This window comes from Balaenoptera acutorostrata, chromosome 3 (assembly GCF_949987535.1).
Source record: "Balaenoptera acutorostrata chromosome 3, mBalAcu1.1, whole genome shotgun sequence".
Classification (NCBI taxonomy): Eukaryota; Metazoa; Chordata; class Mammalia; order Artiodactyla; family Balaenopteridae; genus Balaenoptera; species Balaenoptera acutorostrata.
This window is the reverse complement of record NC_080066.1, coordinates 172,761,711-172,883,870: the sequence shown is the minus strand read 5'-3', so window position 1 is coordinate 172,883,870 and position 122,160 is coordinate 172,761,711. Positions and strand designations below refer to the sequence as shown.

The following is a 122,160-nucleotide window of genomic DNA, read 5'->3' as shown; positions in this document are numbered from 1 at the left end:
GATTAAAGAAATTAAAGACACAAATAAAAGATATCCCATGTTAATGAGTCAAAAAAATTAATATTGGTAAAATGGCCATAATACCCCAAACCATCTGTAAATTCAATGCAATCTCTATCAAAATTCCAATGGCATTTTTCACAGAAATAGAAAAATAACCCTACAATTTGTATGAAACCACAAAGACCCCAAATAGCCAAAACAATCCTTAGAAAGAAGAACAAAGCTGGAGGCATCACGCTTTCTGACTTCAAACTATATTACAAGGCTATAGTAATCAAAACAGTATGGTACTGGCATAAAACCAAACACATGGACCAATGGAACAGAATCAAAAGCCCAGAAATAAACCCAAGCATATGCAGTCAACTAATATTTGATTAGGGAGCCAAGAATACTCAATAGAGAGAAGACAGCCTCTTCAATAAATGGTTCTGGGAAAATTGGACATTCACTCATGCATTCAAGCAAAAGAATAAAAGCAATACATTCATTTGTTCAAGCAAAAGAATAAAACTAGACCCTTATCTTACACCACTCACAAAAATTAACTCAAAATGGATTAAATACATAAATACTGAAACCATAAAACTCCTAGAAGAAAACATAGGGGGAAATCTCCTTGACATTGGTCTTGGCAATGATTTTTTTAGATATGACACCAAAAGGACAAGCAATAAAGGCACAAATAAACAAGAGGGGCTACATCAAACTTAAAAGCTCTGCATAGCAAAAGAAATAACAAGATGAAAAGGCAACCTACAGAATGGGAGAAATTATTTGCAAACCATCTATCTGATAAGAGGTTAATATCTAAAATGTGTATGGAATTCATGCAACTCAACAGCAAAAAAATCAAACAATCTGATTTAAAAATGGGCAGAGGACCTGAATAAACATTTTTCCAAAGAAGACAAACAAACGGCCAACAGATACGTGAAAAAATTCTCAATGTCATACTCTCTGTGCCTCCAGAGGAATGGGGTTATCTATAGCCATGTACCACATGGGAAGCAATGAGGAAATTCCCACCCCTTACTTAAACAAAAAAGTGTACTGGAAGATTCAGTCTTCTGGTATGGAAAAAAGGTAGCCTAGTGGTTTGATAGATTGTCTTGTCATCTCATTTAAAAATTTAGCTACTGCTTCCTGGATATACAGTGGTGTGCTAATAATGTGGGATGGAAAGTACCAGATGAGGTGGGAATTCTCATGCCTGGCTGTGCATCAGCATCCTTTAAGGACTTTTGTTAACACGACAGACTCTCAGGTTCCATTCCTCACCTACTGAAAAATATTCTCTGATGCTGGAACCTCAGAAATATATTTTGCACAGTGTTCATTGGTGCTTTTGACGTGCAGTCAGGTTGAGAGCCCCTGTTGAGGAGGAGCTTGTTATCTTGGGTTCCAGAAATGACTGTATATAATTAGTAAGGATGATCTAACAAGAACAGTACCTTACCTGGCATAATCTTTATACTTTTTGAAGAGCTTCCATGTGTGCCATGTGCCACTTGATCCTGATGACAGTCCTGTGAAGAAGGCATCACCATTCCCACATTTCTGATGAGGAAACTGAGCCTCAGAAAAATGTAAGGACTTGATAAAACTTCTGGCCTCTACCCCTAGATGTGGAGAGCTGGAAGGAACATCACTCCAGCCAAACAATGAAAAAGAGCCAGATGAGCTTCAAATTCTCCACTTTGTGGGAAATCACTGGAGAGCTGAGGTCGCAGAGCAACTGGCCCAAAACAGGAGGAAAAACATAATCTGCCGAAGAAGAGGAAACGCAAGTGCTCACTTAGCTGGGGTAGAAGCATTTAGCCAGAATAATTGATGAACTGGTGAATGATGAGTCTAGCCTCGTGGGATGTGTGAAGCCCCAAGGTCCACAGAAACTGGAGGAGCCCACACCCTCTTGCAGATCTTTTCTCCATGAACCCCACTGAGCACTCACAGAAGAGACCCAAAAGAGCTCCAAGAAAGTGTCCATCATGGCACAAAGCCAGAGGAGGGGAGTGGCTGCCACGTGGGGAGAGAAACTCCACCAGGACCCTCTCTCTCCTGTCTCCCCTATGGGACAAAAGCCTTAATGTGGAGTGGAGGTGGGGCAACAAAATCTGCTCTCAGGGCAGAGTGAAAACTCACTGCAGTGGGGGCAAGGGGACAGAAAAGCATCTCTGCTTCAGGGAGAGAGGCAGGAATATGTGCTGCACCAAAAGGCACAGGCAGGGGACAAGCAGGAGGACTGGGACGAACACGCCCCGGATGCCCAAGGACAGGGCACCTCTCTGAAACTAAGGCTGAATCTGAACAACACAAACACTCCCAACCTCCTCCCCATCGAGCTCAGGAGCTTCCGATGACAGGTATCAGCGGCATACTGCTGGGAAGATGAGAGTGTGCAAAGAGACCCTATCTCAGAAGGGTGCAGGGAGAAGACCTAACATTCAAGATCAAACAGACCTCGCTCTGGCAAATCAAGTTTCATTCTAAACACAAGGATTGCTACAGGTATGTGAGGCCTGGGGAGCAGAGGGTAACCATAGCAACCACCAACCTCAAATCCAGGCCAACTGCTAACTGGATTAATTCAAACATCCACACTAAGCATCTATCAATAGGAAAGGCATGCTCGTGTCTAGGCACAAAAACTCTGCCTCAGTCTCTGCTGACATACACAAGATGCCCAGCTTTCAAGAAAAAAAATTATGAGACAGGCCAAAAACATCGAAAAAGAAAACTTCCCCCAGAGACAAAGCAATTGTCAGAACCAGACTCAGATTTGAAACAGATGTTAGACAATATCTGGCAGGGAATTTAAAATAACTATCATTAGTATGTTAAAGATTCAAGAGGAAAAAGTGGGCATCAGGCAACATCGGATGGATAATTTCAGTAGGGAGATGGAAACTATAAGACAGAATCAAGTAGAAATGCTAGAAATAAAAAACATAGCAACAGAGGTAAACAGTGCCCTTGACAGGCTCGTCAGTCGACTGACACAGCCAAGAAGAGAATCCACGAACTTGAAGATAGGCCAATAGAAATTGCTCAAACTAAACCACAAAGAGATGAAAGAATGAAAAAAAAATGACATCCAAGAGCTTTGGGACAATATCAAATGGGCTAGCACATGAATAATTGGAATCCCAGGAGAAAACAATGAGAACAGAGCAGAAGATATATTTGAAGAAATAATAGCTGAGAATTTTCCAAAATTAATGACAGAAACCAAGATCCAAGAAGCTCATAGAACACCTAGCAAGTTTTAGATATAAACACAAACACACACATATATAATACACAAATGCACACCACATACACCTAGGCATATCATTCAAATTGCAGAAGACAAAAGACAAAAAATCTTGAAGGCAGCTAGGAAAAAAAAGAACATTACATTCACAAGAACAAGATAAAAATTACAACAGATCTCTCATCAGAAACCATGGCTGTCATAAGACAGTAGTATGACATCTTTAAAATGCTGAAATTTTTTAAAGAACCCCTGTCAATCCAGAATTCTATATCCATCAAAAATCTTTCAAAAGGGGAGGAGAAATAAATACTTTCTCAAACTAAAACTTAGAGAATTCATTGCCAGCAAACCTACCCTTCAAGAAATGTTTTTTAAAGTTCTTCAACATTTTAAAACAATGGGAGAGAAGGAACAACTCTTCCAAACAGAAGAATTCTAATTAGTAAATGTAGAGGAAATTAAGGAAATAGTGAATTACCATTAGAACACCAAAGTAATAATTGCTGCAGGTGAGACCCACAGATGGATGCTAAAATTAGTGATGTAAAAGTTTAAGAAGAACCAGGATATTTGCAGTCTCAAAGGATCTCCTCCAACCACCAAAATATTTAGTCATTACAAAAAGAAAAATAGTCACTTAACAGTGGACAATTCTGGTGGACACCACATTAATCAATTGAGTGGAGTTAATGTCACCAGTGACACCATGATGTCACAAATATCATGAGCCACCTAAAATGATGCATCGAGACGGGAGCAGCATCTAAAGCATCCTTTGCAATAACTTCGATCCAATCATGAGAAAGCATCAGACAGACCCAAACTGAGGGACATTCTACAAAATAACTGAAAAGTATTCTTCAAAAATTTCAAGCCAGTGAAAGACAAGACTAAAGAGGCATGACAACTAAATGCATGTGGGATGCTGCACTGAATTCTGGAATATAAAACAGACTTTAGTGGACAAACCGGGGTGACATTCAATAAATTCTATAGTCTACTTAATAGTATTATACCAAGGTTACAGTCTTAGTTTTGATGATGGTTCTATGGTTATGTAAGATGTTAAATAAGAAGCTGGATAAAAGGTATATAGAAACTCTCTGCACTATTTTTTTTTTTTTTAAAGGATTTTCTTATTTATTTATTTATTTATTTATTTTTGGCTGTGTTGGGTCTTCGGTTCGTGCGAGGGCTTTCTCCAGTTGCGGCAAGCGGGGGCCACTCTTCATCGCGGTGCGGGGACCGCTCTTCATCGCGGTGCGCGGGCCTTTCTCTATCGCGGCCCCTCCCGTCGCGGGGCACAGGCTCCAGACGCGCAGGCTCAGCAATTGTGGCTCACGGGCCCAGCTGCTCCGTGGCATGTGGGATCTTCCCAGACCAGGGCTCGAACCCGTGTCCCCTGCATTAGCAGGCAGATTCCCAACCACTGCGCCACCAGGGAAGCCCTGCACTATTTTTACAACTTGACTGTAAGTCTAAAATTATCTCAAAGTAAAAAGTTAAAAAGAAAAAACCCAAGACTTTTTCGAGTTTGCACACAGCCAGTCACAGCTCAGCGTGGGCTGTGACTTGAGCGTAGTACAGCCGTGATTCCAGACCAGTTCTCACATCCTAAGCAGGTCTTGGCCATTGCTCTAAAGCTGTAGTTCTAAGAGTATGGTCCTCAGATTGGCAGCCTTAACAGCAGCACCTGGGAAGTTTGAAGTGCAACTATCTCAGGCCCCAAACCTGACTTAAAAGAATCAGAAACTCTGAGGGTAGGGCCCAGCAATCTGTATTTTAACAAGTTTTTCAGGCAATCTTTTCCAGTAAAGAGTGCTTTCCTGAGCATGAGCTATAAAGGATGGGAAAGAGACCCTCCCTGGGACCCAGCCTGCATCCCCATCAGGCTATTCCACTGTTGCCAGATCCCAGTGGCTCTCAGAAATTAATTTCTTCTGTATCTCAGAGCCATTTCTAATCATTTTGAATTTCCCAGACACTAAAATAACTACTCTGGAAACTATGCTCCCTGCAAGTTATTAGATGAAGGTAATGATTCTGGATTTAGGCAGAAGATGGTGTTTTTCTGTTTGCAAGGGATTTTTTAAAAAATATCATCTCATAGTTGTCCTTGGGTAGATTTCTGTGTGTTCCTAGGGCATTTGTTGAGTGAATTTTGTTTAGTCTTCCCAGCAGCTGGCCTTGGAATTTAAGTCATTACAGAATTCCCTGCCAGTGGGAGCCACGCGTTCAGTATGTCCTACGTTCCTCAAAAATCACCATAATCCCCTAGGGAGATTGTTTTTAATGCAGATTTTCAGGACTTTCCCCAGACCTTCTCAATCAGAACCTCTATGGGTGGGACCAAGGAATCTGCATTTTTTATTTTAATATACATCCACCATCCCCGTAAAAATCAGTCCTTCAGCACATTAACATTCGAGAACCACTGCTTTGTGGGGTTAGGTGGGAGGAAGAAAGGACATCGCCTCAAAGAAGATGCAGGATCTGCCTCGGGTTTGCTGAGAAAGATTCATGGACACCTGAGATTGTAAATTGCAGCAGAGCTTTGTGCATTCAGCTTGGTTGGGCTGATGGCCACTGAGACGATCACCTGCATGGTGCACCCATTCCCATGATTTATTCCTGACTTTCTCTGACCTGTGTGGGAACTTGGGCACCACCCCATCCGCTTCTCCATGTGCAATGGAAATGTTCATCTCTGCTTTCTCGCAGGCTCTTGTAAGTCAGTTCAATATTTAGTAAGTATCAAGACCTGCCCTGTGTGAGCTGCTTTGAAGGTACAGAGCAAATCTCTGGCAGTCAGTCCCTGACTTTAGGGACACACTCAACACACTTTATATAACTAAGGGTTGAAAACAAAGTATCTGAAAAATTTCCAGGGTGACCAGGAAGGGGTGAGTGTCCGTGTGGACTGAGCAAGTCAGGGAGATCGCATGAAAGAGGTGGGCTGGGAGCTAGGACCGGGAGAATGGATACGAGCAGTAAAAAACTCTGCTGAAGGCATAGGTAGGTGAGAAAGGGAGAAGGAAGATCATGACTGCAAGGAAAGAGACTGTGTCCTGCAACCAACATTGAATATTTAAGAGCACCTCCCATGCGCAAGGGAAGTCAGGGGTGAGAACAAGTCTAGAGCTGAAGGAAACTGCTTGCTCATCTTTTTCTGGAATTATTTTTCTCCCTCCTCTAAGGAGAGTCTGCCCTGACTCTTCTCTTTCCTTTACTAGAATCTCTCTCCTTCTTGGTCACCCTGGGTCCTCCGGGATTTTACACTAACTGCAAGGACCCTTTAAACTCTCCGTGAGTCGCTTAAGCTCAGTCTAGTGGGAATGGAAGGTAGCAACCAGCATCAACACCTCATGCTCCTGGAGAAGAGACATGGGACAGAGGAGAGTGATGAGCTGAGCGGCACCACCTGGGGAAGACGCGCAGGCCACAGCCTGTTGTATCAGCCAGAGGTCTGCAGAGACACGGAACCCATAGGTTGTGTAGATACATAGAGATTTCTTTTAAGGAATTGGCTCATGCACATGTGGGGATCGGCAAGTCCAAAATCTGCAGGGCAGGCCAACAGTCTGGAGACCCAGGGAAGAGTTGATGTTGCAGCTCAAGATCAAAGGCAGTCCAGAGGCAGAACTCCCTCTTCCTCCGGGGACCTCAGTCTTTTTCTCTTGAGGTCTTCAACTGATTGGATGAGGCCCACCCACATTTTGTACAGTCATCTGCTCTACTCAAAATCTACCAATATAAAGGTTCATCTCATCTTAAAATAGCTCCACAGCAATATCCAGACTGGTGTTTGACCAAATATTTGGGTACCTTGCCCAAGCCAAGTTGACATAAAATTAACCATCATCACATCCATCAAACCCCTCAGAGCCTAAAGCAGAAAAAAATCAGAAACTATCCTAAGCCCTGAAATCCCCTCCAGTTGAGCTTCAGAGAGAATGCCCAAAATGGCACACTCTCGCCTCAGGGGTCTGGACCTCAGCTCTGAGGGAGGGGCGAGCACTCCTCTAAGTGTCCAGGGTCCCCCTCAGCCACTCTCCCTCTGCTCTAGGGGCGGTAGCTGCTTTCTGCAGTTGCTGCATCTGCACACTTAAGATCCTCCTTCCCCCTTTGAGTGGTTAACACCTTTCACCAGGTAACCATTCCTTCTGTTAAATTTTCCCTGTTCAGATTGTCGGTGTGGTTTCCGTCTCCAAATGGACTCTGATTAAATCAGAGGGAGAGCCCTGAGGAGAGCACCTTTGATCCTTCCCTTCCCTAATTCAGCTGGGAGACTGAAGAAGGGAGAGAAGAGAAAATTCTATCCTCTGCCGAAAGTGGAAGCTGCTGTCTGTAGTTTCTCCTCTAGCCTTTTTCCTTCAACAGGGCATCCTCTTCTCTCACTGTACACTTGAATCATTTGAGAGCTTTAAAAAATATATGATGCCCCATTCCTGTCTCCAGGGATTCTGGCTCAGTTGGTCTGGGATGGTGCTCAGTCATGAGTATAATTTAGTTGCTTCCATAGTTGTTACAAGAGAGAACTGCATGATGTACTAAATTTATGCTGTATAAATTGCTATATAAATTCTGTGTTTCTATGTATTTTTTTTATTTTCCCTGAGCTATATTTTGTAAGATTTGTTTTGAAATTTTTATCCTGGCTCAGGAGAGAGGTGGTTTGGTCCTCACTCAGCCTCAGGAGAAGAGCATGAGTAGGAAAGTCAGATTAGACATCCATGTCTTGCCTCCTGCAGGGAGGCCACAAAACATGCTCTTCTTTGTTGGATCCACGTGTCAAAACATAATTTTCAAAAAATTAATATCATAATTCTCATGCAAATATACAGTGAGCAAAAAGAGAAGATTTCTTTTTTTTTAATAGAAGATATCTTTAACTCAGTGAGGGAACAAAAAGGAAAGAAAAAATGAGAGATGACCATTCAAAGGATGATAGGAGATACATAATTCATATGTATGTACACACACACAGTGAAAGAAAAGATGCTGGAATAAGATTGCTAAATTAGATACAAAGTGGGTAAAGCTAACAGATTTATACAGAACACTCCACCAAACAACAGCAGAACACACATTTTTTTCAAGGGCACATGGAACAGTCTCCAGGATACACCATATGTCAGGCCACAAAACAAGTCTTAACAGAAAGATTAAAATCATACAGAGTATCTTTTCCAATCACAACAGAATGAAACTAGAAATCAATAGCAGAAGGAAAACTGCAAAATTCACAAATATGTGGAAATTAAGTAACTCTTATGCAACCAATAAGTCAGAGAAGAAATCACAAGGGAAATTAGAAAATATCTTGAGACAAACGAAAATGAAAATACAACCTACCAAAACTTATGGAATGCAGCAGAAGCAGAGTTAAGAGGAAAATTTATAGCTATAAGTGATTATATTAAAAAGAAGCAAGGGGCTTCCCTGGTGGCGCAGTGGTTGGGAGTCTGCCTGCCAATGCAGGGGACACGGGTTCGAGCCCTGGTCTGGGAGGATCCCACATGCCGCGGAGCGACTGGGCCTGTGGGCCACAATTACTGAGCCTGCGCGTCTGGGGCCTGTGCTCCGCAACAAGAGAGGCCGCGATAGTGAGAGGCCTGCGCACCGCGATGAAGAGTGGTCCCCACTTGCCACAACTAGAGAGAGCCCTCGCACAGAAACGAAGACCCAACACAGTCATAAATAAATAAAAAATAAATAAATAAATAAAAATTAAAAAAAAAAAAAAGGAGAGGACTTGAAAAATTAAAAAAAAAAAAAAAAAAAAAAAGAAGCAAGATCTCAAATTCATGACCTAACTTTACACCTGAAGGAATTAGAAAATGAACAAAGTAAACCCAAAGCTAGCAGAGGAAGGGAATAATAACGTAGAGGTAAATAAAATAGACAATACGACAATAGAAAAAAAATAAACAAAACCAAGAACTGGTTCTTCAAAAACATCAACAAAATTTACAAAAGTTTAGCTAGATTGACTAAGGAAAAATGAGCGAAGACTCAAATGACTAAAATAAAAAAATGAAATTGGGAACATTACTATTGATTTTACAGAAATAAAAAGATTGTAAGAGAATACTGTGAGTACTTGTATAACAACAAATTGGATAACCTAGGTGAAATGCAGAAATATCTATAAACATACACTCTACCAAGACTGAATCACAAAGAAATAAAAAACCTGAATAGAGATTGAATCCATAATGAAAAACCTCCCAACAAGGAAAAGCCCTGGACCAGATGACTCCACTGGTGGAATCTACTAAACATTTTAAAATAATGCCAATTCTTCTCAAACTATTCCAAAAGTTGAAGGGGAGGTAACATTTTCTAACTCATTCTACAAGGCTGCATTACCCTGATACCAAAGCCAAACAAGAACATGACAAGAAAACTATAGAATGATATCCCTTATGAACATTAATGTGAAAATCCTCAAAAAAAAAAAAAAATACTAGCAAACTGAATTCAACAGCCTATTGAAAGGGCTATACACCATGACCAAGTGGGATTTGTTCCTGGAATGCAAGAATGATTCAACACATGAAAATCAATCAACGTAACACATCACATCAACAGAATGAAGGGATGAAAAACACATGATCATCTCAATTGATGCAGAAAAAGTATTTGACAAAATTCAACACCCTTTCATAATAAAAACATTCAACAAATGAGGAATAGAAGGAAGCTACCTCAACCTAATAAAGCCCAAATATGAAAAACCCACAGTTAGTATCATTCTCAATGATGAAAGACTAAATGCTTTTCCTCTAAAATCAAGAACAAGACAAGAATGCCCACTTCAGCCACTTCTATTCAACATAGTATTGGAAGCAGTAGCCAGAGCAATCAGACAAGACAAAGAACCTATGAGAGAAACATCTAGTTAAAAAAGAAAGAGGAAAGAGAGGGAGATGGGGGGAGGGAAGGAAGGAAGGAAGGGAGAGAGGGAGGGAGGGAAGGAAGGCAATTATTTCAACCTCAATATTTTTCATTACTTTACATGGATCGTTTCAGAAATATCTCTTAAAAAGAAGAAACATTTATTTGAAGTTTAATGATTTCCTCTATTTCTTGTCAGTTACTTCTATAAAGTTCAAGTAAGATTAAATGTAATTAGTCTTCTAAATGTCATATATAGATTCATCCCATTTTTGCAATAGCTTTTCTTTCTACAGCTATCTATTCACCCATTTACCCATCTATTTATTTATCCATATTCTGATGCCTAAAAAGATGTCTGAAATTTTTTTCAGGCATAAACCTGGAAACAAATATACTTAAGATGCTAACAATAATTAATTCTGAGTTTTAGTATGGCTGACTCTTAATTGCTTCTTTGTAGTTATCTATTGTTTTTACATATTCAAGAATTAAAATAAAAATACAAAATAAAATGAGTTCAGTAATATGTAGTGGGAAAATCAGATTTCTATTTGCGTATTGGCAACTTTGTTAATTTCTCTGACTTTCAGCTTCCCCATCAGTGAAACAGAATAATTATGCTCACCTTACTGCGGAGTTGCACAGCTGAAAAGATTTAATGTCTGCAAAATGACCAGAAGTTCCTGGCTCAGAGTAAGCTCTTAAAGGAACTAACTTTGACTCTGTTCTTGACATGTTACCGTCTCCCTCCTCTTTTAGGATCATCCTGGCAGCTGTCTCTTTTTCAGCTACCACTCTGCCTTTTGGACCAGCCACTCTTCACTGCCTCTCTTAGTTAGTGCTTCTAAAATAGACCCTTAAATGAGTTTTAAATTATTGATTAAATATGAGTTACTAAAGCTGAAAGAGAGTCTAAGCAAGAATGACTGGCTTTACTGTAGGGTTTATGGCATTTTAGGGCCAAATCTGTGTGCTGCTATGTTCATTCAATCAACCATTCATATAGCAAATATAGACTGAGCATCTACCATCTGCCAGATGCTACCCTGGGCATTAGAGGTAGAAAGATGAATAAGGCACAGTCCAGACTTAGGAGATCCACAGACTTCAGCCTTTATTCCACAATATGGAACTTGTCAAAAAACTGGTGTCTGATGCTTAGATGGGCGTTAAGGTGGATTTCCCTGTTCCCGAAGACCTAGATCAGTTCAGGGAATACCGTGGCGGTCCAGTGGTTAGGACTCCATGCTCTCACTGCCGAGGGCCCAGGTTTTATCCCTGGTTCGGGAACTAAAATCCCACAAGACGTGCAGCACAGCAAAAAAATAAAAATAGGTTAAAAAAAAACACATTAAAAAAAAAAAGTTCAAAGCCCTCCCCTCCCTACTCCCAAGACTGCTATGAATTCTAGGGGAGCCATTGCTTTTGTGGTCATTTCTGGCTCTGAGATTCTTAATAGTCTAAATTAGTGTTTTTTCTAAATAGGTCCTTAAATGCCCTCCTGTGTGAACACATGTGTGGTTCCTGTTGTGTGTGTCCCCACAAGCACACAGGCACCATTCTTCTGGCTTCTCTCTCCCTCTTCTCCTTTGTGATGATTAATTTCATGTGTCAACTTGACTGGGCCGCCAGATGCCCAGATATCTGGTCAAACATTATTTCTGGGTATGTCTGTGAGGGCGTTTCTAGAAGAGATTAACATTTGAATTCATAGACTGAGCAACGCAGATGGCCCTCCCTAATGTGGGGGGCACCATCCAATCTGTCAAGGGCCCCAATAGCACAAAAATGTTGAGGAAGGTTGGATTTGCTCTCTGCCTAACTGCTTGAACTGGGGAGTTGATCTTCTCCTGCCCTCGAAGCTCCTGGTGATCAGGCCTTTGAACTACACCACCAGCTTTCCTGGGTGTCCAACTTGCAGACAGCAAATTGTGGGACTTCTCAGCCTCCATAATCCCATGAGCCAATATCTCATAATAAATCTCTTTATCTGTATCTATATCTCTATATCTTCATATCTCTATCTACCTATCATCTATCTATTATCTGTCTATCAATCTATCTATCTATCATCTGTCTATCTCTTATTGGTCCTGTTTCTCTGGAGCACCCCAACTAATGCACTTTCCTGCCTCACCTTCTCATCCTCTCCTGGATTATTCTGGGAAACTCCCAGTTCTTCTCATCATTTATGAAGAATTATAATATTTCCTTCTCTTCATTGTCCTCCTCTTTTGAATTATGCCCCTTCAATGTGAAAAGGGTCTATCGTTGAATCTAATAAATATCTCTAATTAGCATCACAAAGGAGAAGAATTATTTTAAATTATTGCTGAGAAGGATGCCATTATATACTATAGGGAAAGATCCTTCTCTAATATGAAGTGGTTGGGGGTGGGAATAACCAGTTACAATTGGCTAATTGTTTTTGATCCAAAATATTTCCTGTTTCATTTGTTTTACTTTTTTTTCAGATTAGTGATGGGGGTTGGAGGATTGAATCATAACATGGTTTGAAGCCCCATGTGTGAGGCCAACAGATAGCTTCTTGTTGAACGTTTCAAGGATCTGTTCACTGGGATAAGAGTGCAAGTACAATTGTTCTTCATCTCCAGAAATGGCCTCTTACTCAGAGGCTCTCAGAAAAATTTAAGAAACATTCCTCCAATCAGTTCCATTTTCAAAGGCTTACTTAAACGGATCCTTAATTAGAACCTTCAGTATAATGGATGCCACTCACCAGACAGTCATAATTAAGTTACTTGATAAGTTTCTGAGTCTACGTTGTAGTGACAGGCCTATTTCAGGGCAGTTCCAGGGGTCCCTTTTAGTCCAGACACTTGGTTGCATTTCAGCCACTGAGCCATCTTTGGCTGTCACTTCTAAGTAGATGAAGAGATTGACCTGCAGATGTTACAACTTTTCCACCCTGGACTCTCCATTGTCTTATCTCAACTTAGCCCCTGTGATCCCCGACTTCTCCCATTCTCTTAATTTCCTGGTCCTCACTTCAAAAGCCCATTTCTAGTGCCTCCCCGTGGCCTGACCTGATCCAGTTTGGTCATTTACAATTCTTGTGTTTTCTGTGCTAGATGCTAGAGACCACCAAAAACTCTGAGAGGAAAAGGAGTTAAGTACCCCACCAAACCTTGCTGCCAGGAAATAATGAAAGCAAGTCTTAGACCAAATTCCACCCTACATATAGACATTTATTAAATAACTATTTATCAGCATGCCGGTCCCAAACCAGTTCCTACAGCCTGTTCCGTGAGCTTGATGGGGTCCCAGCCCCTGTCCTTCCACACCCTCTGACCACCCTCCACATAGAACATTCATCAGGGCAGAGGGACCAGTAGCCAGCATCAAAACAGATCTCTCGGTTCTGCGTTAGACAAGGGACACTTGGAGACTTGGCTGAGGGGCTGGGCTCAGTCATCACCCCTTCCCTTCTGCACAGTTGATCTATTAGCTCCCTCCACCAATAGAACAGCCAACACTTACTGAGTTCTTGCTGTGTGCCAGGCACTGTGCGAAGCGCCTTGTAGATGTTATTTTATGCAGTCCCCATAATAACCATGTGACCTAGGAAGTATTAGAAGCCCTGTTTTACAACTAAGAAAGTGGAGCTTGGAGAAGTGACTTGTCCTAGTTTACAGGAATTAAAGGTGCCCAAAGTTAGAGGAATAAAGAAGGATTCCTCGAAGGATTCTTAAGCACTGCATCACCAGGGAAGCCCCAGAGAATACATTTAATGTAGTGCTGTTATATGCATTTTTTGATATAGTTTTGTTTTAACTCATACATATTGTTGTGCAGCTGGCCTTTTTCTATTCTATAGGTCTTTCTCATTATTTTTAACTACTGTTTGGCATTCCATGGTTATCATACACCATATTTTATTTAGCCTTTTCTCATTTTACTAATATTCGTGTAGCTTAATGTTAAAAAAAAAGAAGTTTCCTGTTTTGGAGAAATCTCAACTGAAACTTCAGAGCTGAGAACAGGGGGGCACAAGGACCTTTACTTCCAAAGAGCGCTGCTGACCATGCCCCTTGGGGCTAACAGTTCTGTGACTATCAGCCCCTGGCACCTATATCCAGTCTATATGTGGGAGGGCTTGGGAATCATTGAAAAAGATGCTTTAAAAGCAATTCGTTCAACCAATATTTGCTGAATGCCCACTTGTGCTCTGAGTGCTGTGACACAGGGTTTAATGGGACAGAGACCTCTGTCCTCATGAGGCTTTGATGGGGGCCTGGAGGATGCTTTAGCTTTTCTTGGTCCGGATCTCAGAGCCCCAGCGGTATGCAGTATGAGATCTCTCACACATGCGACAGTTGGGTGCATCCAGGGCTGTCTACCCACAGAGAGTGGGCAGTGGAGGAGAGGTTGGACCACTGGAGCTTGGCAGTGTGAGGAAGCTGCGTTCCTGAGGGTCACATGGAGGCTTGGAGAGGCGATGGGGTTCGAGCCATCTTCAAAAGACTCAGCCAAGAGGGTGCCTGCCTAGGTGTGGAGACCCGGGAAGAAATGGATGCAGCAGCGGCAGGGGCAGGGGGCAGGGGGACGGGGAAAGAAAGAGAAAGGGTCCAGAGAACTCAGGTAAAGAGCAAAATGGGAGGGCCCCACGGGGAGTTGGCAAAGAACTCCCTGCATGACTCTTCAGCTCATCTGTAAAATGGGGATAATAGGACCTCTTCAGGGGGTTGTTGTGAGGATGAAAATACTTAATACCCGCAAGCACAGTGCTTGGCCCAGAGCAAGAGTCGGGCCCCAAAGTGTCCCCTTGTAGGAGAGCTCTGCGGATGCTGTGGCAATCTGTCTTTGGCGCCCTCTGGTGGGGAAGATTCAAAGTGCCAGCTCTCTGTAGGCTCTTGGACCCTCCGGTCAGCAGGGTTCACTCACCCACAGGGTCCTTGCCAAGGGGAAGCTTCCCCTGGCTGGACACCTCCAATTCTGTCTCTGGCCACCGCTCTCCAGCAATCCACCCATCCTGGGTTCCCCTCGACCTTCTGGGCTGTGTTTATGTCCGAGTTCTCAGCTCTTCCAGCTCTGCCTGCCTGATTCCACATTTGGGCCACGGGAAACAGTCAGGAGCTCTAAAGGAGCAGCTCCCCGCCCAGAGTGGTCCCCTTGCCCTCCGTTTGTTGCAGCAAAAATAGAAATAAAGTCTCCCCTCTCCTGAGAACAAGGAAAATAAAGGCAACAGTGAACAGGCTACTGAAGAAACATAACCTGGCCTGAAAGAGTTAATCACGCCTAGTTTTATTTTAACTGTTACTAAAACTAGATTTGTAATTCACAAAGCTAATCTATCACTCTTTAACACTATGTGAATTACATCCTGGCCTGCCTTGTAGCAAATCACCCCTTGTAGCATTTGCATTTCAAAAAGAAGTTCACCTGCCAATAACGCTGAGACAAAGGGACCCAATTACAGGGCTGTCTGATGCCAGTTGTGACTGTTTTGAAATAATGCAGGAAGAAGAAGAATGCAAGACCTTCACTGTTTTGATGCTTATCATATATCCTGGACTGCAAGCCCCACATATAAAATCTTCTCAGAGTCCTGAGGTGGTAGTGGGGGAGGGGTGGGGGAGGGGAGGGGTGGGGGAGGGGCGGGGTAGGGAGGGGTGGGGAGGGGGGAGGGGCGGGGTAGGGAGGGGGAGTTATGGGGAGGGGAGGAGAGGGGAGGGGAGGGGTGAGGGAGGGGTGGGGAGGGGTGATGGAGGTGTGGGGAGGGGTGAGGGAGGGGTGATGGAGGGGTGGGGAGGGGTGGAGAGGGGAGGGGTGGGGGAGGGGAGGGGAGGGGTGGGGGGAGGGAAGGGGAGGGGTGGGGAGGGGGGAGGGAAGGGGAGGGGTGGGGAGGGGGAGGGGAGGGGAGGGGGAGGGGTGGGGTGGGGTGGGGAGGGGAGGGGAGGGGAGGGGTGGGGTGGGGAGGGGAGGGGAGGGGTAATGTGGCATGAGAGCTGACAACCCCTCCCTTCCCACGCCCACGGCACACACCACTAATCAAGAACAATCTTCTCCACTGAGCCCCAGTAAGGCTCCGTATCTTTTCCAATGCAGTGCTCCAAGCACGATCATCAGTGGTTCATAATGGTGCTGGAAATCATGCCATTCTTCACTTTCCTCTTCTAACATACACCCCCTTCTTCTCACTCCCTGTCAGCTGCCCACTTCCACATGTTTTCTCCTCCTTCCTTCTCTACCTCTACATGCCCAAATCCTCTCCATCCCTAAATGCCAAGCACCTTTTAGAAAGCACTTTCCAACCTCCTAACCTCCCAAACTAGCAGTTATCTCTCTCTCCGATTTTATTTTGCAACTTTCTAATATCTTCTGCCTTAAATTATGGGTATGGTCATCTCACGTCCTCTGGTGGATGTGATACTTCTTAGGGGCTAGAACGGTATTTTGTTCATCTGGATATTTCCTAGAGACTGACCCAGACTCTTTCCCAAAAAGAGGAAGAATAAAGATTTGCTAAACTGAATTGGCACCCTCAAAGATGGTTAAAAGCATGAAGGATTTAAAGGGGAAATAATCTTGCCAGAATAGCTCCCATTTATTGAGTACTTACACTCGCTAGGCGATCCGTCAGCATTAGCTCGTTTAATTCGGTGATTACCCTATGGCGTAGCTAGCGTTATTACTCCCAATTTACAAATGATGACACTGAAACCAGACATACTAAGTAACATGCCGAAAGCTAACCCACTAAGCAGCAGCCAAGAAGCATTCAAACGCTCGAAGTGTGGTCCCGGAGCCCATAGGCCTAACCGCCACTCTATGCTAATCTTTACCAGGTACATGTGCTGATATTAATGTCAGGATCAACAGCAGCTAACATTTAGGAAGTGCCACCTGGCTTTCTAAACTCCTCACACGTAATAACTTATTTCACCTTAATAAGAACTTAAGAAGTCGATACTGTAATAACTGCCATTTAACAAATGAAAAAACTGAGGCACAAAGACACTAAATAACTTGCTCAAGGGTACACAGCTGGGATTTAAGCCCAGGCAGGACTTAATTACCACACTCTTTTATTTCTCTACAAGCAGGGTAATCATTTTACATGCTAAACTTATTATGCCCATTTCATGGAAGAAACTAAGACTCTAACCTGCCAATATTAAGTAGCCTGCCCAAGTCAAAAAGAAAGGGGCTATCTGATATTTGACATCAGACAGTGTCAAGAGGTTTTGGAGAACAACTCTCACCACAGTGTTCCAAAAGTGGCAGCAGCCAGTTGGTCACTAGATGCTCGTGGTATTCTCTGTTGCGTGAGGCCTTGGGACCAACAATTACTCCTCCCTCCCCTTCCTCCCTCCCTCAACCCTTGCTTTAAAAATTCCCCACTCAATGTTGGGAGATGCCTACAAATTCCCTGATGTCCCTACCTGGTAATGGATGACATGCTGGACTTTAGGAATATCCAGGCCCCGAGCTGCCACATCTGTTGCCAGAACACAACTGTGGTGGAGAGAGAAAGCTCATTAATAATAACTAACGGCTATCATTAATCAAATTCTTACCACTGAGTACTCTAAACACAACAATCCTTACAAACACTCTACGAGACAATACTATTACATATGTCCCTTTGACAGATAAAGAAGCTGAGGCTCAGAGAGATTAACTTCCCAAGGTATATATATGGCTGTTCAGTTGTGGAGCCAGGATCCAAACCTGGGTTTCACTGGCCGCAATCGACAAGCCACACGCTGCAATAATAAAGACTACCTCAAGTGCATTAAATGGGGCCATACTCTAGGTCGGTGACCTCATCTCCTATCACCCTCCCACTTAATTCCCTCCAGTCGCACAGGCGTCCTTGCTCTCCTCGCTCTTCCTCAAACATGCCAAACCTGCTCTTGCCTCCCAGCCTGTGCACTTAGTGCACCTTAGGCCATAAAGGTCTTCCTCAGATATTCACATTTCCTTACTTTCTTCTACTCTCTGCTCAAATCTCACCTTATGAGAAAAGCCTCCCAGACCACACACCCACAGTCTGCACAACTCCCTATACAACTTTACTTCTTAGCACTTAGCACCACTTGACGAACTGCATACTTACTTCTCAGTTTATTACCTCCCTCCCCTGGGATGTAAACTCTATGACAGCAGGGACTTTGTACTACTCACTATTCTATTACCAGCCCCTAGAACAGTGCCAGGTTCACAGCAAGCACTCAATAATATGTACTGGGTGATGTTTCTTAATGTATGTGTAGTTTAAGGGGAGTCAAAAGCACCTGACGTATGTCTTAAAAACTTAAGATTTTAGGCCCTTCAGGGTCCCCACTTCCTGTATCTCTGAGATAGGGCTGTGGAATATGATGCAAACTAAAGTTTGTAAAATATTAAACCACCGCTCTAAGTCAAGGTCAGCAAACTTTTTCTGTCAAGGGCCAGAGGGTAAACTATTTTTGGCTTCGTGGGTGATGTCTGTTGAAACTACTCAACTCTGCCATTATAGCACAAAAACAGCTATAGACAATACATAAATAGGCCTCGCTGTGTTCCGATAAAACTTTACTTATAAAAACAGGCAACAAGCCAGATCTGGCCCATGGGCTATCGTTTGCCAACTCCTGATCCAATGAACCACTAACTCTACTTACTAACATTCAGAGGGAAGTGAACCACTTGTTCTTGAAACTAGTCTGTAACCGGTAACCTGACAAAACAATGTGGGCAGAAGCCAATTTAAAGCCCAGCTTCCCAGGCCCTCATTTTGACAATCTGCCCCGTGCTGCCTGCCTGACCATCACTCTGGCCCAAGAGCAGATGGACACGACAGCGTGAGCTCCGCAGTCTGACAGGCTGGTCTGAGGCCCAGCTCTACCACTTCCAAGCTGAGAAACCTTGGGCAAGCTTATGTGCTTTTCTAAACCTTACTTTTTTTAATCTATAAAATAAGAATAATGACAAGTGGTAAGTATTAAAGCTAACATTTAGCAAGCTCATACCATGTGCCAAGCACTGTTCCGAACACTTCAAATGCATAAGTTCACTTACTCCTCAGAGCAACCCTCTGCCATAACTTCTATTATTATACTGATTATGAGAAAACTGAAACACAAAGTAATCTGACCAGCTAGAAGTGACACAGCCAGGATTTGATCTCAAGCAGTCCGCTTCCAGTCTGTGCTCTTAACCATGACTCTATTCTTCTTCTCAAGGATGTTACAAGTGAATGAATGTAATAATGTATCTAAAATGCAAGCACAATACTTAATCTGTTGTTAAGTGTTCAATAATAATAGGTATTATTGTCACCATTACTCATTATTAAAGAAGTTTCTGTTGGGCATTCCCAGCAACCAAATGTACTAGATGAGAGTAAGCCTGCCTCACGCTGTGCAAAAAAAAAAGGCTACCTTCTACCGATAAGGCTCCCACGAGAGAAGGTAGCTTCCCACCATCCTGGTGACCTAGACCCAATGGCTAATCTGTGCGCAGGCCTGACTTACTCCTCCAGATGGGCAAACTGCTCCAGGTTTCTGAGCCTCTGCTTCTGGTGCATGCAGGCATGTAGGGTCAGTGGCATGATATCCAGGACTTTGAGGAGCCCAGAGAGGCGTTTGATGCAGGAGATACTGTTGGCAAACACTAAGGTGCGGCCTGCATACTGCATCAGGAAGTAGTGCAGATATAAGTCTTTCTCATCAGTCTCACAATGGATCTTGGTCTCTGTAAGTGTCTCTACCGTGGCCTCCTTTCTTGTAAGGTCGATGACCTTGGGCTTGCCCCTCATGCCAATCTTCTGCATGAGGAGGTCAAGTTTGGCAGTTTTGTCAATTTTCTTAGCGTGCTTCTTGTGAAGGATTCGAGCAGGAGCTTGATGTACCAGGGTCAGCGTGGCCGAAAAAACAAGTGTCTGTCTCTTTGGGTTGTACTGGGAATCACTGAGCATCTCTAGCAGCTTTGAGAGCTCAGCAAAGTGGCCTTTCTCAACCATGCGGTCAGCCTCATCGACCACCAGGCACCTACGGATCCAGACAGACCCACATCACCTGGTTAGCAGCAGGTAAGAGGAGTCATCCACAGCATACTCTACCACCCCACCACCCCCAGGGCCCTCAACCAATCTCCCTCACACATGCTCGGTTTTCTAAAGGCCCAAGTCTGGCTAGTACCACACCATGGCACTTTGTAACAGGGAGAAGGCACTGCACACTGTACCATGTCACCTCAGGTCCGCTTCAGAACAGGGGGTGGGGGCAAGGGGGAGGTACTGTTTCTCACCTGAGCTGCCGAAGGTTGCTCAAATGAGGGTGCTTTTCTTTAACTAGCTCCCACAGCCGGCCTGGAGTGGCAATCACAATCTCAGGCTGACGGTTCAGCATCCTCTGCTGTTTCTGTGTGGACATTCCACCAACCAAAATAGCAGTTTTAATGCCTATGGTACACAAAACAAAAGGGACACTGTTATTCAGACTAATTGCTCAGTTCTTCCAATGCTGACACAGGCGCCCCCAGATTAGTAAAGGCTGCCAGTCACCAGCACAGCTCCCCTCTCCAGGGGGCTGCTAAGAGCTGGCTTGCCCTGTTGATGCCATTGCTAGAGGGCTTACCAGGTCTTCTATGATCTAGGCCCTGACTATTTCCCCAACCTCATTTTTTTCTACTCTTTCCCCTCCAACCACACCAGTAGGGCTGGATTTGAACCCAGGCATGGTGACATCCAAAGCTCTGGAAAAAATGAGCAGTGGTGCACCACAGTGCTGGGAAAGATGTAACTTGTAGCTGTGACACACCTCCCCTAGGAGTTCCTGCCCATGCCCCTCAATTAAAATTAAACTGAATCTCCTCTGATGGCTAGTGTTCTCTTCTCCTCTCTAGTGGAGGACTTCGCAAGGTAGACAGTATGGAAGGAACACAAAGGATCATGCAAGCAAAGCGCTTAGTAAAGTGCCTTGTAATACACAGTCAGAGCTTGATAAGTAACTGCTCCTTTTACTATAAAATTGAAACCCCGACTCTGCAGCCTTTCCCAAAGAATTCCCTGAAAAAGTTAAGTTCTAATGCCCTAAGGCAGGAGTCAGCAAACCTTTCCAACAGTAAACATTTTTGGCCCTGTGGGCTAAATGGTCTCTGTACAATTACTACCTCTATTCCGCTCTGCATTGGTGATGCAAAAGTGACCATAGACATATGTAAATAAGTGGGTGTGGCAGCACTTTATTTACAAAAAAAAAAAAAAAAAAGAAACCCAAACAGTGGTTTGCCAAACGCTGCCCCAAGTATCTACTGTATCCAGTAAGTTAACCAATTTCCTATGCAGCTAGAATAGCATTAGCTATGTGTTATCCTTGGGAGAATAAAGAATGTGTCACTCAAACAGTTTTCTGTCGGGCTTAATTCTCTGGCAGGAGAGAAAGATTCCCCCTAGTGGGCGGGCACAGCTGATTCACCTCTGCCACCCCAGCTACTGGAATCCTTTCAGGCAACATTTATTAAACGGAATTAAACCTCACCTGTAAACTTGGCCACAGCATCAATGTGTTGTTTGACTTGAACGGCTAGCTCTCGAGTGGGAGCCAGAACCAGTCCAAGCAGAGGACGCCTTGGATGTGCAATTCTGCCACCCAATTCTTGTTTGAACTTTCTAGTCTGCTCTTCATCAAGCCTGTCCTCCTTGTTTTCATCCTGTTTGGGAATGGGCGTCTCCCTGATCAGGGAAGAAGGTCCTTCACCGGCATCATCATCATCATCATCACAGGAGGGCAGCACCTGGTCTGAGACTGTAGCTCCAATCTTGGCTCTTGCCTGGCTGCGTGGTGCTCTAGCCTTCGCTCCAGCCTCCCTGGGCAGTGCTTCCAATCTCAGCAGGCAAAGCTCCAGACTCAGTTCCAGCCCTGCCTGGTGATCCTGTCTCAACGCCAGCCTCATTACTGGTCTTCCCAAGTGGTGCTCCTGTGTTACTTAGAGCTGGGATAGGCTTCTTCTTCACCTGCCACTGCAGCACCGCATGAATCATTGGAATGGCAAAGGCAAGAGTTTTCCCACTTCCTTAGAAGCAGAACAAAAAACAAACAAAAACAGTGTCAATCAACAGATGTACATACTTTTGTCTGAGGTTCTATCCTTTACACGGAATGAGGGACCCTGACATAGCCAAGTGCCACCCTGACCAATCCAAAGCTCCTTCTACCCTACACAGGTACAGCACCCCTACAGCTCTGCAACCAGAGGGCACCAGTAATTAGGAGTCTGAGGAAAAGTCTGACAGACTGGCATTGCGGGCTGAGGTCACCAATAAACTACAGACAAATGTCCAAACAATGAAACCCTAAAGAGATGGGCAAGTTGTGTGTGTGTGTGTGTGTGTGTGTGTGTCTGTTGCTGTTGTGAAGGAACACAAAATTGAAGGGTAAGGAATGAACATCTGTACAATACTTTCCCAAAACCTTTCTCTGGTGGGGAAGGAGGGAGTAAAAGAAAATTTTCTTAGTTTTCGAGAAAACTTTAAAACTTCTGTCTATGCTTGAACATTTTCAAACTAGCCTTTGAACGTATATGGAGCCCAAGTATTCACACCATCTGTGTGGACAAAAACAAACAAAACAAAACACTTCAAGCTGAGAATTTAAAGTGGTTCCAAAATTAAAATGCCTCAAGCAGAAGCAAATAAGTGATCTCTTTATGAAGAAACTTTTATCACAGAACTCAAAGAACTCTCAGAGGTAATTTTCAGAGGAAAATGAGCATCTCTCAGGAACGAGGTACTATAAGCAAGAACTATAACAACAACAAAAAAGAAAGCAAAAACAAACTCATAAAACTTCAGATAAGAAAAACAGCACTTTTCATCAGAAACAACAAATGCTACAAAACAGTGCAATGACATCTTTATCTGAAGACCTGGGGAAAAAAATCTGACAATCTACAACTCTACACTTAGCAAAAATCTCTTTCAAAACAAAATGCAAACTAAAGACTTTTGTAGGTATACAAAAGCTGAAAGAATTTATCATCAGCAGACCTGGTATACAAGAAATATTAAAGAAAGTCTTTCATGTAAAACAAAAGATGATATTCGCTGAAAATCTGGATCAACACGAAGGAATGAAGAGCACCAGAAACGGTGACATGGATGAATATTAAAAATGTCTTTTTCTTATTAAAACTTCTTTAAAAAATAATGGATTATTTAAAGCAAAAATAATAAAAATGTGTTTGGGGATTTCTAACACATAAAGTATAAAACAAAAAGCACAAAGCAAAGAAAAAATGGAATTATACTCTTGTTAACGTTCTTGTACTATATGTAAGGTAGTATATTATCACTTGAAGGCAGAGTATGATATACTAAAGACATCATCTGCGAACCCAAAAGCAACCTCCAAAAGGACATAACAAAGAGTTATAGCTAATAAGACAATAAAAAGATAAAATAGTATCACAAATATTCAATCCAAAAGAAGGTAGAAGAGTAACAAAGGAATAAACAATAGTTGGGAAAAATAGAAAACAAATAGCAAAACAGATTAAAACCCAACCATTATCAATAATCACATGAAATGTAAACGACCTCAACACAATTAAAAGACAGATAGTTGGATTAAACAGCAAGACCCAATTGTATGCTGCCTATAAGAAACTCGCTTTGAATAGAAAGATAAAAATAGGACAAAAGTACAAGTATGGAAAAAGACACACCATGCTAACATTAATCAAAATAAAGCTGGAAAAGCTACATTAATAACCTGACAAAGGAGATTTTAGAACACAGAATACTTCAGGGAAAAAGAGGGCCTTTTCATAATGAAAAAACTGAATTCATTTAGAGGATACAATAGTCCTAAACATTTATGCATCTAATAACAGGGTTTCAACATTCACAAAACAAAAACTAACTGAACTGCAAGTAGTAAACTATCACTCAAGAAAAAATAAAAATATTTCTAATATGGTAAAGTAATTAAGTTCATAATTAAAAACCATCCTATACAGAAAAGTGCAAGCACAGATGAATTCTACCAAATATTTAAGGAAGGAAAATGCCAATTCTATACACACTCTTTCAGAAAATTGAAGGGAATACTTCAACTCACTCTGAGGCCTGCATTACTCTGATTCCAAAATCAGTCAAAGACATTACAAGAAGACAAAACTACAAACCAATATCCTATTAACAGAAATTCAAAAACCATTAACAAAATTTTAGCAAATCAAATCCAACAATGTACAAATAATACACTGCGACTAAGTTCAGTTTATCATCATTATCAACAAACTGAAAATAAAAAAAACATATATCTCAATATACGCAGAAAAGGCGTTTAAAAGAACACAGTAACCATTCCTGATAAAAATCTTTCTGCAAACTAGAAACAGAAGAGAATTTTCTCAACCTGACAGAGGACAAATAGGAAAAAACCTACTGCTAACATCACACTTAATGATGAAACACTGAATATCTTTCCCCAAAGATCAGGAACGAAGCAATGATGCCCACTATAGCACTTCAATTCCAGTTGTACTGGAGTTTTAGCCGGTGCAACACATAAGACAAAAATAAACAAAAGGCACCCAGACTGGATGAATAATCATCTTTGAAGAAAATCCTATATAATCTTCAAGAAACCAGTTGATGGTACCAAGTTGCAGGATACAAGATCAATATACAAATATGCAGATTTCTATTTATTAGCATCAGAAATAGGAAATCTTAAATTACCATTTACAAAAGCATCGAAAATATGACGTACTTAAGGATAAATCTAATAGATGTGCATACACTGAAAACTACAAAGCGCTGCTAAGAAAAACTGAAGACCTAAAAAAAATGGAGAGCTATACCACATTCATGGACTGGAAGATTCTATATTGTCCAGATGTCATGTCCTCAGTTGGCTCTATAACCAATGCAATCCCAATCCGAATACCAGCTGACTTTTTTGTAGAAATTGAAAAACTGACTTTAAAATTCACCTTGAAACGCCAAGGGCCTAGAATAGCCAAAATAACTTTTAAAAAGAACAAAACTGGAGGACTTATGCTACCTGATTTTAAGACTTATTCTAAAGCTGCTGTATCCAACATAGTGACGTATTGGGAAAACAGTAAAGATAGACAAATAGATCAATGGCAAAGAAAAGACTCCAGAAATAGACCCACACCTATATGGTCACTGATTTTCAAAAAAGATGCAAAGGCAATTCAGTGGAGAAAGAGTAGTTTTTCAACAAACGGTGCTGGAATAATTAGATAGCCACATGCAAAACAAAACCAAACCTTTGATCTGTATTTCTCCCCATAAAAGTTAACACAGGAAGGATCAGACTGAAACACAGAACCTAAAACTAGTAACACTTCTACAAGAAAATATAGGAGAAAATCTTTGTGATCTTGTGTTAGGCAAAGGATTCTTAGGTAAGCACATCTGTAAAAGAAAAAGTGATCACTTAAACTTCATCAAAATAAGTAACTCTTGCTCTTCGAAAGACACTGCAAGGAGAATGAAGAAATAAGCCACAGACTGGGAGAAAAAAAAGCACATCACATATCTGATAAAGGAGGTGTATCTAGAATATATTATGAATTCAATAATAGGAAAACCACAACCCAATTAAAACATGGGCAAAAGAACTAAACAGACACCACCAAAGAAGATAATATGGATACAATTAGGCACTGGAAAAGACGCTGCTCAACGAGTCACTAGGGAAATACCAATGAAAGCCACAAGGAAATATCACTAAAATTTTTAAAGTCTAAATCAAATTAAAGACTGACCACACCAAGTACTGGCAAGGACATGGACCAATCTGAACTCTCATAACCTGGTGATTATGTAAAATGGTACAATCACTTTGGAAAACTCCTAAAAAGTTACATTTACCATAAGACCTAGCCATTCCACACCTAGGTATTTACCCAACAGAAATCAAAGCATATATCCATACAAAGACTGATACACCAATATTTATGATAGTTTTACTTGTAAATGCCAAAAACTAGGAAGAACAGAACTATATCCATCAATAGACAGATAAACAAACTGTACTCTATCCATACAGTGGAATACTACTCATCCATAAAAAGAAACGAACCATTGGTATTTGCAGTAACATGGCTGAACCTCAAAGTATGCTGAGTTAAAGAGCAGACACTCTCCCTCCCCAAAATACATATTGTATGATTCCATTTTAAAATTCTGGAAAATGCAAACTAATTGATAGCGATAGAAAGACTATCAGAGGTTACCTGGGGATGAACAAGGAGGGGAGCCTAGGTAGGGAAGGAGGGATTATTAAGGGGCCCAAACATCTTTTGGGGGTGATGGATATATTCATTATCTGCATTGGCAGCAGTTTGCCCACAGCCCCAAAAGTCTTTGAGACTAGGACCTGTGGATTCACAGCATTCCACAGAAATAGCCTGATAGGAGCTGTGGTATAAATCCAAATGTCAATCTCTAGCCACAGTGGCTCACATCTCTCCTCTGCCTTCCGGAAACAGGCTTCCAGGCCTCTCTGCACATACCAAAGTAGTGTAGCCGAATGCTTAACAGCACATAGACCTAGTCTAGAACTATTCAAGCACTACCGCTTTTCAGTGGGGCAGTTTTAGGGACACTGTCTACCCTCTATGAGGCCGAGTTTCCTCTTCAGTAAGATGGGAATAATAACGGAACCTACCTCAGGGTAGTTTTGAGAAACTGAGTTCATGCAGGTAACACAGGGCGTGACGTATTTTAAATGTTAAATAAATGTTCTAAGGTATTACTATTACCTCCATGCCCCTTTCCTGGCTTTTTCTCCCTCTTCCATTTTTATGACTCTTATACAGGACCTCATCTCAAGTTTCCTGACCACACTTCCAGAAATCCAAGACACAGAGTGTCTAGATCAGGGGTCCCCAACCCCCAGGCCATGGACCGGTAGCAGTCCGTGGCCTGTTAGGAACCAGGCCGCACAGCAGGAGGTGAGCGGCCGGTGAGTTAGCGAAGCTTCATCTGTATTTACAGCCGCTCCCCATTGCTCAAATTACTCCCTGAGCTCGGCCTCCCGTCAACATTATGGTGAACTGTATGATTATTTCGTTATATATTACAATGTAACTAACAGTAATAGAAATAAAGTGCACAATAAATGTAATGCACTTGAATCATCCTGAAACCACCACCCACCCCCTTCCGTGGAAAAACTGTCTTCCACAAAACTGGTCCCTGGTGCCAAAAAGGTTGGGGACCGCTGGTCTACATGGTCTAGCTCTGAAATGGAGCAGGACCCTATGGTCCTCACCTCCCATGTCCTCTGCCTGCCTTTGTCTGTGGAAAAACTTCAGCCAAAGAATAAGTTTAATCAGAGAAGTGAGAAAATGCAGAAGCAAAGGAAAGCAGTCCAACAAGACCAAATCATAAAAGTTTAGTCAATAAGCATAGCTAAGGACCTTTAGTTCCTTCTCAAGGGCTATAGATAATATTCTGAGCCATATCCTGTGAGCTGTCTTGTAGATACCTTCTGTGTATCTACAGATAAAACGCCCACCAGGTGGAAAAAGTTAACTACATGATGACCAGACTGTAGCCATGACATAACCTGCCATTCCGAGAACTGGCCTCAAGAAAATGGAAACAAACCGACCCTGGAACTGAAGATTGACTGTACTTAAAACAATGAAGACGATGCTGGTCAGACCACCAATGACCAATTTCAAGATCACCGTCAACAGCTGACTCTGCTGTTTCTGCATGCGGCCCCCTCCCCTCCATCTATAACAGCTCTTGTCCACTGGATGGGGGCGGGGGGTCGGCCTTCAGACAGGAGCACCCCCCACCCTGCCCCCCCACCGCCCCCGTTGCCGGAATCCAAAATAAAGCTAACTTTCCTTTCCACCAAGCTGGCCTCTTTATTGGCTTTTGAGCGGCGAGCAGCTGGACCCACTTTTGGTTACAGTTCTATGCCATACAATATAGTAGCCACTAGCCACACACAGCTGTCACATTCTTAAAAGGTGGTTACTCTAAACTGAGATGGGCGGCAAGTTGAAAATACACATCAGAGTCTGAAAACAGTATAAAAATAAGAATGTAAAATATCTCAATAATTTTACATTCATTGCGTACTGAAATATGCTATGTAGTTGGTTAAATATATTGTTAAAATTAATTTTCACTTTCTAAAAACCTTTTTTAATATGGCTCCTAGGAAATTTTAAGTTACATATGTGGCTCACATTACATATATATTTCTATTGGTTATTGCTGGTCAAGTTAGACTAATAGTTCCAGGCTTGTATTGCTCTTTCCCCCATCAGTAGTTGAGTCTCCCCAGGGTGAGTCAACCTGTCCTGGCTTCACAAAGTCTTAGATGGCCCAAGGAATGAGGGATCTTCAAACAATGCCTAGTCCCAACAGTCACCTCCTGCCCAAATCTGCCTACCAAATCCACCCAAAGGTTATCACAAACGCAAATCCTTCCAATGCCAATAAACCCACCAACTCCCAACGCAGCCCTTTTTATCTTTGGACAACTCTTGCGAATGAGACACTTCTTCCTTATACTAATGAAGATCTACCTCTCCAGAGGGCTGATCTTAGCCCTACTTTACCTCTGAGCCATTCAGAAAAGGCTCAAGACCTGGAAAAAAACTACCATTTACAGATCACTTACAATGCACTGTGTAAATTTTAGTTTACTATTGTTTTTTGTTACTAGTTTGCTATTGTGTAAATGTATAAATTTAGTAGGCACTTACATTTAACCCACATAGCAAAAGAAGCAGGTACTGTAGTTGTCCATCTCCATTTTATAATAGGGTCTACAGGGCGCAGAGAAATAAAGTGACCTGCCTAGGGCACCAATCAGGAAGTGGCCTCTTTCAACCCAGAGCTCGCCGACCTCTGAAAACCTTCACTCAACAGTGCTTTTGTGGTCGTGCCCCCAACATTCCCGTCTCCCAGCCAACCAGCCTGTTAGCAGCCACAAGCTCAATCCAGAAGCAATCTTGCCCTGGCCAGATAAGGATGCCCTTACCTGTCTCAGCAGCCCCAAGGATGTCCAGTTTGTCACGAATGGCAGGTGCCAAGGTCAGAGCTTGGACTGGTGTGGGCGCAGAGAAGCCTAGGAAGCTGAGCGCTCGGAGAACTGGCTTGGGTACAAACAGATCCTTCCAAGCTGATACATCTGCCTTGTGATCACGCATTTCAGGCATCCACGTCTTTGCTCTTTTGGGCACCTTTGGAGTAGTACCCTGGGGAGGCTCTGATTTTTTTTTCCCTTTCTTGTTCTTCTTTTTTGGAACCGTCTGGGCCGGGCTTTCTGATGCCATCTCCCCTACCTCTGGATCAGGACAAACTGTGCCATCTCCCTGGGGCCCTGGCTCAGTATCTTTGCCCTCAAACACTTTCTGGGCACTGCTTCCTTCAGTTTCCACAGCTCTACTCTTCTTCAACTTCATCTTCTTCTTTGAGGAGGTAGACTCTCCTTCCTCCTCTCCTTCTGAAACAGCTTGTGACTTTCTCTTCTTGGGCTCCTCCTTTGAGAAGAGACTGGAGGAACCCTCCCCAGAGGAGACCAACTGATAATCCGTCAGTTCCTCAAAGCACACCAAGTCATCCATCTGTCCGTTTGCAAACATATTTGGGTCAATCTTCACCTGCTTCCATTTTCCCACAACTTTGATGCCCTTCCTCTGAATTCTGCCATAGTTTGGTGGCTCTGGCCTCGATTTTTTCTCTTTCAGCTTCATGGTTGCTGAAAAGGAGAGAAATGTTCCATTAGATTGGCAACTGAGAAGCACAGGGTTCTGAGGCAACAGATAGTTTCTAAGCAGCCTACAGAGTATCACGCCCTGCAAAGAAGTGAAGACACAAAGATGGCTCTAACGCTGATGCTGCCAGCTAGAGAAGATCAAAGAAGGAAAGAAATGTACCCGCAGAGCGGGCAGCTTGGCCTGCAACAGAGGGGACACAGGAGGTGTGGCAAAGACACATGAGCGAGATCTGGTGTGCATTCCAGATGCAATGACGACCGCTTGTGTGCCCTTGGCAGCTCCTGCTTAATCCTCTCTGAACCTCAGCGTTCTCATATTTTTAAAAGGGGGGAGGGGTTTACTAGCTAGGTCACAAAATGTTCTCTGCAATAAATAACATTCTCTAAAGCATGGTGGGTGAAGCCTGCCACTCCCAAGCCACTCTGAAGGTTGAATAAGAATCTGAGGGGGTCGCTGGAGGGTGGGTGAGGGGGACAGCTTTATTAAGAGTGCACAGAGCCTTCTTCCTTCTCAAGCCTTGCCCCAAGAGGGCAGATGCCTTTGCCACCACTCTGACCTTTGCCAGATGGCTTAAAACCCAACCAGCTTTTTCATTACCTTTTAAGTGATTTAAAAACAAGTGATCTATGCACAAGTCGTCAGACTGGAACTCGAGCCACGTTCTCCCTTTTCAGAAAGGCCGAGAAAAATAGATCCTGTGGAAAGACAAAGGGAAACCTTGGTTCAAATCTGGACCCGTCACTGGCCAGCTCTGGGTCTGGGGTGCACGTATTAATCACTGTGAGCCTCGTTCCTCGTCTGGAAAATGGGGATGATGAGGGTGTGTGTCTCCTTGGATCGTCACGCGAAGACAAAAAGGTGACGCACGCCCAGAACCGCTCAGCATGGCGCCCCGCCGGCAAAGCAACCCAGAGCGCAACGAAGGTTCACCCCCATCATGGGCTACGCCGCGATCACAAGCAACCCGGATCAACGATGGGGCGAAGGGAGGAGGCACATGGGGGCGAGGACGCGGACTGCGACCGAGAGAGCAAGCGGGGTGGGGGTGGGGGTGGGGTCCCTCCTCCTGGCGCCCGGCCAGGAGCCCGGCGCTGGCGCCTCGCGTCAGGCACGAACCGGCTCACGAAGCAGAGAAACCGAGGGGCCCCCGGCGCAGGGTCGACCAGGCCGCTTGACGAGGCCGGCGGCCGCCCTCTCTGGTCCCGAGAACACAACGGCCTGGAGAGCCCCGCGCTGGGAGGCCGCCTCCAGCTCCTCTCGGGTGCCGGCTCCGGCCCCGGCCCCGCTACGGCTCCGGCCTCGGTACTCACCGTAGAGGGACGCCGACCAACCACCTCACACACTGCTGCACCAGCCCTCCTCGGCCGCGTCCACCGCAGTTCCGGGGAGGGGCTTGCGCTTACGCACGCCTTTGCGTTGGGAAGGAAGTCCCGCCCCCATTCTAGACCCCGCCCTTAATTCGCTGCGCGGGGCGGGCTTTCGCAGTCCGGGTACCGAGAGCGCGGACGGTGGGTGCAATGGGTTGCGCGGGTAGGTCCTCCTCTCGGGCTTAGGGAGCGGGAGCAACAGGTGGAGCCCGCCGTACCTCCTCTGAAGGGGCTCTGTTCTACCTCATGTATGGGAACGTAAGTTCTTGTATTCTTGCTTTGGTTTTAGCGTAGGGGCTGTTTACGTACTAGCTGTGTGCCTGAAGCCTCGCAAACGTTTTAGCATTTAATTTACAACTCAACCAGCCTGTATTGGAGGTGTTGTTTTCCGCAGGTTTTCATGCCTCGCCTGTTGCTCACTGATGGTTGGGGAAGGTCTGGCTGCCTGCAATAATCAAGCTAAACTGGGTCCTTTGTTATATGCAGAGAAATCAGCTTCACGGTAGTTAATCTTTTTTTCGATGTGGGGACCACCAGACCATCTGGGAAACCTTTCCCACGCACTGTCTCTATGTCCGGTGACTTTGGGAAGTCCTAAAGGACAACGGGGGAATTCACCAAGCTTAGGTCGAGTGAGCCTCCCCACCACCCCGGAGCCAGCATGGGACACAGCTGAACTCATTTCTTGGAGGAACTTGCCAGTGTGTCCCCAAGAGCCTGGGTGGCATAGTCTGTGCCCAACTGGTGCCTGAAGCCTACGGGGACTGCACTTCCTGTGCTCCGGACTTCCTCATAGGTACTTTTCCATCTGGCTGTTCATCTGTATCCTTTAATATCCTTTGTAATAAATCAGTAATGGTGAGTAAAGTGCTTTCGTGAGATCTGTGAGCCTTTTGGCAAATTATCAAACCCAAGGAAGAGGTCATGTTACGGAAGGCAAGTCTGTGTGCCTGACAAACAGTGAGGCCAAACAATACCAAAACGTCAGTTCGGAGCAGAGAAAGGTATGTTGCAGGGCCCTTCAAGGAGACGGGTGGCTCATGCCTTAAAAACCCAGAACTCCCCAAGCTTTCAGCAAAGCCCTTTTATAGGAAAGGTGAGGGAGGGGCGTGGTGAGTGGCTGCAGACTTCCTGGTGTCACATCCCTTGTTCTTGAGGTCAGGTCACGGTCGGGTCACCATGTTCCTGTTAGCCTCCACCAAACAAATGTTATTCTCTGTTCTGACAAGGAAGGGCAAGGTCCCAGGGCACAGCTTTCACCCTTCGAGGTCCAGGCACTGCCTAAGAGGAGGGGTTCCCTGTGCAGACAGGTTACCCTGCCCGGGAGCCTTAGTCCAGCAGCCGGTCTGGGTCCTCCCGCCAGTGCCCAGGCCCCGCTAAGGAGGCAGATCTCAGCTGGTGGCGCCCGCAGGGCCAGGTCCCCAAACGCTGCCCAGCTGTCATCACTGAGGGACCCAGGCTCCCAGAACCCCAAGGGCCCTCAGACTCCTCAGGCCGCCGAGACAGAGGCCAGTCCCATGGTCGGTGACCCATGGAGACCGCTGCACGACCAAAACAACCCAAAAAACCTGTTCTGCTTAAGTTACCTAGAGTGACTTCTGTTATCTGCAGCCAAACCCTGACTAATAGATGCATTGAACACAGACACAGACACAGACACACACACACACACACACACGCACAAAGTTATCTCTTAAAAATGATTTTTAGTACTAGCAAGATTGAACACGTTTTCAAATATTTATCGGCCATGTATAATTCTCTTTTTAGGAACCACGTCTTATAATCTGAGTTCCTGTTTAAAGACAGTTCTTTTGAAAAACTGTTTCATAAGAACTCTCTTTACATTGGGGATTCTAATGATGCAAAGAGTATTGCGTTTGTTTTTTTTTCCCCCTCAGTAGATTCCATGTCTCTTACCCTTGTTTGTGGTGTTTTTAATGTCACATGTGGTCTGATGGTACCAATCTCTACTGTTCCATAGGTTGTCTTTCTAGCTGTCTTCTAGTGACAGGAAATTCAGAGAAACCAATAGGCCTGTTTCTCCAGGAGGGGGATGTCCCTCATGCCCTGAATTCTGCCAGGAAAGTAGACTGGATACCAAGTGACGTGGAGGAGGGGCTCCTGCAACCTTGCTGTGAAAACCTCTCCCCTCTGTGTCCCATGGACGTGTCACCCAGTATCCCAGGGGAAACTGGAGCAGTTTTTGCTGAGCTGTTTGGGGCTGTTGTCCTAAAGCTAAGCAGGGGTGGGGGTGGGGGACAGACAGGTCCTAGGTCTGGTCCCTCATGTCCTTGTATTGCACAAGGGACAAAGCCTCATTTCCCAGGACATTCAAGCATATTCCAAGCAGAGGCCTCTTCCACCCCTGATTCTGCCCCTTCTTTCATTTCCTGCCCCTCCTTTTCCCCCCAGCTTCACACTGAGATTCTCACTTTCCCCTTTTTTCTCCTTATTCATTCTTTCATTCAAAACACATTTACTGGGACTTCCCTGGCGGTCCAGTGGATAGGACTTCGCCTTCCAATGCAGGGAGTGCAGGTTCGATCCCTGGTCGGGGAGATAAGATCCCACATGCCTCACGGTCAGAAAACCAAAACACAAAACAGAAGAAATAGTGTAATAAATTCATTAAAGACTTTAAAAATGGTCCACATCAAAAAAAATCTTAAAAAAAAATATTTACTGAGCTCCTGACCCAGGGGAAGACGACAGACAAATCTACACTTTTCATGAGACTTATTCCACTAGGGGTAAGGAACAGAAAGAAGTAAGTGTAATAATAGCACCTATTTTGTGAGTGCCTATGTGCGTCCAAACTAAGGCACATCAAGGGTAATTCACTTGCCAAAGGTCACAACTAAGGATTCCAACCCAGGCACTGGTCAGAGATCATGCTGTTAACCAGCAACCCATACTGCCTCCTTGGTTATTACAGATATGAGATTAGGGCTCTGTGCCATTTGTCAGCCAAGGTAAAATGTTTTGTGCTATAAATTTGTAAATCATGGCAGGCAGGGGAAGGACGATCTCATATAAAATAAAGTTCACAAGAATTGCAGTCGAGTTTTATGAAAAGGAGGACTATGGATTTCTCACATATCCAAGAAGGGATTTTGAAAGGGAAAATAATGCTCCCGCGGAAGACTCACCCACGCAGGCCTCACCCTTGCATTAGCGTGCAAAGGTGAGTTCTACCTGGCACCAAGCCTGGGAAGAGATAGATTCACTTCCTCCTTGGACTTTTGGGCTTAGACGTCATCCAGCATGGAGGGGATGGAAAAAGAGATGCCATGCAAATGGAAATCAGAAGAAAGCTGGAGTAGCAATTCTCATATCAGACAAAATAGACTTTAAAATAAAGACTCTTCCAAGAGACAAAGAAGAACACTGCATAATGACTGAGGGATCAGTCCTAGATGAAGATATAACAATTGTAAATATTTATGCCCCCAACATAGGGGCAACTCAATACATAAGGCAAATGCTAAGGGCCATGAAAGGGGAAGCTGACAGTAACACAGTCACAGTAGGGGACGTTAACACCCAGCTGGCGTCCTCGGCAGCCTCACTACCTGCAGAACTTCTGACACTGCTCTTCTTTCCCAGATAGTGACCTCGCAGGGTAGGCAGGGCCGTAGGAGGTGGGGGAGGGGAGAGAGCAACAGGACTCCACTCACTGTATCCCTCTCTGCTTCCATCCAGGGCTGCTGTCACTGTGACCAGAGGTGAGTGTGCTGGGAAGGGGCTTGAGCCCACCTTTACCAGGAGACTTTGGGAACCTCCAGTCTTGTATCAACCCAGGTCACTCTGAAGCCCTAAGACTTAGGCTGGGTGGGCAGTGGGCGGGGAAAGATGGATTATTAGAGGTGAACAGGATTCTGGAGATCAGGGAGCCAAGTAAAGTCATTATTAACTTTAAAAGCTGTGGTCTGTGCAGATTTGGGGGGCAGGCTGGAAGTGCCCGCAGGCTCCTATAGGACAGAGGACAAGTCTGGGGCAACAGAGAGGTGCCCCTGCCCTCCCCCCGCCAGTCCATCATAAATCAGGCAGAGCACTTCTGATTTTCACACTCTGTTTCTCAGAAAGATAGTGGTGTCCTTGGCTCTGCACCTAGTGTTCCCACACTGCCTCCAAGATGTCAGCTAAAGCCATAGAGAGCGGGGGAGGAGATGCCACTGACCCCTTCCGGCCGGAATCCCCCTCTGATGGTGAGTGCCCTAGGGAAGCTCCAGAGGGCGGGGTGGCCCAGGGCTTGGGGTGCCTGAACGAGGGCGGAGGGGGTCTGGGTTCTGGCCTGGAGCTGCCACCAGGTGCACTGTGCCCCATCAGGTCTCTAACCTCCTGGGCCTCACACTCCTGCTCTGTGAAGTCTGGAACCTGCCAGCTCCGCGTTGGTGCTGGGTCTCCCTCTCTCTGTCTTCTCCTTGGGTTCACCTCCAAGCATCTTTGTCACCTCTTAGCACAGCTGCCATTGAGGTCCCCTCCCAACATCAGAGTTCTTGGGAGTTTCGGGAGATGGTGGAGGGCGCTGTGTGGGGCCTCTGGTCCCTCAGCTGCCCACCCTGCTGGGAGCTCCCCCACCTCTTTTTTTTGTTTTTCCAGAGGAGGATGAACCTTCCCAGTCATCCAACCAGGCCTCTGATGGTTCTCCTGGCAAGCCACCACAGGGGCCACCGCAGGGGCCAGATGGATCTGGCTCTGACCCCAGAGACCCACCCAAGGATGGAGGCAGCAATTTCTCCCGTAAAGCAGGTAACTGATCCCTGACCATCAATCCACGGGCCCTCACCCAACTCCCCACTGCTTAATTCAGCCTTCTGAGTTGTCAGTGTCAGGCCCACGTTCCTGATAGAATCGCTCTGACACTCACATTGTCAGAAAAAGGGCACAGTATACATGAGAGATGAAAGAAATGACGCTCTAGAATCAGAGGAGCCACACTTCAGGACTTGGCTCTGCCTCTGACTTGCTGAGTGACCCAGAACCAGTCACTTGCCCTCTCTGGGCCTTGAATGGTTTCCTTTTAAGCACAGTGTAGGATGAGGTCCCTCTTAGGGCTTTCCCAGAGCCAGGTCATATTCTGTTAGGAGGGACAGAGGTGCTGCTCAGGCTCCAGGGCAGCCGGCAGGCGCAGGCTCAGGCTCAGGCACGGCTCCTTGCCGGTTAAGTCCACTGGCCGTGCCCGACCTTTTGGCCCCATAGCACCCAAGGCGGGTGAGTACCATTTCTCCATTTTCCCTCCTCCCGTGATGCCCCAGGGCCTGGTTGTTAAAGTCCACCCAGGACACACCCTCGCAGAGCAGTGTCACGTGTAAGGGTGGGGCTAGCCTGGGGCCAGGGCAGCAAAAGACACAGGCTTTTTGTTTTATTTTGGGGGGGGCCCCATAGAATACACACAGCATTAAATTTACCAAGGTAACCATTTGTCAGCGTGCAGTTCAGTACTGTTGACTATATTCGCATTACCATGCAGCCAACCTCCAGAACTCTCTTCATCTGCCCAAAGTGAAACTCTGTACACATTAAACATTAACTACCCATATCCTCCTGCCCCCAGCTCCTGGCAACCACAGTTCCTTCTGGCTCTAAAAATTTGACTAATCTAATCTAAATTCCACGGAGGTGGTATCATACCGTGTTTGTCTTTTTGTGACTAGTTTATTGTACTTAGCATAAGGTTCCCAAGGTTCACCTGTCTGTCAGAACTTGCTGTGTAAGGCTGAATGATATTCTATTGTGTGTATATACCACATGGTGATCATCCGTTCATCCGTTGATGGACACTTGGGTTGCTTCCGCCTCTTGGCAATTGTGATCAATGCTGCTGTGAACACGGGGGTGCAAATATCTCTTCAAGACCCCGCTTTCCATTTCTTTGGATATATATCCAGAAATGGGATTGCTGGATCATATGGTTTTCTACTTTTAATTTTCTCAGGAACTGCCGTACATTTTCCATAGAGGTGATGGTGACTAGGGTGGCAGTGGTGGAGCCAGAGACAGATTGGAGTCATGCAGCCACAAGCCAAGGATTGTTGGCAACCCCTAGACAATGATGCTAGAAAGAGGCATGGAAGGATCCTCCCCTAGAGCTTTCAGAGAGAGCCTGGCCCTGCCTACACCTTGATTTTAGATTTCTGACCTCCAGAACTGTGAGGGACCATGAGAGAATCAACACAGTTTGTGGTAGTTAATTACAGCAGCCTCAGGAAACTAATATGGGCAGACCTCATTTTATCGTACTTTGCAGATACTGCGTTTTTTACAAGTTGAAGGTTTGTAGCAACCTAGCCTTGGCAGATATTGGTTCACATTTTTAGCAATAAAGTATTTTAAAATTAAGGTATACTCCTTGTCTTTTTAAACAAAAGGCTATTGCACATTTAGTAGACTAGAGTATAGTATAAACATAACTTTTATATGCAGTGGAAACCAAAAACTTCACGTGATATTCGCTTTCTTGCGGTGGTCTGGAACCGACCCCTCAGTATCTCTGAGGTGTCCCTGGACAGAGCTTGAAAATCCCATTGTGGTTGAAGGCTGCATTAGAGTCAGAGTCTATACAAGGAGGAGGTGGGAGTCTCTAGGGGGGTGCTGGACATTGGTAATAGAAAGGGGGCAGTTTCTGTTAGTGACAGGGTCTAGGGCAGCACCGTCCAATACACCTTTCTGCAGTGGTAAGCATGCTCTCTGCGTGATCCAGTATGGTAGCCACTAGCCACATGTGACTATCGAGTCCCTGAAATGTGGGCCGTGGGACTGAGGAACTGAGTTTTAAATTTTATTTCATTTTAATTAACTAAGATTTAAATAGCACACATGGCTAGTGGTTCCTATAGTGGCCAGCATGGGCCTAGTATATGACCTTGGGTGTGTGTGGCAGAGAGTTCAAGATCTTTGGAAGTGAGGCATGAGAACTTCAAGGCCAGTTTGTTGGAAATATCATCTGTGCAGAAACGGAAACCCTCAAGACAGGTCAGGGGTACTGATGGAGAGAGAGGTGATGGTGAGCCATGAGCTGCAAACTTCAAGAAATGACTGCAGGTCTGAGCCTGATTTCGTACCTTCTCTCCCTTGCCTGGGACCAAGGCTCCTCTTTGTGGGGAGCTGGCTGAGCTCACTCCTGCAACTCCTGAAATCTCCGGAACTCCTGGTCCCAGCTGCCCCAGCACCCCAGTCCCTGCCCCTGTCATATGTCCCTGCCAGCCCCAAGAGCTCTCAGCAATTCAACATGGTCCAGGCATGCTCTGCCCCGTGGTGCCAGGGGCTTCAGCCACAAGGCAGGATACACACAAGGAGCAGGGTGACTTCTCTATTTTTTTTTTTTAATTTTTGTATTTTATTTTATTTATTTTTTTTATACAGCAGGTTCTTCGTAGTTATCCATTTTATACATATTAGTGTATACATGTCACTCCCAGTCTCCCAATTCATCCCACCAGAACACCCCCCCACCACTCTCCCCCCCTTGTTCTCTACACTTGTATCTCTATTTCTGCCCTGCAGACTGGTTTATCGAGGTTCCACATATATGCGTTAATATATATTTGTTTTTCTCTTTCTGACTTAATGTCACTCTGTATGACAGACTCTGTATGACGTAGATCCATCCACGTCACTACAAATGACCCAATTTCGTTCCTGTTTATGGTTGAGTAATATTCTATTGTATATATGTACCACATCTTCTTTATCCATTTGTCTGCTGATGGGTATTTAGGTTGCTTCCATATCTTGCCTATTGTAAATAGTGCTGCAGTGAACATTGGGGTGCATGTGTCTTTTTGAATTATGGTTTTCTGTGGGTATATGCCCAGTAGTGGGACTGCTGGGTCATGTGGTAATTCTATTTTTCGTTTTTTTAGGAACCTCCATACTGTTCTCCATAGCGGCTGTATCAATTTACATTCCCACCAACAGTGCAAGAGAGTTCTCTCTCCTCCACACCCTCTCCAGCATTTGTTGTTTGTAGATTTTCTGAGGATGCCCATTCTGACCGGCGTAAGGTGATACCTCAATGTAGTTTTGATTGCATGTCTCTAATAATTAGTGATGTTGAGCAGCTTTTCATGTGCTTCTTGGCCATCTGTATGTCTTCTTTGGAGAAATGTCTATTTAGGTCTTCTGCCCATTTTTTGATTGGGTTGTTTGTTTTTTGTTAATATTGAGCTGCATGAGCTGTTTATATATTTTGGGGATTAATCATTTGTCCGTTGATTCATTTGCAAATATTTTCTCCCATTCTGAGGGTTGTCTTTTCATCTTGTTTGTAGTTTCCTTTGCTGTGCAAAACTTTGAAGTTTCATTAGGTCCTATTTGTTTATTTTTGTTTTTATTTCCATTACTCTAGGAGGTGGACCAAAAAAGATCTTGCTGTGATTTATGTCAAAGAGTGTTCTTCCTATGTCTCCTCGAAGAGTTTTATAGTGTCCGGCGGTCTTACATTTAGGTCTCTAATCCATTTTGAGTTTATTTTTGTGTATGGTGTTAGGGAGTGTTCTAATTTCATTCTTTTACAAGTAGCTGTCCAGTTTTCCCAGCACCACTTATTGAAGAGACTGTCTTTTCTCCATTTTATATCCTTGCCTCCTTTGTCATAGATTAGTTGACCATAGGTGTGTGGGTTTATCTCTGGGCTTTCTATCCTGTTCCATTGATCTATATTTCTGGTTTTGTGCCAGTACCATATTGTCTTGATTACTGTAGCTTTGTAGTATAGTCTGAAGTAAGGGAGTCTGATTCCTCCAGCTCTGTTTTTTTCCCTCAAGACTGCTTTGGCTATTTGGGGTCTTTTGTGTCTCCTACAAGTTTTCAGGTTTTTTGTTCTAGTTCTGTAAATAATGCCACTGGTATTTTGATAGGGATTGCATTGAATCTGTAGATTGCTTTGGGTAGTATAGTCATTTTCACCATATTGATTCTTCCAATCCAAGAACATGGTATATCTCTCCATCTGTTTGTGTCATCTTTGATTTCTTTCATCAGTGTCTTATAGTTTTGTGAGTACAGGTCTTTTGTCTCCCTAGGTAGGTTTATTCCTAGGTATTTTACTCTTTTTGTTGCAATGGTGAATGGGATTGTTTCCTTAATTTCTCTTTCTGATCTTTCATTGTTAGTGTATAGGAATGCAAGAGATTTCTGTGCATTAATTTTGTATCCTGCAACTTTACCAAATTCATTGATTAGCTCTAGTAGTTTTCTGGTGGCATCATTAGGATTCTCTATGTATAGTGTCATGTCATCTAAAAACAATAAGTTTTATTTCTTCTTTTCCAATTTGGATTCCTTTTATTTTTCTTCTCTGACTGCTGTGGCTAGGACTTCCAAAACTGTGTTGAATAATAGTGGTGAGAGTGGACATCCTTTTCTTGTTCCTGGTCTTAGAGGAAATGCTTTCAGTTTTTCACCATTGAGAATGATGTTTTGCTTTGGGTTTGTCGTATATGGCCTTTATTATGTTGAGGTAGGTTCCCTCTATGCCCACTTTCTGGAGAGTTTTTATCAGAAATGGGTGTTGAATTTTGTCAAAAGCTTTTTCTGCATCTATTGAGATGATTATATGGTTTTTCTTCTTCAGTTTCTTAATATGGTGTATCACATTGATTGATTTGCGTATATTGAAGAATCCTTGCATCCCTGGGATAGATCCCACTTGATCATGGTGTATGATCGTTTTCATGTGTTGTTGGATTCTGTTTGCTAGTATTTTGTTGAGGATTTTTGCATCTATATTCATCAGTGATATTGGTCTGTAGTTTTCTTTTTTTGAGGTATCTCTGTCTGGTTTTGGTATCAGGGTGATGGTGGCCTCATAGAATGAGTTTGGGAGTGTTCCTTCCTCTGCAGTTTTTTGGAAGAGTTTGAGAAGGATGGGTATTAGCTCTTCTCTAAATGTTTGATAGAATTCACCTGTGAAGCCATCTGGTCCTGGACTTTTGTTTGTTGGAAGATTTTTAATCACCATTTCCATTTCATTACTTGTGATTGGTCTGTTCATATTCTCTATTTCTTCCTGGTTCACTCTTGGAAGGTTATACCTAAGAATTTGTCCATTTCCTCCAGGTTGTCCGTTTTATTGGCATAGAGTTGCTTGTAGTAGTCTCTCATGATACTTTGTAATTCTGCGGTGTCCGTTGTAACTTCTCCTTTACATCTCTAATTTCATTGATTTGAGTCCTCTCCCTCTTTTTCTTGATGAGTCTGGCTAAAGGTTGATCAATTTTGTTTATCTTCTCAAAGAACCAGCTTTTAGTTTTATTGATCTTTGCTATTATTTTCTTTGTGTCTATTTCATTTCTTTCTGCTCTGATCTTTATGATTTCTTTCCTTCTACTAACTTTGGGTTTGTTTGTTCTTCTTTCTCTAGTTCCTTTAGGTGTAAGGTTAGCTTGGTTATTTGAGATTTTTCTTGTTTCTTGAGGTAGGCTTGTATTGCTATTAATTTCCCCCTTAGAACTGCTTTTGCTGCATCCCATAGGTTTTGGATCATCGTGTTTTCATTGTCATTTGTCTCTAGGTATTTTTTAATTTCCTCTTTGATTTCTTCACTGATCTCTTGGTGAAGAGATTTAGTAACGTATTGTTTAGCCTCCATGTGTTTGTGTTTTTTACGTTTTCTTTCCCTGTAATTGATTTCTAATCTTACAGCGCTGTGGTTGGAAAAGATGCTTGATATGATTTCAGTTTTCTTAAATTTACCAAGGCTTGATTTGTGACCCAAGATGGGATCTATCCTGGAGAATGTTCCATGTGCACTTGAGAAGAAAGTGGAATCTGCTGTTTTTGGATGGAATGTCCTATAGATATCAATTAAATCTCTCTGGTCTATTTTGTCATTTAAAGCTTGTATTTCCTTATTAATTTTCTGTCTGGATGATCTGTCCATGGGTGTAAGTGAGGTGTTAAAGTCTCCCACTATTATTGTGTCACTGTCGATTTCCTCTTTTATAGCTATTAGCAGTTGCCTTATGTATTGAGGTGCTTGTATGTTGGGTGCACGTATATTTATAATTGTTAGATCTTTTTCTTGGATTGATCCCTTGATCATTATGTAGTGTCCTTCCTTGTCTCTTGTAACATTCTTTATTTTAAAGTCTATTTTATCTGATATGAGTATAGCTACTCCAGCTTTCTTTTGATTTCCATTTGCATGGAATATCTTTTTCCATCCCCTCACTTTCAGTCTGTATGTGTCCCTAGGTCTAAAGTGGGTCTCTTGTAGACAGCATATATATGGGTCTTGTTTTTGTATCCATTCAGCCAGTCTATGTCTTTTGGTTGGGGCATTTAATCCATTCACGTTTAAGGTAATTATCGATATGTATGTTCCTATGACCATTTTCTTAATTGTTTTGGGTTTGTTTTTGTAGGTCCGTTTCTTCTCTTGTGTTTCCCACTTAGAGAAGTTCCTTTAGCATTTGTTGTAGAGCTGGTTTGGTGGTGCTGAATTCTCTTAGCTTTTGCTTGTCTCTAAAGCTTTTGATTTCCCCATCAAATCTAAATGAGATCCTTGCCGGGTAGAGTAATCTTGGTTGTAGGTTCTTCCCTTTCATCACTTGAAGTATATCATGCCACTCCCTTCTGGCTTGCAGAGTTTCTGCTGAGAAATCAGCTGTTAACCTTATGGGAGTTCCCTTGTATGTTATTTGTCGTTTTTCCCATGCTGCTTTCAATAATTTTTCTTTGTCTTTAATTTTTGCCACTTTGATTACTATGTGTCTCAGCGTGTTTCTCCTTGGGTTTATCCTGTATGGGACTCTCTGCGCTTCCTGGACTTGGGTGGCTATTTCCTTTCCCATGTTAGGGAAGTTTTCGACTATAATCTCTTCAAATATTTTCTCTGGTCCTTTCTCTCTCTCTCTTCTCCTTCTGGGACCCCTATAATGTGAATGTTGTTGCGTTTAATGTTGTCCCAGAGGTCTCTTAGGCTGTCTTCACTTCTTTTCATTCTTTTTTCTTTAGTCTGTTCCACAGCAGTGAATTCCACCATTCTGTCTTCCAGGTCACTTATCCGTTCTTCTGCCTCAGTTATTTCTGCTATTGATTCCTTCTAGTGTAGTTTTCATTTCAGTTATTGTATTGGTCATCTCTGTTTGTTTGTTCTTTAATTCTTCTAGGTCTTTGTTAATCATTTCTTGCATCTTCTCAATCTTTGCCTCCATTCTTATTCCGAGGTCCTGGATCATCTTCACTATCATTATTCTGAATTCTTTTTCTGGAAGGTTGCCTATCTCCACTTCATTTAGTTGTTTTTCTGGGGTTTTTTCTTGTTCCTTCATCTGGTACATAGCCCTCTGCCTTTTCATCTTCTCTGTCTTTCTAAAAACTGAGGAAAGAGGAAGGAACTTGGCCCAGGGCTAGGAAGGCCAACAGAGAGGTATGGATTTAGGAAAGGAAGCAGGAGTGAGGATGAAATGGCAGAAGTAAAAAGCAGGGTCAGAGGTCTGGGTTGAAAGAACACAATTTGAGTAGAGTTGAAGGTGACAGAAGATGAGTCTAGGTTTACTAGGAGAAATAGAAAAAGTCTCTTGGGGACGTTGGCCTTAAGTCTCACAACCACCAGATAGGTATTTCAGAAAACAAGAGGTTCAGGACACATCTCTGAAAGGTTTGAGTTGCCTTATTCAGGTATGATTATAGTGGGGGAATAAGGAAATCTACCAGAGAAGTGGCTAGGGCTCACAGTTATCCTAGGGGCAGCTGACGACAGGGGCAGAGCCAAGGGAACTGCTGGATCAGGAGGCCCACGAACAAATCAGGGGCATAGCCGCCTGTCACTTCCCTACCAGGAAGGAAGCCAGGTATATTACTATAACCAAGGCACACTGGGGTCTTTACTGTATGGAGAACTTGGCTCCTGCCCGCAATCCTATGGCTCTGCGTCATACACAGGAAGTAGGGCCTCTGTGCAACCAGAAATGGGAATGGGACTGAAGGAGATTCAGCCCACAAATATCCGACCACCAGCTTCCACCTCTGCAATCAGCCACCCTGTGTCTGCTCAACGCATCACAGAAACAAGTTTTCAAGGTGAGTATACAAACAGCAGAGAAAATTGAAGAATGAGGTCAGCGTTCAAAAATGGGGTCAAATCGACAGCTGGGAAGTGGTGTAGAGACAGGTAGAATTTAGATCCTGAGCCTTTAATAACCACTACCTTCTCTCAGTGCTCTCTGTTTTTAGACTCTATATAAGAACACCTAGGGCTTCCCTGGTGGCGCCTGCCAATGCAGGGGACACGGGTTCGAGCCCTGGTCTGGGAAGATCCCACATGCTGTGCAGCAACTAAGCGCATGTGCCACAACGACTGAGCCTGCATTCTAGAGCCCGTGAGCCTCAACTACCGAAGCCCACGTGCCTACAGCCCATGCTCCGCTACAAGAGAAGCCACCGCGATGAGAAGCCCGCACACCGCAACCAAGAGTAGCCCCCGCTAGCCGTAACTAGAGAAAGCCCGTGCACAGCAATGAAGACCCAGTGCAGCCAAAAGAATAAATACGTAGAATAAATAAGTTCAAACAATAAATAAATAAATAAACCTAAATTTAAAAAAAAAAGAACATCTAATGCAGGAGGGAAGGTGGGAGGGCCACTGTAAAGGTCATCTATGCTACATGTACAAGAACCCCGAGAGCACACCAATAGGTACCACATTTTTCACTGCTGTAGCCGATCATTCCCCCTGTACTATACCACACTGTAGCACTCCCTTCCCTCATCTACTGCTATAGTCTCTTTGGAAGGTGTTTCAGAACTCTTGTTATGAGAGTGCCAGTTGAACTGTCCTCACTTCCTTAATTTATACCAGGATTTAAGACCTTGTGGTCTGAGATCCTGTCCAGAGAGCAAGCAGGCTAAGACTCTGTCTTTGTTGATATATTTCATCAGAAAGGGCTCTACCCCCTCTCCTAGTTCATGGTGTGAAGTGTTCTTAGCCTCTCAGGAAAGTGGGGAGAATTGAAAGGACTCTATATGAGAATGCTAGGCTTTGTAAAACATTTCAGTTTTTTAAAAATAAGACTCATTTTGTATTGGACTTACAACAGTCCTATGAAATACAAAGAAAGCCAAGAATCAGTGACATGAAACGATCACCAGTAAGAATTACAACAGTCACCGCTTACCTCGTAGCATAGGGCACTGTCCATGATCCTTAAGAAGAGTTAGCAGAAATGCCTTGCCCATCTTGCCCCTGAACCCCTTGAAAGGTACACGACTGCTGTGTTGGTGTTTAGGGGGAGCATCTCACTTACCAGGGACTGACTTCTCCCTTGATTCCTCTGTAGTGATGGAGACTTCCCCGCTGATGAAAAATTCCCTGGGATTGCAACCTCCAAGCCAGACAGCTTTCCTATGGACTGACAGAGAACTTGTCAAGATGAAACACCAGTCTGCGGGAGAAAGGGAAGAAGAGAATGATGGAAATCGTTTCTGGGAAACTATTTTTACATTATGTTTTGTTTGTTCCTGGTAAATAAACTGTAATCTTCTTAACATTAAAACAAAATCTAAACCACTAAATTCAATAATACAGGAATATAACTTTCGAAAAACATTTCTTTGGCTGCGCAGCATGTGGGATCTTCGCTCCCCAGCCAGGGATTGAAGCCACGCCTGCTGCATTGGAAGCGCAGAGTCTTCACCACTGGACCACCAGGGAAGTCCCAGGAATATCACTTTTAAAGGAGAAGTTATAAACCCCTTGGTTACATGAACTGGAGATTTTTAGTAAGAAGTCAATATATTTGTTGTTAGGCACATTTTATGTTAGGCTGTCTCCCTGCACAGGATGCAGGCGCCTTGAAAATGGAAATCATATCCCTCTAGAGTACGTCCCTCTTCTTTCTGCTTGGCAGTTTGCTGCTCCACTTGTTCAACCCCACCTAGTAATAACCTATACTTCCCTTGTTCCTGTTTTCCCATCTGGAAAACAGACAAAAGGCAACCAAACAACGCAAAGGTCTCAACAAATAAGGGATATCCAAAACCAGAGATGGCCAGAACTTCTGTATCCCTCATGAAACCTAGCCCGGTGTTCAATACGTAGGTATCATTAATACATGCGTGTTGACTGAAACAGTTGAAACTCAATTCTTCCACTTCCCAGTTTAGTTTTAGTCCTCATACAAAACCTGATAATCAAATTCCTTAATGCGAGGAATCACAGTGAAAAATAATATCTGAACTGACTTCTGTCAGATGAGTGAGAACTAAGGTTAATTCAGTGTATCTGAAGCATAGAAAGTGAGGGCAAAAGTGGCACAAGATGGGGCTAGAGGAGCAGAGAGGATTCTAGACCACGCAGAGTCTTCAAGGCCAACACTGTGTTTTCTATTCTCCAAACAATGTTTGTGAGCGATGTTTATGAGCAATGTTCCAACTTGCTTTGAAGCTTTCTTGTGTGAAGAATGGATTGGAAGGAAACAAGATATATGGACACTAGTTAGGACCTAGTCGCAACAGACAGGCAAGTTCAGTATTAGGATGTTGAGGAAGAGCTGACAGATTCCAAAGAAATGCAGGAGATAAACTGAAGCGGGCTTAATGGGGTATGAGATGGAGGAAAGGAAGGTCGTAGGGAATTCAAGGGTTTACTGCACACATGAGCAAAGTCTCAAAATTAATCATTTGAACGTACAGAGGTAGATCTCCCAAATGACACCGGTTAGGAAGCAACGGTACGCCCTTTAGAATTCCTGGAGACAACACAAATCAACTGTTTCGATGGAAAATTCGGCGGGACCGGTGCGTTTTTTCACTCCAACTTAGTTCCAGTTCCTATTACTCACATTTTCTGTGCCAAAACAACACAGCTGGAGGAACTGAAGGGGATTCCGTTTTGTTAATTAAGGAGTGTCGCCAACACTGACAGTCCCATCTTAAAAAGCACTCCCTCTGCATTTTACCCGAGGAGCAATGGCCAGAGCCTCCCTTTGAAAACGATGGGCAGAAATCAGAACATCACACACTGTCCCTTTCAGCTACTGTGATCTGAGCCGCAAGACGACCAATACCCCCTGGCACAGCGCGGACGGGCCAGCGCGCGGGGGCAACAGGGACAGGAGACAGCACAAGAGACGAAGCCCAGGCCCAGGGGCCAAGGCCTATTACCTTTCCGGCATGTGCAAAACATTAAACAGAAGCAATATTGTAATAAATTCATTAAAGACTTAAGAAAAAAAAAATCAGATGCTAAAGTGTATACTATAACCACTATACTATATTGCTTCTATAAAACAAGCACTAAGCCTCAGATACAGAAAAAAACCCTTTTCGTGTCCTCACACCTAGGTCAAAATTACAAAGCGTTAATTCAGGAGACAGAAAGAGAAGGAATAAATCTGAATGATTCTGAGTCAGAACACAGTGCTATAACCTTAGGCAAATTCCACAATACCCATGCCTCAACCTCCCTATCTATAAAGGAGTTAACCACACCAGCGCTAACCATTACTTGCCTCCTGGTAGCTTGTGAGTGTTAATTATTATTTGTAATAAATACACAGATCATCAGTTGAAAGAAACAAGGAAAACTACAGCGTTATTATTATTGCCTTGTTGCTAGAGCTAAACACCAGAAATCAACATAAATAACTTATGTACACCAAGAATGTAGGGTTTGAATATGTACTTTGAAAGGCAATCATATAATTAGTTGTTTTACCTCTAATCGCTTTTCCTTTTTTTTATTTTTTAATTTAAAAAAGCAATACAGGGACTTCCCTGGTGGTTCAGTGGTAAAGAATCCGTCCTGCAATGCAGGGGACGCGGGTTCGATTCCCAGTCGGGGAACTAAGATCCCACATGCCGCGGGGCAACTAAGCCCTCGCGCCAAACTACTGAGCTCGCACACCTCAATGAGGTAGCCCACGTGCAGCAAACTACAGAGCCCACGCGCTCTGGAGCCTGCACGCCACAACTACAGAGCCCACGTGCCACAACTAGAGAGAGAAAACCCGCACGCCATAACTAGAGAGACACTCTCATGCTGCAACGAAGAGCCCGTGCGCCACAACGACAAAAAAGATCCCACATGCCTTAACGAAGGTCCCGCGTGCCGCAACTAAGACCCAATACAGCCAATCAACCAATCAATCAATCAATCAATAAAGTGGGGCGGGGGGAGCAATACAGGAATTTCCCTGGCAGTCAAGTGGTTAAGACTCCAAGCTCCCAATGCAGGGGACACGGGTTCGAGCCCTGATCTGGGAGGATCCCGTATGCCGCGGAGCAACTGGGCCCTTGAGCCACAATTACTGAGCCTGCGCGTCTGGAGCCTGTGCTCCGCAATAAGAGAGGCCGCGATAGTGAGAGGCCCGCGCACCGCGATGAAGAGTGGCCCCCGCTTGCCACAACTAGAGAAAGCCCTCACCGAAAAGAAGACCCATACACTCAAAAATAAATAAATAAATAATTAAAAAAAAAAAAAAAAGATGGGAGGGAGAGGGAGAGAAAGAAGGAGAGACATACTTGCAGTGATAAGGAACTTTAGAACTTTGTTTAAAGGATCTTCTTGAACTTGTCCCCTGCTTCACGGTCACTGTAGTGCACATGGTTGGCCCCTCTTTGGGCTGTGATTTTTTTTTTTTATGTGGCATGCTCAGGATGATCGCATTCTGCTTATTGGATACACCTTGCAGGGAGGTGTTAGAACCACAGGTCTGTGCCTGATGGCACCTGCCAGTAGGGCTACTCTAACCCAGTGTCTTGGCTATGGAGTCATTTCCTACACGTTGGACAAGATTCTGAGGACATTGTGACAAGAGACAAAAAGCCTGTGACATATAGAAAGGCCAGTTCTGCATTTATCATTTGTGTGTACCATATTTCTCAGACTTTGAGAGACTTCATTTTTTAAGTTTTGCCATGGTTGGGAAATGAAACAATTATGAATGAAGTTTTCACTTTTAAACTTTTGCAGCTGTTGTAGGCCCTGATTGGGGTGCTCACAGGGACGGCATGGGTACCAATAGCCATATCAGGGCATGAGTGGCATCTTTTTTCTCTTGTGGGGCCCACTGTTCGCTCCCCCAACATGATATTGCAACATAATATTACAAATGAGAGGTGCCAACTTTTTACAGGAGCTCCCTGGCCTCTGCGATTGGTTGAGAGATAGGCACATGACCCAGCCCAGGCCAGAGTTCTACCTTGGTCTTTCTTCTGTTGGGTATGGGAGCTCTAAAGGATGTGCTGTCATCACAAGGCCTTCCATGTATCAATAGAACTGACCAGTGTACAAGAAATGGCACCAGCGCAAAGAAGCAGAGACAAGGGACCACTCTACTACTGTCCTTCCTGTGGTTTGATTAGATGAGCTCATAAATTCTCCTTTTTACTTAACCCAGCTTGACGTGGGTGTTTTTGTCTGTGTATGTATGTGTACATCCAAGAGTCCTGACTAATAAAGAATCTCTAAGTGAATAGCATCCATTCAGCTAAATATATATCACTGATGATTTCTGTGTGTCAGTGAAATTCCAACCTCCCCATTGTCCTAGGATGCCCACTTAGTGGTTTGGCTGTCATTTGAAAGAAGATGAGCTTGGAGAGCTTTCCAGAGATGGTGAGTTGAGTTAAACAGACAAAGTCGGATCATGGTAATAATAATACCTATTCTCTCTGTTCCCCCAACTCAGCTTTGCCTTTGGTGGGAATAGGCTCGGAGAGGGTCAGATTGAATTTACAGAGGGGCTGCCTGCAGCCTCTTGGGCTACAAACTTTGACTCTAGCGTTTTCCCAGTGTTCCCAGAAGAAGTTACGAGCAGCACTGTAATGAGACCAGCTTGCATCACGTGACCATCTGGAACCAGGACCGTAATCAGAGGAATGGGAGGCGCCGGTTGGTTTACATGGGGGGTGGAAGCGTCACTTGGAAGCACATGGACGGATGGGGAGATGGAAGGGTCTCCAGATTGCAAGTCAGGGTCAGTTCCCAAAGAGGGGGAAAGGAACTGTCCGTGACAACAGCACAACCATTTAAAAAAACGAGGCAATGGACAAGAAAATGTTAGGTTACATATGCAAGTATTCGTGGCCATCAAGTGGGAGGTCGAAGGCTGAGTGCACATCTTCCCCTCTGAGACTCTTCTTTGCCCAAGAAGGGCCATCATCCATGAGGGTACAGGTGCCAAGGTCTCAGGGCATATGGTGGTGTCGGTCAAGCTAAGTAATTTCCCAGAGGCCCAGGATCTTAGGCAATGATGACATTCACCTTCCCTGGCAAAGTGGGGGTCGGTGAAATGCATTACCTTAACTAGACTTGCCTCATTGGTGACAAAGGACAGAGAGAAGATGGGATACAGCTTCCCTTTGTTGAGGATTAACCTTGAGCAACCAACCTCGGGATGTTCAAGAAGTTCTCTCAGCAGCCAGAGTTGGTCCCCAGGGTCCTCACTTCAGAATACAGGATGCTTGGGCAGTTAATGTATTAATCAGCTAGGGCGGCCATGACAAAATACCTCAGACCGAGGGGCTTCTGCAACACAGATTCATTTTCTCACCGTTCTGGAGGCTAGGAGTCGGCAGGCTTGATTTTTCCCGGGCCTCTCCCTGGCTTGCAGGTGGCCACCCTCTCTCTGTGTCCTCACATGGCCTCTTCTTTGTACGTGTGCTTCCTCTGGTCTCTCCCTCTTCTTAGAAGGACACCAGTCCTATCGGATTAGGGCCCTGTTAGGGTCCTGTTGCATTAGAGCCTCACCCTTACTTCTCGTTTAATCTTAATTACCTCTTTAAAGGCTCTGTATCCAAATTCAGTCATATGGGGGGTTAGTGTTTCAACATATGAATTTGGAGAGGGGAACACAATTCAGCCCATAACAGTGAATTACATGCATACATTTCAAGAACATTCCTTAATTTCCTACAATGTGCCAGGTACCCTAGCTGCGACATCGCAGTCTAGCTGGGAGACAGAATCACTAAGAAGCCTGGGTGGTTTGTGCCACTGTAGAAGGGCTCAGATTCTGTGGGGAGGAAGTCAGGAGTCAGGGAACACTTCGCTGAGGGGTGCTGCTTGTGTAGGGCAAGGCTCTTGGCCCTGCAGCTCCTAAATCTGCCCATATGGACTCCTTGACACGGTTAACTGTGCCCTTCTCCATCACAGTGTCGCTCCGGGCCTCAGTACCAAAGATGCGTCATATTACATCAATGGCAGAAACGCTCACTTAGCCAAGCTTACAAAGTCATGATACCCACCCCAAAGGCACAGGTCATTAACAAGTGCACAGACAGTCATATGTGACGTACGTGCCTTCGAAAGCAGTGGCGAGATACGATGATCCAGGATGGAGATGGGAAAGTCACCATGTCCGTTTCAGGTAGCTTCCCTAATTCCTTGCAGGAAAGAAGATGGGGAGATGAAAGAAAAGTGTTCCGGGCAGAATTGTGGGGAGATTCTGAGAAAGGTAGTAGAAGATCGGTTTGACTCTGAAGAGAAGGGAGTGGCTAGGTAGTGGTGTTATAGTTTTCATGGACTTTCAAAAGCTATTCACGTTTATAAAAATGCACTGCTCTTACACACTCATCCTCTGAATCAAAATTTCAGTATATTCGACAAAACCTTGTACACAGAGCTACAGAACTTTTTGCACATCTAATTCCTCTACTTGTTCAGAAGCTTCTTAGAACCTTGAAATAGATCCCCTGCCTGAGGGCCAGTTCCTCTCTTGTTTTTCAAATGAGGAACTTTTCTGATCACCTTGACCTCTTCCCTCAGTTAACATGTCTTCCCAGAAAGTACATAGATTATTCTGCTGCCTTAGGTCATTGTGCCTAATTTGGGTTTTTCCTCTTCCTTTTTTTTTTTTTTTTTTTTGTGGAGGAGTGTAAAGATGATGCAGAATGTATCTAAAAGTTGTGGGATGATGTGGTTGAAGTGATTTAATTCTTCCTGTTAAAACAACTATTTTTCATTTTGGCAACATACAAACCTAAAAAGAACAACCAATTTACTTTAAAAAAAAAAAAAAAAAGACAGTTAAGACAAAGGATACTAAGCCAAGGAGAGGCAATACAGGTAATGCATTTGGAGGTCTAGGTCCAGGCCAACTCTCAGAGCTGCCTGTGTTTTCAGCCTCTGTTCTCACCGCTGCTCTCCCCCTCCCTTCCCTCAAAGATGAAGCCCACCTGCTTCCCTCAAGTCTTACCTCAGCCACCCCTCCCGCTACCCAGGGCAGAGAAGCCCATCTATTTATGGTCGCCCCCTATTTCCATCTCATATGCTGTTTTCTTCTGATTTTTATTTTTATTAGGCAAACAATCCATACTCGTGAAAACAATTATAAAATGGAAGGTTGTGGGGTGGTTTAGCAGCTTCTTCACAGCCAGCTCTGTGATTTTAGTGAGGATTTAAGGCCCAGTTTAGTTTCACATGTACAGCTTTTGGGCTGTCCCTTTCGTGGTTCAATTGTAAGCAACGTCTCCCATCACAGATTAGGGGGTAAAGATTTAGAAGGAACTAATAGGTAACCTCTCAGTAAATCAGTTGATAAGACTTAGGAAGTCATTTTAATTTCTATTATTAACCTCACACTTTGAAGTTGTCTAAATTGGCTGAAAATAAGTATTCTTGGTGCCTTATTGGTTTATCCTTGCAAACCTTTGTCATGTTTTCTCGTAGTCGTTTCCAGAGATAAGCCTGTGTGTGTGTTGTGTGTAATTGTGAGCAATGTACAAGCTTAAATAACGTGCTGACACCACTGTTTCCAAGTTGGTATTCATTAGGCCGTTTCCTCCTGGGCTAGGGCTGCACTAATCCTGACAGCGGCTGCCAGGAGAAAACCTCATGGATCCCACACCGCACCTTAATAACAGCATCCGTGACCTGCAGTCTCAAGTACAGAATGGGAACCCCAGAGCTAGGAAATGTAGTTGTACATTTTAATGAACTGCTGCCCCTGCTAAAGAGGCTTCTTTCACTTTTGTGCTCTACAGAAAGACCAAGGGGGGTAGGAGGGACAAAGCTTTGAATAACTGCTTTCTAACACCGAATGTGGCCAACAGGACAGAGAACATCACAAATCTAGGCAGGTGTGAGGTACAGTGGCTGAGGATTTCCTGCTCCCCCTGCATGCCCTTTCTTGCCTCCAAAGTCCAATCAAGTGATCCTGGGAAAGAAATACGCCTGGGTTGAGGAGGGTGGTTTTGAAAGAAAAAGCTACCAAGACATTAAAGCAGGGTGAATGAAGGGTAGGCAGGATGAAAGTAACTAAGTAACCTGGCTCAGAACTCTCAAAAGCTTCTAGCAGCTTGATGACAATTACAGGATTTATTTCAGTCTGTGGTACATCATTTGAAGACAATATTACTTCATGTTGTTACAAACTGTATGTATAGTGTGTATGTGTTGTGGGTGTGTACATAAATAATATATATTATATATATGAGAGATTTAGTGACTTTTGATACGGGTTTGGTGCAGGTGAATTTATTACTGAGCCAAGTGAGGCACATACTGAGTCAGTAGTTCGAGTCCAGGGCATTCAGTACTTTTTCTGATTTCCATGTGTGTATAGTGCCTGTCCCATGCGGTATTGTCAGTGTCATGTCAAATCCAGAACTCACAAAGCAGAGTCAGCGATATTTTATTTGTAGACAATCAACTAGAATCTATAAAATTATTACTGGCAGGTGATTATAATTCCAGATCCCTAACACTAGCAAAAGGAAACCCAGAGCATCTTGATAAGAAGTTTTCTGTTTTTGTTTTGTTCCTGGAAGTCAGTAGAATAGCAGTTGTATGTGGTTATATTAGTGTCAAGATACTTAATTTGCTGACCTTATTATTTCAGAAAAAAAAAATTGTATGTATTATATTTGTGGGAAGTTAAAATAATGCTTTGAGATTTTTATCAAATATGGAGAGTAGTTATTTATGAAAAACAAAGAAATGTCTATTTTTGTTTCTTTGTTCCCAATTAATGTAGATAAATTTTAAAGTGCATTAAAGCAATGGTAAAGCAAATAAGATGCTGTACAAGTATTTTTCTCATGCTTTCATGGAGAGACACTGTTTTCTAAGAGTATCTGAAGGAGGTATGTGCATTCTAACTTCATGATCAGATTTCTCGGATGTACTTTGAATATAAGTGGCAACGTTTTTATGGATAATAAAATCAAAGAAATTCCAATCACCAGAAGGAGAACTAATGAAAACATGTTTTACCTGAATATACTTCATAGGTTTCTCCTGCTGATCCTGTGATTGTTTCATGATTCACTTGAAGAAATGAAGGAAAATACACATAAGAACAGAGACATTACCTGAGACTGTGTTCTATTTTATCAACCCTCCATCTATACTCTGTACTGAAGCAATTTGGATAGAAGTGCTGCTGTTGTTGTGTGTGTCTGGTTTGCAGTCAGAAACTCCCAAAACTTCATCATTCAGCAGTTAGATCCACAACTTTGTATTAAGGTCTAAATACAAGTCAGGGAACCCAGATAAGGTAAGAGGCTATATGGTTCTCCCTCTGTATTTGTGGGTAATTGGTTCCAGTAGTCTCCCTCCCCCCCGTGCCACCCCATACCAAAATCCATGGATGCTCAAGTCCCTTATATAAAACGGTGCAGTATTTACATATAACCTACGCACAATCCTCCCATCTTCCCCCGCACCCTCCTTTATACTTTAAGTCATGTCTAGATTACTTATAACACCAAATACAAATCCTAAGTAAGTAGTTGTAAATATAATGCAAATGGTTGGTGGTGTGCAGCAAATTCAAGTTTTGCTTTCTGTAACTTTCTGAAACTTTTTTCCCTAAATATTTTCAGTCCATGGTTGGTTGAATCCACTGATGCAGAACCTGTGGATACGGAGGGCCAACTGTAAATTGATTTAGAGTTGGCACTTCCCTGACAATCTGGACCGATGCTTAGTAAACCTGAGATAGTTAATTTAGCATCAAAGTGAGTACTATGAGCATTATTAGATTGGTACATGTTAGGGCATTTGGGAGAACAGAAAATACAGCAGTTGAGCTGGATCCTGGTGCAAGAGCCGCTGTGCCTGACCCGGACAGGTCTCTAGTGGGCACGTCTTCCCAATGCTTTCTCATTGTTCATTCCCCCCAGTGGAAAAGGGGGGCACTGTTGGACTTAGGAAGTTGGAGAAATAGGTAATAATGCTTCTTTTAGTGATTTAGTTACAGAGCTCTTACGTGCAACAGAATGAGAGGAAGTAGAATGGTTCTGTGCATAGATTTGGGAGCTAGACTGATTAGGGATTCAACTCCCAGCTCCATCATTCATGGGCTGTTGATCCTGAACAAATTACTTAAGCTCTTAGTACTTCATTTGTGTACTGCATCTTAGTACTTTCTCATCTGTGAAAGGGGGATAATGATAGTACTTATAGTTTAGGGTTGAGAGGATCTAAAAGATTCAATCAGGTTAAGGTAAGTAAAACAAGGAGGAAGCAGCCATTCAGGCATGGAATGGAAAGGGAATTGAAAGACTAGTTTTCAAATTTGTGTCTGCATAAGAATCATTTGGGGTTCCTATTAGAAATGTAGATTCCCAGGCTTCAGCTCCAGGAATTGAGATTAATTTGGGATCCAAGAATTAGGTCTTTTGGTTCTGTTTTAGTAAACTTTTAGAATTATTTTAGGTTTACAGAAAAGTTGCAAAGATATATCCATTTTGCCTTAATAGTAACATATTATCATAGCACATTTGTTAAACTAAGAAGTCAACATTAACGCACTACTGTTAACTCCAGACTTCATTTGGATTTCACCAGATTTTCCACTGATGTTCTTTATCTGTTCTAGGATTCCACATTGCATTTAGAGAAGCTTCATTTCTTACAGGGACTTTCAGCCCATGAGAGGCAGGTGGTCTGGAGACCACATCTTGAGAAACACTAGGACATGTCAAGGGCTGAGGAAGGTCAAATTGCCCCATCCTCACCACCATCCTGGTGGTGGGGGTGTTGGATATAGAAATTTGATTTGAAGAGTTGGGATGGAATCCTCTCCCTTAGATGAGAGGGGTTACCTTAAGAAGTGAGGCATCTATTCCTAATGCCAGATGAAATGAGTTTTGGAGTTTGGAAGGTGGGGTTGCTGCCTAGCCTGAGGAGATACATCTAGGGTTGTGGGCAGATCAGGGGAGTGAGTGCAGCAAATTGGGAACAACTACTTTGTGGGAACACAGGAGGGCTCAAGTAGTTGATTAAAGGGGATTACAAGGGGCCAGTTAGCCCGTGAGCCATATAAATCCTGTATTTCCTGGAACCTGGTGATAGTGTTTTAGAAATGGGTCACAGTAGTAACCAACATCAAGCACTGCCACATTGGACACGAGCAGAGAGTCAAAGGGTGAAGCTGAGATGACCTTGTTGAGAGAGGGCAGTGGGAGGTGGACAAAACACTGATGCCCTGCGTTTGGAAGAGTCGGTTCCCACAGTGAGGAGATCAAGGGCCACCATCTGGGGAGCTAGAAGTAAAGGTCAGTAGAATTGAGAACGGTAAGATGAAGGAATAGATGTTGTAAGAAAAAGCTAGCAGAGTAATTTGAGGTCTTGAAGTAGAGATCGACATATTCTTGAGGACCTTAGGTTCTGAGGCTGTCACTGACTTTCTCTAATCACATTCAAATTATTTAGCTGCCCTCACAGCAGTTAAGTAATCACCTAACCTGTTCCTTTTTTTTTTTTAAAGAACATTAACCTCTTTTCATTTGACTCTGGATTTCTCTTAATTTCTATACTACTTCACTTTCCTGGTTCTTTCTGCATGTTAGAGATCCTAAACCATAAACTTGTATTCATAACATTTCTTTCACATGAAGTACCTGTTATCTCATCTGCCAAACCCATTTAAAATGGACTAGTGGAAATTGCCTCAGAAGCCAAACAGATTGCACCTGTGTACAAGGGACCAGGTGTCTCTGAAGGGCTCCTAGATCTTTTGTATTCTTGCTGGCACGGTGTCAGGCTGGCCAGGCTGGTGAGTGGCTAACAGTTCAGATTTTAGGTGATCTAATCCTTAACTTGATAGATGCTGGGTGTAATCTACAGATTCTGCATAGAAATTAGCACTTACCCCTGGGGAGAGCCCCTACCAGCTGTCAAATGCTTTACCAAATAGCTCTATACTCAAGAATGCGGCTTCTGGGTGAGGGAACAGTCGTAGTCATTTTACATGTGGTTAGAGAGAAGTCTTGGGTGATGAAAAATTTTAGCTAACCTACACGCTATAGGTAAACATTTCCAAAAACATTGCATAACCTGAATACAGAGTGAATTGTTTTCCAGTAAATACTGGCTTCAGCATTTTTCAAAAATCAAGGAATGGTATATTTTATAGAATGGGAAAACTAAGAAATGAAATTTGACCTGTTGTAAAACTAGGATTTAGTGCTGTTGAATTTCAATAATGGGCATACAGCGTACATTAGGAGTAAATGTGAAAGAATAGGGTCATGATGGACTCTGATACAGGGTGGAAAACATTTCTCTTAACCAGCAACACTGGGCCCTAAGAAGTTGTCTTAGGGTCAACCACATGAATTTAACATACAAAAATGGCAATTTAATTTGGTTCAAACATACATTTCAAACTTTTGTCTTTTCCTTGTAAAGAATAAAGTTCAGTTCACGGTATACCAGAGTTAAAATTGCACAGATGTCAGTATTCCAATAGAGAAAAATCATTTTTTTTTAAAAGCGAAAAAATAAAATTTGAGTTCAGGTAGTCAGATATTCTTTTATAGTCTTACTACTTTAGGGAACAAACCCTTCCTAGGTATAAAAATCTGGAAAAAAATGCCATAGTTGCCACCCTATTAATAACTAGTTTCCATGCCCCATATTTGTTGGAGAACCTACTTTGTGATGTTTAAATTTTTACCTTAAGTTGCCTCAATTTCCCATTTATTAAAATGGCTGTATTGCCTCTAGAATTAAAGCTGAAGGGGAAAAGCAATTTTTAGCGATTCCCCTTATTCTACCAACTTGTTCTTGAAGCTACAGTCATGCCCAATGTTCCTACCCCCAATTTTTTTTTTTTTTAAAAACCTTCGACCGGGCTTCCCTGGTGGCGCAGTGGTTGAGAATCTGCCTGCTAATGCAGGGGGACACGGGTTCGAGCCCTGGTCTGGGAAGATCCCACATGCCACGGAGCAACTAAGCCCGTGAGCCACAACTACTGAGCCTGCGCGTCTGGAGCCTGTGCTCCGCAATAAGAGAGGCCGTGATAGTGAGAGGCCCGCGCACCGTGATGAAGAGTGGCCCCCGCTCGCCGCAACTAGAGAAAGCCCTCGCACAGAAACGAAGACCCGACACAGCAAAAATAAATAAATAAATAAATTTAAACCTTCGACCACTCGAGATAGGTCAGCATTTCTGCTTAGTAACTGGCATATTACTACGCGGTGCAAACTATTGATATAAACAGTGACTTGTGATAGATTTTTTTCCCCTTCTGTACTAAATCAGATCATTTCTCCTCATCAGCAACTTCACAAGAACAAAGTTAAAGATGTGACCTTAGGAAGGTAACTAAGGTGGATGAAATACTACGGCAATACTATCAGGACTGATGGAATATTGCTCAAGTGCGGTGGCTAGGGTCTAAAAGAAACTTCAGCGATCTGGTGTATTTCCACCTGAATGTTAAGTGAAGTAGCAGGTTAACGTCAAATGACGTGGCTTGTGTAAAAGTCACCCTCCTAACAGCAACCACAATTCTACTGCTTCCTGTTCTTCCATTTTCTTCCCTGTTCAATTGCTTGAAACCCTCAAACAAGTTCTGATTCTACAGTATTCCTGTAATTCCTTTCTCTGTGTATTTACCTACTTTTATCTTTCAATGTGCATTTCCATCTTGGCACCATAACAAACAATTCAAAAATGCCATCTAATGCATTATGCCACTGAGCACTGTAGCCAGTGATTTTAAGTGTACTAGATTATCTTCAGGTTGAAAAGAGCGTAAGCTGAAGAAATAAATGTCTACATCTTAACTAAAGGCAGGGGTCAAAACAACTTATGAATGGTTAGTTTGAAAATGCTTTAAGGCCCGACTATCAGAGCTGACTGAAAACATTTGAGTTAGGCAGAGTTGTAATGTTATGTGAATAGTGAGAAGTGTTACAAACACAGTAGCCATATATTTGAATTAAAATAGAGTTTATTAGCTTTTCTTTTAATATAAACATGAGGAAGAAAAACCACGTAAGTTGTAGCATTCTTTGCAAAATAAAACTGCAATCAGTACTTGAATTTCCAAGCTCCAAACTCCATAAACAATATTTTTTGAGGTGGTAGATTGTAGTATTTTATATACCATAATTTATCATTTATGTCTCTGTCCCTTAAAAATGATGGAACCTGCAGCACTCAGTAGAATGTGAAGCCTTGCTATAAAGAGAGAAAGTACTTCTGGCCCAGAAATGCTTTGTTTACAGGCAAAATTCCTAGGATTACATCTGAGAAGGTAGGAGGAGAAAGATTTCACATAGTTGAGAACACTTTTTTTTTTTTTTTTAATATTTCAAGTTTAGGTGACATCGTTACCAATCTCCAAAAAGACTGATTACTGGACCTCCCGCCTTTTAAAGCCTGAGGTAAGGGTTCCTAAGGTTTATATGTTTCCTCTTAAATAGAAATTGAAGTGAGACACCTACAGCCAGGTTAACACACAGGATAGAAAAGCTGTTTCGTATCACTTACTCTCCTGTCCCTACTATTAGGGTCCAGTTCCTTTCAGTTTATTACATGTGAATTAACACTGTTGTTCATAATTCCTTTACCAAATCTAGAAAAAAGAAACTTAGGTGATCAAGCAGGTAAGCAGCCCAGCCTTGCAAAGGACTATTTTAAAAAGAGGAGGGGAGGTATCCCCTCAAGTCTTAGTGCAATTTTAAGCTTTGATACTTGTAGAAGTATAAATGCCACAAACTTACAAAACATCATTTGAAAGTTTAATCGAATTTCTTCTAAACTCATTTAGTTTTGTAAATTTTAAACGTTAAGCGTTTATTGTTTTATTTTTTATTTTTTACAATTTATGTATTTATTTATTTATGGCTGTGTTGGGTCTTCGTTTCTGTGCGAGGGCTTTCTCTAGTTGTGGCAAGTGGGGGCCACTCTTCATCGCGGTGCGCGGGCCTCTCATTATCGCGGCCTCTCTTGTTGCGGAGCACAGGCTCCAGACGCGCAGGCTCAGTAATTGTGGCTCACGGGCCTTCCCAAGCCAGGGCTCGAACCTGTGTCCCCAACAAGAGAGCCTGCGACAGTGAGAGGCCCGCGCACCGCGATGAAGAGTGGCCCCCGCTTGCCACAACTAGAGAAAGCCCTCACACAGAAACGACCCAACACGCCATTAAATAAATTCATTAATTTAAAAAAATAAAAAATTAAAAAATAAAAGCTTAATGTTTAAAATGTACAAAAGTAAATGAGTTTAGAAGAAATTCGATTAAAGTTTCAAGTGATGTTTTGCCAGTCTAGCATTTATACTTCTGCGACAGTGTTCTGGAGTATCCAAGCACACTATATTAAAGCTTAAAATTGTTGTAAGACTTTTGGGACACCTTCTATTTCATCACCGGCTTGTTAATTACTGGACCACCATGTTGGCTGGAATTATGAAAATATCCTTTAATACAAGTATAGAACAAAGAGGAAAATCATCACAAAATCAGAAGCACCATTATAGTTAACAAGAAATGCAGCATGGACCCAATAGAAGGAAATAACCTACTTTCTCTGTTTATGATCGCAAGCATGCTAATATGCTAATAAGTACTGCCTGCAAAGAATTTGGATGACATGTGTTATTCAGCAGCTTTTTGGTTTAAATTGATTGCCAATAATGACTAGCAGCTTCAATGATATAGTAGGGAGGAAGAACCCTGCAAAACCTAACGATGCTACAACAGTCTGTTCCGAAGTTTGGCTTTATGAGTTGTTAGGAGTCCCATGTTTTTTTTGTGTGTGTTTTTTTTGTTTGTTTGTTTGTTTGTTTGTTTTTGTTTGTTTTTTTCTTTCTTTTTTGTTTTTTTCTTTTTTTTGTTTTGTTTTTTTCTTTTTTTTGTTTTTTTTGTTTTTTCTTTTGTTTTTTTTGTTTTTTTCTTTTTTTTGTTTTTTCTTTTTTTGTTTTTGTTTTTTTTTTGTTTGTTTTCGTTTTTCTTTGTTTTTTTCTTTTGTTCGTTTTTTTGTTTTTTTCTTTTTGTTTTTTTTGTTTTTTCTTTTTTTTGTTTTTTCTTTTTTTTGTTTTTTTTTGTTTTTTTGTTTGTTTTCGTTTTTCTTTGTTTTTTTCTTTTGTTCGTTTTTTTGTTTTTTTCTTTTGTTCGTTTTTTTTGTTTTTTTCTTTTTGTTTTTTTTTGTTTTTTTTGTTTTTTCTTTTTGTTTTTTTTGTTTTTGTTTGTTTGTTTGTTTTCGTTTTTCTTTGTTTTTTTCTTTTGTTCGTTTTTTTGTTTTTTTCTTTTGTTCGTTTTTTTTGTTTTTTTCTTTTTGTTTTTTTTTTGTTTTCTTTTTTTGTTTTTTTGTTTTTTCTTTTTTTGTTTTTTTCTTTTTTTTGTTTTTTTGTTTCTTTTGTTTTTTTTTGTTTTTTTCTTTTTTTGTTTTTTTGTTTTTTCTTTTTTTTGTTTTTTTTTGTTTTTTTCTTTTTTTGTTTTTTTTTGTTTTTTTCTTTTTTTTGTTTTTTTTTTTGTTTTTTTTTGGAGTCCCATTTTTTGATGGTAATACTGCACTGATTCTAAAGGAATATGCAGCAGTATGGGACAGTGAGGCAAGAAAAACATAGAAGTTATATAGTTAAAGTCTAAAGTCTTTAAATAGTTAAAAGTCTTTATATAGTTAAAGTCTAAAGTCTTTAAATAGTTAAAAGTCTTTATATAGTTAAAGTCTAAAGTCTTTAAAGTCTAAAAATTTAAGCTATTAATTAAAAAACCTCACATAGTTCTCAGCTATCAGATATCTGTGTGTCGATTGGGAGCAGATATCTGTGCATGGATTGGGAGCTTTTAGCTTTGGAGTGGTTTTTGTAACTCTGTTTACAATAAAAAGGACAGAAGAGCGTGTTACATTGACGAGGTCCCGTTCTTTCCTATGAGCATAATCTTCGCTTGTCCATGAGTCTCTTGAATTCAATGTCTTTCTTTAAGGTGAAAATACTAACTTTGCTGGTTTCTGAGCAGGAGAGGTGCTATTTCTCCAGTCCTTGTTTCGAGGGGTTTATGATGTTACAACCCCTCACTTCTCCCTTAAGAGAGGATGGCATTGGAGCGCCGAATACCAATGAAATGATCAGCGCTGAAAGACTTTCTCATAGCAGCTCTACACACGTCTTTGTATTCGTCGTCACACAATCTGGAAATGGCCTAGGAAAGTCAATCAGGTAGAACATAGGTATAATTAGGGGGAAAAAAAAATGTTCGGACCTTAAAAAAACAAAAAAAGCATCATCGATAAGCCACACATCTACATTCGTTTAGATAGTTCATAGTTACTGCTACTTTGGATAGCTGATATCTACACTAACTGACAATTCCCTAAGGTAATAACCTTTAAGGGCTATGATTAGATTGCTGGGGCAAGGGGTAACTTGCCCTAATAACTTAGAGTTACTTAAAAATTGGGTTCCTAATGATAGGCTCCTAATAGCAATATCATCTGTTACCTACACACGTGATCCTTAAACGTAATGGACATACACTTGGGCAAAATCAGTGTTTACTCAGCTATTCAACTTCTATTCAGTTTTCATTAGTTATTACATACTCTAAGAAAATTTTAATCAGGTAGGTATGTGCTGAAGGTAGGAGAGGTCTAATGACAAGCGCTGAAAGGTGCTATTTCACTTGCACATAAATTATGGTAGAAAAACATCTTATTCTAAAGTACCACCAAGGTACCACAGAAAGTATCCATTTTAAATGTGTTCATTTCAGTTGTGAATTTTGCTGTATACCCACCAAAAATCATAAGCCATAAGTATTACTTTGTTCCATGTACGTTACCATTTATATTAAAAACTCATGTACTTTCTACAGCCAGTATCTGAATCCACATTATACCTTCCAAGTATAGGTCTCTCAGGTTAGCCACGGATGCTTTGTCTAATAAACTCATGGGACTGAACTGTGATACACATACACACACACACACACACACACACACACACACACACACACACACGAACTGCAAGCTGAGTAAAAAACAGTTAAGAGGGAATTCCCTGGTGGCGCAGTGGTTAAGAATCCGCCTGCCAATGCAGGGGACACGGGTTTGAGCCCTGGTCCGGGAAGATCCCACATGCCGAGGAGCAACTAAGCCTGTGCGCCACAACTACTGACCCTGCGCTCTAGAGCCCGTGCTCTGCAACAAGGGCAGCCACTGCAATGAGAAGCCTGCGCACCGCAATGAAGAGCAGCCCCCGCCCGCCGCAGCTAGAGAAAGCTCGCGTGCAGCAGCGAAGACCCAATGCAGCCATAAATAAATAAATACATTTATTTATTTATTCAAAATATCAAGACAGTAGAAATAGTCCAAAACATCAATTATTAAAAAAAAAAAAAGACAGTTAAGAGTGGTAAGTAGATTATGTAGGTACATATGATTAGGGATACAATTTTAAGAAATTATTCATGTACGGTTATATGTAAGTGTAGAGGTTCAAATGGAAAACCATTAAGAACAGATTAAATATGATTTAAAGTATTCTGAATTATGGTTACAGAAGAGACAATTTTTTTTTTTATAATGTGGGATCCCTGTATAAACCATAAAAGACACAGGAAATATGATGCCAACGGGTCAATAAGCTCTTCAAACTGTTAACAGCTTTCCATTTTCCTAATCACTGCTTAATATAATTTAGCTACAGATGTGGCTTCGGTGGCTGACAGAAAACCCCAGTTAGTGATTTCACAGCCTTACCTCGTAGTTCCGTGCTCTTTGTTTGGTAAGAGGAGTGAATAGAACATTCAGGTTGTTGTCATGTGCTAAGGAGCGAAGGTCAAAGTAGTATTTGGCATACACACTGAAAGGAACATTAATATTAAAGTGAAGTAGCTCCAGGACGTGCCTTTCCATCTCATTCCTGGGGGAGGAGGAGAAGACAAAACCAACACAGGACAATTTTAGTCAACTGGGCTATCTTCAAAAATACCATTCTGAGCTACTAGGATGGCTCTAAATACTGTTTTGAAACAAATAATGGCTACCCAGCTGGATTAATACCCTAATGTTCAAACAAGGTACAGCTATTTGTGGTCCTTTCTGCGTCCCAGCACTTTGAGTCTGGGACACGGGGGAAGAGGATATGGCCCTCTTATGCACTCATGCTGCTGACTCAGGGGCTCAGTCTTCAGAGTTCCATTAGTGCAGCTGTACGAGTCATGCTCCACACTCACTCACGAGGCCCCGCTATCGTGATCAGATGAAAGGAATGATGGATGCTGTTTATTAGCTCTGAAGAGCTTGCAGACATTTGCACCGGGCTGAGGACAGGAAGGGGCTCACTGAGGTGGAGACGAGCCAACACAAGGCGTGGGCACATCACCACGGCAACCAAGGGATCCATCGAGAGCCACTGCTGTTATCTCTGAGGGGGGAAAACTCTTGAGGCAACAAGGATTCATCTCAAGTAAATAAATAAATAAGCTACATTCGATGGGAAAGGGAATCCCCCCACCCCCACCCCGTGCATGGGGCTGTGTCAAAGGGCATAATGCAAGTTTCTGTTCACCTTAAAACCTTACTAGGGTGAGTTGTCGTCACCATGACAGGACAGGATGCACTTTTGAAGCTTAGGAAGGCAGTAAGATTATGTCTCAGCTAGACTAAACCCACTTTACGACACGACCTCTGATAGAGCAGTTGTTTCCCCCGGTGTTAGGAGAGCAGCCCAGAATGTTCAGACCTACCGCCCCTTGCCAGGACAGACTGCACACGCCCACAGAGGGCGAATTCAATGAAGTGGGAAAGTAGAGTGCTGGGAGCAGGCTTCTGCTATATGACCATATCCAGCCATTTGCTTGCCAAATGTTTAAGTAAATAAATATAAAATTAGAGTAAATCTTACCACTTTTCACAGCAATCACTTTAGAGAGTTGATTATATAAAAATGATAAATACCCAAACAAACATGCAAGTGGCTTATTTTACAATACATTTGGTTTCTTGGTTTTAAAGTGTTAATATTTTATCCATTGGATAAATCAACAAATGCTCCATGTTCTCCTGTATGGAGAGCAGAGTATGAGCAGAAATGAGGTTTCTCATTTGTTGAACTTTAAACCTAACTGAACCTACTTCCAAAATTCATTTCCTGTTCATACGGCCAGAAGTCGATAGAAATGTAAATCAGATAATGTTTTGATAATCAGCTAATCAGGACTTAATTTACTACAGGAATAAATGCACTTCACGATCCCTTTTATATTTTCTCCACTAATACATTTTAATTGTGTGGAAATACAGTACTTCATAGGATTAACATGTCTATTAATAGAGCTTTAATCACTGAAGAAAAGCATTATGCCTACAGAATATGCATCTTCTGTGTTTTTTGCTGTTTTTAAATGGCTAGGTGGCTGAAGAGCCTACCACTTACAGGCGCAGCAAACTGTCTGAACGGCAGCTGCTCAGTTTAACTTACTCTTTTGAAGGGAAATATATATTTAACAAGACACAGAGATGTTAGAAAGTTTTAAGGAAAAGCTGATAGACAGCAATTTTTCAATTCAGACTCAAAATGAGACCATTACAAATAGTAGTCAACAGCAGAGGGATGAAACACATGTGTATTAGACACTTTGTTGTAATGCTTTCCAACTCCCAAAGATCATAAACAAAAGCAGCCTATTATAAACATAACTCCTGGTGATTCTCCGTTCTACACAGAAAAGCGTTGTTTAGAATTAGTTTCTTCATAGCTGGACAGTGCCGCCAATGCTCCTGGGCTCAATGTCTATGAACACCCACACGTTTCCCTGCATGTTCTCGGATGTTGTACCTGGAACCAGAGCCCCAGTCAGCTCAGTTGCAGATTCTGAGAAAATTTCAGCTGCCATCATGGCAGGGATGGTGTTCACGATTACAAATTTTCCTTCCTTCAAGGGACCAGTTTAAAGACTGATGATAGTGTTGGTCAACGTCACTTTAGTTTCTGCAACTTCCAAAAGTACTTCTCTTCATTTCAAATTCATTATCTGCTGTTACACTGTTTGCTAAGATTGCTACCAGCAATATCACCATGACCACCTGGTTTACATGATCACCAAAGTGGGCATTTTCACCAAAAGCCACTTTGACAGCTACTGACAGTCACTGGTCCCTTCTCTTAGTCACAACTTTCCTCGCTTCAGCTGTAAATATGCACTTTGGTAATTGTGAATTATCCAGAGTAAGGGGCAAAGGTAACAAAAACAAACTCTTGCCCCTGCCTGCCATCTTGATCGGCCTCTGCTGTCCAATATAATCAAGAGGTGTTCTTTCCCATTTTCCTGAATGCCACCCACAAAGACAGGTTCACTGTCAAGCGGGCACTTCGAGAGTCTGCTGGAATTATCTCTCTGGCTCATCCTGCTTCCCACCCTTGGGGCCCTTCACCAGAGCCAGATTGGAAGCCTGGCGTTTCATGCCCATGTGAGCATGCCATCTGTGAGGAGAACCTGCCTAGTTAACTCAAGGCCCCACAAAGTGCCGCTGTGTTTGCTGAGTGCCCTGGGTGAGGCCCCAGGGATGCTTCCCGGACTACCTGAGAGGTAGGTGTTTCCTAACTCAGCAGACTTTAGGGGAGGAGACAGGAACACAGGGATCTGAAACCTTTATATGTGGCTACCTGTACATCATAGTTTCTGTAACAACAGAACCTCAGATCAAAAGGAGAAAAAGACCAGCAAAAGCAAATACACAATGTGTGACTCAGGTTGAAATTATAACCTGTCAGTAGTCTAGAGGCCCTAAGACCTTAACAGTGGCCACTTGCTGCAAAGACCAGGCATGTGCCCCTTAAAAATGGACTGGACCTGGTAGACAGCTTTAAGAAAGCTGTGAAGTTACTTACTGTACCATGTTGTTCTGGTAGTGAGCTTGTAAAATGTTTGGCAAAAACCACCAGAAAAATAATTTCAATTTATCAAGCAGAATATTATTACAACAATAACACATCAAGACCTACCAATTAATGAGGGGAAATACAAATTGTTATACTACAGCTAGATAGAAAGAAGTCTGTAATTTTATGTTTATTTCAGCTCTCTGCACAAGGTAACCTTTCTTAAAATGTAACATTTCTTAAAAATGTAAACTTTATGAGAGCAAATGAGGTATTGGAAAATGGTTAGAAAGTTCACGGTAACCTTACAAACTCACATGTCCTCAACTGTAACGTCCTTGAGGATCTGGCTGTACTCCACATCCCGTACAGCATCATCGTCCCAAAGCCTGGAGGCAAGAAGAATGGCTCCCAAAACAATTCTTTTCCAGTTAGTGGGGCAAATGTCGATCTCAGCATAAGTTAAAAGCCTTTCTAAGTAAACCTGCAAAAGTAGAGCACTGATCTTTGATTTTAGTTCAGTTTAAGTGCTGTGATAAGAATTGTTAGGAATGACAGATTTCATCTCTTTTTGACACCCCTTTTATTCCTAGGTTCTACAAAGACTTTGCTCAGCCAAGCCAAGGCCAGAGGCCAGGTCACAGTTGTAAGTCAGATATTTCTGTTAGTCTGATATTTCTACTCTGCCCGTGTGAATTTCCAACCCAATTTTGGTCACAGGAATGAAAGGACATCTCAGCAAAGGGCATTCTAAAGACACGCATTGTATTATTTATTACCTTCCCACTTGTCAAGGGCAGCACATACAGCCCAGTGTCGACTTCAACTGTTCAGTAAATGCTTGAGTGCCTATCACGTGCAATGTTAACTACAAGACTGGTGGTGGTTGCATGGCGATTTTACATAACGCTTGAGTGTGTAAAATTCTGGTAAGCCTGAGCACATCTTTACCTTCTCTTCAGTGTCACCAGTCCTTCTGTGGCATGAACTTGAAGATAAAAACTGGTGGTCAAGAGAGCCTCCCAGTGGCTGCTGCGTGGCACAGCAGGACAGGCAGTCCAAAGGGGCTTGACAGCTAGCTGTCAAGTATTCCCATATTTTAGTGCCTTTTTAAGGAACACACATGCATACAAAGGGTAGTCCTTTTCATATCCCCCATTTTTCACATCTCCATTATCATTTCATTATTCATTTCTGTCTTACATAATCTGCAGCTTAGTCAATTCTTTTGGTTTTAAGGTGGGAAGACCTGCCTGTGTCTGTATCCCTGGGGCTCCTCTAAACCTGCCGGTTTGTGAGATGATTTCATGGTTTCTTTTACATGTATCAAATGTCTACCCTACAAAGAACTGGGTGGAGTTAACAGCTGAGCAAAGATTAGAGAGGTAAGCTGTGATTTGTTGTTACCTCTGTAGAAGAGTGTATATGCCATTTGACAAAAAGAAAAATGTCCAGTTTTAAAGAGTCTGTTTACTCTCTGAAGGGTTATCAGATTGACAGCTCAGATTCGCCCATGCCCTCCAAACTCTACTGTGTTTTCAAACACGGGTATTGAGATTGTATGTTCTTCGTGAAATTCGGCTCCCATTCCCCAAAGAACTCAGCACTCTCTAGTACCCTAAGAACGACTCTCCCCGCAAGGTTCAACTCTCTACTTTATGGGACTAATCAGAGGCACTGAAACGACACTGGCAATCTCTCAACTTCCTCTCACCTTTGTACTGGCAAACTTGGTACACGTGCCGATATTCATTTATCCCACTTGCCCTCCTGTCTCGGAGGAAGCGAGATTTCTTTCTTTTCACTGAAGCTAACCCTCCTATGAATGAAGTTGATCCCACCTCACTTCTGCAGAGTACTGTGCCCACAGTTAGTCTCTTTTTGAACAACTTCTCCCTCTCTGTCAGAGGCTTCCTCCAGTGGGAATGCTTCCATGTCCCCAGCCTGTCCCCCACTGCCCCTAGACGGCGTCCTCAGGGCTGAGGCCAGCTCCTCATCTCCCATCCTCTCCTTAACCCACTTCAGTCAGCCTCCTGCTGCTACCACTCTACAGAGACTACTCTTGCCGTGGTCACCGGTGCCTTCACACAAACAACCCAGAGCTCTTCGTCCCAGAGCTCCACTCCCCAGGCCTTCCCTCATAAATGAAAGAGTACTGCCACACGCCCAGTCGCTGAGACCAAAAACCTGCACTTGAGTGTATCCTGCTCCAATCTGTTAGAACTTCTTGTTATCTCTACCTTCACTGGTACCCTGACCGCTTTTCTGTCTGTCACTTCTGACTTGTATCGCTGCCACTGCCTAACTTCTCTGCCTCCCAACAGACTACAGTCTGTTCTCCCCAAAGCAGCCAGGAGAGCCTCTTAAATTAAGAGTACTTTATGCGCCTGCTCCAGATCTGCCAGAGGTTTCCCATCAAACAAATACCTTCTTCCCGTGGCCTGCAAGTTACGAGGCCCTGTGCGGTACGGCCTTGTCCTTCCGTGACCTCATCACCTATGCTCTTTCCCTCATTCCCCGCTCGGATCACAATGGCCACCTTGCTTTTCCTTGAACACACAGAACAAGTTCCTGTCTCAGAGCCTTGCACGTGTCCCCTCTGCCCGTAATGCCAGCGTACCTGATCTTCCTCAGTTCAGCCAGGTCCTGGGTTCAAACATTACCTCTTTAAAGAGGCTCTTCCTGAGCTTTCTAGTAAGCCCCTCTAATCACTTTATCCCTTTACCTTGCTTTCTCTTCATGGTTTTTACCACTACTTGAAATAGTCATCTTTTAAAACACACTCATTAAAAAAAACACTTATACTTTGCTATACACCTGAAACTAACACAACACTGTAAATCAACTGTACTCCGATTAAAAAAAAAAAAAAAAAAATTTTACGTCTTCCACACTTGCTCCATAAAGGCAAGAACTTTATTTATCCAACTTGTTCTCTCCTCCACCCCCCACATGTAGAAAAGTGACACAGAGTAGGTATTCAGTGACATGGTATTTATGACATGAGCAACTTCTTGGTAGCATTTAGCGTTTGGACCATACTCTCCTTCTTGAACCTCTCCTGGTGCCTCTTAGGGTTCTCTGCTGGGTTTCCTACCACTGTAGCCACTCCTCTGGGGATCTGTCCCTTAAGTGCTGACAGTCCCTACAGATCTATCTTCTACCCACTTTTTATTTTACATACTTTCTCTGCATTTGAACAGCTACACTTAATTCCCTCCCTCTAGCTCAGATTCATGCTCCAATCCCATATATTCAAATGATTACTAGACACTGCCATTCTGCTGTCTCGCAGGTACATCAAGCTTAACTTGTCTACAAAGAAATGCCCCTCTTCCAACCCAAATACTCTCCTTCCTGCATTTCCTAGCTCTCCATATGCAAGCACCATTCCTGCCTCTCTCAAGCATGTGCTAAGCACTCCAAGTGGCCTGTAGCTCCAAGAAAAGGCCTGTGTCTGATCCAGTACCCACTGAGGGGTCTCTTTTCAAAAGGACAAGCCTCCTGTCCTAAATTCTGCCTTGATAGGAGCAGGCAGTGAGTGGCCTAAGTATCCCTTCCCTGCAGACCACGCAGCTGACTTTCCCCCCTACAGGTTTGCTATAGGGAGGAGTAAAACAATCCCAACTATCTCTCACTTGAATATGATTTATTATTCAAATGATAAAATCTTACCATAGGAATTAGGAATGGATGACAAAAAGGTCCTTACACAGCTGTAGCTTAGCAGGCTAACTAGAGTAAAGCCTTCTGAAGTCCTACTGGCACCCTAGTCCTGGGCAACTTCACATGCAGGCAATAAGAGGACAGCAGGGATGGTTAACACCATTATCCATTACCCAAGGAACAGAGAACTGAGGGCAGTAGTTCTCAATCAGGACACACATTAGAACTGCCTAGGCAGTACAGTCTGGGACTCAGCTTCAAACTACCCGGAACCTGTTTCTGCCTGTGGACCAGAGCGTTCAGTTATTGCCCCGCCCTACCACCACAACATGCGTCGTCTGTGTGTGCACTGTGCGTGCATGTGTCCCCTCAGGTGTGGAAGGAGAAACCAGAAATCTCTCCTGCTGCCTTTAATAGCAATTGTTTTGTGATGAGAAAAGCAATGGCAACATTTTAAATCATAATGATTATTAAAGCTCAAATGTGTATACTTTACTTTCTTTTGATAGCTTTCTCTTAATAAAGTTCTAATGATCATTTCAGGAACCTACTTTCATTTGGGAAAAACAGGACCATACCATGTGTACAAGACAGAAATTTCTACAGATGCTTTATGAAAGAAAAAATATCTTACCAAAGTTACTACTGCACATTCAGCAGTTAGCAGTGCGGCACTAAAAAGAGTATAAACAAATCTGTAAATGAATTCGTGTTCAGGATCATGCTCGAAGTATTCCTCTGGAATCTTTTCTCGCTGAAAGGAGAAAAAATGCAATTTAAGTATCCATGGAAGAAAAATACTTAAAAGTACCCTTAAGATAGCAGTCTTCACACTTGGGCCCACGTGCCCCTTAAAATAATTTTGATTGGGTGACATGTCTTGTAATCTTTTAAATATAAACAATGGGATCCTAAAATACCACAGTGATCCAGTACTCACCACCATTCATTAAAGAAAAATACAGGCACAACCGCAGAAAATTTATGTATTTCCACGTTCCTCCCCACAGAATTCTAACCAAATGTAAACTATTGGGTTGGCCAAAAAGTTCATTTGGTTTTAAGGAAAAATAAAAGACACAGTTTTCATTTTCACCAAGCATTTTATTGAACAATATATTCACTAACCAAACAAACTTTTTGGCCAACCCAATATTTTTAGGCTCAGAAGTCTTGCTGATCACCATATGTCATACTTTTCTGTCATCAACTTTGAAAACACATTCCCAGTGTCCTGTAACCATAGGGCTCTAAGAATGCGCTGTCCTGTACAGCAGTCGCCAGCCACGTGTGGCTACAGAGCACCCGAAGAAGTGAATTTTAAAACTTTGTCATTTTAATTCGTTTAAAATTTAAACAGTTTTCTAATTTTCTTCTTACAGGCCTTATCATATTAGGTTTATTTACAAATATTTATATTGTTTGATGCTAGGGAAAATCATCCTTTAAAAAGATACATTTTCTGTTACTTGGGTATGTTTACTTACCTTCTCACTATTCATACAAAGTGCAACTCGGTTCATATCCATCAACCCCTTATCCAACACGCCTTCGGGAAAATGACTAGACACAACATGGCGTGGGGAAGAAGACTTAAAGGAAGATGAATTTGACTTCGAGCTGGAGGAAGTAATTTTCTTCTAGTAATTAATTTCAAAGCAAATCAGCGTGAAATAAACACAACTGTATAAGAGAAAAATACTTCAATAAAACTGACACTTACTGTGAGTGGATGTAATCTCTCATCAAAAATATCCAAGGATCTATCTGCAGCTCTATAAAATAAGAATGTGTATTTAAAAAATTAATTCAGGAGTTACTATCTTAGTAAAATATCTGCTAGGAGTAGAGAGAGGGGTAGAGGAAGCTTAACCTTCAACAAAGCAAACAGTTTTATCAATTCTTCTCCTGGATTCCACCCTTCGAAAGGTTTCCTGACCTGTTTTTACTCAGCACATCAAGTTCTGTGAAATCTTTTCTACAACAACCAGCCAGAGTTGCCTCTATAAGCACTGACCCTCCCTAACAGGCAATGCTAGTAAACCAATATATTTTCACTCCTCTAACCTCACACTGGAATATGCAAGAACATTTTATAAAGCAGTGGTGGTGGGCAATAAATTCTTCTAACTTCAATGAATGTGAATATGAGATTCATGGTTTTTTCCCGTTTTTTTCTCTTTAGTTCTGTATATTCTTATTGTGCATTTCTTCTTGTCTCTTTTAAATAGTTTGAGTTAAAAATGTAATTGTCTTTTTATTTTAAAAGAAACCAGGCTTTTTAATTTAAAATTTCACCACACTAATACACTGCGCTCATTTGAACAGTGGTTCTCTAAATGTGGTCTGCAGGCCTCTGGGATTCTCCCCTATCCCCTCCTTCAGGAGGCCCAAGAGGTCAAAACTGCTTTTATAAGAATACTAAGACACTACCTGCCCTTCACATTGTGTGACATTTGCTATGGATGTATAAAAGCAAAAGTGGGTAAAACTGCTGGTTTCTGAGCATGAATCAAGGCAGTGGTACCAAACTGAATTAGAAGTCATTCAATTATTCACTGCCACTTGCAGTTAAAAATCTGCTTTAAGAACATCCTTGATAAAAGAGTAAAAATTAATAGTGTTCTTAAACCTTGGTCCTTCTTTTTAATATTCTGAATAAGTGGAAAGTATGCATTAAGCACTTTTACATACTGAAATATGGCTGTGTTAAGGAAAAGCACTTGTGACTTGGCGGTAAGTCATTTTTTTCATAGAACACCATCTTTATTTGAAACACTTTTTTCATCGAACACCATCGTTATCTGAATGTACAACTGACACAGTCATTCTTTCAAAAATGAACAAAGTGAGCCTGTCACTTCAAGGAAAATAACTCTAAAGTTATTTGTTGCCAATGATAAAATTCAAGCCATCAAGCTAAAAATACCAGGATTTTTGGAAAACTTCTACCTTCTATTGTGAACTTGACAACTTCTCAACACTTAAAAGACTTTTCTGGTAAGACTGGTGGTGATACTAATAACAAAAGTGAGTTTTTGACACTGTCTAAAGAAATGTGAACCAATACTTTCCAAATGACCAACGTATAATATTATAAAGTCAGGTACAGGTAAAAAGATCTACTCAGTATGCATGACAGATCAATGGGTATTAATTTAACATAGTATTTATTACAAGTTCATTGATATGATTTAGAATTCCATTTTAACTAATTTAAGAAACTAGCACATGCAGACTTTTGGTACAGTATCAAAGAATATACCAAATTATCTGAAGGCTTTAAAAATACATCTTTTTCCAACTATATATCTGCAAGCAGCTGGATCTTCTTCATATTGTTTCTTCAAAACAAATGACTGAAGACAGAATAGATATGAGAATCAGCTGCCTTCTATTAAGGAGATACTTTTCTCTCAATATTTTTTGTTGTGGAAAATAGTTATTATTCATTAAAAAAAAATGACTTATGTTAAACACTGGGGTTCCTAATCAGGGGTGATTTCGTCCCCCAGGGGACTTCTGGCCATGGCTGGAGACAGTTTTGGTTGTCGTAATGTGGAGGGAAGAAGGTGCTACTGGCATCTAGTGAGTAGAGGCCAAGGGTGCTGCTATATATCCTATAACACACAGGACGACACCCCACAACAAAGCATTATCTAGCTCAAAATTTCAATAGTGCTAAGGCAAACCCTGTTTTAACATACAATGGATTTAAGTTTTTAAATTCTCAATTTCAATTTCTAATACAGTAAATTATCAATATAACCCATATAAACAAATACTCTTTGGGATGCTCAGTAACCTAAGAATTAAGGGTCCTAAGATAAAAATAAATGATTCACTTCTATATTGTAATAAAAGCACTCGAATAATAAAAGCTTATGCCAGTAACATCTATAGTTATTACCTAACACTAAACTTGATACCTTGTAAATTAATTAGCTGGAATAACAAGATAGGTTTTAAAAGAGCTCACCTGTTCTTTATGTGGTAATATATTGCTAAGGTCATACTGTGGAGGAAAAAAAATACATTGTAATAACTGATTTTTATCATATCAGGCCTGAAGACATTTTTAAAAAGGGGTTAGCAAGGAGGGAAGACCTTCCAGAGGCCCAGTGGCCCCGAAATCCTCGAATTCAGAACAGTACCACATGGGTGCTTTCCCCCTTGTTTTAGGTTCTTCAGCTTTTAGCAAAATTAGGAGACCCAAAATGCTAGATATGCTGAAGGCATGTTTTGGTTGATTATTATAATATATAAATTATTACATATTTCCCCTGTCATTTGTCCTTCTACCCACAAAACCTCCTGTCCTGTACAAGTTATATCTATCTATACACATGCTTCAATTTAAGCCATATAGTAGTTGTTTGTGTGTGGGGGTGTGTGTGTGTGTGTGGTTTTTTTGTTAGCCCCTGCATTTCAGTTGATTTAGTTTGCTATCCACCTACCAATCCGTTTTCCATTATTTCCCTAAAAGTAAATAATAAAAGTGCTCTATACCAAAATGATTTAAAATCACTTTTACATAATTAGAAAATTTAATAGCAAAATTTTATAGCCACAAAACTGATGATAGGTCTAGCTATCCTGAAATAAGCAGTGCTAATAATACAGCATAATACTACACAGTATACTATTAATGACAGGTATTTCCAAATTATTTTAAATAAAGTATTAATGAACAGATAGATACAAGTCCTTAGGTAGTCTTTTTTTTTTTTTTTTTAAAGACAATTTTTTTTAAAGCAGATATTCATTTTTAATTAATTATTTATTTATTTATTTATTTTTTTGGCTGTGTTGGGTCTTCGTTTCTGTGCGAGGGCTTTCTCCAGTTGCGGCGAGCGGGGGCCACTCTTCATCGCGGTGCGCGGGCCTCTCACTAACGCGGCCTCTCTTGTTGCGGAGCACAGGCTCCAGACGCGCAGGCTCAGTAGTTGTGGCTCACGGGCCCAGTTGCTCCGCGGCATGTGGGATCTTCCCAGACCAGGGCTGGAACCCGTGTCCCCTGCATCAGCAGGCAGACTCTCAACCACTGCACCACCAGGGAAGCCCGGTAGTCTTTTTTAAGTTACTATATTCCTAAGTTATTCACAGATGTTGTATATTAGGCAACAAAGGGGTTCTCTGGTTAAGTTATATGCTCCCCTTTGTTCTCAGTGTCTAAAATGAAACTCAAAATAATTGAGGGAAGGCAAATCTGAATTTTATAATAGGTCTATAGAATCTTAGCACTTGTATAAAGGCCTGTAACACCGTTAGCATCAAAGATGGATACTTCTATAGCGCTTCAAAGTTTCATCTTCAAATGGATTTTAAAATCACAGCATTAGAAGTTTTATGATGGAAAGGACCACTGAACCGTAGATGACATTTAATTAAACAACCCATTTTACAGATAAGGGAACCAAGGTTTAAAACTGACTTACCTAAGGTCCCACTAATTATCAGAAGCAGTTCTCTTTCTCCTGCCCTCTAACCAAATAGTGGCTCCCAAGCTCAGCTGCACACTGGGATCATCTGAGAAGCTTTAAAAACTGCCTGGCTTCTGCTTCAAGATGTTCTGATTTAACCGGCACTGGGTATGACTTGGGCATCAGGACTGTTTTTAAAGATCCCCAGATGACTGCAGCGTGCAGCAAAGTTTAGGGATGAATGAGTTAGGGTTAAGATCGGAGAATCACTCGGGATGCTTTTGTCCATATAGTCATGCTTCACATCATTCCCCATCTTGTCAAAAGGTGTGTGCGTGGGTGAGAGAGAGACAGACAGACAGACAGACACACAGACACTGTGTCTTGGAGGCGGGGGCAGGCGGGTGGACTTTGTGCATCCAGAAACATATATCTTGAAAAGTTGCATACGTGATTCTAATAAGGCTCACCTACCCCACTGAGAACAACTACCCCACTGAAAACTAAGCCCATGATAAACATTTTCAAAATCATTCCTAAAAGCCAATTGGCCCTATTAATTTTCTCAGTAAACCTTTATTTCACCAATAATGAATGTGATGAATGATCATTTTTAAAACTTCATGAGAGCAAATTAAAATTTACTGTACTTCCAAAAATTAGACTAGGTCGGGAAAAAAAAGGATGAAACCTACTTGTCTGAGCAAGGTGAATCTTTTTTTTTTTTTTTTAATTTTATTTAATTTTACTTATTTTTGGCTGCATGGGGTCTTTGTTACTGCGCGCGGGCTTTCTCTAGTTGCCAAGAGCGGGGGCTGCTCTTTGTCGTGGTGCGCGGCCTTCTCACTGTGGTGGCTTCTCTTGTTGCACAGCACGGGCTCTAGGTGCGTGGGCTTCAGTAGTTGTGGCACACGAGCTCAGTAGTTGTGGCTCGCGGGCTCTACGGCACAGGCTCAGTAGTTGTGGCGCACGGGTTTAATTGCTCTGCGGCATGTGGGATCTTCCCAGACCAGGGCTCGAACCTGTGTCCCCTGCGTTGGCAGGCAGATTCTTAACCACTACACCACCAGGGAAGTCCCTGAGCAAGGTTAACCTTCAAAGTACTTTTGAATTATATACTGGACATCAGACTCTTTTGAATTCAAAAGAAGCTGCGACTCTAGCCAAAGTAGAGTGGTTTTGGTACCCACAGATTCAGTGTCTTGGCTGAATAAAAACATTCAGTGATTCTGTGATAAGTGCCCAAACTCAGGACTTTAGAGATGGGGCTCAGTTTTTGCTGAAACATGATTTGACTGCAACTATTATTGTAAGCAAGAGAGGAAAGTTACCTTATTATGACTGTGAACTTGCTGTCTTTAATTAAAGTAGAAGTTACTGATCATTTAAATAGCTAAAAAAAAAGCTGGCACATTAAAAACCAATTAAAAATATAATTAGCTTATAAAATTAAGACAACAAATAAAATTAAGGATAAGGACATTAATATTTTCAAATAGCATTTCCCAAACTGTGTTCTGGAAAATCAACATTCATATCCTAAGGAGATGTTAATGTTTCGTGGACAACCGCGAGGGAGGAGGCAAGAAGCTCTGCATCCCGTTTGGTTTTTTTCTCTTAAATAAGCTTGAAAGGTTCATCATTAGGGTGTTTTGAAAGTGCATCTCCAATTGTGGACTATGAGGTGCTCCCAGAAATTAAAGAATAGTTTCCATCATCATGACACTGTTCGTGTCTCCTTAAGTATAAGCCTGACCACAGCCATGTTTCCAAAACCTCACCTCTTTTATTGTTCTCTGCTGTGATTGATACAGTGTGTTGGAGATATATTTATATATATAAACAAAAATTAAATGTGTCTATTAAGTTAAAACCTCAGTTGAACAAATTTCATCTACAAAGAAATTAAGCTTGAGTGTGTATTTCTTAAGACTGGTTTGATATAGTCTCCCCCTCTTTGGGGGACAGGAAGGAGAAGTAAAATTTCATACAGAAATAGTGCAGGAAAAAAAAAAAATGCACAGTGGGATAAATCTGACAAAATCCAATTAAATTTAAATGCAGATTCGCTTTGGTGCCAGTAGGGGACAAGCTGTTCCTTCTTCTAAGAGTAGCTTCCAAAGTAGTATACATTGTTTGAGGACTACAACTCATAAAGAAATAATTTTTTCTAGAAATAGCCAATAAAAAGTACCTCTCTTTCTCATTATGTTCAACAATGGCTTAACAACAGAAATGCGTCAAATAAAGATTTATACTTTTTCTGGGATTTCTTATTTGCTAACTGGCTTTCCCTTCTATCATGCGCTCTAAGATTAAAATGGAAACTGAAAATTCATATTTAGGTCCTTGAAATCAATCTATAGTTGACACCAGTTTTTTAACCTGATCACTGAAAAGGACAATTCAAATGAATGAAATTATGTATGGCTAGGATGCTTTTAGCGATAAGGGGGTCTGTCACTCAGCCCTTGGCAACCTAGTTGTACTCACCGTTTTAGTGTGGTTCTAAGATTAGGCTGTCTGACTATGCTGTCATCTAGAAATATTGTTGAGCATGAGTTATACTTTTTAGTAAGCTGCCCTGGAGATACCTGAAGGGGAAGGGAAATAGAAGAAAATGTCACAGTAAGTTAAACCTATAAAGTGTGTTTTTTTCCTTGGTTAAAATGTCAAACGATAAAGCATTAAGATTTTTCTTACACTCCATCAACTGCCTGAGTGTGATGTCATGTGCAGCTCTATGGGAAACCTCTATACTCTTGACTTCCACAGACGAGCTTTGAGAAATGGGTTATAAAATGCTGCCTTGATATAGTACCTATAATCAAACCTGGCAAGCACCTATTATAAATTACCTGTATAATAATGTAAAAAGTTTAGAATAAGATTTCAGGGTTTTTTCCTTAAGCAATGAAATGCAGCTGAGATTTCCTATTTCTATTCATTTACTACAATAAAACGTAATGCTTTCTATAATACCGATGTAGGAGCATTTCACTGCAGTAGATGAACACCAATAATAAATGTATTAGTTCAGGAGACAGTGTGACGAAACAAACGTTTTCGAATCAGAGGCTGGGCATGCCAGGGCTGCTCTATCACTAAAAAGCTGGGGGCCATAAGTCTCTCTGGGCCTCAATTTCCTTATCTGGAGGACAAAAAGGTACTGCTTAAAGATTCTCTCGCATCCAAAAAAAACGGATAAAACAACTCTGAGAATTTAACTTCTCACTTCATGTTTAAGTAAGACTGCCATGACATTACTCAAGTGAGAACCTCAGAGAATACTTGCCATTCATTTCAAAATTGTACTAATTCGGTTCTACGTGTTATTTGACACTCCTGCCTCACCCATGCTGCTCTCTGCCTGCAGTGCCTTTTTCTTCCTCCTGTCCCAGCAAGCTTGACCCCATCTTCCTCTAGGATCCCTCTGCCAGCAGGCACACCACAACACTTCTCACTTTCTGCACACTCACACGTCTAATTTACCAACTGTTCCATGGTCTCAGCTGCTTGCATAGTACCACCCTCTTTAGTAAACAAGCTTCTCCAGGTTAGGAAGATTCTTCTCCTACCTCCAGCTACTGAGCACAGAATCTGGGACAAATTAGGATTCAACAAGTGTTTGAGAAATTATTTAAGATCAGTTACAACTGGAGGTAAATCTTACTAAAGATACAAATTCGTGAGAATTTATCTACAGTGGTGTTGGATAGGTGACAAAGAACTTTTTGAGACCCTCTAGAGAATGAACTATCTTTAAAACACTTTAGAAGTATCCATTTATTTGTGAAGAGCCCATGAACACGGCAATAGTCAAATACTAACATGGCCTAAACTATGTTAGGACAACTCTCTTCCTTAAAGTAAGGCCAATAACCAAATCCCAATCACTGAAAGCCACTGGAAGGAAGAGTAGCATTCTTTAATACCACAGAATACAAACAATTTTAAAGCTGGGTTTTGTTTTTGGTTTTTGTTTGTTTACTAATTCAGATGAGCCTTCCTTCCTCCTATTCATATAAAACAGTTTTCACCATGCTGTCACACTCTCCCATCAGTGTCCGCCACAAATACATGAAAGGTGAGGCAGGGAGAAAATCTAGTTGATGCTTTTGAAAATACAGAGCATTTAAATAAAAATTGCCAGTATCCAATCATCAGAAATATCCAAATGGCATATATAAAACACCATTTTGCTTGTTTCAGATGCTTTATGCAAAGCCACTTATTCCTTATTAACAAAAAGTTCTAGATGTAACATATTTGAAAAGTATCACTATTTGGAAGACTAATTTCTCCTTCAAGCTAGAAATGTTTTAAACTAAAACTCGGATATGGTCCTTAAGCTATTTGGTTAATGTGTAATTTTAGAATCTCAAAAAACAGATACAGCATGAAAAATGAAAATTCACTCATTCAAATACTATGATTCTAAACGAAGCAGGTTATCTTTTAAGGTCACTACTATTAGGGTATAATATGACATACACTACACGTAATAAAAGTCAATTCTGACCAAAACTCTCTATATATGAGGGGAATAAAAATAGTAAGGAAATGTACCAAAATATAGACTAGTTGGTAGAGCTTTGGGTGCTATTTATCCTGTTTTCCTCTATTAAAAACTTTTTTTTCTATTATGAATGTATATTGATTTGTCTTTGGAAATATTACTGCTAAAACATTTAAAATTTTTAATTAGATGTGGTCTATAGTCCTATGGGGGCTCATTTAACGTATCAGCAACTTACAGTCTACTGGCTCAATCCTACAAAAGAAACACTTCCACAGGCCTACTCCTGAAACTATTCAAACTTTCCAGCATCTAGTGTTCACTAAAGGATGGCAGAATTGAAGCCTCTGAGCAAAGCCTAGATATGTTAGCTGCCAGCAGATTACTTTCCTCTCATCTTGCTTGAAAATTTAAGATAACTGTCCTTTATGATTAAAGCCTTACCATTGCTGGCTCACAACCTCAATAAACTGCACTGTCACACGTAAGGGTATAAAATGCAAATACAAAAAAAAAAAAAAAAACAAGTAGCAAAAAACACTACTGACAGTTTAATGTTCATAGGTATTATTTCAATTGGTCACTGAAGAAGAGTATTTATCTTCATTCAGCACTAGGGACAAAATACATGGACTTTTACAATCTTTATAAGGGGAAAGGTTGCTTAGTAGACTTCAGGTTTAATGGTGAAGACTAGAAAATAATCATACCTAGGAGGCTAGTAAGTAACAACCCTCAAAGCTTATCATTAAAGGTCAAGTACCTGTTGAAATCCCGCCCCCACCCAATGACTCTTCCCACTGTGCCTACTGCCTCTGATTTTAACCCATTAAAAGAATAAAGCTGGAGAGAGCGAGAGTACGAAGTGCGGCAACCCGAGTCATGGCAGGACAGGCATTTAGAAAGTTTCTTCCCCTCTTTGACCGAGTATTAGTTGAAAGAAGTGCACCCGAAGTTGTAACCAAAGGAGGCATTATGCTTCCAGAAAAATCGCAAGGAAAAGTATTGCAAGCAATGGTAGTAGCTGTTGGATCAGGCTCTAAAGGAAAGGGTGGAGAGATTCAACCAGTTAGTGTGAAAGTTGGAGATAAAGTTCTTCTCCCAGAATATGGAGGCACCAAAGTAGTTCTAGATGACAAGGATTCTTTCTTATTTAGAGATGGTGACGTTCTTGGAAAATATGTCGACTAAAATAAGTCACTATTGAAATGGCATCACGTGAAGCTGCCCGTTCCCCCAATGGCATCACGTGAAGCTGCCACTGAAGTTCTGAAATCTTTCATCCTGTAAATAATTTCCGTGTTTCTTTTATAATAAAGTAATGATATCCAAACTAATGATATTCAGTGTCTCTGAAATTTAGTTTTCTCTGTATTGATTTAAACATTCCCAAACAAAAGTATATAAATGAAAAAAAAAAAAAAGAGAATAAAGCTGAAGTTCACTTTTTTCTTCCCCCTTTTCACAAGTTTTGGATACGTTTATTAAGAATCAATGACTTTAACTGAAAAATCTGTAATACTCCATCTATGTTGCACATTAATGGACAATATGGTAGGGTGAGTGGTTTGAATAGAATTCATACTCAAGGCCTTAGTAGAAAAGTATAATATTCTAATTATAGGTATAATCAAAAATATTGTCTGAATTAATATCGTTAATTATATTCAATTAAACTTCAAACTCAGAACCTATATTCAAAGAATAAATCTAAGTTTGAGTAGACTGACCACAAATCTATTTCCTCTCCCCCTTCTTTCAGATATCATCTCATTAGAATTAAAGGCATTTTTTAAAAAAGCTATACATAAGACAGGATAAACAGCAGATGATTTTGAATGTTTGAAAGGTGAAAAGACTAGATAAAGGAGTGGTAACTGACATGGCAGAACAGAGGAAGCACAACCTTGGTACCTACAGAGAGTGACTAGGACAGGAACAAGAAAACCAGTTTGTCTTACAGAACCCAAGGCAGGCTCAGAGTTCAGAGGCGTGGTCCCCAAATCCTTGCAGTGAGGCCCATCAGTTAACGAGTTGTCCAAGTGATGCTTCCAATTAGATCTTAACAGACAGCCAAGGACCATCACACGTTTGAGGGAAGCCCCCAACACATAAGAGATCAAAACAGGAAGAAGGAATGGGACTTCCCTGGTGGCGCAGTGGTTAAGAATCCGCCTGCCAATGCAGGGGACACGGGTTCGAGCCCTGGCCCAGAAAGATCCCACATACCACAGAGCAACTGAGCCCATGCGCCACAACTACTGAGCCTGCGCTCTAGAGCCCATGAGCCACAACTACTGAAGCCCACACGCCCTAGAGCCTGTGCTCCGCAACAAGAGAAGCCACTGCAATGAGAAGCCCACGCACCCAACAAAGAGTAGGCCCAGCTCACCGCAACCAGAGAAAGCCCACGTGCAGAAACCAGGACCCAATGCAGCCAAAAAATAAATAAATAAAATAAAATATAAGGATGCTTTAAAAAAAAAAAAAACAAAACAGGAAGAAGGAATTGATGGGAGTGATAAAAACTCAGGAGCAAATGAAAACTTGAAATTGCATCAGTGAAAAAAAGAATGACAGGATATAAGAGAACTCTATGAATTGAAAATAAGGTAGACAAAACAATATATTCAATAGAAGGATTAGAGCACAGTCAAGGAAATCTCCAGGAAGCAGGACAAAAAGACAAAATGCAAAGCAGGAGGGGAAAAAAGTTAGTGATCTGGTAAGTCTCAGACTTCCAACATCTGAATAATAGGAACCTGGAAGAAAAAAACAGAATAACAAAGAAACACACAAAAAAGGTCTATACCAAACCAAATTATGAAATTTCAAAATCCCAGGGAGAGGGAAGGTACTAAAAGGTTCCCGAGAAGGAAGGGATGGGGGAAAATGACTAAAATCGGTAATGTACAATGTACCATACAATGTCAACAGGTTTAAGAGCAACAGTGTAAATGAGAAGATGAGAGGGAAATGTCTTTAGAACTGCAAAAATTAGTTTCAACTGAGAATTCTATACTTTATCAAATAGAAGGAGTTTCAGAGAGGCTAGATCTCTATAAACTTTCTGCCCATGTGCCCTTTTCCCAGGAAAATGTGCTCCAGTAAAACAAGGAAGTATAACAAGAGGGAAACAGAATCTAGGACATAGGGGATCCAACATAAGAGAGCAGAGTTATGTGAGATCCCAGATGACTTCACACAGATATCCCAGGAAAAGAGGCATAGAGCAGGCCTAGGGGAACACTAGTCTATATGGGAGTAGGAAGACAAAAGATTGGGGAAAAGTGTCTCCAAGAAAAAAAATGGAACAGATGTGGCTTAGTAGACGGAACATAGTTTTGATAGGCATGTGACAAATGTTAAAACATTTGGGGAAAAAAATAGCTGTTAGAAAACAGGCAAGTGAATATAGTCAGGAAATTAATTCCACAGAAGAAATGAAGAATGTGAAAGCAGGGAGACCGGGCAGGGAGCTACTTACTGCATTTGGCTGTGTGAGATCACGTTGGCTAGGAAAAGGGGGATTGGGTTATCCTAGAGAAGTGCAGAAGGGCTCCAATTTCATTAATATTGAAGAAAAAGAATGAAGGGTGTACAAGGAGGAGGCACAGTCAGAGAACTATATGGCTCAGCAATGCACAATATTTGCAGAGTCGTAGTAATGTAAACATTGATTCTGATTTAGTAAAAACTGATACATGTTGAGGGAACACAGGGAGGGAAATAACGTCATGGTGGACCGAAGAAGCTAAGCTTTCACCTGCTATGACAAGAAGTCAATGGACAGTGCTAAAAATTAACTTACCTGTCATACTTTTATTACTTTGGTTAAAAAATAAGATCAAAAAAATAAGGCAAAAGAATTTAAGGCAGATCTTTATACTACAACCATATGAGTGAAATTTAACTTAAATGTCAGAACCCTTAAAAAATGGGCACTACTAAGTCAAAGACTTTCCTGAATACATTTGATAATTAGGAAAATAGAGATTTAGAAAATCTACAAAAAAGAGGTCCATGCTAACAGTATTGGATCCATCATATTTTTAGGAATCATGGCAGACATATTTTTAATTCAAACTATTAATTTCTTAACTTTTCAACTGTTTACTTACATGGTTTAAATGGTTGCTCTTCCTCTTTTGCCGCACTAAGAATAAAAAAAATTAACTGATGAATTCTGATACAAATGCCATAGAAAAATAAAAGTAGTCACTAATTATTTGATGGATTACCAATAACACAATGAGATAAAATTCCATTCTATTTTTTAAAATAATTTCCAACAAAATATATAATTTAAATCACCCAGCAAGATGAGTCCTATAAATAAAATCTAAAAACTTAGTTTCACTTTTTTGACCTAATAGATATGCTGTATTAGGTACAAATGAAAGACTCCCCATTTACAAAAGAAAAGGACAAAGCAAGTTAGGCCAGGTGAGAAACTTAGCTAATAAAAAAATTTACCTGCTGCATAGCTGAACTACTAGCCAGGAGTATTTTCTAATGCTTCATTTACACACAGCTTACTTTCATTACCACAATCTACAGATGACAACTCTAAGAACCAGTTTCTGGCCAGGCACTCATCTCCAAACGCACCAGTATCTCTGGAAGCATCCTGAACCACTTAATGGTAACCTACTCAAATACCTTACTGAAAAAATACACAACTGGAAAGTAACCTATGTTAAACGTAAATTTTAAAATGAGTGTGCTGACCTAAATGAACATATCTACAGCACACAAAACTGTTTTGCTCCAACAAAGGCCAGAAGAATAAAAGCCTGAAGAGGGTCTTAGGCCACACTCTTGCTCACATTGCCTCCTTTAACTCCAGACAGGCATCACAGGCACGGATTCCTTAAGGCTGAAGAGAGAGACAGGCATGGGACAGCTTTTCTTTTCCTGTCTCCAGTGCCCCTCTACATGTGAGCAGCTCATGGCTCTGGAAGAAACTGAGAAACAGAGCAATCCTAACCAGAAATGAGTGGCTCAAGTACACACACGAGAAAAATGCAAGTTAGAAACCCCAGGAGCTTCCAGGTTGGTGAACATGTAGTACCCTTGCAGAGGGCATCAAAGCTCTGTGCCCTGTCCCCATGCCTGGCCCTATGCATCTCTTCCATCTGGCTGTTCCTGAGTTATATCCTTTTATAAAAACCAGTGATCTAACGGAAAAAAACAAAAAGCAAAACAACAACAACAAAAAACCAAACCTCCGTTTTTTATTGTGCTGCATCACTTTAAATATTATGGAATGTTCACTTCTTGTATTCCTGCTCTCGTAATCAACTCAAAAACTTGGTCACGTATGGCTTTTTAGCAAATAAACTAGGATTTAACATAACATTAAGGAAGACAGGCAGGCAAGCAGGAGTGCAAAAAATTCTACGGTTCTGATTCTCATCTTAAAACAAGGAGGACACAGGAAATTTATATGAGTTTCACATGCTGAGGATAATCTTCTGGAAAACCCCATATGGCATGTTGCTCTTATTACCCTGGCACAGCACTACATTAGGATGAGAAAGTTTTGAATAGCTTAAAAGTTCTGAGTAGCATAAATCTGGATGTGAGATAGGCTCGTCTGGTTGAACACTGTGTAAAACAGGGCCAAAATCACAAGGCTCAATTCCCATATATAACAACTGATGTTTCTGATTTGATCAAATGAAAACCTAACTGTGACCTAAACCCTATCATTTGTCTTTAACATATGTGCTCTTCGGAGCAAGGGGAAAAGGACAAAGTAGCATGGAGAAATAGACCACATCTAAATCATGTGGCCAGTTGACTATGTTGATAAAGAGGTGGCAAAGTGTATAAACAGATAGTCTAAGTGTTCTCCTCCCTAAAACACTGACAACTAAAGGAAACTGTATCATCAACATATTAAAATAAGACAAGTGAATACATAAAAAAGTGAAACATTTAAACCACTGTAAGAGTTTTTCTAAATACCTCCTATAATACACAAAACAAAAACAGTTTTCACTCTTTTTCTCAGGGAAAAAAAAGCATTGTCTTACCAGCTGTTTGAGATTTGCTCAGAAAGATTGTGCTGGCTCTTGGGTGGTCAGAAGGGTTTGGTTCCAAAGCTAAGTCTGTAGAGGAAGAAGAGAAAAAGGTGTGGTGATTTAGTTGAGTAGAAAAATACATGATTTTAAAGACAGCTACACATCGATTGAAACCACTTTTAATAGTCTTGAGAAGAGCTTTTAGTAATGACAAAAAGGCAATTTTAGTAAAGGCACAATATAAAAATTCTATTGGGAAACAGCAAAATTGTAGAAACTCTCCATACATGTGGAATAAAACCATGGCTATGTCTTAGACTTCTTTAACTTGCACCTAAATAATCTATGCCATTTTTAGATGAATCATATATGACTCCCCTCCTATTGATCAATTAAAAATTCAGTCACCCTCTTTTAAAGCTGATATTACTAGCACATTCCAGGAACAGTCTCAAGAAGCAAGTTATGCTGTGGCCAACTACTGTCAGATACCAGCTCAATATATCAAATATGCCAAAACGAAGTGAGTTGCTTTTGGCAAATGTTCTTCAGACAATCAAATGGCTAATTCTAACTCCATTCAACAAATGAACTCATTTAACTGGCTGTGGTTTATCTGGGGGCTATTCATCATGGCAGATTTAAGAGGACTACATAAAAGTTCAATGTTCTAATCTATAGGAACACTTCCACGATAGTGATTTTTAACTTTGCCCTCTATTCCCAAAGCTAAACTCACTTCTTCATTCCACGCTGCATGATTAATTTGGGGCTTCACTAAGAGTACTTTCTGGAGCAGATCATAGGGCTACTAGAAAAAAATTTTGGCCATACCTACACGAAAAGGTGGGTCTGCCTGTAGCCCACCTTGCACCAAGGTGGGATAGCGTCTTCTATTTAGGCAGAAATACAAAACAAGCACAAGCTACCACACAGGATAGTAAGGTTGTTGTTTAAAACAAACAACCAAACATAAAAGCCCTATGACACTTCCTCAGCAAAGTCCATCTCAAACCATTTAACCAAGCGTTTAAGAAACTGGACCAAGATTCAGATAAAGAGTAATGGTTAAGGCAATTATTTCCCAAACCACATAATAACTGATCTGTTTTTGAAAGATGGGTTTGATGGTCAAAGTGAAATACAAATATATCCCTGCCTCTTAGAGAATCCAAAGAATACACACATTGATATATTAAAAACTAATTAGTCTAGCAGTGAATTCTGTCTAACCCAGCATTTCACAAATGTATCTACCTAGAATCCCCTTTTCCCACCCAGAAAGAATTTTGCACGAACAGTAATTTTGGACTTCCCGTTTTAACAGGAATCTGAGCCATCCATTTTAATGTCATTGCCAGCACTAGTAATTTACATAGCTAAACCAACTGCTTTGTTCTTCATGAAAATTCCTTCACTGAATTTGAAGTTTATCAAGCTGCTTTTGGAGAAAATATTCTATTCAACATTTTTATGTAAAAGACCCATATAATTATTTTAAAGTTTTTTTCTCCTACATATTTGAAAAATTAAGACAATGGGAAAATAAATTATTTCAGCTGTACACAAAATGGCAGGCAGAGACTTTCACAGCTGCCTCTAACCTATAGCTTCCGAAAGAATTCATGACTACTTACCTATACCAAAAAGAAAGTAAATAGACTACATTTGAATCTAAAAAATAAGCAGAAATGTTTGCAAAGTAGCTGTATTATTTATCAGTGTCTATGGCATGGTAAAACTTAACAATTTTCAACGGAAGTCCAGGAAAATTAAGTGCCAGAATCAAAGAGAAGCAAGCTTTAACACACACACACACACACACACACACACACACCCGCCAAACCAAGATGTGCTACTACAGATCTAAATACAAAAATCAAGAAGGCTGGGATAAAAGAAATGACAACATGCAAAAAAAAAAAAAAGTACACTTAGCCCAAGTGACCAGAAAAAAGCTGGCACTCTCCCTACTCTATCCTAGGGGGTTCAAAGGTAGGCACAGGACCCAGGACCGGCCAATCAATCACAGCTGTCCTGGGACTTCCCAAGAAAAGAGAAAGGCAGAACTGTACTCTAGGATCCTGAGCTAGTCTTGAGCTGCTGGACACTCCCCTTGCTATCATGAGGGGAAAGGCTTTTCAGGAGACATCAACAGAGGAGAGCAGAACTGAGGAGATCGTTTAACTCCTGGGTCAAGTAGTGCTTAACTCTGTGATTTTCTTTTAACTTGCAACTGAAGGAGACCTGGTTAATCAGCAGTACTGATGATCACACTAAAGGTGGGGAAAGGTAAAAGTCACTTGCTCATTCCTTTAACAAATATCATGAACAAAAATCTGCATGAGACAAAACGATGCTCTGTTTAAAAATTAAACACAACCATTCACAATCATTAACACACAATGATTCACAACCGTTACTTTTAGTTGCTTTTCTTATACGTTAAAAAAAGCTCTAATTAGTGTACAATCTATGTCTTCTTGTTACTAACAAGCGCTCTCCACCCCACTGTTGCATATTTATTGTTTAATGAATACACACTGGCCCATCAAGTGTTATTCCTATACTGGACTTAGCCAATCCCCTATTGCTGGGGATTGGTGCTTACAAAGTTCTATTCTTAAAATATTATGAGGAAAATCTTCATGTACATAGTTTTTTAAAATAATGGTTTTATCTCCTTAGCAAAGATCTTCGGAAGTGGAATGACTAAGCCAAAAGGTTAGATCACTTTCACGGCTCCATGTACAATGCTAAATTGCTTCCTAAAGAAGGTGGGGGGCACATTAGGGTATAATGCTACCAATCATGACATTTTGAGTTCCTACCCTTGCTTTGGATACTTGAAAAAAAAAAAAAATTCCTACTGATATGAATGAGGAACCTCACTGTAGATCTAATTTGTATTTCTTTTGATTACACAGTTTGACCATTTTCCCACAGTTATCAGTGTTATTTCCACTTTGGTGAGTTGGCCTATCATTTCAATGTACTGTAAACACCAGGGCCCTACTGCTGTCAGTTTGCATGAGGTTTTCAGAAAATATTAATCTTTTGTTTATAGCCTATATAACTAACAATTTTCTATATAACTTGCACTTTTTGCTAATGAAAAATACCACATCACTATTTTATAGAATGGACATGTGAGCCATTAGACAGTAAACTCATACATACACACAATATTTCTGCACTTCCCATTAACTATCTTCCCAAGAGCCTAAGGAGACTATGATAAAACCTACCACACTCTTCACTATCACAAAGGTAAGACTGCCAACTATTAAGCAAAGCTTTACCACCCACCATCCCTCTCATCCCTCTCCCCACCACATGCACACACAGTAATTTAGAGACTTCAGGAAATTACTGTGCATTCAGGAAATTACATGGATTCTTCCGCAAGTTATTTCTTTAGAAACCTCTAAGAATGTTTTACCCAGGAGAACTATTCTTGAGCTCATGATTAGGGGTTATGATTAAAACTGTATGTTAAGACCCATCATTTTTGTATTATCAATTTAAATTGCAACTTATTTGACAGCATGATAGGTCGATGTAGAAAAAGTATGATTAAAAAAAAATTAAACTCGGTCTCAATGTAAACATTCCTCAGAGGAAACCTGTAAAACACCACCGACACTGAATACTGTTTTTCCTCCAATCTAAGATTCTACCAGTTGTTAAGATCCATCTCAATTGCAGTTGTTAAAAGTGTGAAAACATAGGCAACTCAGAACAAATGAAATGCGTTACTGAAGGCTAAAAGTGTTAAAAACTATGCTATCCAACTGTCGATAAATGATTTTTCCTTGTTAAAATATTAGAGGGAGAGGGAAGTGACCAAGAAAGCATCTGACAGAAGCAGCATATTTCAGAAAGCGATTAATATCACCATATTGGTTCCAATATCTTCCAAAGAAACAGGCGACGTCAGCAGTTTCTGGGCAGCTGCTGAGCACCAGTTTACTTAACGGTAACCACTGCACTTACTGACCTGCCCGAGCATCCCTATACCGGACAGTGTAGTAGTTTTATGGCTCATAATACAAACATTACAATCTTCACAATTACCATGTAAACTGATGACTTCATCTCTTTGAGTCCACACTTGCCACCGCAGTCAGGGAGTTCCTGCCAGCCAGCCCTGAGCTGGGCTGCCTCACCAGAGGGGACACAGCAGGCTCCTGCACCTGCCAGGCTCCGGCTCACCCACGCCTTGACCCTGCTTCCCTAGCTTCTGACAATCCTGGCTTCCCAACTTCCCAGCTCTGGTTTCCAACTGCTTCTGTACCTGCCTCTACCCTGGTTCTCAGTTTTGCCTTATTTTAATCCTCAATCAGTGGTACAGTGATCATGACTGAGAGGTGACACATAGGTAAGTACACCTGGCTTTATATATTTCTGAAGAGTACTTTACTCAGTTTCTTGGACTTTTAAGAACCTTTCTGGGTTGCAAGTTACCTTCATTTCATTTCACATTATGCAGTGTTACTGTTTTAACTCTTAAGTTTTATTACTTTAATACACTAAAACAACAACAACAAAAAAGGGTGAGAAAAAAGGTAGTATTCCAAAGAAGCTCACATAATGTCAACAATAAATCCTCTTCCTATATGCCATGCATTTGGAACTTACAGTCCTACTCTCTATCAATACTCATTTTTAAAACCTTGGACAACTCAATTTATACCTAAGAGAAGAATTCCTACACTACCTAACTCAGAACACGGTGAGAATCAAATGAAATGCAAGAGCAATCTATATACTACAGCCTATTTTAGACCCTTATTAATATCGCTTTTTTGTTCAAGCCACTGCTGGCTCTCACCTGAGCTACCGCACCAGCCTCCTAACTGGTCTCCCTCTCTGCTTCCTTCCACCCTTACAGTCTATTCTCACACAGTAGCTGGTCTGATCTCCCTCCACCCTCTCTACCCCCCTTCCCTTTTTCTAAGAATTAACATCATTCCTCTGCATATAATCCTTCAATGGTTTCCCATTACAATGAGACTAAAATTCATATTTTTTTGTCAAGGCCCACTAGGCATACAAGGTCTTAATCCCCCATATTCCTCCTGGCATTCATTCACTCAGCTGCAGCCACCCATCTTTCTGTCCTTGGCACGCATCAAGCATATTCCCTTCTTAGGAACTGCACAGAAGCCTCTTCTCCCACAGCCTCACATGGCTCTCTTAGGACTGCTCATGGGTCGCTTAAGGAGAGAAGCTGTCTTTAACCACCCCTTGTAAAACTGTCCTCCTCCCCAGCCCATTATACCTTCATTTTCTTTCTTAGTGTTCTCACTACCTGATGTTATTCTTGTGTCGTCAGCCCCCAGGCACCTCTAGAAAGTAAGGACCTGAGTTAGGATACGGGTTTTGTCTTGTCTAACCACTGTTTGTCCTGCCTCTGGAATGGTGCCTAATAATCACGTTTCAGTGTACCCAAAACCAGTTAAGTTTCTCCCAATTTTCCCACATCATCTAAGATTTCTTCTAATGCTGTCTTTTGATGTGTCTGTCACCTAAGACCAGAGTTAATTTCAGATCTCTTAGAGTAGTAGTTTAGTGACTCAGAATCAAAGACACAAGACAGGTTACCAAGAACCACGAAAACCTAAAAGAGGAAATCTAATGTTCAGTGAAAAATCAATGGTAACTTTAATTTGGGAAAAGAACATTTAATGTTAAAATACCTTTAGTACACTCAAAATGGATTAGAGACCTAAGTATAAGACTGGACACTATAAAACTCTTAGAGGAAAACATAGGAAGAACACTCTTTGACATAAATCACAGCAAGATCTTTTTTGATCCACCTCCTAGAGTAATGGAAATAAAAACAAAAATAAACAAGTGGGACCTAATGAAACTTCAAAGCTTTTGCACAGCAAAGGAAACCATAAACAAGACGAAAAGACAACCCTCAGAATGGGAGAAAATATTTGCAAATGAATCAACGGACAAAGGATTAATCTCCAAAATATATACACAGCTCATTCAGCTCAATATCAAAGAAACAAACACCCCAATCCAAAAATGGGCAGAAGACCTAAATAGACATTTCTCCAAAGAAGACATACAGACGGCCACGAAGCACATGAAAAGATGCTCAACATCACTAATTATTAGAGAAATGCAAATCAAAACTACAATGAGGTATCACCTCACTCCTGTTAGAATGGGCATCATCAGAAAATCTACAAACAACAAATGCTGGAGAGGGTGTGGAGAAAAGGGAACCCTCTTGCACTGTTGGTGGGAATGTAAATTGATACAGCCACTATGGAGAACAATATGGAGGTTCCTTAAAAAACTAAAAATAGAATTACCATATGACCCAGCAATCCCACTACTGGGCATATACCCAGAGAAAACCGTAATTCAAAAAGACACATGCACCCGAATGTTCATTGCAGCACTATTTACAATAGCCAGGTCATGGAAGCAACCTAAATGCCCATCAACAGACGAATGGATAAAGAAGTTGTGGTACATATATACAATGGAATATTACTCAGCCATAAAAAGGAACGAAATTGAGTCATTTGTTGAGACGTGGATGGATCTAGAGACTGTCCTACAGAGTGAAGTAAGTCAGAAAGAGAAAAACAAATATCGTATATTAATGCATGTATGTGGAACCTAGAAAAATGGTACAGATGAGCCAGTTTGCAGGGCAGAAGTTGAGACACAGATGTAGAGAATGGACATATGGACACCAAGTGGGGGAAACTGCGGTGAGGTGGGGATGGTGGTGTGCTGAATTGGGCGATTGGGATTGACATGTATACACTGATGTGTATAAAACTGATGCCTAATAAGAACCTGCAGTATAAAAAAACAAACAAAACAACTAATACTAAACTTTCATTGGGTTATTTGTATGGAAATATGTTAATATAAATGTTTCAGACATTACATGAAATTTCTAAAAATCTTATATTTGTATTTGTATGGAAATATGTATGGAAATATGTTAATATAAATGTTTCAGACATTAAAAAATACCTTTACTACAAAATGACTCACCCTATGAATTTAATTAAGTCGTAAGACAAAGTGTACAATCAGAATGCTATAGGGAAGTATCAATACAATGCATCCGTTTTTATCTGTGTCCCCTGAATAAAGCATTAGAATGGGATTATAAAAGATGCTCAACCATAAAGGCTGGGTAAATGAATTATGCTCCAACCATTCGATGGCACAGTAAACAGTTGGTAAAAGGCAGGCTGTAGAGCTGTGCGCAGTTGCATGGAAATACATCACCCTGGAGCACTCTCTAGGTGTCAGCACAGTTCCAGGAGCTTCATGTCGTTACTTTTGTTTATAACAAAAAGTTACAAAGTGGCACATAAAGAACAATCCCATCTTTGTAAAATAAACACAGTGCTATGTTTATATGCATACAAAAGGTTCAGAAAGAATCAACACCAAAATATTAATAAAAATTCTGGATATTCTGAGTGTGAGTGAAGGACTTTTCTGTGTTTTCTAAATCTTTTACATCAAACGTTTATTAATACTGTCACCAAAAAAAGGAAAGATCTGTTGCTCAGAGGTTTTTCCACATCATATTGCCAATTCCTTCCCTACCCACTCTTCAGGGGGATGGGAGGTAGGGGTCACTTGAGAGAGCACCTTTCACCAGAAAATTAGCAAAGCTCCTAAGGTCAGAACATAAAGGCTGTATGAAAAGTTGATGAATAAACATAAAATCAGATAACAGGACCGTAGCATCTTATTTTCTATTATGACACTACCATCAGTTATATTAGATATACTGTTAAAGACAAAGTAGTAAAAAATTCTTTTGAGTCTATCTGAAATCTATACTACGTTCTTAGGAGTTACTTTTTTGAGATGGCTTGAAGAAATCATGTTCTTCTCCAGTGTTTCTGAAGAACAAGACAGAGCATCATTTATGTACGATTTTCTCTAAGTAACCAAATAATTCTTCCCTGTAGAAAAGCCAAAATGTTTTATATCTGAGTAGGTATTTCTCAGTTTCCAGGGAAACTGATACAAAATTGTCTGAAATAAAGACATTAAGAGCAAACTTCCAATGTGCCTGTACTTTATATTTGGTGTTCTGACCTTGTTTCTATGGAAACTTAATTAATAGGCAAATGCTGAAATTGAGGTTTCTCTTATCACTTTATTGAATGCCCCCCCAAAAAAGACAAATTGAAATGAAATTTTAACAATCATGTTAAACATAAAAAAGTAAATTCTGTACTCATGAACTCTATTTTTCCAGTTCCTGATTTAGCACTCCTTCCTTATCATACATAGTCATATGCTAAATGCTTAGTACCTTACCTGCCCGCTTACCAGCTTCCCCTAATGTCCCTCTGTCCAGGGCATTCTCGGCTTCAATTGGATTTCACCAGAACAAACTCTTTAAATTATATCAACGTGTTTACCTGACTGATAAATTTAGGCTATTTCATGACTTCTACTTTTATTCATATCCATTGCAATGTATGTACAGACAGAGAATGGAGAGGTAAATGTTGCTTCTGAGTTGTGTACAATAAACTGGAATGGCAATAATCAAAACTGGAGTATGCTGAGATAGGCCTAACTTATGGATAAATTATAAAATATAAGGTGCACTCTAAACAGTTTCTTAAGCATCCCAAGAACTGAATTTGGCATATCTACCACCTCCCAAGTCTGTCTCTTCTGTTCAGTAGCTGTGTTACACAGTCATTTCAGATCTCCAAGTCTTGGCTACTTCATCGGCAACAGAGGGAGAATATATACGGGCCTTATTTGTAGATGGAAGGGCCAAGTGAAATACACAAGAAAATGCATTGTAAATCTGAAAAGAATCCTATAAAGGTCCAATTTTCGTCTCTCATCCTACACTAGCCAACTACTAACTGTTTTTAAAAATCATTTAGAGGCTTACCTTATACCAACAAGCAGAGCAGTTTTCACAAGTACTTACATGCTTTGTGTTTAAAGCTACAATTAATTCACATAATGTGTTCATTCTTTCACAATATCTAACTATTCTGAAAAGGGAGTACTTTCCACTTACAAAGCCACGTCCATCATAAGGGTGAATCCACAGGCTTAATTATTCTAACTTTTAAAGAAATTAAATAAACCCAACTAAAATTTAAATAGAAGAGCTGTAAGACATTTCGTCTATGAAATAATGAAATAATCTCTGGCATTTCAATGAAACAAATGGGCCAGTGGGGCTTTAACATCTTTATGATACAATGTTTTATACTTCCAAGAACAGTCTTTATTAAAGTGCCACTATGCTACCCAGAATTTTTTTTTTTAACCTAGAGCCATCCCTTTCCAAAATTCTAGAGGCAAAAATCAAACATTTCCTCTCTTCTCTCTCTCCTCTCCTCCCCGACAACACCCACCCCCAGCCACTTAGTCTTCAGAACTTTTACCTGAACATTCTTAAAGTTGAATAGTATTCTACTGGGCGGGGGGGGGGGGGGGGGGCGGAGGAGGGAGCCATGGAGACATTTTTCTGCAGGATGGATGTGGTGTGTTAACTCCCAAACCTTTATATCACAAATGACAATCTGAATCTGTTTTTTCTCCTTTGAAACTTCTGTCCAGCAGTCTCAGGAACCACCTCACCCCTCCCTTACAACAGGCAACGTGCAAAAGAAGTCGGTTAAGGCTGTGCAGCTGAAGACATACTTGTGTCAAGGTGGGAATTTAAAAGTAATCAGAACTCCATGGGGTCTCCTTTGGTAAAGAAAAAAAACCCAACAACTATTCTCTGCAGCCGTGGCAGTAACGTTTCACACCGTTCCCAGTTATTTTAAGCCCCTCTCCCACCATTTTCTTTCCTATCGTGTTCAAATTATAGTTAGAAGGGATAAAGTAGCTTCTATCAGGGCGACTGAAAACATTAAAATCCAAAGAATTTTAGTTAAGAACACCACACTGACTCTGTCCATCTCTATTTTGAATTTAAATGACAAATCCTCTAATGTTTGTCTTAATTGTCTCGAGTATCAACTACCTTAACGAACAGAAGTCTATCATCAGGCCCTTACCTAGTTCCTTCGCTTAGGTACCATCTGGATAGGGAGACGGGATGGATACGCCGAAGTTAGAGTATTTAAGTTTTCATTAAGAAAAGAGAGAATACACCAGAAAGTCTCTGCTAAGTCCCACGAGATGTTAAATAGAACCACGAACAGGAAGGGCTGCGGATTGGAGGGTCTCAGGCCGGGCTGGGAAATGGGAACGGGGGAAAGAATTGGGCATTCGGGTAGGGAAGAGGGAAGGAGACTGGCCGGACGCGACTGGTAAAGAATAAGGGGTGGGGACGCCAAGCAGAGCCAGCCTTCGTCCCCGGTGCCCAGCCCTGGGAGAGCCAACTCCGGGCAAGAAGGAACCCTAGGCGGCGTCTCCCTCCCGGGGGACCCTGGGGGCGGCGGAGGCCAGAGGTAAGCCCGAGAGCAGATGGCGCCTACCCCGCGAGGGGTGAGGCGCACCAGCCGCTTCTTACCTTCGGGCATCTCCCGGTCGCTGATGTGCTGCAGGTGGTGGCCTTCGCCACCTGCGAAATCCAACTCGGCGGGTTCCACGGTAGCCGCCGCCGGAGCTACTGCCACCGCGTTCCCAGCCGCCGCCTTGTAGACCTCAGACTCACAGTCCGGCTCCGCTGACCCCCTGCGCCGGCCCAACTTGGGGCTGGCATTGGGGGACAGGCAACAAGACAGAGAGTTCCCCATGGGGCGCCTTCACTCCTCGCCGCCGCTGCCTCCGCTCGTCCCCCGACTCCGCCGAGCTCAGAAGCCGCCCCCTCCTCCAACAATGGCGCGGCGGGCACTGGCAGCCCCGGGCTATGCCGGGGCTGTGCCGCACATGCAGACGCGACTTCGCCCGCCGCTCTCCTGTCCGCCCAGCCGCCGGGCCCCGGGCAGGGGCGGCCGCACCCCCGCCGCCGCCGCCGCCGCCTCCCCGGAGCCAACTAGTCTGTGAGGGCTGTGACCAGACCGGCTTATTTAAAATGGGTGTGAACCAGACAAGCGCTGAGACACGCAGCCACTGCAGGGAGAGAGCGCAGCCGGAACTCCTCCTCCTTCCGCCACCGCCTGCCCGACTGAAAGTAGCTAGCCCGGCCGGCCCTTGCCTACCGGAATGTGTCCTTCGGTCACCTGGTTACGACGGACCAATCACGACCAGAGTTCCCTCAGAGCACAGGCATGTGACTCACAATGCCCCGCCCCCGCCCGCGGCTGCCCCGCCCCCCGAGCGGCACGCCCCGGACTCTGGTTTCCATTCATCTCTCGCACTCCAAGCTTTCCGGTCCTGCGGGAAGCGCCGTGGGAGTTTGTTAATCGAAGCCGTCCTGAGTCAGTGGGCTCTGTAGAAAGCCCCTATTCCTAAAATGCCAGTTCAGTTAGCAACTCGGTTTCACCGGGTCGACAGTTGACTCATTTGATGTATTGCTCAACGAACTTAGTTTCACCCCAATTTTTGACCGTTTTTTATAACTGAATGCTCCTCCGGTCTTGCCTTCCAAAGACTGTTAGTTTCCGCCTACAGTTTAACCATAGCAACCCCCGGGGCCCTGGTCCTACTCTCAATAAAGAGCTGTGGCTGTGTCTTGAATGAGACTCGAGGACACGTCACCCCTCCACTTCCTCATCAGTAAATTAGGTACCGAACTCCTCCCTACCACCTCTGAGGCGCTGGGATTCAGCAACTCGCTTTTCTCGCCTGTCTCTCTCTTCCACGGCAGGAGTTTCCAGGTTTCCCTACTTTAGCCAACAACAACGCATAAAGCACGATTTTCTCATACAAACTTGAGAGTCACAAAGTGAAGTACCACGGTCTTGATTTGATGAAGATGATAACGATAGTTAACATTTGGCAAACACTATGCGCCCGCCCCCGTTCCAAGTGAGGTACTCATTTAACCCTCGGGAACAAAATCCTCAGAAACCTTCATTTTACAGATTTTACAGAAGCTAAGTAACATTCCCAAGGTCACATGATTGCTCAGGGGTGTGGCCAGGATTTGATCCCTGATTGTGTGGATCCCCAAAGGCACCTTATTGTGATCATCAGAAAATAAAGGTAGAAGTCAAATTTGGTTGGAAGTGGCATAGTGTATCAGGATTTTCTTTTTTTAAGGAGGAACAATTTTTTGATGTGGATTTTAAAATACTTTCCCTTCATGCAACATTGATTAGTCCCTCCTACATGCCAGGCACCCGTGTGTGAAAAATAGTCCTGCCCTCAGTGACCTCAGGCACGGTGAGAAAACAAAGGCTTAGAAAGCCCAATAGTCTGAGGTCACACTGCTGCAAAGTACTTAAACCTGAAATTCAAACCTAGATCTATTAACCCCAAGTAGATGCTGGGGTAAAGAGCTTGGTTTTCTTCCCAGAAACCTGAGAGCCATTGAATGTTGTGAAGTTAAGGAGTCACTATCAGGTGGTTTGTAGTGAGGTCACGCTTGAGAATAAGTAGGACTGATGGAAGCAACAAAACCCATTAAGAGACTTTATATTCATCTAAGAGAGGAGTGAGGGTTCAAACTAAAGGCAGTGGCAGAGATTGGAGTGGAGGGAAAGGATCTGAGGTCATTTGGGAGGTAGAATAGAAGTGCTCAGTGACTAGATATGGAGCAGGAAGGGGAAAAGAGAAGCAAAAATGGCTGCTAGGGTTCTGGCTTAGGGAACTATGTAGAGTGTGGTTACTTTTTATTAGATAGTGCAGGAAAAGGAAGAGGTTTGGGAAGGAAGATCATTTTGGGTTCTCTTAAGCGGAACACGGAAATGGAGCTCTCTGGTTGAAAGTAAGCCTCTGCAGGCTAAGTCCATTTTGTGATATCCCAACTTATGTTTTCAAAAATAACACATTAAATCAATTTAAAAATGTGATTGGGGAAATTCCCTAATGTTGACAGCTAAGAATATCACATTTTTCATGGAGCAACTTGGAATCTATGGTTTTAGTAAATGAGGCATCCTATGTAAAATAAAACTGGTAAATGAGAGCTCTACCCACCACCAGAGCCTCCCATCAAGCCTCTTAGATAGCCTCAACCACCAGAGGGCAGACAACAGAAGCAAGAAAAACTACAATCCTGCAGCCTGTGGACCAAAAACCACAGTTACAGAAAGACAGAGAAGATGAAAAGGCAGAGGGCTATGTACCAGATGAAGGAACAAGAAAAAACCCCAGAAAAACAACTAAATGAAGTGGAGATAGGCAACCTTCCAGAAAAAGAATTCAGAATAATGATAGTGAAGATGATCCAGGACCTCGGAATAAGAATGGAGGCAAAGATTGAGAAGATGCAAGAAATGATTAACAAAGACCTAGAAGAATTAAAGAACAAACAAACAGAGATGACCAATACAATAACTGAAATGAAAACTACACTACAAGGAATCAATAGCAGAATAACTGAGGCAGAAGAACGCATAAGTGACCTGGAAGACAGAATGGTGGAATTCACTGCTGCGGAACAGACTAAAGAAAAAAGAATGAAAAGAAATGAAGACAGCTTAAGAGACCTCTGGGACAACATTAAACGCAACAACATTCGCATTATAGGGGTCCCAGAAGGAAAAGAGAGAGAGAAAGGACCAGAGAAAATATTTGAAGAGATTATAGTCGAAAACTTCCCTAACATGGGAAAGGAAATAGCCACCCAAGTCCAGGAAGCGCAGAGAGTCCCATACAGAATAAACCCAAGGAGAAACACGCCGAGACACATAGTAATCAAAGTGGCAAAAATTAAAGACAAAGAAAAATTACTGAAAGCAGCAAGGGAAAAACGACAAATAACATACAAGGGAACTCCCATAAGGTTAACAGCTGATTTCTCAGCAGAAACTCTGCAAGCCAGAAGGGAGTGGCATGATATACTTAAAGTGATGAAAGGGAAGAACCTACAACCAAGATTACTCTACCCGGCAAGGATCTCATTTAGATTTGATGGAGAAATCAAAAGCTTTACAGACAAGCAAAAGCTAAGAGAATTCAGCACCACCAAACCAGCTCTACAACAAATGCTAAAGGAACTTCTCTAAGTGGGAAACACAAGAGAAGAAAAGGACCTACAAAAACAAACCCAAAACAATTAAGAAAATGGTCATAGGAACATACATATCGATAATTACCTTAAACGTGAATGGATTAAATGCCCCAACCAAAAGACATAGACTGGCTGAATGGATACAAAAACAAGACCCATATATATGCTGTCTACAAGAGACCCACTTCAGACCTAGGGACACACACAGACTGAAAGTGAGGGGATGGAAAAAGATATTCCATGCAAATGGAAATCAAAAGAAAGCTGGAGTAGCTATACTCATATCAGATAAAATAGACTTTAAAATAAAGAATGTTACAAGAGACAAGGAAGGACACTACATAATGATCCAGGGATCAATCCAAGAAGAAGATATAACAATTATAAATATATATGCACCCAACATAGGAGCACCTCAATACATAAGGCAACTGCTAACAGCTATAAAAGAGGAAATCGACAGTAACACAATAATAGTGGGGGACTTTAACACCTCACTTACACCAATAGACAGATCATCCAAAATGAAAATAAATAAGGAAACAGAAGCTTTAAATGACACAATAGACCAGAGAGATTTAATTGATATCTATAGGACATTCCATCCAAAAACGGCAGATTACACGTTCTTCTCAAGTGCGCACGGAACATTCTCCAGGATAGATCACATCTTGGGTCACAAATCAAGCCTCAGTAAATTTAAGAAAATTGAAATCATATCAAGCATCTTTTCTGACCACAGCGCTATGAGATTAGAAATGAATTACAGGGAAAAAAACATAAAAAAGACAAACACATGGAGGCTAAACAATACGTTACTAAATAACCAAGAGATCACTGAAGAAATCAAACAGGAAATAAAAAAATACCTAGAGACAAATGACAATGAAAACACGACAACCCAAAACCTATGGGATGCAGCAAAAGCGGTTCTAAGAGGGAAGTTTATAGCTATACAAGCCTACCTAAAGAAACAAGAAAAATCTCAAGTAAACAATCTAACCTTACACCTAAAGAAACTAGAGAAAGAAGAACAAACAAAACCCAAAGTTAGCAGAAGGAAAGAAATCATAAAGATCAGAGCAGAAATAAATGAAATAGAAACAAAGAAAACAATAGCAAAGATCAATAAAACTAAAAGTTGGTTCTTTGAGAAGATAAACAAAATTGATAAGCCATTAGCCAGACTCATCAAGAAAAAGAGGGAGAGGACTCAAATCAATAAAATCAGAAATGAAAAAGGAGAAGTTACAACAGACACTGCAGAAATACAAAACATCCTAAGAGACTACTACAGGCAACTTTATGCCAATAAAATGGACAACCTGGAAGAAATGGACAAATTCTTAGAAAGGTATAACCTTCCAAGACTGAATCAGGAAGAAACAGAAAATATGAACAGACCAATCACAAGTAATGAAATTGAAACTGTGATTAAAAATCGTCCAACAAACAAAAGTCCAGGACCAGATGGCTTCACAGGTGAATTCTATCAAACATTTAGAGAAGAGCTAACACCCATCCTTCTCAAACTCTTCCAAAAAATTGCAGAGGAAGGAACACTCCCAAACTCATTCTATGAGGCCACCATCACCCTGATACCAAAACCAGACAAAGACACTACAAAAAAAGAAAATTACAGACCAATATCACTGATGAATATAGATGCAAAAATCCTCAACAAAATACTAGCAAACAGAATCCAACAACACATTAAAAGGATCATACACCACGATCAAGTGGGACTTATCCCAGGGATGCAAGGATTCTTCAATATACGCAAATCAGTCAATGTGATACACCATATTAACAAATTGAAGAATAAAAACCATATGATCATCTCAATAGATGCAGAAAAAGCTTTTGACAAAATTCAACACCCATTTATGATAAAAACTCTCCAGAAAGTGGGCATAGAGGGAACCTACCTCAACATAATAAAGGCCATATATGAAAAACCCACAGCAAACATCATTCTCAATGGTGAAAAGCTGGAAGCATTTCCTCTAAGATCAGGAACGAGACAAGGATGTCCACTCTCACCACTATTATTCAACATAGTTCTGGAAGTCCTAGCCGCGGCAATCAGAGAAGAAAAAGAAATAAAAGGAATACAAATTGGAAAAGAAGAAATAAAACTGTCACTGTTTGCGGATGACATGATACTATACATAGAGAATCCTAAAACTGCCACCAGAAAACTGCTAGAGCTAATCAATGAATTTGGTAAAGTTGCAGGATACAAAATTAATGCACAGAAATCTCTTGCATTCCTATACACTAACAATGAAAGATCAGAAAGAGAAATTAAGGAAACAATCCCATTCACCATTGCAACAAAAAGAGTAAAATACCTAGGAATAAACCTACCTAGGGAGACAAAAGACCTGTACTCACAAAACTATAAGACACTGATGAAAGAAATCAAAGATGACACAAACAGATGGAGAGATATACCATGTTCTTGGATTGGAAGAATCAATATGGTGAAAATGACTATACTACCCAAAGCAATCTACAGATTCAATGCAATCCCTATCAAAATACCAGTGGCATTATTTACAGAACTAGAACAAAAAACCTGAAAACTTGTAGGAGACACAAAAGACCCCAAATAGCCAAAGCAGTCTTGAGGGAAAAAAACAGAGCTGGAGGAATCAGACTCCCTTACTTCAGACTATACTACAAAGCTACAGTAATCAAGACAATATGGTACTGGCACAAAACCAGAAATATAGATCAATGGAACAGGATAGAAAGCCCAGAGATAAACCCACACACCTATGGTCAACTAATCTATGACAAAGGAGGCAAGGATATAAAATGGAGAAAAGACAGTCTCTTCAATAAGTGGTGCTGGGAAAACTGGACAGCTACTTGTAAAAGAATGAAATTAGAACACTCCCTAACACCATACACAAAAATAAACTCAAAATGGATTAGAGACCTAAATGTAAGACCGCCGGACACTATAAAACTCTTCGAGGAGACATAGGAAGAACACTCTTTGACATAAATCACAGCAAGATCTTTTTTGGTCCACCTCCTAGAGTAATGGAAATAAAAACAAAAATAAACAAATAGGACCTAATGAAACTTAAAAGTTTTGCACAGCAAAGGAAACTACAAACAAGACGAAAAGACAACCCTCAGAATGGGAGAAAATATTTGCAAATGAATCAACGGACAAATGATTAATCTCCAAAATATATAAACAGCTCATGCAGCTCAATATTAACAAAAAACAAACAACCCAATCAAAAAATGGGCAGAAGACCTAAATAGACATTTCTCCAAAGAAGACATACAGATGGCCAAGAAGCACATGAAAAGCTGCTCAACATCACTAATTATTAGAGACATGCAATCAAAACTACATTGAGGTATCACCTTACGCCGGTCAGAATGGGCATCCTCAGAAAATCTACAAACAACAAATGCTGGAGAGGGTGTGGAGGAGAGAGAACTCTCTTGCACTGTTGGTGGGAATGTAAATTGATACAGCCGCTATGGAGAACAGTATGGAGGTTCCTAAAAAAACGAAAAATAGAATTACCACATGACCCAGCAGTCCCACTACTGGGCATATACCCACAGAAAACCGTAATTCAAAAAGACACATGCACCCCAATGTTCACTGCAGCACTATTTACAATAGGCAGGATATGGAAGCAACCTAAATACCCATCAGCAGACGAATGGATAAAGAAGATGTGGTACATATATACAATAGAATATTACTCAACCATAAACAGGAACGAAATTGGGTCATTTGTAGTGACGTGGATGGATCTACGTCATACAGAGTCTGTCATACAGAGTGAAGTTAAGTCAGAAAGAGAAAAACAAATATCGTATATTAACGCATATATGTGGAACCTCGAAAAACCAGTTTGCAGGGCAGAAATAGAGATACAAGTGTAGAGAACAAGGGGGGGAGAGTGGTGGGGGGGTGTTCTGGTGGGATGAATTGGGAGACTGGGAGTGACATGTATACACTAATATGTATAAAATGGATAACTAAGAAGAACCTGCTGTATAAAAAAAATAAATAAAATAAAATACAAAAATTAAAAAAAAAAAATAGAGAAGTCACCCTGCTCCTTGTGTGTATCCTGCCTTGTGGCTGAAGCCCCTGGCACCACGGGGCAGAGCATGCCTGGACCATGTTGAATTGCTGAGAGCTCTTGGGGCTGGCAGGGACATATGACAGGGGCAGGGACTGGGGTGCTGGGGCAGCTGGGACCAGGAGTTCCAGAGATTTCAGGAGTTGCAGGAGTGAGCTCAGCCAGCTCCCCACAAAGAGGAGCCTTGGTCCCAGGCAAGGGAGAGAAGGTACGAAATCAGGCTCAGACCTGCAGTCATTTCTTGAAGTTTGCAGCTCATGGCTCACCATCACCTCTCTCTCCATCAGTACCCCTGACCTGTCTTGAGGGTTTCCGTTTCAGCACAGATGATATTTCCAACAAACTGGCCTTGAAGTTCTCATGCCTCACTTCCAAAGATCTTGAACTCTCTGCCACACACACCCAAGGTCATACACTAGGCCCATGCTGGCCACTATAGGAACCACTAGCCATGTGTGCTATTTAAATCTTAGTTAATTAAAATGAAATAAAATTTAAAACTCAGGTCCTCAGTCCCACGGCCCACATTTCAGGGACTCGATAGTCGCATGTGGCTAGTGGCTACCATACTGGATCACGCAGAGAGCATGCTTACCACCGCAGAAAGGTGTATTGGACGGTGCTGCCCTAGACCCTGTCACTAACAGAAACTGCCCCCTTTCTATTACCAATGTCCAGCACCCCCCTAGAGACTCCCACCTCCTCCTTGTATAGACTCTGACTCTAATGCAGCCTTCAACCACAATGGGATTTTCAAGCTCTGTCCAGGGACACCTCAGAGATACTGAGGGGTCGGTTCCAGACCACCGCAAGAAAGCGAATATCACGTGAAGTTTTTGGTTTCCACTGCATATAAAAGTTATGTTTATACTATACTCTAGTCTACTAAATGTGCAATAGCCTTTTGTTTAAAAAGACAAGGAGTATACCTTAATTTAAAAATACTTTATTGCTAAAAATGTGAACCAATATCTGCCAATGCTAGGTTGCTACAAACCTTCAACTTGTAAAAAACGCAGTATCTGCAAAGTACGATAAAATGAGGTCTGCCCATATTAGTTTCCTGAGGCTGCTGTAACCAACTACCACAAACTGTGTTGATTCTCTCATGGTCCCTCACAGTTCTGGAGGTCAGAAGTCCAAAATCAAGGTGTAGGCAGGGCCAGGCTCTCTCTGAAAGCTCTAGGGGAGGATCCTTCCTTGCCTCTTTCTAGCATCATTGTCTAGGGGTTGCCAACAATCCTTGGCTTGTGGCTGCATGACTCCAATCTGTCTCTGGCTCCACCACTGCCACCCTAGTCACTATCACCTCTATGGAAAATGTACGGCAGTTCCTGAGAAAATTAAAAATAGAAAACCATATGATCCAGCAATCCCATTTCTGGATATATATCCAAAGAAATGGAAAGCGGGGTCTTGAAGAGATATTTGCACCCCCGTGTTCACAGCAGCATTGATCACAATTGCCAAGAGGCGGAAGCAACCCAAGTGTCCATCAACGGATGAATGGATGATCACCATGTGGTATATACACACAATAGAATATCATTCAGCCTTACACAGCAAGTTCTGACAGACAGGTGAACCTTGGGAACGTTATGCTAAGTACAATAAACTAGTCACAAAAAGACAAACACGGTATGATACCACCTCCGTGGAATTTAGATTAGATTAGTCAAATTTTTAGAGCCAGAAGGAACTGTGGTTGCCAGGACCTGGGGGCAGGAGGACATGGGTAGTTAATGTTTAATGTGTACAGAGTTTCACTTTGGGCAGATGAAGAGAGTTCTGGAGGTTGGCTGCATGGTAATGCGAATATAGTCAACAGTACTGAACTGCATGCTGACAAATGGTTACCTTGGTAAATTTAATGCTGTGTGTATTCTATGGGCCCCGCCCCCCAAAATAAAACAAAAAGCCTGTGTCTTTTGCTGCCCTGGCCCCAGGCTAGCCCCACCCTTACACGTGACACTGCTCTGCGAGGGTGTGTCCTGGGTGGACTTTAACAACCAGGCCCTGGGGCATCACGGGAGGAGGGAAAATGGAGAAATGGTACTCACCCGCCTTGAGTGCTATGGGGCCAAAAGGTCGGGCACGGCCAGTGGACTTAACCGGCAAGGAGCCGTGCCTGAGCCTGAGCCTGCGCCTGCCGGCTGCCCTGGAGCCTGAGCAGCACCTCCGTCCCTCCTAACAGAATATGACCTGGCTCTGGGAAAGCCCTAAGAGGGACCTCATCCTACACTGTGCTTAAAAGCAAACCATTCAAGGCCCAGAGAGGGCAAGTGACTGGTTCTGGGTCACTTAGCAAGTCAGAGGCAGAGCCAAGTCCTGAAGTGTGGCTCCTCTGATTCTAGAGCGTCATTTCTTTCATCTCTCATGTATACTGTGCCCTTTTTCTGACAATGTGAGTGTCAGAGCGATTCTATCAGGAACGTGGGCCTGACACTGACAACTCAGAAGGCTGAATTAAGCAGTGGGGAGTTGGGTGAGGGCCCGTGGATTGATGGTCAGGGATCAGTTACCTGCTTTACGGGAGAAATTGCTGCCTCCATCCTTGGGTGGGTCTCTGGGGTCAGAGCCAGATCCATCTGGCCCCTGCGGTGGCCCCTGTGGTGGCTTGCCAGGAGAACCATCAGAGGCCTGGTTGGATGACTGGGAAGGTTCATCCTCCTCTGGAAAAACAAAAAAAAGAGGTGGGGGAGCTCCCAGCAGGGTGGGCAGCTGAGGGACCAGAGGCCCCACACGGTGCCCTCCACCATCTCCCGAAACTCCCAAGAACTCTGATGTTGGGAGGGGACCTCAATGGCAGCTGTGCTAAGAGGTGACAAAGATGCTTGGAGGTGAACCCAAGGAGAAGACAGAGAGAGGGAGACCCAGCACCAACGCGGAGCTGGCAGGTTCCAGACTTCACAGAGCAGGAGTGTGAGGCCCAGGAGGTTAGAGACCTGATGGGGCACAGTGCACCTGGTGGCAGCTCCAGGCCAGAACCCAGATCCCCTCCGCCCTGGTTCAGGTACCCCAAGCCCTGGGCCACCCCGCCCTCTGGAGCTTCCCTAGGGCACTCACCATCAGAGGGGGATTCCGGCCGGAAGGGGTCAATGGCATCTCCTCCCCCGCTCTCTATGGCTTTAGCTGACATCTTGGAGGCAGTGTGGGAACACTAGGTGCAGAGCCAAGGACACCACTATCTTTCCGAGAAACAGAGTGTGAAAATCAGAAGTGCTCTGCCTGATTTATGATGGACTGGCGGGGGGAGGGCAGGGGCACCTCTCTGTTGCCCCAGACTTGTCCTCTGTCCTACAGGAGCCTGCGGGCACTTCCAGCCTGCCCCCCAAATCTGCACAGACCACAGCTTTTAAAGTTAATAATGACTTTACTTGGCTCCCTGATCTCCAGAATCCTGTTCACGTCTAATAATCCATCTCTGCCCCGCCCACTGCCCACCCAGCCTAAGTCTTAGGGCTTCAGAGTGACCTGGGTTGATACAAGACTGGAGGTTCCCAAAGTCTCCTGGTAAAGGTGGGCTCAAGCCCCTTCCCAGCACACTCACCTCTGGTCACAGTGACAGCAGCCCTGGATGGAAGCAGAGAGGGATACAGTGAGTGGAGTCCTGTTGCTCTCTCCCCTCCCCCACCTCCTACGGCCCTGCCTACCCTGCGAGGTCACTGTCTGGGAAGGAAGAGCAGTGTCAGAAGTTCTGCAGGTAGTGAGGCTGCTGAGGACGCCAGCTGGGTGTTAACGTCCCCTACTGTGACTGTGTTACTGTCAGCTTCCCCTTTCATGGCCCTTAGCATTTGCCTTATGTAGTGAGTTGCCCCTATGTTGGGGGCATAAATATTTACAATTGTTATATCTTCGTCTAGGATTGATCCCTCGGTCATTATGCAGTGAAGAGTCTTTATTTTACTTTATTTATTTATGCGATCCGTCAGCATTAGCTCGTTTAATTCGGTGATTACCCTATGGCGTAGGTAGCGTTATTACTCCCAATTTACAAATGATGACACTGAAACCAGACATACTAAGTCACATGCCAAAAGCTCACCCACTAAGCAGCAGCCAAGAAGCATTCAAACACTGGAAGTGTGGTCCCGGAGCCCATAGGCCTAACCACCACTCTATGCTAATCTTTACCAGGTACATGTGCTGATATTAATGTCAGGATCAACAGCAGCTAACATTTAGGAAGTGCCACCTGGCTTTCTAAACTCCTCACACGTAATAACTTATTTCACCTTAATAAGAACTTAAGAAGTCGATACTGTAATAACTGCCATTTAACAAATGAAAAAATTGAGGCACAAAGACACTAAATAACTTGCTCAAGGGTACACAGCTGGGATTTAAGCCCAGGCAGGACTTAATTACCACACTCTTTTATTTCTCTACAAGCAGGGTAATCATTTTACATGCTAAACTTATGATGCCCATTTCATGGAAGAAACTAAGACTCTAACCTGCCAATACTAAGTAGCCTGCCCAACTCAAAAAGAAAGGGGCTATCAGATATTTGACATCAGACAGTGTCAAGAGGTTTTGGAGAATAACTCTCACCACAGTGTTCCAAAAGTGGCAGCAGCCAGTTGGTCACTAGATGCTCGTGGTATTCTCTGTTGCGTGAGGCCTTGGGACCAACAATTCCTCCTCCCTCAACCCTTGCTTTAAAAATTCCCCACTCAATGTTGGGAGATGCCTACAAATTCCCTGATGTCCCTACCTGGTAATGGATGACATGCTGGACTTTAGGAATATCCAGGCCCCGAGCTGCCACATCTGTTGCCAGGAGAACACAACTGTGGTGGAGAGAGAAAGCTCATTAATAATAACTAACGGCTATCATTTATCAAATTCTTACCACTGAGTACTCTAAACACAACAATCCTTACAAACACTCTACGAGACAATACTATTACATATGTCCCTTTGACAGATAAAGAAGCTGAGGCTCAGAGAGATTAACTTCCCAAGGTATATATATGGCTGTTCAGTTGTGGAGCCAGGATCCAAACCTGGGTTTCACTGGCCGCAATCGACAAGCCACACACTCTGCAATAATAAAGACTACCTCAAGTGCATTAAATGGGGCCATACTCTAGGTCGGTGACCTCATCTCCTATCACCCTCCCACTTAATTCCCTCCAGTCACACAGGCGTCCTTGCTCTCCTCGCTCTTCCTCAAACATGCCAAACCTGCTCTTGCCTCCCAGCCTGTGCACTTAGTGCACCTTAGGCCATAAAGGTCTTCCTCAGATATTCACATTTCCTTACTTTCTTCTACTCTCTGCTCAAATCTCACCTTATGAGAAAAGCCTCCCAGACCACACACCCACAGTCTGCACAACTCCCTATACAACTTTACTTCTTAGCACTTAGCACCACTTGACGAACTGCATACTTACTTCTCAGTTTATTACCTCCCTCCCCTGGGATGTAAACTCCATGACAGCAGGGACTTTGTACTACTCACTATTCTATTACCAGCCCCTAGAACAGTGCCAGGTTCACAGCAAGCACTCAGTAATATGTACTGGGTGATGTTTCTTAATGTATGTGTAGTTTGAGGGGAGTCAAAAGCACCTGACGTATGTCTTAAAAACTTAAGATTTTAGGCCCTTCAGGGTCCCCACTTCCTGTATCTCTGAGATAGGGCTGTGGAATATGATGCAAACTAAAGTTTGTAAAATATTAAACCACCGCTCTAAGTCAAGGTCAGCAAACTTTTTCTGTCAAGGGCCAGAGGGTAAACTATTTTTGGCTTTGTGGGTGACGTCTGTTGAAACTACTCAACTCTGCCATTATAGCACAAAAACAGCTATAGACGATACATAAATAGGCCTCGCTGTGTTCCGATAAAACTTTACTTATAAAAACAGGCAACAAGCCAGATCTGGCCCATGGGCTATCGTTTGCCAACTCCTGATCCAATGAACCACTAACTCTACTTACTAACATTCAGAGGGAAGTGAACCACTTGTTCTTGAAACTCATCTGTAACCGGTAACCTGACAAAACAATGTGGGCAGAAGCCAATTTAAAGCCCAGCTTCCCAGGCCCTCATTTTGACAATCTGCCCCGTGCTGCCTGCCTGACCATCACTCTGGCCCAAGAGCAGATGGACACGACAGCGTGAGCTCCGCAGTCTGACAGGCTGGTCTGAGGCCCAGCTCTACCACTTCCAAGCTGAGAAACCTTGGGCAAGCTTAAGTGCTTTTCTAAACCTTACTTTTTTTAATCTATAAAATAAGAATAATGACAAGTGGTAAGTATTAAAGCTAACATTTAGCAAGCTCATACCATGTGCCAAGCACTGTTCCGAACACTTCAAATGCATAAGTTCACTTACTCCTCAGAACAACCCTCTGCCATAACTTCTATTATTATACTGATTATGAGAAAACTGAAACACAAAGTAATCTGACCAGCTAGAAGTGACACAGCCAGGATTTGATCTCAAGCAGTCCGCTTCCAGTCTGTGCTCTTAACCATGACTCTATTCTTCTTCTCAAGGATGTTCCAAGTGAATGAATGTAATAATGTATCTAAAATGCAAGCACAATACTTAATCTGTTATTAAGTGTTCAATAATAATAGGTATTATTGTCACCATTACTCATTATTAAAGAAGTTTCTGTTGGGCATTCCCAGCAACCAAATGTACTAGATGAGAGTAAGCCTGCCTCACGCTGTGCAAAAAAAAAAAGGCTACCTTCTACCGATAAGGCTCCCACGAGAGAAGGTAGCTTCCCACCATCCTGGTGACCTAGACCCAATGGCTAATCTGTGCGCAGGCCTGACTTACTCCTCCAGATGGGCAAACTGCTCCAGGTTTCTGAGCCTCTGCTTCTGGTGCATGCAGGCATGTAGGGTCAGTGGCATGATATCCAGGACTTTGAGGAGCCCAGAGAGGCGTTTGATGCAGGAGATACTGTTGGCAAACACTAAGGTGCGGCCTGCATACTGCATCAGGAAGTAGTACAGATATAAGTCTTTCTCATCAGTCTCACAATGGATCTTGGTCTTTGTAAGTGTCTCTACCGTGGCCTCCTTTCTTGTAAGGTCGATGACCTTGGGCTTGCCCCTCATGCCAATCTTCTGCATGAGGAGGTCAAGTTTGGCAGTTTTGTCAATTTTCTTAGCGTGCTTCTTGTGAAGGATTCGAGCAGGAGCTTGATGTACCAGGGTCAGCGTGGCCGAAAAAACAAGTGTCTGTCTCTTTGGGTTGTACTGGGAATCACTGAGCATCTCTAGCAGCTTTGAGAGCTCAGCAAAGTGGCCTTTCTCAACCATGCGGTCAGCCTCATCGACCACCAGGCACCTACGGATCCAGACAGACCCACATCACCTGGTTAGCAGCAGGTAAGAGGAGTCATCCACAGCATACTCTACCACCCCACCACCCCCAGGGCCCTCAACCAATCTCCCTCACACATGCTCGGTTTTCTAAAGGCCCAAGTCTGGCTAGTACCACACCATGGCACTTTGTAACAGGGAGAAGGCACTGCACACTGTACCATGTCACCTCAGGTCCGCTTCAGAACAGGGGGTGGGGGCAAGGGGGAGGTACTGTTTCTCACCTGAGCTGCCGAAGGTTGCTCAAATGAGGGTGCTTTTCTTTAACTAGCTCCCACAGCCGGCCTGGAGTGGCAATCACAATCTCAGGCTGACGGTTCAGCATCCTCTGCTGTTTCTGTGTGGACATTCCACCAACCAAAATAGCAGTTTTAATGCCTATGGTACACAAAACAAAAGGGACACTGTTATTCAGACTAATTGCTCAGTTCTTCCAACGCCGACACAGGCGCCCCCAGATTAGTAAAGGCTGCCAGTCACCAGCACAGCTCCCCTCTCCAGGGGGGTGCTAAGAGCTGGCTTGCCCTGTTGATGCCATTGCTAGAGGGCTTACCAGGTCTTCTATGATCTAGGCCCTGACTATTTCCCCAACCTCATTTTTTTCTACTCTTTCCCCTCCAACCACACCAGTAGGGCTGGATTTGAACCCAGGCATGGTGACATCCAAAGCTCTGGAAAAAATGAGCAGTGGTGCACCACAGTGCTGGGAAAGATGTAACTTGTAGCTGTGACACACCTCCCCTAGGAGTTCCTTCCTGTCCATGCCCCTCAATTAAAATTAAACTGAATCTCCTCTGATGGCTAGTGTTCTCTTCTCCTCTCTAGTGGAGGACTTCGTAAGGTAGCCAGTATGGAAGGAACACAAAGGATCATGCAAGCAAAGTGTTTAGTAAAGTGCCTTGTAATACACAGTCAGAGCTTGATAAGTAACTGCTCCTTTTACTACAAAATTGAAACCCCGACTCTGCAGCCTTTCCCAAAGAATTCCCTGAAAAAGTTAAGTTCTAATGCCCTAAGGCAGGAGTCAGCAAACTTTTCCAACAGTAAACATTTTGGGCCCTGTGGGCTAAATGGTCTCTGTACAATTACTACCTCTATTCCACTCTGCATTGGTGATGCAAAAGTGACCATAGACATATGTAAATAAGTGGGTGTGGCAGCACTTTATTTACAAAAAAAAAAAAAAGAAACCCAAACAGTGGTTTGCCAAACACTGCCCCAAGTATCTACTGTATCCAGTAAGTTAACCAATTTCCTATGCAGCTAGAATAGCATTAGCTATGTGTTATCCTTGGGAGAATAAAGAATGTGTCACTCAAACAGTTTTCTGTCGGGCTTAATTCTCTGGCAGAAGAGAAAGGTTCCCTCTAGAGGGCGGGCACAGCTGATTCACCTCTGCCACCCCAGCTACTGGAATCCTTTCAGGCAACATTTATTAAACGGAATTAAACCTCACCTGTAAACTTGGCCACAGCATCAATGTGTTGTTTGACTTGAACGGCTAGCTCTCGAGTGGGAGTCAGAACCAGTCCAAGCAAAGGACGCCTTGGATGTGCAATTCTGCCACCCAATTCTTGTTTGAACTTTCTAGTCTGCTCTTCATCAAGCTTGTCCTCCTTGTTTTCATCCTGTTTGGGAATGGGCGTCTCCCTGATCAGGGAAGAAGGTCCTTCACCGGCATCATCATCATCATCATCATCATCATCATCATCATCATCACAGGAGGGCAGCACCTGGTTTGAGACTGTAGCTCCAATCTTGGCTCTTGCCTGGCTGCGTGGTGCTCTAGCCTTCGCTCCAGCCTCACTGGGCAGTGCTTCACCCTCAATTCCAATCTCAGCAGGCAAAGCTCCAGACTCAGTTCCAGCCCTGCCTGGTGATCCTGTCTCAACTCCAGCCTCATTACTGGTCTTCCCAAGTGGTGCTCCTGTGTTTCTTAGAGCTGGGATAGGCTTCTTCTTCACCTGCCACTGCAGCACCGCATGAATCATTGGAATGGCAAAGGCAAGAGTTTTCCCACTTCCTTAGAAGAACAACAAAAAACAAACAAAAAACAAACAAAAACAGTGTCAATCAACAGATGTACACACTTTTGCCTGAGGTTCTATCCTTTACACGGAATGAGGGACCCTGACATAGCCAAGTGCCACCCTGACCAATCCAAAGCTCCTTCTACCCTACACAGGTACGGTACCCCTACAGCTCTGCAACCAGAGGGCACCTGTAATTAGGAGTCTGAGGAAAAGTCTGACAGACTGGCATTGCGGGCTGAGGTCACCAATAAACTACAGACAAATGTCCAAACAATGAAACCCTATAGAGATGGGCAAGTTGTGTATGTGTGTGTGTGTGTGTGTTTGTTGCTCTTGTGAAGGAACACAAAATTGAAGGGTAAGGAATGAAAATCTATATAATACTTTCCCAAAACCTTTCCCTGGTGGGGAAGGAGGGAGTAAAAGAAAATTTTCTTAGTTTTCGAGAAAACTTTAAAACTTCTGTCTATGCTTGAACATTTTCAAACTAGCCTTTGAACGTATATGGAGCCCAAGTATTCACACCATCTGTGTGGACAAAAACAAATAAACAAAACAAAACACTTCAAGCTGAGAATTTAAAGTGGTTCCAAAATTAAAATGCCTCAAGCAGAAGCAAATAAGTGATCAAGCAATGATGCCCACTATAGCACTTCAATTCCAACTGTACTGGAGTTTTAGCCGGTGCAACACATAAGACAAAAATAAACAAAAGGCAGCCAGACTGGATGAATAGTCATCTTTGAAGAAAATCCTATATAATCTTGAAGAAACCAGTTGATGGTACCAAGTTGCAGGATACAAGATCAATATACAAAAATGCAGATTTCTATTTATTAGCATCAGAAATAGGAAATCTTAAATTACCATTTACAAAAGCATTGAAAATATGAAATACTTAAGGATAAATCTAATAGATGTGCATACACTGAAAACTACAAAGCGCAGCTAAGAAAAACTGAAGACCTAAAAAAATGGAGAGCTATACCACATTCATGGACTGGAAGATTCTATATTGTCCAGATGTCATGTCCTCAGTTGGCTCTATAACCAATGCAATCCCAATCCGAATACCAGCTGACTTTTTTGTAGAAATTGAAAAACTGACTTTAAAATTCACCTTGAAACGCCAAGGGCCTAGAATAGCCAAAATAACTTTTAAAAAGACAAAACTGGAGGACTTATACTACCTGATTTTAAGACTTATTCTAAAGCTACTGTATCCAACATAGTGACGTATTGGGAAAACAGTAAAGATAGACAAATAGATCAATGGCAAAGAAAAGACTCCAGAAATAGACCCACACCTATACGGTCACTGATTTTCAAAAAAGATGCAAAGGCAATTCAGTGGAGAAAGAGTAGTTTTTCAACAAACGGTGCTGGAATAATTAGATAGCCACATGCAAAACAAAACCAAACCTTTGATCTGTATTTCTCCCCATAAAAGTTAACACAGGAAGGATCAGACTGAAACACAGAACCTAAAACTAGTAACACTTCTACAAGAAAATATAGGAGAAAATCTTTGTGATCTTGTGTTAGGCAAAGGATTCTTAGGTAAGCACATCTGTAAAAGAAAAAGTGATCATTTAAACTTCATCAAAATAAATAACTCCTGGGCTTCCCTGGTGGCGCAGTGGTTGAGAATCTGCCTGCCAATGCCGGGGACACGGGTTCGGGCCCTGGTCTGGGAAGATCCTACAGGCCGCGGAGCAACTAGGCCCGTGAGCCACAATTACTGAGCCTGCGCGTCTGGAGCCTGAGCTCCGCAACAAGAGAGGCCGCGATAGTGAGAGGCCCGCACAATGCGATGAAGAGTGGCCCCCACTTGCCGCAACTAGAGAAAGCCCTGGCACAGAAACGAAGACCCAACACAGCCATAAATAAATAAATAAATAAAAATTAAAAAAATAAATAACTCCTGCTCTTCGAAAGACACTGTAAGGAGAATGAAGAAAGAAGCCACAGACTGGGAGAAAACAATGCACATCACATATCTGATAAAGGAGGTGTATCTAGAATATATTATGAATTCAATAATAGGAAAACCACAACCCGGTTAAAACATGGGCAAAAGAACTAAACAGACACCACCAAAGAAGATAACATGGATACAATTAGGCACTGGAAAAGACACCGCTCAAGGAGTCACTAGGGAAATACCAATGAAAGCCACAAGGAAATATCACTAAAATTTTTAAAGTCTAAATCAAATTAAAGACTGACCACACCAAGTACTGGCAAGGACATGGACCAATCTGAACTCTCATAACCTGGTGATTATGTAAAATGGTACAATCACTTTGGAAAACTCCTAAAAAGTTACATTTACCATAAGACCTAGCCATTCCACACCTAGGTATTTACCCAACAGGAATCAAAGCATATATCCATACAAAGACTGATACATCAATATTTATGATAGTTTTACTTGTAAATGCCCACAACTAGGAAGAACAGAACTATATCCATCAACAGATAAACAAACTGCACTCTATCCATACAGTGGAATACTACTCATCAATAAAAAGAAACGAACCATTGGTATTTGCAGTAACATGGCTTTGAATCTCAAAGTATGCTGAGTTTAAAGAGCAGACACTCTCCCTCCCCAAAATACATATTGTATGATTCCATTTTAAAATTCTGGAAAATGCAAACTAATTGATAGCGATAGAAAGACTATCAGAGGTTACCTGGGGATGAACAAGGAGGGGAGCCTAGGTAGGGAAGGAGGGATTATTAAGGGGCCCAAACATCTTTTGGGGGTGATGGATATATTCATTATCTGCATTGGCAGCAGTTTGCCCACAGCCCCAAAAGTCTTGGAGACTTGGACCTGTGGATTCACAGCATTCCATAGAAATAGCCTGATAGGAGCTGTGGTATAAATCCAAATGTCAATCTCTAGCCACAGTGGCTCACATCTCTCCTCTGCCTTCCGGAAACAGACTTCCAGGCCTCTCTGCACATACCAAAGTAGTGTAGCCGAATGCTTAACAGAGCATAGACCTAGTCTAGAACTATTCAAGCACTACCACTTTTCAGTGGGGCAGTTTTAGGGACACTGTCTACCCTCTGTGAGGCCGAGTTTCCTCTTCACTAAGATGGGAATAATAACGGAACCTACCTCAGGGTGGTTTTGAGAAACTGAGTTCATGCATGTAACACAGGACGTGACGTATTTTAAATGTTAAATAAATGTTCTAAGCTATTACTGTTACCTCCATCCCCCTTTCCTGGGGTTTCCTCCCTCTTCCATCTTTATGATTCTTATACAGGACCTCACCTCAAGTTTCCTGACCACTCTTCCAGAAATCCAAGGCACAGAGTGTCTAGATCAGGGGTCCCCAACCCCCAGGCCACGGACCCGAAGCGGTCTGTGGCCTGTTAGGAACCAGGCCGCACAGCAGGAGGTGAGCGGCCGGCGAGTTAGCGAAGCTTCATCTGTATTTACAGCCGCTCCCCATTGCTCAAATTACTCCCTGAGCTCAGCCTCCCGTCAACATTATGGTGAACTGTATGATTATTTCATTACATATTACAATGTAACTAACAGTAATAGAAATAAAGTGCACAATAAATGTAATGCACTTGAATCATCCTGAAACCACCACCCACCCCCTTCCGTGGAAAAACTGTCTTCCACAAAACCGGTCCCTGGTGCCAAAAAGGTTGGGGACCGCTGGTCTACATGGTCTAGCTCTGAAATGCAGCAGGACCCTATGGTCCTCACCCCCCATGTCCTCTGCCTGCCTTTGTCTGTGGAAAAACTTCAGCCAAAGAATAAGTTTAATCAGAGAAGTGAGAAAATGCAGAAGCAAAGGAAAGCAGTCCAACAAGACCAAATCATAATAGTTTAGTCAATAAGCATAGCTAAGGACCTTTAGTTCCTTCTCGAGGGCTACAGATAATATTCTGAGCCATATTCTGTGAGCTGTCTTGTAGATACCCTCTGTGTATCTACAGATAAAACGCCCACCAGGTGGAAAAAGTTAACTACATGATGACCAGACTGTAGCCATGACATAACCTGCCATTCCGAGAACTGGCCTCAAGAAAATGGAAACAAACCGACCCTGGAACTGAAGATTAACTGTACTTAAAACAATGAAGACGATGCTGGTCAGACCACCAATGACCAATTTCAAGATGACTGTCAACAGCTGACTCTGCTGTTTCTGCATGCGGCCCCCTCCCCTCCATCTATAACAGCTCTTGTCCACTGGTTGGGGGGGGGGGTCGGCCTTCAGACAGGAGCACCCCCCACCCCACCCCCCACCGCCCCCGTTGCCAGCATCCAAAATAAAGCAAACTTTCCTTTCCACCAAGCTGGTCTCTTTATTGGCTTTTGAGCGGCGAGCAGCTGGACCCACTTTTGGTTACAGTTCTATGCCATACAATATAATAGCCACTAGCCACATACAGCTGTCAAGCACTTAAAATGTGGTTACTCTAAACTGAGATGGGCGGCAAGTTGAAAATACACATCAGAGTCTGAAAACAGTATAAAAATAAGAATGTAAAATATCTCAAAAATTTTACATTCATTGCGTACTGAAATATGCTATGCAATTGGTTAAATATATTGCTAAAATTAATTTTCACTTTCTAAAAACCTTTTTTAATATGGCTCCTAGGAAATTTTAACTTACATATGTGGCTCACGTTACATATATATATTTCTATTGGTTATTGCTGGTCAAGTTAGACTAATAGTTCCAGGCTTGTATTGCTCTTTCCCCCATCAGTAGTTGAGTCTCCCCAGGGTGAGTCAACCTGTCCTGGCTTCACAAAGTCTTAGGTGGCCCAAGGAATGAGGGATCTTCAAACAATGCCTAGTCCCAACAGTCACCTCCTGCCCAAATCTGCCTACCAAATCCACCCAATGGTCATCACAAACTCAAATCCTTCCAATGCCAATAAACCCACCAACTCCCAACGCAGCCCTTTTTATCTCTGGACAACTCTTGCGAATGAGACACTTCTTCCTCATACTAATGAAGATCTACCTCTCCAGAGGGCTGATCTTAGCCCTACTTTACCTCTGAGCCATTCAGAAAAGGCTCAAGACCTGGAAAAAAACTACCATTTACAGATCACTTACAATGCACTGTGTAAATTTTAGTTTACTATTGCTCTTTGTTACTAGTTTACTATTGTGTAAATGTATAAATTTAGTAGGCACTTACATTTAACCCACATAGCAAAAGAAGTAGGTACTGCAGTTGTCTATCTCCATTTTATAATAGGGTCTACAGGGCGCAAAGAAATAAAGTGACCTGCCTAGGGCACCAATCAGGAAGTGGCCTCTTTCAACCCAGAGCTAGCCGACCTCTGAAAACCTTCACTCAACAGTGCTTTTGTGGTCGTGCCCCCAACATTCCCGTCTCCCAGCCAACCAGCCTGTTAGCAGCCACAAGCTCAATCCAGAAGCAATCTTGCGCTGGCCAGATAAGGATGCCCTTACCTGTCTCAGCAGCCCCAAGGATGTCCAGTTTGTCACGAATGGCAGGTGCCAAGGTCAGAGCTTGGACTGGTGTGGGCGCAGAGAAGCCTAGGAAGCTGAGCCCTCGGAGAACTGGCTTGGGTACAAACAGATCCTTCCAAGCTGATACGTCTGCCTTGTGATCACGCATTTCAGGCATCCACGTCTTTGCTCTTTTGGGCACCTTTGGAGTAGTACCCTGGGGAGGCTCTGATTTTTTTTTCCCTTTCTTGTTCTTCTTTTTTGGAACCATCTGGGCCGGGCTTTCTGATGCCATCTCCCCTACCTCTGGATCAGGACAAACTGTGCCATCTCCCTGGGGCCCTGGCTCAGTATCTTTGCCCTCAAACACTTTCTGGGCACTGCTTCCTTCAGTTTCCACAGCTCTACTCTTCTTCAACTTCATCTTCTTCTTTGAGGAGGTAGACTCTCCTTCCTCCTCTCCTTCTGAAACAGCTTGTGACTTTCTCTTCTTGGGCTCCTCCTTTGAGAAGAGACTGGAGGAACCCTCCCCAGAGGAGACCAACTGATAATCCGTCAGTTCCTCAAAGCACACCAAGTCATCCATCTGTCCGTTTGCAAACATATTTGGGTCAATCTTCACCTGCTTCCATTTTCCCACAACTCTGATGCCCTTCCTCTGAATTCTGCCATAGTTTGGTGGCTCTGGCCTCGATTTTTTCTCTTTCAGCTTCATGGTTGCTGAAAAGGAGAGAAATGTTCCATTAGATTGGCAACTGAGAAGCACAGGGTTCTGAGGCAACAGATAGTTTCTAAGCAGCCTACAGAGTATCACGCCCTGCAAAGAAGTGAAGACACAAAGATGGCTCTAACGCTGATGCTGCCAGCTAGAGAAGATCAAAGAAGGAAAGAAATGTACCCGCAGAGTGGGCAGCTTGGCCTGCAACAGAGGGGACACAGGAGGTGTGGCAAAGAAATATGAGCGAGATCTGGTTTGGATTCCAGATCCAATGCCAACCGCTCGTGTGCCCTTGGCAGCTCCTGCTTAATCCTCTCTGAACCTCGGCGTTCTCATATTTTTAAAAGGGGGGAGGGGTTTACTAGCTAGGTCACAAAATGTTCTCTGCAATAAATAACATTCTGTAAAGCGTGGTGGGTGAAGCCTGCCACTCCCAAGCCATTTTGAAGGCTGAATAAGAACCTGAGGGGGTCGCTGGAGGGTGGGTGAGGGGGACAGCTTTATTAAGAGTGCACAGAGCCTTCTTCCTTCTCAAGCCTTGCCCCAAGAGGGCAGATGCCTTTGCCACCACTCTGGCCTTTGCCAAATGGCTTAAAACCCAACCAGCTTTTTCATTACCTTTTAAGTGATTTAAAAACAAGTGACCTATGAACAAGTCATCAGACTGGAACTCGAGCCACGTTCTCCCCTTTCAGAAAGGCCGAGAAAAATAGATCCTGTGGAAAGACAAAGGGAAACCTTGGTTCAAATCTGGACGCGTCACTGGCCAGCTCTGGGTCTGGGGTGCACGTATTAATCACTGTGAGGCTCAGTTCCTCGTCTGGAAAATGGGGATGATGAGGGTCTGTTTATCCTTGGACCGTCACGCGAAGACAAAAAGGTGACGCACGTCCAGAACCGCTCAGCATGGCGCCCCACCGGCAAAGCAACCCAGAGCGCAACGAAGGCTCACCCCCAGCACGGGCTACGCCGCGATCACAAGCAACCCGGATCAACGATGGGGGGGAAGGGAGGAGGCACATGGGGGCGAGGACGCGGACTGCGACACAGAGAGCAAGCGGGGGTGGGGGTGGGGGGGGGTCGCTCCTCCTGGCGCCCGGCCAGGAGCCCGGCGCTGGCGCCTCGCGTCAGGCACGAACCGGCTCACGAAGCAGAGAAACCGAGGGGCCCCCGGCGCAGGGTCGACCAGGCCGCTTGACGAGGCCGGCGGCCGCCCTCTCTGGTCCCGAGAACCCAACGGCCTGGAGAGCCCCGCGCTGGGAGGCCGCCTCCAGCTCCTCTCGGGTGCCGGCTCCGGCCCCGGCCCCGCTACGGCTCCGGCCTCGGTACTCACCGTAGAGGGACGCCGACCAACCACCTCAGACACTGCTGCACCAGCCCTCCTCAGCCGCGTCCACCGCAGTTCCGGGGAGGGGCTTGCGCTCACGCACGCCTTTCCGTTGGGAAGGAAGTCCCGCCCCCATTCTAGACCCCGCCC

At 42.4% G+C, this 122,160-nt stretch overlaps 3 protein-coding genes and 1 long non-coding RNA gene across 25 annotated transcripts; 1 reads left to right on the top strand and 3 right to left on the bottom strand.

Annotated features, from left to right (window-relative positions):
• Positions 1 to 17,532: 17,532 nt before the first annotated feature.
• Positions 17,533 to 29,879, bottom strand: LOC130707603 (ATP-dependent RNA helicase DDX24-like). The gene is given in 6 exon segments (XM_057543062.1): positions 17,533 to 17,644; positions 19,648 to 20,163; positions 20,423 to 20,576; positions 21,655 to 22,007; positions 22,009 to 22,189; positions 29,164 to 29,879. Coding segments are annotated over 6 exon segments (2,016 nt in total). The 5' UTR covers position 29,879; the 3' UTR covers positions 17,533 to 17,547.
• Positions 29,880 to 31,310: 1,431 nt separating this feature from the next.
• On the top strand, positions 31,311 to 46,706 carry LOC130707605 (uncharacterized). 16 transcript variants are annotated; one of them, XR_009007521.1, is made up of 6 exons: positions 31,312 to 32,065; positions 33,254 to 34,894; positions 34,975 to 34,997; positions 35,359 to 35,480; positions 35,875 to 36,024; positions 39,138 to 45,792. It is a non-coding gene; the product is annotated as an uncharacterized LOC130707605 (long non-coding RNA). The 16 variants fall into 16 exon arrangements; XR_009007516.1 differs by having other exon boundaries at positions 35,355 to 35,480; XR_009007514.1 differs by having other exon boundaries at positions 31,313 to 31,527; positions 31,664 to 32,065; positions 33,254 to 34,997; positions 35,355 to 35,480.
• Positions 46,707 to 62,095: 15,389 nt separating this feature from the next.
• On the bottom strand, positions 62,096 to 97,661 carry LOC130707601 (cyclin-Y-like protein 1). 2 transcript variants are annotated; one of them, XM_057543060.1, is made up of 10 exons: positions 97,434 to 97,661; positions 86,936 to 87,010; positions 85,016 to 85,050; positions 78,869 to 78,969; positions 74,932 to 74,967; positions 72,676 to 72,727; positions 71,587 to 71,706; positions 67,604 to 67,770; positions 64,163 to 64,325; positions 62,096 to 62,604 (listed from the first exon to the last, which is right to left on the bottom strand). In XM_057543060.1, the coding sequence occupies exons 1-10, from the start codon at positions 97,657 to 97,659 to the stop codon at positions 62,488 to 62,490; spliced, it is 1,092 nt and encodes a 363-aa protein (XP_057399043.1). In that variant the 5' UTR covers positions 97,660 to 97,661; the 3' UTR covers positions 62,096 to 62,487. The 2 variants fall into 2 exon arrangements, with proteins under 2 accessions (XP_057399043.1, XP_057399044.1); XM_057543061.1 differs by lacking the exons at positions 72,676 to 72,727; positions 78,869 to 78,969.
• A 10,048-nt stretch (positions 97,662 to 107,709) lies between these two features.
• On the bottom strand, positions 107,710 to 122,121 carry LOC130707600 (ATP-dependent RNA helicase DDX24-like). Of its 6 annotated transcripts, XR_009007504.1 has the most exons (10): positions 122,017 to 122,121; positions 121,302 to 121,399; positions 119,966 to 120,685; positions 113,916 to 114,482; positions 112,684 to 112,837; positions 111,909 to 112,424; positions 109,827 to 109,902; positions 108,660 to 108,682; positions 108,176 to 108,293; positions 107,710 to 107,781 (listed from the first exon to the last, which is right to left on the bottom strand). XR_009007504.1 is itself a non-coding variant. In XM_057543058.1 (9 exons), the coding sequence occupies exons 3-9, from the start codon at positions 120,678 to 120,680 to the stop codon at positions 108,294 to 108,296; spliced, it is 2,055 nt and encodes a 684-aa protein (XP_057399041.1). In that variant the 5' UTR covers positions 120,681 to 120,685; positions 121,302 to 121,399; positions 122,017 to 122,120; the 3' UTR covers positions 108,176 to 108,293. The 6 variants fall into 6 exon arrangements, 4 of the variants coding, with proteins under 4 accessions (XP_057399041.1, XP_057399040.1, XP_057399039.1 ...); XM_057543058.1 differs by lacking the exon at positions 107,710 to 107,781 and having other exon boundaries at positions 108,176 to 108,297; positions 122,017 to 122,120; XR_009007505.1 differs by lacking the exons at positions 107,710 to 107,781; positions 108,176 to 108,293 and adding an exon at positions 111,529 to 111,648 and having other exon boundaries at positions 108,654 to 108,682.
• Positions 122,122 to 122,160: the final 39 nt, after the last annotated feature.

Coding starts and splice junctions, on each gene's coding strand:
- LOC130707601 (XM_057543060.1), bottom strand. CDS start 97,659: ATGGGGAACTCTCTGTCTTGTTGCCTGTCCCCCAATGCCAGCCCCAAG. Junction 85,051..86,935: donor GAGCAAATCTCAAACAGCTG/GTAAGACAATGC, acceptor TTTTATTCTTAG/TGCGGCAAAAGAGGAAGAGC. Junction 71,707..72,675: donor AGAGATTACATCCACTCACA/GTAAGTGTCAGT, acceptor TTCTCCTTTCAG/CGAGAAAAGATTCCAGAGGA.
- LOC130707600 (XM_057543057.1), bottom strand. CDS start 120,680: ATGAAGCTGAAAGAGAAAAAATCGAGGCCAGAGCCACCAAACTATGGC. Junction 109,903..111,908: donor CAGTTTGCCCATCTGGAGGA/GTAAGTCAGGCC, acceptor TCTCCACCACAG/TTGTGTTCTCCTGGCAACAG. Junction 108,683..109,826: donor AGCATGTCATCCATTACCAG/GTAGGGACATCA, acceptor GCTTCCATCCAG/GGCTGCTGTCACTGTGACCA.